This window comes from Heterocephalus glaber, unplaced genomic scaffold (assembly GCF_053883595.1).
Source record: "Heterocephalus glaber isolate CG9 unplaced genomic scaffold, H.glaber_assembly_v1.0 deba00001504, whole genome shotgun sequence".
NCBI lineage: Eukaryota > Metazoa > Chordata > Mammalia > Rodentia > Bathyergidae > Heterocephalus > Heterocephalus glaber.
The window spans coordinates 19,060,442-19,204,620 of NW_028258324.1; the positions used below are offsets into that span (position 1 = coordinate 19,060,442).

Genomic DNA, 144,179 nt, shown 5'->3' on the forward strand with positions numbered 1-144,179 from the left:
TGCTGTGTATACCTTTTTTTTTTAACACTGAGGATCGAACTCAGAAACTTGCACTTGCTATGCAAGTGGCAGAACCACTGAGCTAAATTCCCAGACCTAGTATTTTTTTCTTTTCTTTGGTACCAGGGTCGAACTTGGGACCTTGTGCCTGCAAGGCAGATGCCAGAACCACTGAGCTAAATCCCCGGCCCCAGACCTAGTATTTTTAATCTCTCAGATATCTGTTTGAATCTGTTTTATGGAATCCAGTTTTTTTCTATCTTGGCATTCATGGTTTCCATCATTTTCATAAGCTCCTCTATTTTTAAAAATCAGTATCTTCTCTTGATTTACTGTGTTCTTCATTATAGTCATCCTCTCTGTAATATCCATGTAATTATTTTTAATTTTTTTTTCTAGAGGCTCTTTCATCTGCTTTTTTACTTCTGTTGCTACCATTTCAGAAAGTTCAGCTGGGTGGCTTTTAGTTACTTCTGCCTCAGTGTCCCCTGCATTTGCCTTGGACATGCTGGAAGTCAGGGCTTTGCATCTTGCTTTTGTGTTTTCTCATTTTCTATTTTTAAAATTTGTTTTCTGCATGATGGTTGTAAATTTCTTATAGTAGGTAGCTTTACTATTAATACTGAGACTTCTTTAAGAATGACTACTTTTCAGAGATGTCTTGTAGGCATAGGTAACTTTTGACTTTTGAGTTTGTCCAAAGATCCTGCCTCTTCAATTTATTAGGTAGGAGAGGCTGCTTCCTGTTTGGCCTAGCACTCAGTTCTTTGGTGTTGGACTATGGTATTGTTTATGACCCCCAGACAATCTTAGTATTGGCATACAAGAAAAACAACTGATCTCAACAACTTTGTCACCTTGGTTAAAGTAGTCCAATCAGTAATAACAATAACATCAAGCACAGTCTAGGAAAAAAAAACTGTGCTGTTAATTTGCCACCTTTAACCATAAGTACAAGATTTGTGGTTATAAATTAATATCTAAAACAAGTCAGAAAATTATATACAGTAAATATCCTCTCAATAGAGCAATTTTACCTTGGGAGAAAATTTAAAAGTGATGAGAAAAAAAATGGAGAAATAAGAGAGATTAGAAGCAAGACTGAAGGACAAAGATTACCCACTCATTGGGAAACCTGTAAAGAAGATAGAAGAGAAAGAAAAGAAAAAGTAAAAATAAGAACAAAAACAAAAAAACCCTAAAAGTGTTCACACTCATGAAAAGATAAAAAACAAAAAAATCAAAAGCGAAGCAAAAAAACCAAAAAGATATTTCCCTGTGATTTAAAGCCTATGGTTATCTTCTGGGGTCTACAGTTTTGTGGTCATGTCCATTTCAGGGCGTCTCTGCTGTCACTGGTAGACAAAGCCAGACAGAGCCCAGATTTGTGCTGGATAATCTCTGCAAGCCTGCAGTGGGAATAGGGTGGGGTGCCAATTCTGGTGCTTTCAACTCCACATAAATTCAGAGTGATCCTGGCCTCTGGTTGTGGGGTTGAAGCCTGAGTTGTTCAGCTCCAACACTCTGGATGTCTCTTGCCATCCTGACCTCAGCTCCCTGACCCTGGATGTCTTCCATGGTTGTCCCACACCTAGTCACTGTGGGATTTCTACACTGGGATCCCTGAGATAAAATCAAGCCACAACCACCCTGAGTCCCAGATACAGTTGGCCCCTCCCTAATATGGCATCTAGCCAAGTACCCTCTGCAGGGGACCTAGCAGACACTTGAGCTGGAGTAACTTGCCAGCTGTTATTGCACAGCATCCACAGTTCCTTTCCACTGGTGTGTTTCTCCCTGGAAGCCTCTGGAGTCACCTACTTTTACTGTGTTTCTATGGATTTGTTCTTCCTCTCTCATGCTGTGTGTTAGGAGCCAGGGAGAAAGTGCTGTTTGCCCCCTCCTTTTTCTGTGTTGTGGTTTGTCACTTTTTCTGTGGGCTCCAATTTTCCTTTCAGATTTTTCCTGGGTCTTGGGGATCCACCTTCCTTTTTCTTTTCTTCCCCACGTTGTTATATTCCAGTGTCTGGATTCTGAATCTCAGAGAGGTTGATTTGTTGCTGTTTACTATTATACCATCTTCCCAGAAATCCCTAGTGTAACTTTTTAAAAGCTGGTAAATTATAAACTTGTCTTTATTTCATGTGTGTTGTTGTATATGTGTGTAGTATATATAATATCTGTAAGTATTCATGTGTTTGTTTGTATATAGTCGAGGTGGTACTGAATTAATCTAAAAATAGAGGACTCCCCAGGGATTTAGCTCAGTGGCAGGGCACCTGCATTGAAAGAGCAAAGTCCTGAGTTTGATCCGTGGTATGGGTGGGGGTGGTGGTGGTGATAAGAGGACTCAATACTTAAAGCATAGGCCCAAATGCCATTTTTGTTCATATGACTTAAGGAAATGTTTTAAAAGATGTTAACAAGGGGTCCTCAAAACTGTTAACAGGCATGTTGTTTATATTAGCCAATAAGAATTATACAGTGGTACCTCAGTTCATGAACTTAATTCTTTCCACAGTTCTGGTTGCAAAGTGAATTGGAGGAAAGCCAAACTAAATTCAGTGGTTAGGTTAAATGTTGACCTTATGGGGAAATTTGATTTGGTTCTCAACGAATTCAGTTTGTAATCAGAATTGTGGAAAGAATTGTGTGTGAGCCAAGTTACCACTGTATTTTAGTTTGACTTCTGGGAGAGAATTTTCAGTTTCATAAAGGTTGTAAGAGAGACTGAAGGGCATAAAGGGAATGTAATTAAAATTTTTGAGTTTGTTAAGCTCTTAAAGACTCTTGGGAATCATAGTTGAATACTGAGAAAATGTGACACACATAGTAATAGTAACACTGGCTGGGCATTCTTTTATTTAAAAGTTTAAATTGTTTAGCTTCTCAGAAAATGTTATGTAGCAATAGTCAATACGAAGGGTGTTTTAGTATTAGTAAAAGGGGTCCTAATGTTACAGTGGAATGGGCCAATAATAGTCAAGTTTCTTGTATATGATGAGGAAAGAATCGCCAAGTGCACACCCAGTATTAAGTAATAAGCAGCTACATTTATTGAAGATCACAGGAAGTTGTGCTCAAGGCAAGTCTGAGCCACCAGACAGAAAAAGGTACTGGGGTGACAGAAAAGCACTGCACACTGGTCAAAGCACACAAAAGTGTTGCACCCAGCGAGAAAGAACCAACCAGAGACCGATATTAAATCCACACAGGAGTTTATTACCGGCTGGGACCCGAGCCGAGCATCGGACTGGAGCCGAGCATCACACTCGAGCCTTGACTGGGGGGAGATTAACATATTTTATACACCTTTGAGGCCAGCAGTTTCTAGGCCCCCCTGTGGGATAGAACTAGTAAAGCAAGCAAAAAGTACAGAAGCGGAACGTCCTGCTGTTAGAACATTTGTAAAACAATAGTTGATTAATTGTTGTTTCTAAGAGACTCTAAGGGGAGGAGGTTTCTAAGCTTCCTCCTTTTGAGTTCATCTAAAGGGCAGGCAGGTGGGTTCGTTCAGCAGCAATATGGAGTCTGTCTTGCTAACTAGGGTCCTTCAAAAAGTAGCAACAGCAACAATGACAAAAAAGGGGGCAAATATATAATGAATGTTTAAATTAAACAATCATTTCAGTAAATTAATTGCCATTAAACTCCCACAAAATATTTCTCCCATCACACACACACGCTTCAAACACACTTACCTCATCCTTCTTGCCACTTTTTGAAGCAGTTCTGGAAGTCCTGCTTCATGAGTGTGAATGCTGCTGCCTATACCATCTGATGGAGATCCAGGCTCACTGAAACATGGTGTGACCTCACCAACTTATTCCCCAGATCTGGCACTGTGTAAATTCTGGCTTTTCTCCAAAGTGAAAATAACTATAAAAGGTAAGTGTCTTGAATGGATTCAGGAATTGGAGGTGGCCACAACAGCACAAATAAAGACAATCACAAAAGAGGACTTCCAGAACTTCTTTTAAAAGTGGCAAAATTGGGTTCAAAGGAAGAGGACATATTTTGAGGAGTATTAATGGAAACATTTCTTTCATTGTAATAATTTTCAAGATTTAAATATTCATTGTATTTTTCAATCATATCTTGTACTACAGAGAAACCTGCCTACTATGCTTATTGTGATACAATTCACAACAGCCTAAGCTATAGAAACAACCTAACTGAATGAATAGAGAAAAATGTGATATATATACATAATGGAATAGTAGTCATTCATAAAGAATTAGATCATATTATTTGCAGGAAAATGGGTGAAACTCCAGATCACAATGTTAAGCACAATAAGCCAGACTCAAAAAGACAAAAATCACATGTCTTCTGTCATATGTGGAATGAGAGAGAGTGAGAGCGAGTGAGTGAGAGCCAGAGCCAGAGCCAGAGAGACAGAGATAGACAGAGAGGAAGGCAGAAGGAAAACTATTAGAGAGGGGAATAAAGAACAAGAGAGAAGGGAAAAGAGGATGATGGTGGGTGATAGTGGTCAAAGTATGTTGTGTGCATGTATGAATATACCAAAATGAAACCCATAATTCTGTATAACTAATACTCCCTAATAAAAATTTAAAAATAAAAAGCAATTTCTTGGTTTTAAACATACATGTTACTTCTCATGAATTACAAAAAAAGGGGGGCCAGATAAATCAGGTTTTTGCAATTTAAAGCCCAGGCACTTCTGCTGTAGGTGCCTCCCAGTGAATCTCGAGATGTAATGGAAAGGAATGATTGCCAAGGTGCTGAGTCATCTTAGGGCCTCTCAGCACACATGCTTGTTCCAGAATTCACTCTGGTCTTAATTATATTTATGTAACTGTAATGGGGTAGGAGTAGGGTAAAAGTGACCAAGGGTCAACCTAGGAGATCAACGCACATGTGCCCTTGCCAGGAGCATCAGTGATTGATCTCCTGAGATTTTGTTATTTTATTTTCTACCTTTCTTAGCATAATGGAAGCAGGGATAAACTTAGAGTACTGTTTAAAATTAAATGGAGGGAAGAGGCCAGGTGTGGTGGTACACATCTATAATCCCAGCACTAGGCAGGCTGAGGCCATGAATTCAAGGCCAGCCTGGGCTACGTACTGACTTCAAGGCCAGCCTGAACTACATAGTGTGACCCTGTCTCAAAAAACCAAAAAAAAAGAAGAGAGTGATTCCCTCATTTCTAACTATACTACTAGGAGACAGTATTTTGCTATACATTGGTTAAAAGAGTTATGGCTTATAGCAAAAAAACAAAAAGGGAATTTAAATCCGTTGTTGGGGGTATGGAAATCATGCTTTGAATGAATAGCAGGTAAAGGCCTATTTCTGCCTGTTTCCCATCCCTCTGGTGGTCTCTGTCATGACTGCATCACTTTTCCCACTGAGCTGGATATGAAAGGTTCCTGAAGCTGAAATAATGAACTTAATCCATCCTTTTCTAGCAGGTTTGCTGACTCCTGTTTCAGAAAAAGAATTTTCAGGATGTATCTAAGAGACATGTGAAGGGTTTACTAGAGAGAGATTTAGAACGCACTCAAGAAAAAAATACAGGTGCTCAGAGAAATGGGGCACATTACAAGTTGCAACTGAGCACAGTTATGCTTCTCTTGAAGGAGTGGAAAGCCTGGGAAGAGATGGCTCACCCCTCAGAACAGTACTAGCCGATTCTACAGGAATGGGCATTTTGGGGGGATAGGTAATTTAAACATTCTTTGGGTTTGCTCAACCTGCTTCTTTATCTTAGGATTAGGCTTCTGCTCCTTACTTTCCCAGTTAAGCCAAGTCATGGACTTTCAGTATTCCTGAGGAATTTTGGGTGTGATAGGTCTGGTAGGGAAGAAGTCTAAATTTAACCAAAGGAATGCTGATATGGATTGCCCTGGGTAACTTTGGCTGCATCCTGGAAGTTCCAGTCTTCTTAAAAGTACTATTGTTTGTTATGATTTCCCTTTCACCTTTATACCTTTTATTTCTTCTGTCACATCTCAGTTTCCAGATTGGTTTGTTCCAAAATGTTCTCAGGACTGCTTTCTTAAAGAAAGGAGAGTGGTTCAGAGAGACTGACAGCTTCTAGTTGATTATTCTACTCAGCAGAAGTTGAGCTAGATAACTGATATCCCCTATGGTTTATTACTTAGAGAGGTTGGAACAATTAAAAAGTTGCTTAGAAATTACCTAATAAGAGTCCATTTGAGGGCTTTCTAAATCTATGAGAAGGAATGGACAGTTTTGTCTTAATGCATTCACTTGTATCTGAGTAAACATTGTCCAGCCATGCTGTACTTTTTTCTAATTTCCTGAAAAAGCTGGGTCCATGTTTCCATGGCTAATAACCTCCTCAGTTCTGGAATGATGAAGCCAGGAGGCTGTGATATGGGATGAGTATTTCTCCCTTCAGTTCTGGGTCTTTCTAGGTCTTCTGAGCTTTGTCATTTTAAATACCCTTGACTAGCAGAGTTTTATAGTCTTCCAAGTAAATTCACATATGGGCATCCTTACTATCAAGCATAGTTTGCTTTTTGGTGACATGAGAATTTGGCTTAAAAATAACTCACTGGGGTCAGTGTAACAAAAGCCCCAGAAAACCTTTCAAAGATTTTAAAATAGCTTTCTGTTGTAGTGTAACTGGCTTCCTCCTGTGCTGTGCTATGGGTCCTTGCAAGAAGATCAAAGCAGCAAGCAGCAAGTGGTGGGGAACAACCCAGTATGTGTTTAATAAAAAGAACAGAAGGGAAAGCTCCCCACTTGTTCCATAAGGCTGACACCAGAGATGTCTAAGTCCATTGGCTTTTTATAGTTTTTGGTATAGGTGAACGTGACAGAAAGCAAGGATTCTCCCAGTTGCAGGTAGGCCTTTGATGTCCAGAAAGCTGGCAGCTTCATTTGCATTTCACTTCCTCCAAGGTCTCTCCCATTTGTTTAGGAACCTGTTCTTTGTCCTTTGCGTTCCTTTAGGCCCCTGATACTCAGTCTGCTTAAATTAATTATTCCAGGGCCCCTGGTATGTTAACTCACCTAAGCCCTAACTTTTAGTTTACTTTAGGTTAACTATTCAGGACCTGCGCCCTATCTGCCTAACTTCCTCTATCTTCTGGCTTCAGTAACGTATGTAACTGCAATTTCCAGCTATTAATCACAACTTTTGAGAGTTATTTTTCCTCTGTAAAAGAAAAAACCACTGTTTTGGGACATTAACATGTTTACCAGATGTTTTACATCTTATGGACAATGTAGAGGTAATTGTTAAAAGTTAGATGGATATGTAAGTAAAGCATCTGAGTTATTCATAATGAAGTTAAAATATTAAAGATATTGGCTAAGTATAAATCAATGAATTCTTTGCTTCTTACAATTTATAAATGATAATATATTTGAGTCTCTATATATATATGTATACAGATATCTATAAAACAGATATAAGATTAAAAGATATCTTGTCCTTTAAGAAGTTTCAAAGTAATTACTCTAGAGGGACAGTAAATATCTAAAAATGGAAACTTTTGTCAATTTACAGACCAAGTTAAAAATGAGCTTAAAGCTGGGCCTGGTGGTGTATACCTGTAATCCCAGCACTCTGAAAGCTGAGGCAGGAGGATCTCCTCCAGTTCAAGGTCAGCCTGTACTACATAGTGAGACTCTGTCTCAAAAAAACCAAAACAAAAACCACAACAAAAAAAGAGCTTTAAATAATGTCTCAAATGGACTGAGGGTTGTATCTGTTCATCATTTTAAGATATTCTAAAGTTAGTAATTTGTATTCAGACTCATTTAATATCCTAGTAGTAGTTGATTTTAAGAAAAAAAAATCTGCTTGAATGGTTAACAGACTTAACTGGTCTGTTAATGGATTTGTTATGTGGCTTAATCTGGGTCCATTAGTTCATCCACTTCTGCAATGGGTGAATTCCTGAATCAGTAGGCATCTCAGTGGGAGAGTTTGGAAATGATTCCCTACCCTATCAGCCAGTTCATAGTCATTGCTCCCTTATGCTTAATCACCCTAAGGGCTGAGAATTGTTTTCACCAGAAATAGTTTTTCCTTATTTCTAAATAAGTTTTTTCTTATTTCTAAAACTTTGCTTCTACCTTGTGATCCAAGTTTTTGTTCCTAATGTTCTTTGTACCTCCTTTAGATGGCTGTCCCCTCTTCCACAGCCCTTGGCTGGTCAGCTCTTAGAGAGCTGATTGTCACACCCATTGCAGGGATAGCTACTTTTTAAGCAGCTCTTTGTAAATGATGGGAGACTGCTATGCAAGTCTGCTATGGGAGTCTGTATTTAGGGTTTAAATACAAGGTGTCCCCCAAAGGCTTGTGTATTGACAGCTTGATCTCCAGGGTATCAGTGTTCAGAAGTGGGTCTTAAAGTGGTGACTGTATTATAGACAGCCAAGTTAGGTAAAGATATTACAGGCAGTCAGACAGGGCTAGGCCCTTGAGGGAGTCAGCAAAAAAGATGAGAACACATCACAACTGCGGCTAGAGGCACATCTGTTGAGGGCCAGGCCCCAAGATGAGCACTGGGTGACAGGGCCTGCATGCCTCCCCAAGGGATAAGCAATGGATTGGAGACTGTGCTCACCTGGTCCAGTGAAGTCTGGGTGGACATCGGTCACCCTGGTGGGTGGCCAGAACCCTCTGGTTTGTCTCTTCTTAAAAAGGTCCTTATTTGTTTCATGTACACTTGCTATGTGACCTGCTTCCCCATTAGATCAGTATTACCTAAGTGGCTATATTTATAATCTTACTGTTTGATCATAGTTTTGACCCACATTGTACCCACCTTGTGATTTTGTACCCACCTCATGATTTTGCTCTATAAAACTTCCTTTGATCGAAAGCACAAGGTCCCAAGTTTGATCCCCGGTACCCCCCCCACCAAAACCCCCCAAAACAAAAAAAACTTCCATTGAGAAGTGGGATTGTTGCCAACCCATTTTGTGGGTCCCCTCCTGTCTCTCAGGAGTTATCTCTTTCTTGATAAATATTTCCTACTCTTAAGGTACAAATCTCCAATGATGAATGTCATTATATTGTATACCTAAAATGAATCAATAACATTAATTTAAAAAATAAATATTTCCTACTATTAATTTCCATTGTTCCTTAGAACTCATTCTTCAGTTTTGGAGACATGAATTTGGCATATGTGGCATCTAGCAGGTTGAGAGTTACATTTATTTCCCCTGTATCAATTGGATCACCAGAGCTCTGACTTTTATCAGTGGATACATCCATTGGTGGATTAATAATTTGATGGTATTATAGGAAGTGACTTAGGAGGTAAGGCCTAGTTGAAGGGAGTGGGTCATCAGGATGTGACTTTGGAGCCCCTTCCCTCTGGCTCTTTCCCTCTCTCTCTCTTTGCTTTCTGGCTGCCTTGAGGTAAGCAGTCTTCCTCCACCACACTTTTCCACCGTGATATTTTTGCCTTGCCACAATGCAAAAGGAATGGAGCCAGCTGACCATGGACTAAAACTCTGAAACTGTGAGCCAAAATAAATCTTTCCTTCAAGTTGATTTATGTCTATTTTGTCACAGTGAACAGCTAACACGGTGTCCTTTCATATTTTTCCACTATTGACTGAAAATAGTTTTTCAAAAGCAATGTTAGAAGGCATTTTCGTTGATATAGCCTGAATCCAGTCACTGGGTATGAAGAGTGAAGGAGCATTTGGCTCATTTATAACTTCAAGTAAAATGAGCAGTTATTATTTAGGCTGGCAAATATGAGCCTGATACTTAGTGCTGCACACTGCCAGTCAGGATAGGAGGGCTTTAATTGGGGTGGGGAGGGCTTATTCTGTGGCAGTGACAGAACTAGGTTTGAGGACTTAGATAACTGTCTGTCTCTGGGGAGATGTGTTCTGGCCAAGTCACTAAATATATCAAAACTTCCATTTCAGTTACAAAATAAAGAAGTCTGGACTAGATGCCTGAGGGGCAGCATTCCAGCTCTGATATTCTCTGCTTCTGCCGAGGGAAATTAGTCTGTTGATATTACTGGATCCATCCAGTCCCTACAAGGTTTAGAATGCTAGCTCTTAATAAAGAGTAAATTGATACAAAGATAATCTTATCTAGAAATAATATTCTTATTATTAAAAGGGATTTTTTTAAAGTGTCCCATTCTCCATAAGAACAAGCTTAATGGCTGTTAGGTAATCATTTAAAAATATTTTATTAAGCACTGACTTAAAAATGCAAGAGAAGAATGTAACACCTCAGAGCAAATGCTGAAGGTAAGACATGTATCATTATAAATATTGCACTTATAAAATCTCTTTTTATACCTTCACACAACTCATAATATCCTTTTACAGAGATGTACAAATAAACTACTTTCAAGCTGTCAACACTTGATACTGCGCGTTTCCTATCACCGCACTAAGTCAGCAGGTTTTCAGCTCTCTGCTCTTCTCAGTGCAGGCTCAGAACTTGCATCAGGGCCATTGGAGGTCTCACACCTACATCATGTGAAGAGTAAAACAGTCCAGCCTTTCAAAACGCTCAATGTTAAATCATCTGGGCTTTTTTGCTACTTAGGGAAGACAGACCTTTCAAAAGCAACAACAGAATGCAGCTTAAATGGACACAGTTCACTGTTAACATTGCTTGTTTTTTAAAACATTCAAAAGCTTCTGATTCTTGGTCTTGAATATCATGACAAAGCTATTTGGCATGATCTTGCCTTGCCCATCTTCACCTACTTGGCCCATAATGATGTAATTTAGACCTAAAGAAAGAAAATATAAAATAAATATTTTTCTTTATGCATGTTCTCAGAAACAACTTAGACTATAACTCACCTCTGAATAAATTTTCTTTTCTTTAAATGATATAATCACACACTCATTCAACCTAAGATAAAATCACTAGGATTAACACTCTCTAGCAAAAGGCTAGATTCAACTAGTAACATACTCTATCTCTGCTAACGCAAGGAACCCGTGTGGAGCAGTCAGTCCCATTCACACATTTAATGGTCCCATTTCTGCACATGGTTTGGAAATCTTTAATTCTAGCCCAGAATATCACTTTCTCATCTCAAATTCAGCTCTGCATTTCCTCTGCGTGCTTCATGCTTTACTTTAAACACAGTATTGGCAACTGAAGTGCAATAATCTAAAATCTCTCTCCCACTTTGTATGCTCTGAGACTCATTCATTATTTCTAGCTTTTTTTTTTTTTTTGGCATTGGGGATTGAACCCAGGGCCTTTGTGCTGAGCTACATCCCCAGCCCTTTAAAATTTTCTATTTATTTTTAGACAGCGTCTTCCTAAGTCACTAAGTTGACCAGGCTGGGCTCAAACTCGTGATCCTCCTGTCTTATCCTCCCACAGTGTTGGGATTACAGGCATGCACCACCACACCTGGCTTCCATCACCTCTTTTTTGCATAAGACATAAGAACTAGGATACAGAATAATTTTGCCTGGCTCCAAAGTCTTCCTCTCTACCACATGGGCAATATATTAGCCCTGATTTCACTTCCCTCCACCAGCTAGGGCCTGGAAAGATCCATGACTTCCTCAGAGAGGCTCTTCTCTGGCTCTGTGTTTCCCCTGAAGAAAGAGCTTTTCTCCTTACCTCTTCTGAGGAGAGGGCACTGCTTGCAGACCACAGTAACCTTGGCGCTCATGTTCTTGCCAGCCTGCTGAATTGCCAGGTTTCCCTCTTTATAGATGTTGATGAGTGAGATTGTGGCTTGCAAACTCCCACCCCGAGGGGTGGTTGTGATAACAGCGCCAACTAATACTGCAGAGGAAAATGTGTGGATAATGCAACAGTGAAGCAAAGTTAAGCATAACTGAAAATCATTTTATCTTCTAGTTTTCAGAAACAAAACATTTTTTTTTTTTGGTACCAGGGATTGAAACTTGGGACCTTGCACTTGCGAGGCAGGTGCCGGAACCACTGAGCTAAATCCTTGGCCCCACAAAACATTTCAATGTTAAAAAAAAGGCCCTCACTGAACTCTTGAATTTGATTCTGTATATTTATCCCCAAAATTCTGGTTGAAAAAAAGGCTTAAGGAGTTGTAATATTACTCTGGCGTTAGTTGTTGATGACTCGAACAGAAAGCTAAATACTTGCCTCATTGGAGTTTGTTGCTGAGATAAGGACTCTTTAACATGTCCTATCCAACATATGGATCAGTCATCACTTATTTGAAGAAGTTTATGAGAATACTCAAGACTTGGAATCTTTAGAGGCAACACCATACTAAGAGGGTGAACCACAAGGATGTTTTTCTCTATGTGGCTGAGTGTCTCTCCAACTCCACTCTAGCTGTCCTCTCTTTTTGAGCTTTTGTTCACTGCAGGAGGAGGGGGACACATCTCTCTCTATTGATCAGAAAATCTGTCTTTCTCTGGGTTTTCTGTATCATTTTTCTTATTTACCCTGTTTATCTCATTTCAAAATATAGACCTGAAGTAAAACTCAAAAACATTTTCTTGTGTTAAAAAAAATTGGAAAATTCAGCTGATTTCCCTTATATACCCCCCACATTGTGACAAAGAGTATAGTTTTATGAGTCACACAGGGAAAAATGCTGTCTTTTTTGAGGGGGTGGGATGCTGTTCACATTTTAGGATGTTGAGGGGGACAATTCCTTTTGGTGTAGGGCTTGCACTGAATGAGTTTTTTTTTTTGAACAGCTGTGTCCCTGTCAAATAAAAAATCATTATAACTTCCCAGTTATTGGGACAACTAAAAACTGCCCCCAAGGAGTGTTACTAACTCTGGGCCATTGATGATAGCATTTGGCCACTATGCCATGTAAATGAAGCGCAATTAATGGGAGAGATCAAGTTTTGGACTCATCTAACATGACCCCTTCCAGATAAAATGAGCACTCACGGCTTATGTAGCGTGCTGAGCTCTTAACATCTGAATTCTTACTGTGTCTTACTCTGATTCCTGGTGATGAATGTTCACTGCAAAATGTCAGTCTGTAGCCAGGCGAAATCAGGAGGCTCCCAAAGGCACAGTGGGGGGATTTCCTGAACCAGCTGCTATAGCAGGCTAACCTGGATATGGTAGCAATGACACCTGGCACTATTTGTTTTCATTTTTATGCCAGTTATTTGAATTTCAGCATGTAAACTGCAGTAAAATTTAGGTCTCTGGACTCCAGTGACTTTGCATTTTCAATATAAGACAGCCTACTGGGCTGCCAAACAATTACCACTTTAAGGCACCCCAAAAGCAAAGAACTCTCTGGGGGACACCCTTTGTTTTGGGTAAGTTGCTTTGGCAACTTTCTTTTTCTGAGAAGACTTCTACCTAAATGTTAATATTAAGCTGCTTTTAAAATTAACATAACCAAATTTAGTATCTTTTGCTCTTAAGCGGTTTTCACAGACTGAAATCTTTTAATTTCATTAAGTATGATCTCCTCTGGTTCTAATTTCTAAGAGTTTCTAAAATGGACTTCAGATTTCCAGGTTTAAATTTAGTACTCTGGAAAAACACCAAAGAGGAAATGCTTGAATTTCTTGAGAGAGACCAGCTTCTGAGTGTAAGCTTGGCTATATTTCTAATGTACTTCGCCTGGATTACAGATGTGTGAAAAAAACACTTGGAACATGAAAGAAATGTGAGGAACAAACGATATATGTATTTTCAGGAATAGTTAACAGGCTAGAGTAGCAGTATCATGGATCAAGAATCAAATTATTAAACTTATGTGAAAAAAGCAAATTTTCTGAATACTTATTTTTCTCACCTATGAAATCTAATAGTTTGAATAGCACAACACAACCTAGTTTATGTTTTCTTGGGTAAATGAACAGTGTTATTGACTCATCACCATTAAATTCGAGGGAATTCCTTTGAGACTAAGAAGGCAGTCTCAAGTTTCTGATTAAAGAGAAAAGCCTGGTTTTATTTCTTACCAAAGTTGCTTGAACAATAATTGCTCTCCAGAGTCCCTGTCCGTCTACACTTTTGTTGACAGAGGGCCACAGTTGGTTTTAAACCTTGATTCAAAGAAGACATGAGTCAGGAAAATGAAGTAAAGTATACTTGGTGTTTTCATCTGAATTTATCCATATGAAATTATCATTTATTTCCCTGAGCCACAAATTAGTCACTGCAATGAAATAATTATAAATTACACAAAAGAAACTCTTTATTCTAGCAACTAGTGCTCTAATTTCCTCAGGGCAACTCATTACCCACTACTGAATTTTAAACCTGAGACCAAAGATAATCCAAATTTAGCTGTTATCTTTTTCTTTTATATAAAACTAACACTAACCAAAAACACTGTCTTTGTGTGTTCTGCTTAGAAAAATCCAGTACAACAAATCTGAACCATAAAATACGTGTCAATTCTTCACTTTACAAGGGGAATCATATGGTGTTCCCCTGAGGCTAGAAGGAGTTTTCTTGGTGCATTTAAAATATGCAACTGTCTAAATATGAGTAGTACAGGGTTTTAGAAATGCTTCTCACATGTAAAGTGTTATATCTGTAACTGGATGCAAGCACTCACTAAATATTTACTTTGAGCCTGGCCCTGGCTAAAAGGATCTTAAGAACTGAGACATAGACAAACTTAGAAATAAAGGGAAATAGATAAACACAAAGGCTCTCAACGGGAGGCAACTTTGCCCTCTAGGTGACATATAGCAATATCTATAAACATTCTGGCTTTCATAGGCAGGGGGTGCTGGTGAAATCTAGTGAATAGATACCAGGGATATTGCTAAACATCATACAGTGAAGAGAACAACAAATAATTATCTGGCCCCAAATGGAAATAGTGCCAAGGTTGAGAAACCATACATTAGCAAAATGAAAACACATAAATCCCATTATCATCTTTAGAATGTTTTAAAAATATTTGCTAATTATTGGCTTATGTTCAGTAATAGGCTAGGAGGAATAAAACAAAACAACAAACTTTTCACTTGGCTAAGCATCTGCAATTGTAACACTGCTCTTCTAATATTTCTGCAGATTCCTTCATGAATGCATTATTTGTTTTTAATTTGGACCCTGATGGAAAACAGAAAGCATCACCGATGAAAGAGAGGATCCTTTTGCATGGACAATGGGGGACCTGCTCCTGCTCATGTGGGAGGTAGGTGGATGTCCTACACCGCTGCTTTTGCCCTCTGGTGCATTTGTTTTCTGGCTTTTAAGTCAATGCTATGACACATTATCCACCTCCTCTTCCTGTCATCTCTCTACTGCCCTGCATGCACACCCTTGGCCCTGGTTCCTCAGCCTCCCCTCTGTGTGTTCCTACAACTGTCTCAGTGGGTCAACTCTCCTCGTGGATGAACCTTCAGTCTCATGGCTTCATCCTCAACAGGGCCTTTCCCTCTCCTCCAACTCAGATACTCAGACACAGGCTCATATGTCCTAGCACTAAAGTCATTCACTGCCAGTCTTCAGGCATCCTAGTACCCAGTACAGCCTCCTCTCCTTCGAGGTTATTTATTTCATAATAGCAAATGCTTTCCCCCTCTATTTTTGGAGGTTCAGTACACTGACCTCTCTCATTTTCCCCAATCCATTAACCCTGGCCTGCCCTTATTTGCTTAGCGGTTCCATTTGGTTTCCACATTCCATTACTTCAGTCATTTTCTTGACAATCAGTATCTTAAGCTCCTGTGCCACATATGAATCCTGCAGGAGAATGCATGATTTCTGGGCCTGCACTCCGACAGCTGAGTACACACAGACCTTCAGCAAATGACAGTGCCTGACTCTTCCATTTCCACAACTGTTTCCCAAATTTGTTCTCATTATCCCAACCTCCAGTACTGCCACTTTCCTTCCCATTCGTTCTCAGCAGGTGTCCTTGCCTATTTTCCACAGAGAACAGAAGCCACAGCAGAAAATGTCCTCAAGATTCCCACTGAATCTCCAACTTGTCTTTATTTGTGTCCTCTCTCTTCCTCTACTACTCTGACAGAGGAGGTCGCTCTCTGGTCTGTCATCGCTTTTGCAAGTCCCCTGGAGCCAGCCTCTCCCACCTTTCTTAAATCTTTCTTCTCAGTTTATCCCATTTACTTGCCATTATATTCTCCTTCTGTGCTGCTATTTCCCATCAACAGTAACATATTCAGCCGCCAAAGCCTCTTCCCTCCTTTTGGGCAAGCCTGTGGAATGAGTCGCTGGAACTTACTATCTCAATTTCTTTCCCTTGTTCAACATACTCCTCAGCCCACTCTGGTTTCTGCCTGCATAATATCACTTACAAAGCCTCCACTCACAAAATCAAATGGAAATATGTAGCCTTCCCCTTCTTTGAAGTCTCATCCACATGTGAATTTGCTCATCATATCTTTCTTCCCCTTCTCCTTTTTGAGACATGGTCTGACTAAATTGTTAAGTTGCTCAGGCTGAGCTCAAATTTATGATCCTCCAGCCTCAACCTCCCAGAATACTGGGATTAGAGTGATGTGCCTGCTATTCCCCTCTTAAAAGCATTTTCTTTGATGCCATGTGCTTCGCTTTTCTTTGTTCCTTCTCAGCCACACCTTTTCAGTCTCCTTTGCCAGCACATCCTCCTCTGTTAAAAGTTGTTTCTAAAGGTTTAATCCCAGCTTCTCTTTCTTTTGCAACCTCTCCCTAGACAATCTTATTCTCAATTATGGCTTCAACTATCTCTATGTTAATGGCTCATTTATTTTATTTTATTTTATTTTTTGGTACCAGGGATTGAACTCGGGTCCTTCCGCTTGCAAGGCAGGCGGCGGAACCACTGAGGTAAATCCCGGGCCCAGCTCATTTATTTTTTAAATTAATGTGTTTCATTTTGGGAGATTTACACGTGCATATAACATAGTTCAATCATTTTCATTTCCCATCACTCCTGTTACCTGGCTCTTCCCACCTACTTTCACATTTTAGGGGTTTCAATGTATGTATTTTGCTCATATCATCCCCTCATTGCCTGTCCTTATACCCCTTCCTCCCTCTTATGCCCTTCTTCTTGTCTAATAGTAGTCTCCCTTCTATTTTCTTGTCATCCTTTTTAGATTCCACATATTAGGAAGACCACGTGATATTTGAATTCAGTATTGAACTGAGTCTAGCTTATTTCACTCAACATGATGATCTCCAGATCCACCCATTTTCTTGCAAATGGCAGAATTTCATTCTTCTTTGTACAACAGGCTAAATAATACTCCATCCTATATACACCACATTTTCTTTATCCTTTCATCTGTTGATGGGCATCTGGTCTGTTCCTATATCCTGAGTATTTTTGAACTGTGCTGCAATAAACATGGGTGTGCTCTAGCTAAAATTTCAAGAACTATATTGAATAAAAGGGTGAGAGTGAACATCCTTGCCTCATTCCTGAGGCTCTTAAATTCAAATCTGTTGCTTAAATCTGTCTCTCTAGTATGGAGACCCATATGTCTGACTGTATGACTTGGACATCTCACAGACACCTCAAACCCAACAAGGCCACAGTTTAATTTGTGATATCTCCCCTCAAGCCCAGCTCTCTGCTTCAGTGAACAGTAACTTTCCCCCCAGTTGTGCATTTCAGGGGCCTGGGAAGCATTCTTGACACCAGCCTGGTCTCCCTGGTCCCATTGAACACCAAAGCCTGTCACCACCTCCCACTCCTCTCTTGACTATCTCTATATTTGTGTCACAGCACAGTTGACCTGGACAACCAAAGAACCTGCTCATCAAGTGATCCCTAGAGTCCATTCACCTCACAGTGACTAGCATGATTTTTTTAAAGTACAAATACAATCATAAATTTTGCTTGAATTTATCAAAATTTCCCCTACACTTGGCTAATAACCGAAATACTCAGAGCATATGGAGAGAGGTGGCAGGGCCTGAAGATGAAGCCTGTAAAGGCTACAAAGGCAGACAAAGAGTGAAGGGTCTTATATACTATGGGAGGGGTATAGGGTACCTGGCCTGTCCAGCATGGTAGTCACTAGTCACCTGAAATCTTTAAATTTAAATGAACTGAAACTAAAAATTTAGTTGTTGCATCACTGGCTACATTTCATTTTGTGGCAGCCACTAATAGCAGTTGCTATAAATCAATGGATAACACAGATGTAGGCAATGAATTTAATGGCAGAATGCCATGGCCCACCTTCTCTGCATATGTGGTGGTGACAGCGGCTGGTGACAGGTAAGAGGGAGGAAGGCAAAGATGACCCAAGGAGTGTGACTACAGATGCTGAGGGCACGCTTGGGAAAACAGATGTAGAGGCAGGTTTGAGGCAGAAAACAGTGTGATAAAGTAAGTTGAATTTGATATGTTTTCATTTAAATGTCTAGCAGTCACAAAATATCCAGGAAATAATTACAAATCCACGTTTTCAATTTCAGAGAAAGTTTAGGATCAAGATACAAGTCGGGAAACCACCGGTACCATGGAGTTGACCAGGCAATTCACGTGCAAGAAAAACAGCGCCAGTCCCACGGAGATGAGCTGAGAAGTAGGGCGGTAACACGAGGCAGTGCACATCCAGGCCACAAGGTGGCCCACTTGTAGAGGGCTGGGAAAGACCTGCCCTTCCGGGCCTGCCTTCCCGTCTTGCAACACCCCTAATCTGGGTGGAAGCACAGAACCGTGGGCAATAAAGCTGGGCTCATTCCAGCCTGTTTCAACCTCAGATCTAGCCGCTCTTCTTCCTCCCTGCATTTGTATTTTTAATCTGAGTCTTGAAGTCCCAGTGAGTGGAGCAGAAAGGAAGCTGAGAAGACCCACTCCTGCCTCTATCTTTTAGTTTCCCAACCAGCTTCTGTAATATGTTGGAATGTTTTTGTTTGATTTACTCCAGTTTGAAAGGATGTATTTTGTATGGCATTTTGGCATAGAACTTTAACCTAAAATACCACAATTATATATTTTTTCCCTTAAATTCTTTTATTGGTACATTTTAGGTTTACAATACATTTACATTTATCATTGGGTACTTGTACCTGTACATGATGTATCTTGGTTCTTATTTTTTCCCCATTACCTGTGATCCCTTCCTCCCCTCCACCCTTCCCTATTTACAAAAAGTTTGTTTCCATTTTTTTCCTTTTCTCATAATTTTTCCTTTCCCTTCTTTCCTTTCCCCTTCCCCTCCCACTTCCCCTGCCCCTTTGGACCTTTTCCTATTTCAAATGATCAATTACTCATTTTAATCATTTTAATCTTTATTTACACTTTCAGTTTCTCACACTAGAGAAACTATTCAGTATTTACACGTGTGTGTCCTATTTATTTCACTTAAGAGGATGACCTCAATATGCACCCATTTAGCTATAAATGTCTCTAGTTTCTCGATCTTTATGCCTGAGTAGTACTCCATTTTATTAAAAAAACCACACATCTTCTTTATCCAGTTTCCAGTTGATGGGCAATTGGGCTGTTTCCAAGCTTTAGCTGTTACAGACTGTGCTGCTATAAACATGGGTGCACATATATCACTGTGGTATGATTCTTTTAATTCTTTTGGGATGATACCCAGCAGGGGAATAGCTGGGTCAAATGGGACTTCTAGTCCTAATTCTCTGAGGTATCTCCGTACTGATTTCCACAGTGGTTGTACCACTCTGCACTCCCACCAACAATGGAGAAGGGTTCCTTTCTCCCACAATCCCACTAACATTTGTTATTGGTTGATTTCTTGATAGCAGCCATTCTTTCTGGAGTGAGGTGGAATCTCAGTGTTGTTTTCATCTGCATCTCTCAAATAACCAGTGATGTTGAACATTTTTTCATTTGTTTATTTGCTGCTTTTACTTCTTTGTCTGAGAAATGTCTGTTCATTTCAGATGCCATTTTTGAATTGGGTCTTTGAATCTGGGGGGTCTGATTTTTTTCAGTTCTTTATATATTCTAGATTGTAGTCCTTTGTCTGAGGTACAGCTGGTAAAAAGTTTTTCCCACATTGTAGGTTGTCTCTTAGCTCTGTTGGTGGTTTCTCTTGCAGTGCAGAAGCTTTTTTTTTTGGTACCGGGGATTGAACTCAGGTCCTTGCGCTTGCAAGACAGGCAGTGTAACAACTGAGCTAAATTCCCGGCCCAGAAGCTTTTTAATAAGCTGAGATCCCAGTTGTTGATCCTTTGTGCTAGTTCCCATGCTACGTGTTTTGTTCATAAAGTCTTTTCCTATGCCAATGTCTTCAAGAGTTCTACCTAACTTATCTTCCAGCAAACTTAGTGTTTCTGTTTTTTTTGTTTTTTGTTTTTTGGTACCAGGGATCGAACTTGGGTCCTTGCGCTTGTGCAGCAGGCAGTGAAACCACTGAGCTAAATCCCTGGCCCTAGTGTTTCTGTTTTAATATTTAGATCTTTAATCCACTTTGATCTTAGTTTAGTGCATGGTTATAGATATGGGTCTAGTTTTAATCTTTGGCAGGTTGAAATCCAGTTTTCCCAACACCATTAAATAGGCTATCTTTCCTCTAGTGAGGGTGGTTGGCTCCTTTGTCAAAGATGAGGTAGCTGAGTATGTTTGGAGTTGTTTCTGCATCTTCTAATCTATTCCACTGATCCTCAGGTCTGTTTCTTTGCCAGTACCATGCTGTTTTTATCACAGTAGCTTTGTAGTATAGTTTCAAGATGGGGATTGTGATACCTCCTGCCATGTCTCTGTTGCCTAGAATTGCTTTTGCTATTCTAGGTCTTTTCTGGTTCCAAATGAATTTTTGGATTGTTTTCTCTAGTTCTGTGAAATATATTGTTGGAATTTCATTCGGCATTGTATTAAATCTATATAGCAGTTTTGGCCATTTTCAGTATATTGATTCTTCCTATCCAGGAACAAGGGATGTCTTTCCATTTTCTTTTTTTCTTTTTTTTGTGTGATACTAAAACAACTTTATTTTGCATAACAAGTATATTTTTTTAAAGGCATACAGACAAAAGAAAGTAAACATTTGAACAGATTTTAACTTCTGCCCTAAAACTGTTCCACTAAGTGTCAGTCTCTAAACACTTTTAGTTCAGTAATCATCATCTTCATCAGAGTCCATTACTTTTCTTCTGTTGAATTTAACTGTTGTTTTCTTTTTTGTTTGTTGGCTTACTTTTTCAAGGATTTCTATTAAACCTTGTTCTGAGACCTTCCCACTTAGCTGTCCATACTTTGCCATCTGTATAAGGTAATTCTCTACTGCTTTCGTTTTTTTAGGCTTTACAAGTGCTAAGTTACTTAACCTGGCCCGGGCCGATTGATCCAGAACTTGCACTAAGATAGTTTCTCATTTCTGCTTCCCTGTGCTTTGCTTCCTGTTGTGCTGCATCATTAGGAGTCCCATGTTTCACCTGCAGCTCGGCCAGTCTCTGCTTCCTCAGCGCCTCCAGCTCCTCATCTGCCATGGCGTGACCGTCGAGGAGTAGCAACAGTAGCCACTGTCTTTCCATTTTCTTATATCCTCGTCAATCTCTTTTTTCAGAGTGCTGTAGTTTTCAGTGTAGAGGTCTTTTACTTCCTTTGTTAGATTGATTCCTAGATATTTCATTTTTTTCGGATGCTATTGTAAAAGGAATTGTTTCCCTAATTTCTCTCTCAGTGAGTCTGTTATTTGTGTACAAGAAGGCTATTGCTTTTTGAGTGTTGACCTTGTAACCAGCTACTCTACTGAATCTGTCAATTAAGTCTAGAAGTCTTTTGTTGGTGGTTTTTGGGTGTTCTATGTAGAGTATCATATCGTCAGTGAATAATGACAGTTTAACTTCTTCCTTTCCTATCTTCCTTTTATTTCTTTCTCTTTTCTAATTGCTGTGGCTAATGTTTCCAGAACTATATTGAACAGGTGTGGTGATAGTGGGGCCACAATTATAAAAAAAAAACATGAAAGGCTAGGAAGGGAGTGGGGGATAAAGGGAGGTCAGACAGTGGATACCAAATTGCAATGATATAGGAGGCATGTGTTTTAGTGTTCTACTAAAACATAGTAGGATAACTAGTTTATAACAATTTATTATGTATTTTATAGACAACTAGGAAAGAGAAGTTCAAAGTTTCCAAACACAAAGAAATGACAAGTGTTTAAGGAGATGGAAGTGCTAATTACCCTGACTTGACCATGAGATTTTAAAACAACTAGCTCACATGCATTCACACACCCTATCCTTTTCTTAATGGAGTAATTATTCTTGTACATAATTTTTTAGTTTCAAATATCTTCCTCTTACTAAATTATTTTCTACTTCAAAATAATTCTTTTATTTGTTTTGTTTTGTTTTGTGAGACAGGGTCTTGGTGTGTAGTTTAGGTAGCCCAGGCTGGGCTCGAGCTCCAAATGATCTTTCTATCTCAGTCTCCTGAGTACTGAGATATAAGTATGCACCACCATGTCCAGCAAGAATTCTTTTTATGCTCCTAAATTTTACACAACTTCCAAACAGGAAAACTTACTTGTAGTTCCTGGGTTTGTAGTGGTAACGGGTGCTGCTGTAGTTGTAGGCAATTTTTTTGGCCTGAATTTGTAGTGACCAATAAATCCATCTGCCGTTAAACTTAAGTCTGATAAAAACTGAATAAGAAGTTCATTTCTCTCAGATACAATAGGTCTAAAAAACAAAAACATGTTTAAAAAAAATATACATCCATATGTACATTTAAAGTATAAGTGGTATCTCCGAAAATATAAATTTTTCTGGCTTTCCATTAATTTCTGACAATAGATTTGTCATTGATTTAAACCTAAAAGCCCAAACACTTAAAAAGGAAAAAGTCTTAATCTCCTAAATATGAATGCTAAGAGCTAACATTTATAGATTCTTGCTCAGCTGGGCACTGCTCTTCTCTCATTCCATCTCCACAACCCATCATCCCCTTTTTATGGAATAAGTCAACTGAGGTTCTGAGAGTTCAAGTGATTTGCCCCAGGCCCCATAACCAAAATGTGGGAGTCAGGGTTTGAACTCAGGACCCATTGACTCCAGAGACAGTGGCAGATACTGGAAGCACTGTAAATGTTCATGCTCTTGCTGGTTTTCCACAAGCATCTTGGGGTTCACCTAACTTGGGAATAGTGTGACTTCTTTCAAGCTCACCGGGGAGCCAGATGCTGCCCACAGAGAACATAAAAGTGAGTTTCATGACTTACATCAACAGAAGTCATTTAAATAATGCTTCTGAGATTTTTAGCCTTTAACAGAAACATTATAACTTGCTTTTATTACTTTGAAATAAAACTAATGCACTGAACATGATTCTCATGTACAATTAAAACATGTTAATATTGTTGAAATAATAAAATTACAAAAGCACTTATTATAAGGAGCAAAGGAGAACTTAAGACCCAATCAGGTTTGCCTGCTACATATGATGTTGTAATTATAGTGATCACCCACTGCCTTTTCTATGAACTATTCTTGGAGACATTATATCGGAAATTGAATTTTCCCAAGGAAGAGTATTTTAGTAACAAAGACAGATTTTTGTTATGGTGCCACTGAGCTTTGTATAAATGTGCAAAATCACAGTGCTATAATGTACTGAGGGCTAAGTTTTGCACCTGCAAATTAATGTTACAAATAACTAGGAAGGAGAAAGGCAAGGCGAAATCTCACTTAGCTCTACTCTACACTGGGGGCTCCCAGGAACAGATCGAGATGCTGTCTCTGTGGCTCAGAGTAGCTATGGCAGCTGTCCCTGGCCTGTCACTCCAGTCTTCCTCTCCTCAGCCAACCAACCTACCCTACTCATCTTCCCACTGAAATGTTTCTTCAGCTCTACCACCTTCTCTACCTCTTGGGCTTTTCCCAGCCCATGGTAGCAGCCTTTAACTAGCCTCCTGCTCCATCTCATCCAGGATGGGGGTTTTAGGGCCTTAGGGCACATTGCACCCCTCACTGCCACCTACATGTGCTTGGAGAGGCCCCATCTGTGCAGACATGGAACCCAACTCTCCCCTTCTGCTCATCTTTCTAAAGGCCTCAGCACAAGGTTTAGGCATCAGAAATAGCATCTATCCTCCTGCACATCTTCATGAGTAGAATTCATTCTGCTTGGAAGGAGGCTGACCTCCCTCTGCCTCTAACTCCAACCCTTCCTTCCTTCAAGAGGCACTATCTCTTCCTAAAAGCCTCCCCTGACCATGTGCCCTGACTAGGCCAAATGACTCCATTCAGGATATTCCACTACTTCTCTTTGTATTTTAAATATTTATCTTTGTATTCAGGGTACCCTCAGCACACAGCTGATGTCAGTGTGAATTTAATGAATTTAACTAAGTTCAATGGCCCTCATACTGCATTTGAACCAGACATGAGTATGATGAGGTGATGTGCCCATATCCTCAATGTTCCTCCTGTTCAAATTTTTTTTGACACAAGGTCTTGGTATGTAGTTCAGGCTGGCCTTGAACTCACTAAGTAGCCCAGGCTGGCCTCAAATTCATGGCGATCCTCCTGCATCAGCCTCTCGAGTGCTAAGATTACAGGTGTGCTCCACCACACTGGCCCTCCTATTCATACTTCTAACGGGGAATTCTCCCCACATAGGTTTCCTCACTGTCCTGACTGTTCTTCACTGTCCTACCCCAGAAGTATTTTAACTATGGAAAAATATTCCTCTGGGTAGAAGTGTTAGTTGGTGGGCTCACAGTAAAGCTACGCTAGTCACACTCCTCTGAACAAGTACTGCTCAACAATGGCCTCCATCACCTGCCCCACACCACCCTCAAGGAGGCAACTCTGGCCTGAATTGTGTGCTTATCACTTCCTTGCTTTTCTTTTTTGGTACCGGGGATCGAACTTGGGACCTTGCGCTTGTGAGGCAGGCGCCAGAACCACTGAGCTAAATCCCCGGCAACTTCCTTGCTTTTCCCTATAGGTTTTTCTTGAATACGTGCATCACTGAATAATATATTGTATAAGTTTGCATGTGTTTAAGCTTCATGTAAATGAAGGGGTGTGGTATGTATTTTTTTGTTTTTGTTTGTTTCACCGCATCTTATAACTGAGATTCACCTGTTTTCATTGCTATGTAGTGTGTACTTTCACACAATTTAGCTAATCTGTTGATAAACACTGGGCTGCCCCCCATTACAAACAAATATTGCTGAGGTGGTGTACATGGGCAAAACTATCTCTAATCTGGACACCAGAGGGCAGGGCATAGGCTGTCCTCTAAGTTATATGATATATCGTCATTTCCAAGTTTATTAGGGAATGCCAAACTGATTTCCAAAGGTTGTACCAATTTCCACTCTTTCCAAAGGTCTGTTCACTATGGAACTTTCTTCTTTTGGAAATGCCTTTTCTGTTTTTTTGCCCAATTTCTCTCAACTTGTCTTTTCTTTATTAATTTTTAGGATTCTTTTGGTATATTCTGGGACCTAGGACTTTTGTCAAATACATGTTACAAATATGTGTTTCCATTTGAGCTTTCTCTTTGCCCTCTCTTTAAAATATATTTGGATGAAGAGAAATTCTCATTTAAGTTTCCAATCCACCTATTTTTCATTTTTGTGTAATTACAGATACGAATATAATTTTTAGTGTTCAGTGGGGCTTCACTGGCCTAGAACCCTGGAATTTACAATGAAACAATAGTGTAAAACCTTCCAGGAAATAAATGCAACTGAAAAATTGGGTAAAAAAAATCAAGTTAGAGTCATGAAAATCTGAATGACCCAAACAGGTACTACTTACGCGGGTGGACTGTCGCCACAATATTTTCCAATTCTCTGAGCATCATTGACTTCTCCACCATTAAACACAGCCACAAAATCATATCGACAGTAGTTATCTCGCTCGACATCAAACTTCTCAAATTTTAATTCTATAAGCTTTAGAAAAAGCACAACACAGAAGTGTCAAAATAGCATTGTTGAACAACCTTCCAAGGAAAATTTCTGCTTTCCAGATTTGTAGGATACCATAGTTTTTCTTTGTTAAAAAAAAAGTATTGTATTGATGTTTTTTTTATTGCCATATTTCTTTTGTTTTTTTTGGTTCTTTTGGTACCGGGGATTGAACTTAGGACCTTGTGCTTATCAGGCAGGCGCTATGTTGCTGAGCTAAATTCCCAGCCCTTGCCAGGTTTCTTATTTAGTTAACCAAACTATGGCATTCGTTTTTTTTTTTTTCTCTTGGTACTGGGGATCAAACTCGGGACCTTGTGCTTGTGAGGCAGGTGCCGGAATCACTGAGCTAAATCCCTGGCCCTTTGCTTTCATTTTTAATCATTACAAAAGACAATCTCAAACCCAGATAAACCCTAGTTAGGATCTTAAATTTAAGGGCTCTGTTCACTTACAGCAATAAAAGTTTGGGAACACTGTGTAACTCTAGCAACCTGCAGACTGTAATTGGTTCTGGAGATCTATTATGTAACTGTCCCCTATAGTAAAGTACATCAGGGTGTGGTACGTATGTGTGTGGATACATGTGTAGGTAAGATGAATAGAGCTGTTCTCCTTTTGAGAATTCCTATTACATACAGAGGAGTCAAATTTTTAGGTTCAGAGATTTAGGGAAGTAGGAATTGGCTGCAGCGTCTTTCTCAAGGATGTTTTAAATGTGAGCACAAGAAGTAGCGCCTACTTGGGATGTGGTTGATTTCTGAAGAGGTTGCACAGAAGCACTAATACACAGTGTTAGGATTCTTAAGTGTTTCTTAATTTTTTGTTCTAGTACCAAGAATAGTATCCTAAATTATCCTAGTGAATAGGAAATTTTAATTTAGTAGGCAATGGATCATTTCCCTTATAAGCAGATTCTTTAACAACACTTCTGAATTGTGAATCTAAGAAAGTCTCACTGGGTCTATTAACACCCATGGCAATCAGACAGCTGATGTCGTCCTCTCTTGCTGGACAGCAGGTGGATAGAATCCTCCTTGCTACTTCAGTAAAGATAACAGAACCCAGTTCTTGTGAGATACTGGGCATTAATTCCTATTTGTTAAGGAGACTCACACAATAATCAGAGTGAAGATGGTAACAGAAGCACCAGCAGCACAGATGGACACATGGTGAATTTTGGTTTTGAACATAATTGCTACACATCTATATACTTACGTACCTTAAAAAATTCATGATACAGGGCTGGGGATTTAGCTCAGTGGCACCGCGCCTGCCTCGCAAGCACAAGGACCTGAGTTCGATCGCTGGCACCAAACAAAACAAAGCCATGATATAGAATAGTAGCTTATTCTTACTTAAAATTGCTTTAAATTGTATTAAAAAATTCCCTTTTCACCAGTAATTAATATAGCAACTCATAATATACTTTCCATTAAAAACTAGCTGAACTTCCTTTAGAAATTAGTAATGTAAAAATGTTTGGAGAGATTAGGAATAATTAAATAAAGAGAATGAAAGCTATAATTAAAAAGTGGAGGTGATTCTTTAGTAATAGATAAATCTACAGATATGTATACAAATTATTTAAGACCTAATTGTCCCATAATATTTTTCTCTTTTGGAAAAAGCTGGTAGTGATTTAAAACACTACAATGATTATGGAAAACACTATTGGCAGAAGCCAAAAATCATATTAACAAACTCAAACAAAGGGGAGAACAATGGAAAAGAGATGTTGAACTGTAATCAGTAAATTAATTTGAAATTATTTGGTCAAATACATTCACATATGTCTTAGAGAGAAAAAATGATCAATTTAATTTCAAGAATTATATAATGGTTTAAGAATTTCAGAAATATGTCTTCCATTATTAGATAAATGACTATATTTTTCTTCTTAAAAATAAAAATTAGTTTTGGGATTATAATTAAAGTGTGTACATGTGTGTACGTGTGTGAATGTGTGTTCAAATCACTGACTTGCATGGTACACTGAACTGAATAATTGTCTACTTTAAAAATAAATATATGACAAATATTATTTGTGCAAACTATATGAAAGATCAATTTATTTTGTTTTGAAAGATCAATTTAGAAAAAAGTTTTAAAAACCAGTCACAATGCTCACCTTAGTGTTTGGATTAAATTCTATAGTGTTTGTAATATTTTTACAAACTTACATTTAAAAGTTCACAAAGTAAGTTATATTTATTTCTTTGCCAAGTTCTGTCCTACTAGTAATATCTGAAAGTGGTTCCCAGAAAGGGCAAAAATTCATAAAACCACAAACTAATAAATACTAGAAAACTAGAACTTCTCTCTTGACTGTTTTAGAGCAATAAATAAAGTTTTTGTGTGCAATTTATACAAACTTTATTTTAAACAACAACCAAAAGCATCCTAAAAGAGACCAGCTTTCACATTAGACACCTTGTTAAAGAGACGATATGGCTTTTGTTGGTTTTGTTGAAGTGAGAAACATGCACTGTTTTTGATTTGGAGATTAGGATGACTGTGACATGATGGGTTTGCTATGGGTTTGCAATGTACATGTATCTGAGGATTTTATCCACCTACAATTACTCACTACTACTTACAATAGCATGCTCGTAAAACCTGCTACAGGGTTAAATAATCTTACGTGAAATTTGCCTACCATTTGTTTTGAAAGTTGTTATCATATAATAGGAAATTTAATCCATGACTTTGCAAGTGAAATAATGCAAAAGGCAATTTTAACTGGGTCTTCATATGAAGATACCTGTGCTGAGCAGGGCCTTCCTCTCCCTTATCTTTAGTTCTTGCATGAGCCCCACAGCCAGAGGGCCCTAAGAGTGGGCCCCTCACACTGTCTGGGAAATTCACACATGCACACCTTCTTCACAGTTTCAGGAGCCTCACCTGGTTTGGGGGGGCTATGATGTGCCATATACAAGTGACTCCTACAGGATAATCCCGGTCTGGCCAGTTGGGGGTTTTAAAAGAGCCTGAAGGTCTTTCAAGGTGTCCTCCACAATATTGGTCCCCTGAAGTTATTAAATATGGAAAAAAATTCCACAAATATTATTTCAAATATCTAATGTATGTACTAATATATAATGCAATTGTACTAATACACTGACAAATAATTTTAGAAGTTTATATTAATACAATGTTCTAAATTTTAGAAAGTTACATTAATACTATGTTCTAAATTTAGTTTCACTTGCATTTAATAAATAAAAACTGAGTTGAAACTAGAGGAAATAATATACTTTATTGAAACATTTCTTGGATACAGAAAATCATTCTTAAAACAAATCTCTCAATTTAAGAAAATGCACTCTAAAAAATCAAGTTTAGAATAATTTTTGGAACTCTTAATAAAAGATTTCAGGCATATACAAACTGAATAGAATTATATATATATATATATATATTTTTTTTTTTTTTGGTATTGAGGATCAAACTTGGGTCCTTGTGCTTGTGAGGCAGGCAGCAGAACCACTGAGCTAGATCCCCAGCCCTAGAATTATATATTGATCTCCTATGTATTGATCACCAAGTTTCAACAAATATCATCACTATATTGCTACCTAATCCCAACTGCTTCATTTTTTATTATTTCATAGGTTTGAGGGAGATAAGTTCATATTCTTTGAAACACACAAACCTTAGCTATACATATTTGAAAAATGGATGCATCTGTGTAAGTCATGCTCCTATGATAACATAGAATCCATCTCTCACAAAATATTTCTGTACCAAGCTGGCAATTCCTCATTCTACTTTTTTTGAAAATTTTCACATTAATTTTGTACTAGAGCTCCCTATAAATGGAATCGTGTAGGGGTGCTCTTCTGTGTTTGGCTTATCTTGCCTGATCATAATGTCTACAAGATTTGTGTGGCTATTTATCTTGGTAGTCTGTTCTTCTCCATAGCCAAATAGTATTCCATTGCATGGAAATGGTACAATGTACTCCTGCTGATGTTCACTTGAGTTCTTTCCAGTTGAGGCTACTATAAAAGAGATTGCTACAAATATTTTTGTGCAAATTTTTGGGGATATGGATGTTCACTTTTTTTGCATAAATACCCAGGAGCACAATTGCTGGGCCAAGAGTAGATGTAGACCTTTAACTTTATTAAAAAGTACCCAAATTTTACTCCAATTATTTATATCATTTTCTAGTGTACAAGGTTTGAGAATTTTGGTTGCTTCACATACTTGCCACCATGTGGGGCTGTCAGTGTTTTAGACAACTTGGTGGGTAAGTAATGGTATCTCATTGTGATTTTAACATGCATTTCCCTGATGACTAATGATATTAAACAATTTTTCATGTACTTATTGGCCATTCATATCTTTCTTTGAGAAATGTATGCCTAAGTGTTTTACCCATTTTTACATCTATTGAGACTTATTTTTGTTGTTGTTGTTGTTGAGTTGTATGAGTTCTTTATTCTGGATACAAATTCTTATCAGACATTTTGTGACTATTTTCTCTTATTCTTTAAGTTGCCTATTCATGTTTGTAATAGTGTCTTTTTATAAACATTAGTTTTAATGAAGTTTGCGTAGCACATATTTTTTCAACCATTTACTTTCAATTATTTGATCTTTATGTTTCAGGTGCTTTCTTGTAGACAACAGATAGTTGAGTCTTATTTTTAAATTCATTCTAACAGTAACTGTCTTCTAACTGGAGTATTAACACATTGATCAATATATTTGGATTTGCTGTGCCATTTACTATTTTTCTATTTGTCTCATCTTTCTTTGATTCCATCTGTTCTTCCAGCTTTAAGCTAGTTGGATAATTTTAGTGCTCTACTTTAACCTTTTGGCTTTTAGCTATAACTCTTGCACTTTTAATGGGTACTCTAGAGATTACAATATGTATATTTAACCTATCACAATCTACTCAGTTACTATGGTATTTCACATATTGTATATGTATGTGTGCATACGTGTGACAGTAAGGTTACATTTATCTCTCCATCCCTTGGTTGCCAAACATATACATTATATATTTCTTATATGCCAGGAGCCATTCTACATAATTTTGGGGGAAAATCATTTCACAATTAAATTATGATTAAGGCTGTCTGAGGCCTCAATAGTCCTGTGATGCTGTGATGTGCAAGAGCAAGATTATATCGGCTGAAGATATCCTGGGTCTTTGAGAACTGAGTAGAAAGGTTTAACTTGGGGAGGGACAAATTCTTTATCAGTTTAATTCACCTCACATACTGTTGTAAGAATGTTTTGCTCATCTCATTGTCCTAATCAAGTTAAGCTTCTCATCGACCTAAGATCCTCATCAGCATCCTCCACTTTTTGAGTCATCTGATATTTCCTCTGATTATAAGATCCTTGTCAATTTAAAATTATCACCACCCTCTGAGTCAGCTGATAATCCCTAGGAACCCAATAAATGGTGGCAAGCTTGGGGTGCCTTTGTCTTTGCTGCCTAGAGCAGCACTGATCAGGTCCCAAACCCAGCTTTTTCTCTAAGTCTTGTTTCTTGTCTTTATTCTTAGCAGCTTTGTATTTTAGCGGCTCACAGGAAACTGCAGAGGTTCTGGTAAGGTCCCCTTTCCCATTCCCTACCCTTACACAGTGTTAATTTTTTGTTTTGAACAGGTAAGTGTGAAGAAAATTATATGTACTCTTTTCAATTAACCATTTCCAATGATCTTCATTCCTTCCTCTACCTTCATGGTACCCTTTGGGGTAATTTCTCTCAACTTAAAGGACTTCACTATTTCTTATGTATAAAATGTATAAAAATGTCTTTCAGATATTTTTAGTGTTTATCTGAAAATGCTTTTATTTCCCTATCATGTTTGGAGACTGTCAATAGGATCCAGGTTGATAATTTTATTCTAGCACTTGAAGAATGCCGTGCCATTGCCCTTTGGCCTCCTTTATTTCTGGGGAAAAGAAAACCATCATTTACACCCCTGTTCTGTGTATAACTTGGCTTTATCTGCTTGACTTCAAGATTTTATCTTTATCTTTAGATTTCTGTAATTTATGATGTCATGAAGTATATAGCTTCATTTTTTTATTTATCTTGTTCAGAATTTGTTGAACTTCTTGCCTCTATAAATTGATGTTCTTCACCAAGTTTAGATCAAATCAAGTCATTATTTCCTTACATTTTTTCTGCACTATTACTATTACTACTTCTTCTGGGATAAAAATTACACATATATTAGACCACTTGATATTGTCTCACTGGTCTTTGAAGCTCTTTTTCTTCAATGCTTTTCCTCCTGCTTCTACAGATTAGATTATTTCTACTCAAGTGCATTGACTCTTTTTCTGTCATCTCTAATCAACTGGTAGACTCACGAGGTAAACTTTTCAATGTCAGATTCCTGTCTGCTAGCTCTAGAATCTTTTTGTTTTGAGACAGGGTCTCATTATGTAGTCCAGGCTGGCTTTGAACTCACAATCTTTCTGCCTCAGCCTCCTGAGTACTGGGATCACAGGTGTGTGCCATCCTGCCTTATCTCACTTTCTTCTTTAAAAAAAAAATTTCTGCTTCTCATTTGTTTATTTACTCTACATATATTTCCCTGAAACAAATCTGTAATTGCTGCTTTAGAGTGCTTGTGTGCTAACTTGAGTATGGACACACTTTTCATGTTTCATTATATGAGTAGATATTGGGCATTATGAATGATACACGTTAGCTTTGGTTGAGTTCCTATGAGAAATGATTTTTGATTTAGCAGGCATTTAACTTGGCTAGACTCAAACTCAAAGTCTGTCCCTGGGGCAGTGGGCAGCAGTTGTAACCTCTGTTTGGTTCTTTCATCTTCCAGCTGATGGATTAATGCCAGGCCAACTGGGTTTTCCCCCACATTTTAGTTGGGTAAAATTTATATGTGTACTTTGTGCTTCAATTCTTCTGCAGCTCCCTGCTAGGATTTTCTCCTCACATTCATGCTGCTCTGTCAGTCCGAGATCCTGTCTTCTGACATCTCCAGCCAGTAATGTTGTATTACAGCCCAATCCCAGGGTGGATTAGGGAGTTTTCTTTGGTGAAAGGATGAAAACTCACAAATCTTGTTTGATGCACTAAGGTCACTACCCTAAGAAGCTCACATGTACTAACATGAAAATATCCCAAGACAGCATTATGTAAAAAGAAAAAATTATAAAATAATATTAACATATGATTGCATTTATATTTTAAAAGATATTGTGAAAAATACATAAATATAAATAAACACACATATAGATACAGAAATTATTGGCCATAGCTATTTCTGGAGAGGAGACTATAGTAGGTAAAAGAGTGTGTTTATCTATATATTTATATATCACACTTTTACCCGTGAATTTCTATATTTGAATTTTTACAAGAATGTATATGGACTTTGTAAAAGATTGATTTTTAAATAGTCTCTTGGTGGTTTAGTGGCATTCCTTAACTCTCTGTTTAAGAAGAATTGCTCTTAAACTTTACATTACAGGAGTAAACATATATAAAGTGCCAAGAACTGTGTCTGACACATAGTAGCATTCAATAGCCAGGAGCCATCATTACTGTTGTTGTTATAGGGAAACAGTACCTCTTTCATTTGGTTCAGAGGCAGAGAACATGGCCATGAAGCCATTCCCTGCTGTATTGGCATCAGAAATCATCTTCACCATCATCTTGTTCCCACTGGATACCAGGGCTCCAGGTCGGAATGTGCCACAGAAGCGTCCAATGCGCTGGCCATTGATGTGGCCATTGTACACATCCACAAAGTCATAGCGACACAAGTTGTCACTCTCAAGGTCTATGAATCGAAAATTAAGGACAACTACTTTTCCCTCAGGAACCTGCAAAAAGAAAAAAAAAAACAAATAGAAAATTGTGTCATGTAAATAATGTCTGAGGCCTTCACAACTAGTCAAACACTAAAATGATCACATAAAAAATATAAGAGGCAGGGGGCGGGGATTTAGCACAGTGGTTCTGGCACCTGCGGTGCAAGCGCAAGATCCCAAGTTTGATCACTGGTACCAAAACCAAAACCAAAAAACCCATATATATCTATATATATCTATCTATATCTATATCTATATATATCTATCTATATCTATATCTATATCTATATATATCTATCTATATCTATCTATCTATCTATCTATCTATCTATCTATCTATCTATCTGTCTATCTATCTATCTATATGGCTAAGGATATGGCTGAGTGACAGAGGCCTAGCCTAGCATGCCTAAGGCTCTGGGTTTGACTTCCAGCACCATAAGAAAAGGGAAGGAGAGAGGAAGAAAATATCGAAGACATTTTCCTTTCTCAAATTTGAACTATGCCAAGGAAAGTTTTCCAGCATATGGCATTCCTAGTAAAATGTAAATACTTAATCTCTTTTGACAAATTCTGCTATTCTCTATGTTACACAATCTAATTCATTAAAGAGTTTATTCTTTTCAAGTTGCAAAATAGTTGGATTGGTCTTAAGTGATAAATCATTGCTTATAAATACCAGTCCTTACTGGACCACAGTACGTAGTTGGATGCTGTAAAACATCATGACACCTGGACATATTGCTTGGCAACAAAACATCTGAAATATCATTTCTGACAAATACTATAAAAGGATAATCTCAATATATAAAATGTTTCCACGAAGTTCAAAATTAAAGGCTTATTTGGCAGTTGAACAGTTAATTTACAGATAATTAACTTGAGTCTTGAAAAATCTGGACCAAGATATGTATTTATTAAATTAACTGAGTAATTTTTGTTAAATTACTTTTTCAAGTTAGAGGTTTTTAATTTTTAGTTTGTTTTTCAGGTGAAAACTTATATAGCAGGCAACTTTGAAACACACTGTACTAGTGATTACAAAGATAATCTTGCACTTTATCATTAAGATTTTCTCTACCATAATTTTCCCCATATAATTCCCCTCTCCCTTTCCCTCTCTGAGTACTATGGATTAAACCCAGGATCTTCACACTGAGCTACATTCCTGGCTCTTTTTTTCTTTTTCTTTCTTTTGTTTTTGAGACAGGATCTCACTAAGTCACTAAGTTGTCCAGGCTGGGATGAAACTTGTGATCCTCTTGCTTCAGCCGCTCAGAGTGCTACAATTATAGGTATGCGCCTCTATGTCCAACTCCCCAATATAAAATTCTTTCTTTCTTTCTTTCTATTTTCCATTAAGTTTATTGGTACATTTTAGGTATACAATACAGTTGCATTCATCACTAGGATCTTGTGCCTTTACATGATGTATCTCGGTTCTAATTTTTTCCCTTTCCCTTGCCCTCCCTTCAACCCCTCCACCCTTCCCTATTTGCAAAGACTTTGTTTCCATGTTTTTTCCTTTTCTCATATTTTTTCTTTTCCCTTCTTTCCTTTCCCCCACCCCTCCCACTTCACCTACTCCTTTAGAACTTTTCTTCCTATTACACAAATCAATTATACATTTTAAAAATTATAATATCAAGATCTAGAAGACATTACCACAGATTTTACAGAATTTAAAAGGATATAGAAAGCATATTACAAAAATCTTTTTTGAAATAAATCTGACAACTTCTAAGAACTACCTTGGAAGACAAATTAATGAAACTAACTCTGGAGGAAATATAACATTTGAATAGCACCTATTAAAGAAAGTATATTCCTAGCTTGAAAACCGACCTATATGACAAAAGCAGGCTCATAAACATTTTAACTGATAAATTATATCAAACATTAAAGCAGAAAAAAGGAACAACACTTCACCCCTCATCTTAGGAAATCAACATTATGCTAATACTAAAACTGGGTAAACATAATAGAAGAAAAAAATATGAACATAGATAGAAATTTGTTTAATAAAACAAACTATTAGGAGTCAGATCTGGCAGGATGTAGAAAGTGGTTTTATTATAGGGATGGCAGTGTTGGTTCAGCATTGGAAGATCTACTCTGAAAAGTCATCATTTTAATAGAGGAAAGGAAAAAGCCATATGATCCTGTCACTAGTTGGAGAAAAAGTATTGGACTAAATTCTACAGCTGTTCATTGTAAAAGCTATCAGGAAACTAGAAGTAGAACAGAACCTTCTCAACAGATCAAAGACATGTACTCCATACTTCCAGAAAAAATGTCTTATATGAATGGAGACGATACAATGCTTTCTCCCTAAGGTGGGGAACAAGGCCAGATATGCCTACTCTTCATCTGTCCATTAAACTTTGAAACAGGCCCAAACCAAAATAGTCTGGCAATAAAATGACACAATTAGGATAGGATTGGCAAGGTAGAAGCAAAATCTTTATATGTAGATGAAATGATTATGTACAGAGAAAATACTAAGAAATCTCTAGAAGCCCCTAGAACTTGTATTTGAATTTAGCAGGATTAGAAAACACAAGGTATATATAAAAATTCAGGTCTGTGTATACTTGCTATAAATGAAGAATTGAATATTGAAATTTAAAAGTTATGTAGGAGTACAAAGGACCTAGAAAAGTAAAAAAGAAAAAAAAAGTGTTGGAAGATGTTTAGTACCTAATTTTAAGACTTCTTCTAAAGCTACAGTAATCAAGGCAGCATTGGTGAAAGGAAAGACACATAGATCATTGGAATAAAACAGAGAATCTAGAAATAGAACCACACATATATGGTCTACTGAGTTTTGAAAGATTATTTAACAGTAACATTTTATAGAACATAAACTCAATTCAAGAGCCGAGGAAAAGATAGTGTTTTCAGCAAATGGCACTAGAATACCTGGTATCTGTATATAAAAAATTAACCTCAACCCTTTATTTCTATACACAAAAATAACTTGAAAGGATCTATGAACCTAAATATGAAAGCCTAAAAGTATAAAACTTTAAGAAGAAATTATAAGGGAAAATGTTTATGAATTTACGGTAGGCAAGAATTTCCTAGGATATAAAAAACATGATATATAAAAGAAAAAAATTGAAAAATGAAATTCCATCAAAATTTAGAACTTTAAATGACATCACTAAGAAAATGAAAAGTAATCCTTAAACAGATCATATTTACAATGCATATAACCTATGACCAGAATATATAAAGAACTCTTACAGCTCATTAGTAGACAACCCAATTATAAAGTAGACACAAGAAGATGATGACTAGCCAGTACAGCACAAGGAAAGGTGTGCAACACTAGAATCAGAAAAATACTAATCCGTACAATAACAAGATTGAATTATACACTCATTAGGGATATGGAGTTAAAAATTTTAAAAGAACAAATGACAGCTTAGGTGTGAACCAGTTAGAACTTTCTAATACTGCTAATGTGAATGAAAAATGACAAAACCACTTTGGAAAACAATACAGAAATTTCTTGTATTACTGTTAAGAACCAACAGTCCTGTTCTTAAATTTTGTTGTTTTTTTTTTTTGGTACCGGAAATTGAACTCGGGTCCTTGCGCTTGCGCGGCAGGCGGTGAAACCACCGAGCTAAATCCCTGACCTTAAGTTTTTACTTAAGAGGAATGAAAACACATGTTCACAATAGATTTGTACATACAAGTTGACTATCCCTTATCTGAAATTCTTGGGACCAGAGTGTTTCAGATTTTGGTTTGAAATCCACTTGATCTGCAAAGAGGATAGCTACTCCTGCTTTTTTTTTGGGGGGGGGGGGTTGTTCCTGTCACATGGAGTATTGTTTTCCACCCTTTAACTTTCAGACTATGAGTTTCTTTTTTTTTTGGTACCGGTGATCGAACTCGGGTCCTTGTGCTTGTGCAGCAGGCAGCGAAACCACTGAGCTAAATTCCCTGCCCATGAGTTTCTTTTTGAATTAAATGTGTTACTTGTATGCAGCATATTGTTGGATCTTGCTTCTTGACCCATTCTGCCAGTCTATTTCTTTTGATTGGTGAATTGAGACCATTAACATTGATGGTTATAACTCATACATATTGATTTATCATTGTCATGAATTTTTCTGTTTGTTGGATTCTCCCCCTTTGCTTTTAATTTCTTGTCGCGCCAGATGGGTTCATTCTGCTTTGCTTCCTGGGGTTGTGATCCTCAATGTCTGTTCCTAGGATATTGTCTAAAATTTTTTGGAGTGCTGGTTTGGTATTCATGAAGTTCCTAAGGTGCTCTTTGTCATGAAAGTATTTTATTTCTCCATTAATTTTTTTTTTTTTTTTGGTACCAGGGATCGAACTCGGGTCCTTGCGCTTGCACAGCAGGCGGTGAAACCACTAAGCTAAATCCCCAGCCCTAAAATCATTAATTTTTTTTTTTTTTTTTGTATACCAGGGATCGAACTTGGGACCTTGTGCTTGCAAGGCAGGCACCAGAACCACTGAGCTAAATCCCCAGTCCAATTTCTCCATTAATTTTGAAAGATAATTTTTCAGGGCACATCAATCTGGGTTGGAGGCTACTTTTTTAGGGCTTGAAATACATCACTCCAAGCTCTTCTTGCCTTGAGAGTTTGCACTGAGGAAGTCTGCTATGATTCTGATGGGCTTTCCTTTGTATGTGATTTGTTTCTTTTCTCTAACTGCTTGTTGAATTTTGTTCTGTTGGGTTTCTGGAATCTTAATTATTATATGCCTATGTGTAGATTTTTTTTTTTTAATCACAGCTACTTGGAGTCCTATATGCCTCACTTATCTGTATTTCAAGTTCTTTTCCTCTGCTTGAGAAGTATTCTGTCATCATTTCTGTGAACAGTTTTTTCATGTCATCTGCACTCTCTCAAGTTTCTTCATTGACTCCAATCAGGTTTTTTTTTTGGGGCGTACCGGGGCTCTAATTTGGGTCCTTGCGCTTGCGCAGCAGGCGACGAAACCACGGAGCTAAATACCCGGCCCTCCAATCAGTCTTATGTTATTCTTCTTTGCGTTGTTTAGCAGCTGCTGGATTGCTTTCTCGTGGTCCCTTACAATTTTAAAGAAGTTTTAATTTTCTTCATCACTAATTTCAATGTTATCTTCTATATCTGAAATTCTGTCCTCACATTGGTTCATTCTGCTGCATAGACTTTCAATGGAGTTTTTAATCTCATGGAAATCTGTTTGCATCTGTTTTATGGATTCCATTTGTTTCCTATGCTGGGATTACATCATATTCCTCAGCTCCTCTATTTTTTCATCTGTGTCCTCTCTATATTTATTAATCGTATCTTGCACTATGGGCACAATCTCTGTTGTTATGTGAGAAATTATTTCTGATTTCATTTTTTCCAGATTCTCTTTTGTTGCCAGTTCAGGGAGTCCAGGTGGTTGCGTATCAGAGTGTTCCATCTTGTTTCCCTTTGGGGTTGTTTTAGGTGACCTGGAAGTCTGGTGTACATGTCTTTTCATTTCAATGGGGGGTGTGCGCTGGTGCTGGCGCCTGTGTGGCTTACATCGTCTGTGCTCGTGGAGGGTAGGTACAACAGCCCGGAAGCCTCCTCTTTCGTGCTGGGAGAAGTTCACCTCCTCTGTGCTCACAGCGGGTTACGGCGGCCTGGAAGCCTCCACTTGTGCGCTGGGAGTGGCTCACCTCCTCTGTGCTTGTGTGTGTGTGGGTACAGCGGCCCGGAAGCCTCCTCTTGTGTGCTGAGAGCGGCTCACCTCCTCTATGCTCATGTGGGGGCTACAGTGGCCCGGAAGCCTCCTCTTGCGCTGGTAGCGGCTCACCTCCTCTGTGCTCACAGGCTCCCCATATAAAATTCTTAAGATGCTTCCTGTGTTTCTGAGTAGGGGGCATAATGCTACAAAAGCATTGGGGAGGATTCTCAGGTTACAAAAGTCCCACACTTTCCCAGTTCATACCACCTTTTAAGTTCATACCACCTTTTTCAAGTTTTTTGGTCTTGATCACACTTGTTTTATCCTTTCAACTGGAGAGGTCTTCACTTAGTATAAAGACTTCACTCAGTAAAAATATATGTATGACATGGTCAAGGTCAGTGGTTAAAAAAATACAAACATACAACTAAAACTGATTGGTTTATATTCATTTTAAATACTGTATCTCAGATTTAAGGGTCAAGAGACACTTTAACATTAATACAGCTGAGCCCGCTGCAGACAGGCAGGTCTGTGCACGCCCTGCCGAGGTCCTGAGTCGCGCGGAAGATGCCGAATCACCCCACTGCAGACGGGCGGGTCTGCCCATGCCCTGCCGAGGTCCTGAGTCGCACAGAACACGCCAAATCAGCCCGCTGCACACAGGAAGATCTGTGCACGCCCTACCGAGGTCCTGAGTCGCGCGGAAGACGCCGAATCACCCCGCTGCAGACAGCCAACCAGCCACCTGGTTCCACACTACAAAGACGCAGAGGACACCAGACCACCAGACCAAGGTACTGAGTCCCACTGTTCCCGGCCCAGAGGTAGGGGGTTCTGAGCCCTGGTCCCACTGCACCTGGTCCAGAGGACGGGGCTTCCCGGTCACCATCCCTCCCACTGCTCCCAGCCCAGAGGAAAGGGCTTTTGGGCCACCATCTGTCCTGCTGCTCCTGGCCCAGAGGAAGGGGCTTCCAGGCCACCATCCCTCCCACTACTCCCGGCCCAGAGGGAGGGGCTTCTGAGCTGCCATCCCACTGCTCCTGGTCCAGAGGAAGGGGCTTCCCGGCCACCATCACTCCCGCTGCTCCCAGCCCACAGGAAAGGGCTTTTGGGTCACCATCCCTACCGCTGCTCGCAGCACCTGGCCCACCTCACCCAGCTCAGAGGAGGTAATCCCTGCAGGTGCTAATAGGCCCCTGGCCCAGTCGAAATGAGAAAACACATAAATAAGTCTCAAAACCAGACTTCCAGATCACCTACAGCAACCCCAAAGGGAAATGAGATGGAACACTCTGATACTCAACTACCTGGACCCACTGAACTGGCAACAAAAGGGGATCTGGAAAAAATGAAATCAGAAATAATTTCTCAGATAACAGGAGAAATTGTGCCTCTAGGGCAAGACATGATTAATAAATCTAGAGAGGAGCTCAGGAACATGATGGAATCCCAACATAAGAAACAAATGGAATCCATAAAACAGATGGAAATAGATTTCCAGGACATGAAAAACTCCATTGAAAGTCTACACAGCAGAATGAGCCAATGTGAGGACAGAATTTCAGATGTAGAAGATAAGATTGCAATTAGTGACCAGGAAAAGAAAAATTGCTTCAAAATTATAAGGGAACATGAGAAATCAATCGAGCAGCTGCTAAATGATGCAAAAAAGAATAACATAAGACTGATTGGGCTCAATGAAGAAACAGGAGAGAGTGGAGATGACATAAAAAATCTCTTCACAGAAATAATAGCAGAAAACTTCCCAAGCAGGGGAAAAGAGCTTGACATACAGATAAGTGAGGCATATAGGACTCCAACTAGCCTTGATCAAAAAAACCCTACACATAGGCATATAATTGTTAAGATTCCAGAAACACAACAGAAGAACAAAGTTCTCCAAGCAGTGAGAGAAAAGAAACAAATCACATACAAAGGAAAGCCCATCAGAATCACAGCAGACTTCTCAACACAAACCATCAAGGCAAGAAGAGCTTGGAGTGACATATTCCAAGCCCTAAAAGAAAACAGCCTCCAACCCAGATTGATGTACCCTGCAAAACTATCTTTCAAAATGGATGGAGAAATAAGATACTTTCTTGACAAAGAGCACCTTAGGAACTTCATGAATACCAAACCAGCACTCCAAAGAATTTTACACAATATCCTAGGAACAGACATTGAGGATCACAATCCCAGGAAGCAAAGCAGAATGAGCCCATCTGGCATGACAAGAAATTAAATGTAAAGGGGGAGAATGCAACAAAAAGAAAAAGTTATGGCAATGACAAGTCAATATGTTTCAGTTATAACCATCAACGTTTAAGGTCTCAATTCACCAATCAAAAGAAATAGACTGGCAGAATGGGTCAAGAAGCAACATCCAACAATATGCTGCATACAAGAAACACACTTAATTCAAAAGGAAACTCATAGACTGAAAGTTAAACGGTGGAAAACAATACTCCATGTGACAGGAACACACAAAAAAAGCAGGAGTAGCTATCCTCTTGGCAGATCAAGTAGATTTTAAAGCAACACTGATTAAGAGAGATGAAGAAGGACACTACATCTTTGTAAAGGGAAGAATCCAAGAGGAAGAGATGACAACCATAAATATCTATGCACCAAACACTAGTGCACCCAACTATGTAAAACAAATACTAACGGACAGGAAAAGTCATATATGCACTAATACAATTGTAGTGGGGGACCTCAACACCCCACTGTCACAAATGGATAGATCAACTAGACTAAAAATAAGTCATGAAATACTAGAACTCAATCGAACTCTTGAACAAATGAACTTAACAGATGTTGACAGAATCTTCCACCCCACAAAATCAGAATACACATTCTTCTCAGCTGCACATGGGTCATTCTCAAAAATAGACCCCATACTCACAAATAGAACATGTTTAAGTAAGTGCAAAGGAATTGAAGTTATCCCCTGTACATTATCAGACCATAGTGTGATGAAATTGGAGATCCATAGCAAAAGAAACTCAAAAAATTTCATAAACACATGGAAATTGAACAACACACTTCTGAATAACCAATGGGTCACAGAGGAAATTAAAGAAGAAATCAGACAGTTCCTTCAATTAAATGACAATGACAATACAACATATCGGAATCTATGAGACACAATGAAAGTTGTCTTATGAGGGAAATTCATAGCAGTGAATACGCATATTAGGAAAACAGAATGAGCCCAATTAAACAACCTGATGCTGAACCTCAAGCTTCTGGAAAAAGGACAGGACAACCCCAGAGCTCATACAAGGGAGGAAATTATAACGATCAGAGGAGAAATCAATGCAATGGAGACTAAGAGAATGATACAAAAAAATCAATGAAGCCAAGAGTTGGTTTTTTGAAAGAATCAACAAAATTGACAAACCTTTAGCCAACCTTGTCAGAAAAAGGAAAGAAAAGGCCCAAATCCATGCAATTAGGAATGAAAAGGGTGAAATTACAACAGACCCAGCAGAAATCCAGATGATCATCAATACCTACTTCCAGAACCTACACGCCAATAAGATGGACAACACAGAAGAAATGGACAGATTCCTAGATACATATGAATTACCAAAGTTGAATGAAGAAGACCTAAAAATTCTGAACAACCCAATATCAACCAATGAAATTGAAAATGTAATTAAAAACTTATCAACTAAGAAAAGCCCAGGCCCTGATGGCTTCACTGCTGAATTCTACTAGACATTTAGAGAGGAACTGCTGCCACTACTGTTTAAACTCTTCAGTGAAATGGAAAGGGAAGCAATACTCCCAAATTCATTCCTGGAAGCAAGCATCACCTTGATCCCCAAAGCAGAGAAAGACCCAACTGAAAAAGAGAACTATAGGCCAATCTCACTAATGAACATAGATGCAAAAATCCTTAATAAGATAATGGCAAACAGAATGCAGAAGATCATCAAGAAGATCATACACCCTGATCAAGTGGGATTCATCCCAGGGAGGCAGGGATGGTTCAATATAAGCAAATCAATCAATGGAATACACTATATCAATAGAGCCAAGGACAAAAACCATATGATTATCTCCATAGATGCACAAAAAGCATTTGACAAAATCCAACATGCATTTATGATAAAAACCCTACAAAAAATTGGAATAGATGGTCTCTACCTCAAACTGATAGAAGCCATCTATGAAAAACCAACAGCCAATATCATACTAAATGGTCAAAAACTGAAATCCTTCACACTCAAATCAGGAACAAGACAAGGATGTCCACTATCACCACTTTTGTTCAATATAGTTTTGGAAACATTAGCCACGGCAATTAGACAAGAGAAAGAAATAAAAGGAATAAAGATAGGGAATGAAGAAGTCAAATTGTCATTATTTGCAGATGACATGATACTCTATATAGAAGACCCCAAGAACTCCACCAAAAGTCTTCTAGACTTAATAACCAAATTCAGTCAAGTAGCTGGTTACAAGGTCAACACACAAAAATCAATAGCTTTCCTCTACACCAATGACAGACTCACTGAGAAAGAAATAGGGCAAATAATTCCTTTCACAATAGCATCCAAAAAACTGAAATACCTAGGAATCATCGTAACGAAAGATATCAAAGACCTCTTCTCTGAAAACTATGGCACTCTGAAAAGAGAGATTGAAGATGATATCAGAAAATGGACAGACATCCCCTGCTCCTGGGTAGGAAGGAATAATATAGTGAAAATGGCCATACTTCCAAAACTGCTATATAGATTTAATGCAATTCCAATTGAGATCCCAGCAGCATACTTCATAGACCTCGAGAAAACAATCCAAAAATTCATTTGGAACAAGAAGAGACCCAGAATAAGAAAAGCAATTCTAGGTAACAGAGACATGGCAGGGGGTATCATAATCCCCAACCTGCAACTATACTGCCAAGCTACTGTGATAAAAACAGCATGGTACTGGCAAAGAAACAGACTTGAGGACCAGTGGAAGAGATTAGAAGATGCAGAAACAACTCCAGACACACTCAGCCATCTCATCTTTGACAAAGGAGCCAAACACCCTCACTGGAGGAAAGATAGCCTCTTTAATAAATGGTGCTGGAAAAATTGGGCTTCAACTTGCCAAAGATTAAAACTAGACCTGTATCTCTCACCATGCACTAAACTAAAATCAAAATCAATTAAAGATCTAAATATTAAAATAGAAACTCTGAACCAGTTGGAACAGAGGTTAGGTAGAACCCTTGAAGACATCAGTGTAGGAAAAGATTTTATGAACAAAACCTCAGTTGCCCATGAACTAGCACAAACAATCAACAAAGGGGATCTCTTCTTATTACAAAGCTTCTGCACAGCAAGAGAAACCACCAGCAGTGTGAAGAGACGACCCACAATGTGGGAAAAAATCTTCACCTGCTCTTCCTCAGACAAAGGTCTACTATCTCGAATCTATAAAGAACTGAAAAAGATCAGACCCCCCAAATTTAAAGACCCAATCGAAAAATGGGCAGCTGAAATGACCAGATATTTCTCAGATAAAGAAGTAGAAATAGCAAATAAATACATGAAAAAAGTGTCAACATCACTGGTCATTTGAGAGATGCATACGAAAACAACGCTGAGATTCTACTTCACTCCAGAAATAATGGCTGCTATCATGAAATCAACCAATAACAAATGCTGGTGGGGCTGTGGGGAAAGAGGAACCCTGCTCCACTGCTGGTGGGAGTGTAGACTGGTGCAAGCACTGTGGAAATCAGTATGGAGATACCTCAAAGAACTAGGACTGGAAGTCCCATTTGACCCTGCTATTCCACTGCTGGGGGTCTTCCCCAAAGAATTAAAAGAATCATACCACAGTGATATATGTGCACCCATGTTCAGAGCAGTGCAGTTTGTAATAGCTAAAACTTGGAAACAGCCCAAATGCCCATCAACTGGAGACTGGATAAAGAAAATGTGGTTTTTTTATAAAATGGAGTACTACTCAGCCATAAAAAATGAGAAATTAGAGACATTTATAGCTAAGTGGATGCACATTGAGGTGATACTCTTAAGTGAAATACATAGGACACACATGTGTAAATACCGAATAGTTTCTCTGGTGTGAGAAACTGAAAGTGTAAATAAGGACTAAATGTATAATAGGTAATGTGAAATAGGAAGAAAAGAGGCAAAGGGGAAGGAATTGGGAGGCCTAGGGGAAAGGATAGAAGGGAATGGGATTAATATGAGAAAATGGAAAAATAGGAACAAAATCTTTGTAAATAGGGAGGCCTGGAGGTGTTGAAGGGAGGGCTGGGCAAGGGTGAAAAATAAGAACCAAGAGAGACTATGTAAAGTTGCAAATTTCCAATGATGAATGTCATTATATTGTATACCTAAAATGTACCAATGATTAGAATGAATAATCAATAATGTAAAATAGGAAGAAAAGGTCCAAAGGGGTAGGGGTAGTGGGAGGGGCAGGGGAAAGGAAAGAAGGGAAAGGAAAAATGATGAGAAATGGAAAAAATGGAAATAAAGTCTTTGTAAATAGGGAAGAGTGGAGAGCGTGAAGGGAGGGCTAGGAATGGGGAAAAAATAAGAACCAAGATGTATTATGTAAAGGTACAATTCCTAATGAGAAATGTAATTGTGTTGTATACCTACAAGGTACCAATAAAAGAATTTAATACAAAAAAAGAAAACAAAACATTAATACAGCTTCCCTGTGTGAATTCAGGGCCATGAATTTTTTTTTTTTTTTTTTTTTTTGGCAGGGTCTATGTAGTTCAGGTTGGCCTTGAACTCACTATGTAGTCCAGGTTTGCCTTGAACTTCTAGTGATCCTCCTGGCTCAGCCTCCCAAGTGCTAGGATTACAGGCATGTGATACCATGTCTGGCTCAGTGCCATGAATTTTTCTCCCTACAATAAAATGAACTGTTTTCAGTAGTATTTGTTTTTTGTGTCAAGCACACACACATACCCCGTGGTGGTAACTATAGTGAAGCTGTCCCAAGGAGAGGATGTTTTGGCTTTGCCACAGTTACATTCTAATTGCCAAATTTTATCTTCATGGTGCAAATATCAGAAGCTCCAAAGCCACAGCCTAAGAAGCTGACAGCAGAGAAAAACAACATAAGTTTTAAATACCTTCACTGAGATCTCTGCTGTAGACTTCCCTGTTTTTTTTGTTGCTGTTGTCATTATGCTTGTAACTTCCATCCCATAATCAGAATGTTATCAAAATATGCCACATCTAAAATTTTAAATATAAACAAGTTCTACAAATTACTGAAATATTCCTGACCATGAAAACAATTTCAAACTAAATTAAATTTGTTTTACTCTTACATGAATGACAATTTGTGTAATATGCACAAACTTACACAAATGACTTTGGAAGTGTACAAGGGTAATTCAAAGCCATGAAACTTCGTGAAATCCCTCATTCAGAGTAAACAAGGGTAAAAAGAGAAGAGGTCTAAGGACAGGGCCTGGGAACAAGCCAGTGTCATCAGGTCAGGGAGAGGAGGTAAAACCACATGGGCTGAGAAGCAGGAGCCACCGAAGCCAAGTGAGGGTGCTGAGGAGGAGAGACAACTGGATTAAGGGCTACTGGGAGGAGGGAAATGAAGGCCTGGAAAGACCACTGGGCTTAGCCGTACAGAGGGGACTGTGAACTCTGACCAAGCTGCTTTGGCAGCATAGTATGGACCAAGCCTGATAAAAGAAGGATCAAGAGAAAATGAAGTGTGAAAAATGGGTGGTAATGAATACAGTCAAGTCTTTCAGGGAGTTTTCTTGCAAAGATGAACAGGGAAATATGAGGGCAGCTGGAAGGCAAGGTGGCGTCATGCAGGGTTTTCCCAAGAGGCTGTACATACCGATGGGAGTGAGTCTGTGGAGAGGACAGAGCTGATGGGGTGAGAGAAGGAGAATGGCAGGAGGTGTCCTTGAGCAGGAAAGGCGGTGGATCTGAGGCACAGATGGCTGTGCAGTTGGCTGTGGTAGGAGGAAGGAGGTTCTGCCCAGGGGAGGCCCAGAAAGCAGGGAAGGCAGATGGACGCAGGTCAGTGCATGCGGTGGTGAGAGCATATGGAATTGTTTTTTCTGGTTGCTTTTGTTTTCCTGGTGAAACAGGAAACAAGGTCATCAGCAGTGAGTGCAAATGGGAGAAGAGCTACTGGGAGTCTGGGAACAAAGGCAGGGTGTGTAAATGGATTAGAAAAATTCCCTTGAGTGCTGAGGGCCACTTGAAATGGATTGAAACTGAGACCTCTGACATTGTTCTGAGCTGCATGGGTGGAAGTGCAGAGCAGGTGGATATGTTTAGGCAGTGAGAGATGGGAACTGATGGGGAAGGTTGCCAAGTGAGGATGGGGAAGAAGAGAGGACCAAGAGACTAGAGGATGTAGCCAAAGGACTGACCATAAGGGTGGACCGTGGGGTCCAAATTGTCAAGGATGGGAATTAGGATGCACACAACAGGGCAATGGCAGTAAACCCCAGAATATGAGGGAGGCAGGGATAAAGTAGCAGTGGAAGCGAGAAGCTGAGCAACAATGGAGCACAAGTTCATCGGAGGAGAGGAGGTTTGAGATTCAAGAGGATCACCCACATAGACTCTGAAATTATAATGGATTGTGATGAGCAAGAGTGCTGAAGGCAGTGACTGAACCACAAGCTAAAATGCGCAAGACTGAGGAAGGCTGCCCCGAGGCTTCCAGAAGTCTGCAATGAGGAGGGGCACAGGGCTGCGCAACCTTGTTTCCTTGGCAAATTCTCCGTGTTTTGACACTGCCTAGAAAATTCTGTCGATTCTTCCCTGAAGTTGGTGTTGAAATGGACTACTACTGGCCTTTATTCCCATGTGATAAATTATTTATTCCCCAAATTCTTTACCTGATCTCACTGCAGTGAAAACCGATACTTCTCTGGAAATGCGACACAGTATATGCTCAGCGATAGAAACTATTGTAGGTTATATCAGTCCAATTTTGAACACATGTTCATCGCAACAACCCTGACATACATTCTTTGGAAAGGTACAGAGGTGATCCGTACAGTGTGGATCTGCAGCAACCAAAGACAGATATCACTTGTACTGAAGGCCAAAGAGAAATTCTATTACAAATGAGATGCACACTGCTGTGAGCCTTTCCCATAGCATAGTGTCTGTTTTCCATTTATACATGAGCAGTTAAGACAGTCTGCTGACCTGTGATGCACACTGATAAGAGTTCCTGATCATCATTCTGAAGGACTTCAGAGAGCATATTCTCTACATTTGACCCTTCCACTTGAAGAATCTATAGTACTCCTTTTTTTGCTAAGGATATTTTTATTTTATTTACTTAGTTTTTGTCTTACTATACAGTTCAGGCTGGCCTTGAATTCACTAGGTAGCTCAGGTTGGCCTTGAACTCATAGCGATCCTCTTGCCTCAGCCTCTTGAGTGCTGGGATTATAGGTGAATTGTGAGTCTCAGCTTCAGGTCTGAAGTCTGAATAGCACACTTTGCAAGTCAGAACTGTTGTTAGATGGGTAAGTTGTTAAATGAGGAGTATCTTTGTAATCTATACACAAAATACATAGCTCTGTTTTTGTGTCTTATTTTAAAAGTTAATGAAAATGGAATAATCCTGTACACATCACTGCATAAGCTAAGCATCCCTGAGCTTTCTGGCTGAGGAAGAAGAGAAGGGGAAATGAAGGAACTGGCTGTTCCTTTCACCTGGAACACGTGCCCATCTGCACCCTTCTCTCACTCGTGCTTAAGGTCTATGTCTAGGTCACCCCTTCCTGGAGCCATTCCCAGACACCCTGCAACACCTCAGCCCAACTGGCAGCCTGCCCTCAGGTCTTAGCATAGAGTGGTTCAGCCTACTTACTCATCACCTGTTAAAAAGAAAGGGGAAGGGGCAAAGCTCTCTTCTTCTCAGCTACTGTCTTTGGCACAGTGTGTGGTCCCAAACAGAGGATCAACATCAAAAATATAAATGAGTGAATCCATTGGATACTAAAATAAACACATCTTCTTTGCACAAATCACAGATGTCATTATATGTAGTGGTTCTAACTCCTTCATTCTAATTTTCCTGTCCTGCTTGGCAGCAAAGCTCCAAAACCCACTCTCTGTGCTAAATCATCCCTTACAAAAAGAACATACACAAAATTTGGGGAACTTTATATTTCAGATTTCCTGTCAACACTAACACTTGACACAGAAACTCAGAGTTGTTTTTTTTTTTTTTTGTATTGTTTTGTTTTGTTTGGGGGGGGGATTAGATGAGACTTCTAGTTTTGTGAGATTATATTGACCAGGGAATTCATTATCTGCCTCTAGGAAAACAATTCCATGTCCCTGTTTTCTTCCTATCAACAGCTGAGTCCCATGTGAGCCAAGCTTAGCACTGCAGTAATGACCTCAGCTCACCCCAGAGCCCCTGGGATGCCCTCACTATTGCAAGCAAATGTGCTAAGTCGCTTGATGCCAGGGTTCCTCCCAGCAATCAGGGAACTGCATTTTAAACTAATGGTTTGCATTTTCAGGATACTATGAGCAAAATGCAAATATGAGGTCAGTTTCATTGGTGTGGAGGAGTATATTTCTACAGAAATGACAAAAATCTGTAGCTTTTCTGCCCCTTAATAGATCAGTTACTACTCTGAGTGAAAAGATATTTTTGCAGCATGTCTGACATTTTTAAAAGGCATTATTTTAATCTTCTAAGATTTTCTGCTTTCATGATTTCCACGATTTCTTTCAAGATTTCCCTCTGGTAACTCATGACCTAAAACACAGGCCACAGTTTATTTACACAAAGCCCAAAAGGAACCACATGCTCCTCGTCAGCTCGCTTACATACCCTAAATGTAATCCAGAAAATTTTATATACAAGTTGGTAATCTTTCATGAAGGGGATAAATCAGAAGCTTGTGAGATCTTATTCATATATGTGTGTGTATATATATATATATATATATATATATATATATATATATATATGAATATTTCAATACTGCTCTTTTTAAGGGAAATTTTGTACATGTTTAAAAATAAATCATGAGCTGGGCGTTGTGGCACATGCCTGTAATACCAGCACTCAGGAGTCTGAGGCAGGAGGATCGCTGAGAGTCTGCGACCAGCCTGGACTACACAGTGAGTTCAAGCCAGCCTGCAACCATATTTCAAAACAAGCAAACAACAAGAACAAAAAGCATGTATTGTTGTGAGTGGAAACAGTGTGATGATATGAACGTTTTCTTTTGTTGTTGGGATTTCACCAAAAAGGAGTGAAGAAACCCCCATTCACATTCAGCCCAGACCCAGGGCCCCAGTGGAGATCCAGTTACAGTAACCTCTGAAAACCATCACAAACCTTGCCATCCACTTGGAATAAAATTCTTACCCTAATTATGGCACTCACAGGTCAGTAGCATAGATCAGGTCCCAGGTATTTTTCTAAGCACTATACACAAATTATTTCATACAAACCCATAAAGAAACCCTATGAGTTGATATTACTAGCCCAGGTTTATAGTTCATAAGTGAGGAAACTGAAGTAAATGCAGGAAGTCCCTGTATGGTATGGCCCCTGACTACCTCTCATCTTTCCCCTTCATGTAACAATTTGGCATTCATGTCACTCACTTTTCTGTTCAAGAACTCTCTAAGATGGTTCCTACCTCTGGGCCTGTTCAGTCTGGCTCCTCTGCTTGGCGTACCCTTCTTTCTGATAACCAAGCATCTGTCTCCACCTTAGCATTTAGGTCTCAGCTCAAAGGTCACCTCTTCAGAAAGACGTATGCTGAGTCCCTCAGTCACTTAGATCACATAGATCACAGGGACATGTTATTTCTTCACTGATTATTTACCATTCATCTAATCATCAGTATGGAAGCTACAGAGAGCTGTTTCTCCACAGCTTATTCAGTAATTATACGGGCGCTCAAAAAAATTCACTGAGTAAATGGCTAGGACACTTAACATCTTTTTTTAAAAAAATGTGGTGCACACCACAACTCCTGCTACTAGGGCTCATGTTTATATAGCAATGTAAACTCATTTAGAAATACTGGGCAAGCATTATTAGCATCCTAATGGAGAGGAAGAAACAGCTCAGAGTGGTTATGATGACTTGCCTAAGGCCACTCACAAGTCAGTAGTAGAGCCCAGGACTGTACCTTACAGTGTTTCCCAAGGCCTGGCTGTGGCGGAGACTAAGGAGATGCTCCTGAATCTCAATTCTTCTTGCTAGGAACAGAGGAAATTTAGAGTTGCTAAGAACACAGAATTTGGAGTTACTAGATACACAGGAAGTTGAGAGTTCTTGGTTCCCATGCAGTTAGGCTGGGGCCATGTGACTTGGTCTTGGTAGTGGGATGTAGGTAGAAGTGATGTACTCACCTCCAGGCCCCACCATAAAACATCCTGTGCATGCTTCTCTTTTCAAAGGAGAGGATTCAGGGGCTGGGAAGAAAAGAAAGAAGAAGAGTGGCATGGGCCCCAGCATCTTCTTCAAGGGCACTCTCACAATGACCTTTCTTCCATTAGGCCTCCAAAGGTTCTACCACTTTCCAATATGGTCATGGGCTGGAGATCCAAGCATCAACATATACGCCTTTTGGGAGCATTCGAGAACCAAACGATGACATACATGGTGTAATTTTAATGTTCCCTATAAAAACGATGAATCCCTGCAAACACCATCATTACCCCCGACTTGATTATCTTAAGCTGGTCAGCCAGGGTGAGGAAACCAGCAGCATCTGCACTTCTTGAGCTAAGAAAAGAAATGGATCTTTTGTGTTGTGGTGGTGATGTTTTGTGGTGCTGGGAACTAAATTGGGGCATGGCACATAAGGAAAGTGCTCCAGTACTGGGCAACATTCCCAACCTCCAATCATTTCATTTGACAGAAGACTTGGCTACAAAATGCACAAGAAGAGCTGGCCTTCAGGTTATGTCTCTTTTGCACATGACCTCAGTGAGGATGTAAGCAATGGCAAATCTTCTGAGCAAGCGATGCATTCATCATCAATTTTCTTGGGAACTTGAAATTCACTACTTAACTTTTCATTAAACATGACCTTTCTTTTTAGCAATTTACTCCTGGAAAAGTTTACTGCAAAAATAAAAAAGCACTACCAAACAATAAAATTAAAAAAGATGCACATTTATACCTAGTAATAAATTTCAAAAGCACTCTAGCAACAGTATTCAGGCTATTCTACTTTGAGCAAGCACCTTGATTTCTTAGCAGATATTTCATCTATAATGAACCCATCATTTCCAGGGTTTCCCACTGTTATGGCTTATATCTAGATGTCCCCACAAAGCCTAAGCACTCATAGCTGGGGATTTTGGGAGGTGACTCATTCATGGGTGTATGATATTAGATCATGGGTGTGTGATACTGGATTAGTCCTCTGATGGGTTTAGAGGTGGGTGGGATGTTGGGAGGTGAAGTCTGGTGAAAAGAGATGTGGCCTAAGGGTATATATCCCTCCTCCTGCCTTGAAGGCTGCTCTGCTTCCTGTCTGCCATGCCATGAACTGTTTCTCCTTTGACATGCCTCTCTGCCATGCTGCCTTGCCTAAGAGCCAGCTGACTATGGACTGAACCTCTATAAGGTTCAAGCTAAAATAAAACTTTCCTCCTTTAACTTGTGGATGGTGGGTACTTCATCAATGAGAAAGTAACTCAGACACTCACCAAACCAATGAAGAGGTAGACTGGTAGCTTCATGTATCACCAGCTGTGATACGAATCACAGCCCTGGTACCTCATATGGGCGAGAGGAGCAGCAGAGTAGAACACTGCTCCCTTCAGCACCCAAGACTGGAAGGACTAGCTGTACATGGCGGCTAATGCCGGGGCAGCTGCCTACGATTAGTGTGAGCCCTTGAAAGATGTTGGCTGTGCTGGGAAAGGGCTAGGAAAAGGGAGATACATGATCACTGGTTGATTGTCTTTCACATTTAGCCATGTATTGAAAAGAGCACTTTGGGCACTGCATAGGTTCAGGTTATACTTTCAGACAGGACTACAGCAGAATAAATGGAAGAAAAAGTGAAGCTCTACCCAGCCCCCCTCAATTATTTTAGAGTACCTATTAGGATTAATATTTCTTTTAAAACAATGAACAATCCACTGGTAAGTCATGAGATGTCCAGTACACATCAGAGCTTTCCAGGATAAGATGACACATGGTTACCCATGAAACCACAGGCCTTTAGGACTTCTACACCTCTTCTCTACTCTTTGAAGCTGCCCCACTGGACCCTAACAACCACAGGTTGAATGGATGAATAGCTTCTGAATGCATAAAAGGATGAAAGAGGACCAGAAAGCTTCTACTGCTAGCAGAATGAAGTCCAAAATCTGTTGCATAATAAAGGACAAGGCCCATCCCAGTCTGACTTTGCAGTCCCCTCTACCCCCCTCTACCTATACATAATGTATCTTGGTTCTTAGTTTTTCCCCGTTACCTGTGCATCCTTCACCCCCTCCACCTTTCCCTGTTTACAAAGGCTTCGTTTCCATTTTTTTTCTTTTCTCATAATTTTTCCTTTCCCTTCTTTCCTTTCCCCTTCCCTTCCCACTTCCCCTAACCCTTTGGACCTTTTTGTCCTATTTCAAATTATCAATTATTAGTTATTAATTCTTTTAATCCTTATTTACACTTTCAGTTTCTCACACTAGAGAAACCATTCGGTATTTACACATCTGTGTCCTATTTATTTCACCTAAGAGTATGGCCTCAATCTGCATCCATTTAGCTATAAATGTCTCTAGTTTCTTGTTCTTTATGGCTGAGTAGTACTCCATTTTATAATAAAAAATCACATCTTCTTTATCCAGTTTTCAGTTGATGGGCAATTGGGCTGTTCCAAGCTTTAGCTATTACAAACTGTGCTGCTATGAACATGGGTGCACATATATCGCTGTGATATGATTCTTTTAATTCTTTTGGGAAGATACCCAGTAGGGGAATAGCTGGGTCAAATGGGACCTCTAGTCCTAGTTCTTTGAGGTATCTCCATACTGATTTCCACAGTGGTTGCCCCAGTCTGCACTCCCACCAACAAGGGAGAAAGGTTCCTTTCTCCCCACACCCCCGCCAGCATTTGCTTTTGGTTGATTTCTTGATGGCAGCTACTCTTTGTGGGGTGAGGTGGAACCTCAGTGTTGTTTTCATCTGCATCTCTCGAATGACCAGTGATGTTGAACATTTTTTCATATATTTATTTGCTGCTTTTACTTCTTTGTCTGAGAAATATCTGTTCATTTCAGATGCCCATTTCTGAATTGGTTCTTAAAATTTGGGGGGTCTGATTTTTTTCAGTTCTTTATATATTCTAGATAGGAGTCCTTTGTCTAAGGTATAGCTGCTAAAAATTTTTTCCCACATTGTAGGTTGTCTCTTAGCCCTATTGGTGGTTTCTCTTGCAGTGCAAAAGCTTTTTAATAAGCTGAGATCCCAGTTGTTGATTCTTTGTGCTAGTTCCCATGCTACTGAGGTTTTGTTCATAAAATCTTTTCCTATGCCAGTACCATCAAGAGTTCTACCTAACTTATCTTCCAGCAGATTTAGTGTTTCTTCCTTAATATTGAGATCTTTCATCCATTTCGATCTTAGTTTAGTGCATGGTGATAGATATGGGTCTAGTTTTAATCTTTGCCAGGTTGAAATCTAGTTTTTCCAACACCATTTATTAAATAGGCTATCTTTCCTCCAATGAGGGTGGTTGGCTCCTTTGTCAAAGATGAGGTGGCTGAGTATGTCTGTATTTGTTTCTGCATCTTCTAATCTATTCCACTGATCCTCAGGTCTATTTCTGTGCCAGTACCATGCTGTTTTTTATCACAGTAGCTTTGTAGTATAGTTTCAAGTTCGGGATTGTGATACCCCCTACCTGGAATATTCTTTCTCTCCATCTCTGATTGTTGAACTGTCACTGCAATTTCAAAGTCAGGACCAAATACACCTTCTGTAGGAATCTGCCCTCTCCTCCCCACCCCCCGTGCCCAGACCCAGGTGACATTATCTTTCCGCTTACACCTGCAGAGCACCTGTTTCCTTTCTTCCAGGCCAGACTTCCCAGCATCTAGGTCTCACAGGTAAAGCCTGCAAGATGTCCTTTTCCTTGTAGTAGATCACAGACCTTGCATTGGCAGGACTGTCCCACTCTGATTCCTTTGCACCTGAGTGACTGAACTCCTGGGCAGTCGGAGGCCAGGCATCCAACAATGCAATGATCTAGAAAAGTTTCCTCTCTTCATTTGATATATTTTGGTTTCAGATGTATGAGTAGCTTTGGGATTTTCTGTGGCATCTGTTTATTTGTTCTGCAAATCAACAATTACTCATTAAATACCAGCTGCTGGCACAGTAGCACTCATTGGCTAGGATAAAATATAAATTCTAAGGTCCTTGACCTAGAATCCAGCAGTGTCTTCCTGTGGGAAATTGGGGCCTCACTATACATGTGAGAGATGGAACAAAAAGCTTGTCAATATGCCTGTCCCAAGCAGTCTGCCTTGCTCCAATCTCTCAATCCACATGCATAGGATTATAATTTTTTAAAATAAAAATTTGATAAAGCATTTTTCTTTTGGTACCAGGGATTGAACTCAGGTCCTTGGGCTTGCAAGGAAGGAGGTGGAGCCACTGAGCTAAATCTCCAACCCAAAATAAAAATTTGAATTTCTTTTTCTTACTTGTGTTTTATGACAGATGACTACTGACCGGTCATAAAAGTTAAATCTAGTCAATTTCTCCACATCTTCAAAAAATAAAATGAGGAGCCGGGGATTTAGCTCAGTGGCACTATGCCTGCCTTGTAAGCCCAAGGTCCTGAGTTCAATCCCCGGTACCAAAAATAAATAAATAAATAAATAAATAAACAGAGGCTGGGAATGTAGCTCAGTAGTGCAGCATCTGCCTGACAAGCCCAAGTCCCTGAGTTCGATTTCAACTACCAAAAATAAATAAAAATAAAAAATTAAAAGGGGGAACAAAGTACGTAAGTTATTTTAGCACCTTTTTTTCTCCAGAAATTGCCAACATGAGTTAATCCAGAACAGAATGAACACAATTAGTGAAGATTCTTGGAGAAATAAGTGTCCTTCCTACCCTAATGTAATAGTCACATTGTCTGACAGCAATTTTTAGGGGCAACAAATATAAAAGCCAAGAAGAACCTTGGCTAGCTAGGGGCCTTTTTGTAATACAGTACTCACATTTTCTTCTTAATGACATAAGAGCATTTTTTCCCAAAAAATATTAAATTAAAACTTTTTAAATATTTACTTTATTTTTTAGTACATGTACTGACTTCCCACAGGGAATGTAAACATTATGTACTACACACATGTACTAATAAACCAAAATTATTTTAAAAAATCTTTATTAGTACATGTGTACCATACATAATGACATTCATTGAGGGGAGTTGGAACATGTACATAATTAACATCTTATTTCTTTTTATGTTTCCTTCCCCTCTCTTCCCTTCTGATTTCTATGTGATGACCTGAGGAGGAAAAAATCTGAACTTGACATTTCCAAGAAAATACATCTGTAATCTGGAATCTCATCAGATAAATCTGTAATTTATCAGAAACACAAAATTATAGTGATATTTTACTAGGAATAAAACAAAATGTGGGAAGTTGGTACATGTACTAAAATAATAAAAAATAGAATAAATATTTAAAACATTTTTAAAATAAGTTTTTTGAGAAAAAAATATTCTTGTGTTGTTAAGAAGAAAACATGATCATCACTGCTGTTCAATATAGTTCTGGAAACATTAGCCACAGCAATTAGACAAGAGAAAGAAATAAAAGGAATTAAGACAGGAAAGGAAGAAGTTAAACTGTCATTATTTGCTGATGACATGAAGACCCCGAAAACTCCACCAAAAGACTTCTAGACTTAATTGACAGATTCAATAGAGTAGCTGGATACAAGATCAAAACTCAAAAAACAATAGCTTTCTCGTACACAAATAACAGACTCACTGAGAGAGAAACTGGGGAAATAATTGCTTTCATAATAGTATCCAAAAAATGAAATATCTAGGAACCAATCTAATAAAGGAAGTAAAAGACCTCTACCTTGAGAATTACAGCACTCTGAAAAAAGAGATCAAAGAGGATATAAGAAAATGGAAAGACATCCCTTGGTCTTGGGTAGGAAGAACCAATATAGTGAAAATGGCCATACTTCCAAAATTGCTATATAGATCCAATGCAATCCCGATTGAAATCCCAACAGTATATTTCACAGAACTAGAGAAAACAATCCAAAAATTCATTTGGAACCAGAAGAGACCTAGAATAGCAAAAGCAATTCTAGGCAACAGAGACATGGCAGGAGGTATCACAATCCCCATCTTGAAACTATACTACAAAGCTACTGTGATAAAAACAGCATGGTACTGGCAAAGAAACAGACCTGAAGATCAGTGGAATAGATTAGAAGATGCAGAAACAACTCCAGCCACCTCATCTTTGACAAAGGAGCCAAACACCGTCACTGGAGGAAAGACAGCTTCTTTAATAAATGGTGTTGGAAAAATTGGGTTTTAACACCAAAGATTAAAACTAGACCTATATCTTTCACTATGCACTAAACTAAAATCAAAGTGGATCAAAGATCTAAATATTAAAACAGAAACACTAAATTTGCTGGAAGATAGGTTAGGTAGAACTCTCAAAGACACTGGCATAGGAAAAGACTTTATGAACAAAACCTCAATAGCATGGGAACTAGCACAAAGATCTCATCTTATTAAAAAGCTGCTGTACTGCAAGTGAAACCACCAACAGAGCTAAGAGACAACCTACAATGTGGGAAAAAATTTTACCAGCTATTCCTCAGACAAAGGTCTACTATCTAGACTATATAAAGAACTTAAAAAAAAATCAGACCTCCCAAATTTAAAGACCCAGTTCAAAAATGGGCATCTGAAATGAACAGACATTTCTCAGACAAAGAAGTAGAAGCAGCAAATAAAAACATGAAAAAATGTTCAACATTACTGGTCATTTGAGAGATGGAGATGAAAACAACACTAAGAGTTCATCTTAATCCAAAAATAATGGCTGCTATCAAGAAATCAACCAATAACAAATGCTGGGATGGTTGTGGGGAGAAAGGAACCCTTCTCCATTGTTGGTGGGAGTGCAGACTTGTGCAACCACTGTGGAAATCAGTATGGAGATACCTCAAAAAACTAGGATTAGAGGTCCCATTAGACCCAATTATTCCCCTGCTGAGTTTCTTCCCAAAAGGATTAAAAGAATCCTATCACAGTGATATATGTGCATTCATGTTTATAGTGGCACAGTTTGTAGTAGCTAAAGCTTGGAAGCAGCCTAAATACCCATCAACTGGTGACTGGATAAAGAAAATGTGTTTGTTTTTTAAAAAATAAAATGGAGCACTACTCAGCCATAAAGAATGAGAAACTAGAGACATTTATAGCTAAATGGATGCATATTGAGTCCATACTCTTAAGTGAAATAAATAGGACACACATGTGTAAATACCAAATAGTTTCTCTGGTGTGAGAAACTGAAAGTGTAAATGAGGATCAAAATGTATAATAGATAATGTGAAATAGAGAAAAAAGGTCCAAAAGGGAAGGGGAAGGGGAAGTGGTAAGGGTTGGGAAAAGGAAAGAAGGGAAAGGAATAAATATGAGAAAAGGAAAAAATGGAAACAAAGTCTTTGTAAACAGGGAGGTGTGGAGGAGTTGAAAGGAGGGCAGGGGAATGGGGAAAAAATAAGAACCAAGATACATTATGTAAAGGTACAAATTTCAATGATAAAAGTCATCATATTGTATACCTAAAATGTACCAATAAACTTAATGAATTAAAAAAAAAAAGAAAAAAATAGGAGTGCTGTAATACAAGAAGGCCTTCCCTTCTGGGATGACAGAAATCACAGAAAGATAAAAAACACATTTAAACCAGACCAGATTCAAATGTGAGCATCTACTGTCATCTCCAATGAGTGAGAAGCAGGGTTTACATGGTAGCATTAGGTTGCTACAAAACAGAACTAAGTCTCTTTTTAAATCTAATTTCTATATACAAATTAATGTCTACAGTTTATAATCTAAAAAAGCACCACAAAGCATTAATGGGAAATAATAATCCTGGGCCTCTTCTTATTATTGAGATATCCCACTTCTTAAAGGCAACCAGTTAACTCTTTGGGCAATTTGTCTGAATATTACCTTCTCATTTCTTAATAACAAATTTAGTCCAATATTTCTTGATTTGTCTTTTTTATTCTTTACCTCTTTGCTTCCTTTGTCTTTTTTTCATTCATTGTGGTGTTTCTTTTTTTAAATTTTAAATTTTATGGTATAATTTAGATATACACAATGATCACATTCATCATAGGGAATTTGTACCTGTACATAATATATCTTGATTCTTTTTTTTCCCATTCCCCTTCACTCCTTTCAATCCTGCTTCCCCTCCCTATTTACAAAAGCCTCGTTTCTATTTTTTTCCTTCCTTCCTTCCCCTTCCTTTTGAACACTTTTTTCTTATTTCACATTGTCTATTATACATTTTGGTCCCTATTTACACTTTCAGTTTCTTACATTAGAGAGACAAAGTAATATTTATACATGTGTCTCCGATTTATTTCACTTAAGGGTATAGCCTCAAAGAGCATCTATTTAGCTATAAATGTCTCCAGTTTATGCTTCTTTATGGCTGAGTAATACTCCATTGTATAGAAATAACACATCCTTTCTATCCATTCATTGGTTGATGGGCATTCGGGTTGTTTCCAAGATTTAGCTATTACAAACTGTGTCACTATAAACATTAGTGCACATATATTGCTGTAATATCATAGTATTTCTGGTTTGATAATTCCTTTCCTCCATATTCATTGTTCTTTCTAGAACAGTTAGATGAGGACTTCTTTGGTAGAGCCTCTAATTTTCTTATCTTTCTTATATTCTACTTTGTCTTTTTTTCTACTTTCTGAGTACTTTCTTCAAGTTTATCTTCTAGCCCTTCAGTGAATTTTTCATTTCTCTTATCAAGTTATTAGTATACAAATGGTTTTATTATCATTTCTTTTTCAACATCTTGTTTTTATATGCACCATACCTTTAAAAAAATCTCCCTGAGGATAATATAATTATTTCTGTTTTTTCTGCTCTGCATTGTCTTTGTTTCCATTTTTTTAATCCTATTCCATTTAGGCTTTTGCTTTTTATGTAAGAGGCTTTCTTCAAATGTATAGTAATCCTCAAATGCCCATTCATACTCAGAACTGAGGGGATACTAACAGGAGCTCTGTGGCTGAGATTGTTACCATAGTGTCACCATAAAAGCTTTTCCATCGGTCCATATGTGGACAGATCCTTTCTCCATTTATTTCTCTAAGATCCCTCAATGCCTTGCCTGAGGGGTAAAGACTTTGCTGCAGCTTTCAGGAGGTATCATCCAGGATACCGACTTTAATTATTCTGATTTCAGTGCCATACCCCAACCTGGCTTCTTCTGGTAGATTTGGCAGTTCCAAGTCCAGAGCCCCTGTGGTTCCCAGAGAAAAAACCTAGCCTTGATGGCAGAGGGAGGGAGATGGGAGTAAGACAGCCCCCTTGTTGCTTGGGCTGGGGGAGGGACCCTGGACAGGCAACTGCTCTTACAAAGGCTTTCAAACAACTCCAATATTTGACTTCACCACTCTGCTGCCTTCCAAAAACCAAGTGCTTTCAACTCCCAAGTGTCTCAGGGATTCTGTGGCACCAATCAGCTTGCTTCTTACAGATACCTCCCCTCCACTCTAGTAGACACTGAGTGCTCTCTTTCGCTAATTCAACCACCACTGACCATCTGCTTTCTAATCCTTTAAAATTTTCTTTATCTCTCCTCTACTGTAAATTCCATTCCAATTCCCTTTGCCTCTAAGTTTAAACTTCTTAATTCTTGTACTGTAACAGTGGTGGGATTTTGAGAGGGAGCAGAAACAAATGCATGTGTTTAATCCATCACGTTTAGCAGAAGTTATTAAGGTGATTTTTATTAAGAAGTATTAATAATGATAAGACATTATATTCTTAGAATATATGTAATAAATAAAAATAAAAGATAGTATGTATTTGTTATATACAATATTACAAAATTATATACAAGACTATATTCTTAAGAAATCAAGACCAGATCTGTTAAGTACCTATCAAATACCAAAATTCATGCTAAATGCTATGAAGGACTCCAAAGAACCGAAAGACAGATATATTGCCATTTTTAATGGTTTTGTACTACATATGCCAATATATACCTGTTTCATAATTTATAGAGGAAATCTTGCATTTTTCTATATGTAATGTTTCTAATTTCTTGTTAATATAAGTAATGCCATTAGGAACATAATTATGCAAATTTGTGTTTAAGGGAATATTTCTGTAAGATAAATTCCTAGAAATAGACTAAGTCAGGGTATATGGGCATTTTAGATTATTACACACTACACTCCCAAGAAAAACTGTATTAGTTCTCATTTTTCATACCTTCTCCTGCACTGGATGCTATAAATACTTGTCAATCTGGGAGGCAAAAAAAAAAAAAGACATCATTGTTTTAATTTCATTTGGGCATTTGTATGGGAAAACTGCATTTACTTAAGGTGGTAGATAAATGTGCTAGGAAGAGAAACTTCATAATAGATAACCTCAAGGTGCCCACTCCAAAAGCACTACCCACAACAGAAAGGCAGTAACGAAGTTGGGTGTGCTGGCGCATGCCTGTTAATCCCAGCACTCAGAAGGCTGAGGCAGGAGGGATTGTTGGGAGTTCAAGGCCAGTGTGGGCTGCATAGTGAGCTCAAGGCCAGTCTGAACTACATAATGAGACTCTGTCTCAAAAAAAATTTTTTTTTTAAAAAAGAAAGGCAGTGAGGAGAGAAAGGGTTGTGCTGTTTTGCTTTGGAGAGAAGTAGGGTGGAGGGACAGAGGATATCATAGTTTAGTTTTGAATGTATCAAGTTTAAGATATTTGAGGTGGATGCTGCAATAACAAAAGGCAGAAAGATTGTTGAGGAGCAAAAAGAAAAAAATCAGAAGGCCTAGTTCTCTCTAGAAAGCGGACATGCGATCAGATTGGCGGGATGTGAAAAAGTTTCACAAGAGAAAACACAGTCTGAGGCCACAGAAGGCTGCTTGACTCTAGCTACATGTCTCACAAATGTGTAGCCCAGAGAGAAGTAAGAAAGGAAGAGGGCGTGGCAAGGGGACATAGATGCCAAAAGCTACAACCCAAGGGCACATCCTTGATGGTGGCTAGGGGCATAAACAAAGGAGGCACCTTCATTTTTCCACAGCCGTGTGCCTAAGTCCACCAAGAACCTGGCTAACTTTGCTTATAAATTCTCTTCAAAATAAGTAAATAATTTTCCATTCAGACTTCCTCACCCTAAAAGCTTTCTAAAAACTGAAATTCAAAATACAACCAAGTAGATGAATTTGCATGCTATTTAAGAAAAATCTCTGAATTCCCAGAGGAGAGCGTTTAGTCAGTAGGAGAAAAGGCAGTGAATCATTTTGCTCAGATGGTGTGACATTTCATTAAATGTGCTGTTACAACAACACATTTAGGAAAAAGCATATAGGTACTAGTGGATCGAAAAGAGATGACTGGAGAGAGGCTTGGAGAGACCTCACTAGCTCAGACTGGCTGTAACTGGCACAGATGGCTTGAGACCCCATGGCAGGCCGGAGGGAGCTCTGCTCAGCACATCTGGCACTTTGTCCTTGGCGCCCTATCAGTTCTTAGTTCTCAACTACAGAGCTTAGGCTTATTCATAAAATGAGGAAATCTGAGTTTCACCGGACACCCTTCCCTCATCTGGCTTTTCACTTCACCAAGAAGATGGTTCTGAAAATGCCAGGGGCAGCAGTCCTCTTTTATCACTGCCCACTGGGCCACAGGGTGCAGGACAGGGCTTGTGCTTCCCTGATAGCTCAGGCCCATTAAGTCTGGAGTTTTTCAATCCTAAAACATTTTTTCTCTTTAAAAACAACAACTTTATTGAGGACTGACTTACAAACCACACAACTCACTTGCTTTAAGTGCGCATTTCAATGATTTTTAATAAATGTATAGGCTGTACAAACACATCACAATCCAATTTAGAACATTTCTAGCACCTCAAAAAGATCTCGTGTCCATTTCCCCATTCCCACCCAGCCTTGGAAGCACTAAGCTTCTTCCTCTCTCTACAGATTTGCATTTTCTGGACTTTTCATATAAATAGAATCACATATTATAGAGTCTTTTGCATCTGCTTCTTTCAAAACATCTTTGAGATTCATTCATGTTATAACATAAACAAGTACTGTATTCCTTTTTAGGGCTGAATAATATGTCAATGTATGGCTATAATACATATTATTTATTTATCACTGATGAGGATTTAAAATATATCTACTTTGTGGTTATTAGTAATGCTTCTATTAACATTTTTGTATAATTCTTTATGTGGATGTATATTTTCATTTTTCTTGCATCTAGGGAGCAACTGGTGGGTCATATGTAAACAACTTTAAAAGGAACTTTTTAAAAGTGGCATGATCATTTTACACTTAACAGTGTGTAAGAGTTCTAGTTTCTCACTTGTCTACCATGTGTGAAGATCTGCTTTTGATCCTTAGTATGTACTGTGGAAAAAAAAATTACCAATTTCTCCACATCCACATCCTTACCAACACTTACTATGTCTTTATTGTAATCATTCCGGTGGGTCTGAAGTGGTATCTCATTGTGGTTTTTATTTGCATTTCTCTAGTGACTAATGATGGTAAACACCTGTTATGCACTTAATGGCCATTTATCTTTCTTGATGAAATATCTGTTCAAATATTTTTTTTTGGTACCAGGGATTGAACTCGGGACCTTGTGCTTGTGAGGCAGGCGCCGGAACCACTGAGCTAAATCCCCAGCCCTATCTGTTCAAATCTTTAGCCAGCTTTTTAAAATGTCAACCCTATAACACTTTAAAAATACAATAGAAAAGCATTCAAAACAAACTTGTAATAAAGATGAACATCTCAGCCACACTGCAGATCTGGTTCCATACATCCTCTTTATGCCCAGAGCTGCCAGGCACCCCAACAGGGTTTGTTTAATGCTGTTGCCCTAAACAAAAAACAATGAGTTGATGATAGCACCTCCTAAAGAATTCATTGGCTAGGAACATTGTTTCTCTTTAATTCTGGGGTCAGTCATAATTTCTACAGAGATAAAAACAACACCCTGTTAAGGACACAAGGGCTCTAGCTGCTTTTCAGGGGATGACATGAGAGAGAAAATTAACATACCGGAGGCCTGGGTATATAGCTCAGTGGTACAGCATTTCCTTAGCATGCATGTGGCCCTGAGTTCAACATGCAGCACCCAAAACACATCTCAAAATATTATGTAGTCAATATGCTACCTCATTATATCAGCAAAATCAAAGTAAGTATGGAGAGTTTAGAATTGGAGTGGCTGAGTAGGAAGATAGGAAAGATACATATACCAAGATATTTTAATCTAAGGCTTATTTCCCTTCCTCTCTTTAAGAACATGGTTTACTTAATCTGTTCTTTAGTATCACCATAAGAATGACATCCAAAAGACTCCCTAGTAAGCAGCTAGGATAAAAAATAGGTCAATGGAACATAATGGATGGTCCAGAAATAGACCTATACCTTTTTGGTCAATTAATTTTTGGCTAAAGTATCAAAGCACTTCAATGGATGTCATGGTTCACTTTATGTGTCAACTTAATAGAGCTAAAGGCTAGAATAGAGCTAAATGGCTGGAAAAACATTATATTTGGGTGTGACTGTTATGTTAGGGTGTTTCTGGAAGAGATGAGCATTTGGATCAGGAGAATGAGTTTAAGAGATCCACCCTCATAATGAGAGCCGGCATAATCCAATCCACTGAGGAGTCACATGCAACAAAAACATAGAGGAAGGTCAAATTCTCTCTCTCCTAGAGCTGGAACATTCACTTTCTCTTGCCATTGGACAATGGGGTTCCTGGCTCTCTAGCTCTGAGACCCTGGAACTTCCACCAGCAGGCCCCTGGTTCTCCAACCTTCAGACTCTTACTGAACTACATCACCAGGTTTCCTGGGTCTCCAGCTTGTAGGCAGAGATAGTGGGACTTCTCAACCTCCATAAATTGTGTGAGCCTGTTTCCATGATAAATATATAAAATTCCCTATTAATCTGTTTCTCTGGAGATTCCAGACTGGGACAAAGAGTAAAAGGAGAATCTTTTTTAAAAATGTTAGAAGAACTGGAAACATTCAGAAAAATACAAATTGTGAAACCCTACTTCATATGTACAAAAATTACTTTCAGGTGAGTCACATATATAATGTAAAAAGCTAAAATCATAAAGCTTCTAGAAAAAAACATTATCTTTGCAATTCTGGATAGCAAGGAAGCACTAATTAATTGCAAGAGTAAAAACTGGTAAATTGGACTTCAAAAATTCTTAAATTTCTGCTGATAAACAGAAAAAACCTAGATTATATGTATATTGCAATACATATATAATAAGGACGGCGTTTTCAGACTAATCAGGGATTACAAACGATAAAAGACAAATAAGCTAATTTTAAAAACATGAGCAAATGAACGATCACTTCAAAAAGAAAGACCAATATGCACACCTCACTCTTGAGTGCCCACACGCCCCTCTGAGTGTGTACTTCTTCATGCCTAATAAATCTGTTAATGCCTCTCCAAAAGAAAAAAAAAGGAAAGGAAGAAAAGAAAATGAAAGAGACATGATAAACTGAAAAACATTACGGACACTAAATGATCAAGAAACAGAAGAGTACATTCAGCAGTATCCCACTTTTATGAAGTTCCAAAACAGGAAAAACTAATCTATGGTGCCTTGCAAGGAGGAGAAATGGGCTGGGAAGGAGCAAAAAGGAAGGTGCTTTACTGGACATGTTCTCTATCACAGGAGGTATTGGCTACACAGGTGAATGCATTCATCAATCTCACTGAATTGCAAATTTAAGATATATGCATTTCCATGTATGCAAATATACCTAAAACAAAAATAAAAAGAACCACAACAGTTCCATGCAGATGCTATAAACATGTCTATTGATCTATGAGTTCAGAACAGTGCTTGCCACTTAGTATCAGTAAATGTTGGCTAAAACTGTATTATCTCACAACAAAGCCAAAAGTTAAGTGCCATCCACTAATTGTGCAAACTTGAAATCTACTAGTTAGGAGTCCAAAGCTTATATGCATCTATACAACCAATTACCTAAAATGTAGTCATATTAAATCATCCTATCATAAAAATCTGATTATTTATTATAAGCCCTATCCAATTTATCCTGTCTTGTTAATTTTATCAATTATATCCTTAATTTGAAATAACAGCCACTACATATATGACAGAAATAACAATGACTGGGAGATATAGCTCAGTGGTAGAGTATTTGCTTAGCATATGCAAGGCCTTGGGTTTGATCCCCAAGACTGAAAAAAATCAGTAGTAGTGGTAATTTATAGTTTCCCAAACAATCTAAAGCAAAATTGTCATGGAAGGTTGGGACTGTGTGTGTGTGTGTGTGTGTGTGTGTGTGTGTGTGTGTGTGCTAAGGATCAAACCCAGGGCCTTCTATGCACTTTTTACTGAGCTACACCCCCAGCACAGCTGGTAGCTCTTGGTTTCAGCTCTAAAAAGGATCTGAATATTGCATGGGTTTCTTTTGTATGAGAGACCTAACATGTAAATAAGGAGTAAAATAAAAGATAATAAGAAGTAGGGAGATCTTTTTCAAATGGGAAGGGGAAGGCAGGGAAGGAAAAAAGGGATAAAAAAGTGAATTAAAAAATGGAAATAGAGCTTTTGCAAATGGGAGGGGGAACAAGAGATGGAAGGAGCAGGGAGGGATGGGAGGGGAAGGGGACAAAAAAAGAACTAAGAAGTGTTACGTACACATACAAATTCCCCCTGGTAGCTGTACTCATTAGGTATTGCAAAGATCTGCAAGGTGGAAAAGAAAAAAAAAAGGAAAAATAGAATCTGGTATGTCTGAGACAACTGAAGCAGAACGTGAAACAGAAATGGAATGGCTGTAAACTCTGCCCAAAGGTAAGTTCCTTTTGTTTGTCCTGTGAAGGTGATCTAATTTTTTTCAATAAATGTATTAAATATTAAGTACTGGACCTAAAATAGCACTTGCTGGGCCGGGGATTTAGCTCAGTGGTGCCGCCGCCTGCCTCACAAGCATAAGGTCCTCAGTTCAATCCCTGGTACCAAAAAAAAAAAAAAAAAAAAAAATTAGTGCTGGGCACTAGGGAAAGGACAAAAGTGAAGTATGGCTCCTGCTTTTCAGGACAGCATTGTCTAGGACAGTGTTTCTGGAATTTTTGGCTTCCAAGGACAGCCCATTAATGTTGAGTGTGTCTTTAAAATTATAAAATTAAATTAACCACACTTTCTTAAAGTTAATACAGTACTATTTTCACATGAGTGAGAGGCATGATTCTACTGTGTGCCAATTCATTTGGTAGCAGTCTCAAAGGTAGTTTCATTTTTCATTCTCTATCTTTACAAGTTAAAAAAATCCCAGGTCAAAATAATAAGATATCAAGAATGTCAGCATGTGTTTGCTGGCATTCTCAGATAATCCTGGATAGTCAAATCAAATTAAGATACAGAAAACACGAGGTAATTCCTCACTGTAAACTCCAGAACTCTATAAAATGTCAGGTTGATGGACAGATCACATGTGAGATCTAGAAAGGTGACTCTTTCAATTTGGGCAACAGCAGTGAATAAGTTCCTGATTTCTATCTCTGATAACATTTAGTTCTAGAAAGTATTTTTCATGTTTTGCTGCTGCATTTGTATGTGGCTTTAAAACATGCCCACTGTTACTGATTTATTTCTCTGAAAAGTGAAGAAAACATCAACTGCTGGGAACATTCCAAACTCTCCAAACCAAGCCCTTTGTACCACAGTTCAACCTTAAAAGAGTCCAATGCTTTATTTTCAATGTAAAATAGTGACATCTTGGCTCTGAATAACACATTTAGACTAGGCAAGAAATCGGATTTCTTACTGTGATACACCAGAGCTGACTGTCTGAAACAGAAGAAATGTCTTTCTTGATATTAATAGTCAGTGAAACAATGCTTTTCCCCCTACAATACACTATTCTTCATATCAAAAACATGGTGAGTGGGGCCGAGGATTTAGCTCAGTGGTTCTGCCACCTGCCTTGCAAGTGCAAGGATCTGAGTTCGATCCCCAGTATCAAAAAAAAAACAAAACAAAACCCCAAAATCAGAAAACATAGTGAGCATTTTTCTTGTCAGCAGCCAGCACAGGTATACACAGTGTCCACAGTCACCCAGGTTCCAAACTGCATGGACTCACCAGCTACCATTTGATCAGGTTTCTAGTTTTTTGTTACCTCTTGAAGCACTGATACAAGAATAGGAAGAAAATTGTTATCTAGTGCTCTCTGCTGTTCATGTATTTGGAATGGCATTCTGCAGTGACATCATTATTTGGGGTCCAAATGGTCCAGCTACACCCCAGCTTAACATATTGAAAATTAACCCCCTGAGCTCCCCTTTCAAAGCTGCTCCACCCCACCTTCCTTGTCACACCTGCTACATCTCCATCCTTCCAGCTTGCCCACCTCTCAAAATTCTAAAGTTATCCTTAACTCCTATTTTCTCTTCCAGCACACATCTTAATTATCAACAATTATTGGCTCTATTCTAAAATATATCCAGAACTGACCATCCTTCACCACCTTCATGACTCTCATGTTGGCCCAAGCCAACATGTCTCATATAAATTACAGTAACAGACTTCTAACTAGTCTCCCTTGTTGCATCCCATGATCTATTCTAAACACAGCTCCAGGTGAACCTTTTAAAACTGGTCAGATTATGTCACTTCTCTGCTAAACCCTGAAATGGCTCTGTGATCATTAGTTTGTTGTATTAATTAACTTGGCTAGAATTGTAATACATAATTATTCAATCAAACAATGTAGGTATTGCTGTCAAAGTATTTTGTATGTATGTTTAACATCTATAATGATCTCATTCTAAATAAAAGAGAATGTCCTCAATAATGTGAGTGGGCCTTTCCAACCAGTTGGAAGGTCTTAGGAACAAAGGCTGCAGGAAGAAGAAGTTCTATGTTAAGACTGCAATATCCTTCCTCATCAAGTGTTTCTAGCCTGCTGACCTGTCTTCAGATTTCAGACTGGCCAGCAGCTTCTACCACCCCACAAGCTTGCAAACCAATTTCCTGAAAGAAAGATGTTCATATATAGTGGAACGTCGGTTCACTTTTGTTGGCTAACAATTTGGTTTGCAAATAGAAGCATTTGGCAAAATTTTGTTTTTGTTTGCAAACTCTGCACAGGGTAACAAATGTGACCATGGCCATTTTTCTCACACAAACACAAACATGGTCATACTTTCCAAAATCATAGAAAAAATTAAGTTTGTGGACCAAGGTACCACTGTATGCATATATGTATATTAAACACACATATGCATATTTATATATGCACAAACATGTGACATATACATTCTATTTGTCTGGAGAATCCTGATATAGTCTCCCTGTGCCAACAGGTTTCTGGTTATCCCTCAAGATCCACTCTCCTTCCAATCCATCTTATTCTCCTTCCTGGGTGTCTGATTTAAGTGAGTAAATGCATGAGCGATGTCTTCCAGTGGCTCTAGGTCATCCCCAACAGGACACTAAAAACAGGGAGGAGAGTCAGGTCAGGGTATTATTTCCCTGGCTCTTTCCCTATGAGGTCACCTTGCAGTGACTCTGGGTTCTAGTAAAGCCCCTCCCCACTGGGACCAGTAGTGCTGATGCTTGGCTACTACCAGCTCCATGTTATTTCATTATTCTTTGTGGCTGGCCTATGCTATTTGAACAGTCCCTTTGTAGATAATTCTCTTTGAATCATTGTATTTTGAGTGTCGTATCTGTTTTCTATTAGGGCCCTTTCTGTTTCACTCCCAGTGGCCCACAAGGCCCTCTAGGATTTGTCTCACTCTTCCCTAGGGCCTCAGCTTCTACCACCTTCCCCTCATTCACTTCACAGGGCTCTTTACTGCTCCTCAGTCATGCCAGGCACATAGAGCCCATCAAGGGCAAGAGTCTCTCTCTCGTTCACTGATGTATCTGGTGTGCCTAGAATAGTAGATGCTCAGTGAATACTTAGTGTATAAATCTCATAATTCCATCAATCACCATACCAACATTCTTCCTTGTTGCATCCATAGGAAGTGCTGAACCATCTTTCTTCATGATAGCTCACAAAGTAACTGCCAGCTAGAAAAAAATCTGGCCTCCCTGCTGCATGGTTCTGCGTCCTGAAGGTACTGTGTCCACTTCCTTCATATTAATTCCAGGATCACTAACGGATCTTAGGCACGTGTGAAAAATCAAAGTTTAACCAGAGCCAAATATCATCAGCAGGATGACAAATTTTATTATCAATTCATCTTCACAAAATGTTAAAAATTCCCTTCAAAAGAGTATTTTTTCCCAAAAGATTTATGGTCCAAATTGAATAAAATACCTAAAACTTAAGTACACTACTAAGGTTGATTTTATTTAATGATATAAATGCTTAGTTCAAACAATTATATAAATATTAAATTATGATATAATTTATCATTCAGCTTTATATTCCTTACTTTTCTAAGCATTTGACTCTAAAAGAAAATCATTTTTCCTAAAATCAACTAATATAATATACTCTTGTAATTAAGATTAACTGTTATTTATTTCCTTATTTAGCTATTTGGAAGTTCAACTCCAAATGGATTTACCAATCACCATCTTTAAAGTCAACATCAATACTGCACCATTGTACTCTTGCATATACAAGTATAAAATAGATGTACACATTGTAAACATAGAAATCACCTAAGAGCTTCAGTTCATAATGCATATGGAATGTTTACCTATACATATGCATACTGTATTCAGAAACCAACATTAAATCCAAATGCCACACTGCTTTGCTTACATCACTGATGTTGTTACACTGACTGGCTGGTAGTCACCCAGTGCAATAAAATGGTAACTGGTAATGCACAAGCCCAAGAGCTTGACTTCAACTACAGCCATGACAGGGGAGGACACAGGAAGAGATCATCTTTTTCAAATGTAGAATTCTACAGACTCTAAACATTTATAGTGTAAATCCCCTTTCTCCAGAAATCTTTGGAAATGAACACATTTCTGCAGAGATTTATAGCTCTCTGCTATTGTACCAAGAAGCAAGTACATGCAGTAACAGACCGATTCATTCATTTGAAGAGTCATCCTTTCACTCAACTATTATTGCATGTGTCAAGCCAAGCACTGTGTTAGCTAGTGGGAAAAGAGACAACCAAAACAAGGGCCTTGTCCTCAAGAGAGAGAAGCCCTCAACAGTTTAGTAGGAGAGACAGACTTGCAAGCAGATGAACAGAATACAGTGCAATGATCAGTGCTTCAGTAAAGATACTCCCTGGATGTTTGGGAAATCAAAGAAAGAGGATCCCCATCCTGCACTGGGGGACAGAGAGGTGGTTGGGAAGACTGTCCGATAAATCCTTTTTGACAATAATTATCTGATTTATTCCTATTTTAAGAAATAGTTCTATTTTCAGATATATATAGTTAAGATTTATAGGGACTAATAAAGCAATATATGCAAAGTTAAGAGATAAATACATATGTACATATATTTTATGGGGAATAATAAAACAAGCTCATTAAAATTATAATAATGAAAACAAGGTATATCAGGCATCTCTAGGATAGCTGCCTGGCTCCTGATGATCCCTGTGCTTAAAAAAAAATTTTTTTTACCATGTATATATCCCCAAACACATACTTGTATTTACATATAATCACTAAAGTGAAATAGTTCAACTCTGACCAGCTTGATAATTGTTCCAGCATCCTCCCCAAAATACCAGTTCCCCTGACCAGTTCCAGTGGACATCTACATGGGCCCACAAAGGAGTCGGCCTCCGAGAGACACTGTTTACCATGTTTCTCCTCTCTTACCTTTAGAAAACAGTTTTATAAGTTCCTCAAAATTCTGTATGATTCAACAATTCCACTCCTATACCCAAAGGAATCCAAAGCACCAATGTTCACAGCAGCATTATTCAAAATAGTCCAAAGGTAGAAACAAGCCAAGCGTGGATCAATAAATGCAAGTGTAAACAAAGTGTCCTTGCTGAAAGAAGTGTCCTCCAAATCCCCTGAATGGGCTCATGGCAGAGGAGTCTCTGTCTCAAGGGTGCTCCAGTCCTGATGCTCCTAAGAGTCCTCTAATCTGAAGCTACAGAAAGCTGTGAATGGGGGTGATGAAAATAGCTTCCTCCCAACACTGAATCACACTCTGTACTGGGGACCCAAAAAAACAGGAGTCACCAAAACAGACCTTTCAGATCCTTCCCTCTCACATCTCAAAGCCTCCTGCAAAAGTGGAAAGCCAAACTAAACACAAAGCAGCAAAAAAAAAAGCAAAGCAAATCAACCACCCTTACCGTAAGAAGTAATTTAACCCCAAATGAGGTCTTGCCATTCATGTTGCACTCAGGAGACATTCTCTACTTACGAGGGCAGAGTCCCAGAAAGGCTGCCTACTACCATATCCAAATCATCTCCTCTTGGGCAGTGGTGACCTTGTGAAATTTTTAAGAATACAAGTGGATAGGTGCTTTGCATCATCAGGATTTGAGCTCAAATGTCACCTCATCAGCTTCAAGTTAGTTTTAATTAATATTATAATATCTATTACATGACTGTATATTATTGTCTTCCTGGTGCTTATTATCACCCTATCCCTATTTTATTATCTCTCCCTTCTAGGATGTAAGCACCATTAATGCAGGGACCTTTACTACTATATCCATAGAATATAACACAAGGTCTGAGGCATAAAAAGTGTTCAACAAATATTTCATGAATGAGTAATTATTTTTGAGTATTTACTATACACTAGGTATTGTTCTTAATGCCCTACATGTAATAACCAATTTAATACCCAATACATTTATTAAGTAGGGAATAGTATTATCCATATTTTACACATGAGAGACATGAGGAACAAAGAGGTTAAGTAGCCAGCCCAAGGTCACAGAGCTAGTAAGAAATTGTTTTGGTTATTCTACTGCTGTATAATAAAACATCTGAAATTCTAGTGGCTTAAAACTGTTATGTGCCTTTATTTCTGGTGGTTCTACATGTTTGCTGACCTCGGCAGGCTGGCTTTGCTTGAATTTTCTCATGCAATTATTATCAGTAAGCTGGGGCTTAGCCATCTGAAGTTTACCTGGTCTGGCCCTACCAGATAACATCTTCATTCACACGTTGGGCAAATCAGCTGAGAAAACAAACCTCTACAGACTAAGCCCCCCACCACCCCAAAGCTAGTTTGGGCCTCTTCACAGAGTAGAGGCCTTTACATGGGAGCTGGCTTCCCCCACAGTGCACATTTTAAGAAACTAAAGCAGGGCTGGAGGTGTAGTATGAGGCTCTGTGTAAAATCCACTGAAAAGAAAAAAGGCAGAAGCTGAAAGTCTTCTTGTGCTCTTGCCCTAGAAGCAGTCCTGATTTATTCTTTTTGTTTCCCAGAGCCATCCCAGATTCCATGTTGGAGGATATTAGGAAACCAGGAGGTGTGATAACTGGAGGTCATCTCTGGGAACAGTGCACATAGTGGGAGATGGTATTTAAACTGAGGCAGTCTGGCTTTAGAAACTACAGTCTTAGAAACCACACTCCTAACCACCAAGTCATGTTGTGTCTCTTATTAAGAATTAATGAATAGGGCCGGGGATTTAGCTCAGTGGTTCTGCCGCCTGTCTCGCAAGCTCAAGGTCCTGAGTTCGATCCCTGGTACCAAAAAAAAAAAGAATTAATGAATACATTCTTTAATTAGTGTAATAGAGAGGCCTATTCTGGTGATTTGGGACTCCAGAGATGAATTAAAGTCTTCGTTTCTAAACACAGAAAAGGTTTTTGCAATTTCTTTTCTCCTTTTTGTGGTGCTGGGGATCAAACCCAGGCACTCATGCATGCTTTGTAAGTTCTCTACTACAGAATGACACCCCTTCCCTTATTTTTAATTGACAATCCTTTGCTTCTAAACACCCTAGTTCCAAAAGTCAAGAGGCACTCCCAATTGGTTCTGTGGTGGGCAGTGGCTGCTTAAAGCAGGGAGAGTTTGGAAACACTTCTACAGAGTCTTATGAAAGATCATATTTTAAATGAAGAAAGGACATAGTGAGTAGGAATAGGTATTTCCAATGGGAATAAGCCATGCCCCAAGGGGATTACCATCAAGCTTGAAATAAACTGGCTTGTAGACAAGTTCTACACAAACACCAACTTTTATTCCTTATTAAAGCCCTGGAAAAGAGGTTTAAAAAAAATTACCACCACCATTTATCGAGCGCCTGCCTCCACTAAGCACTGTGCCAAGGGCTTTCCATCTGTTACCTACTCCAACCCTCCCATCAACTTTACAGGGCAAATCAGACCATGATATCCAGGATACCAGTATCAGAAAGCTTCAGAAACTGCATGACATACCTAGTAAATGGCCAAACAGGGATTAAAACCCCTATTAGTATGACTCTTCAATGTCTATCCTTCCAGGCATAGAGGAATGTCATCTGTACAACCTTCCACCACATGAGGGACTCTGTCATCCTGTGCCACTGTTAATCATTTCTGGGACATCTGCCTGACCACTGAGAGCTTCCTTGCCCTCCCAGCACCATTCAAGAATGTGACTGTCCAGTCACTGTAGTTTCTGGGTTCAATACAGCCTCTTGGGTAGGTAGTTTACAAACAGTTTTAATGAATTATAATTTTTCAGAGGAAGTCAACTGTAGTTCAGGAATTTTAGCAATCAAAGCCCTATCATTCACTTCTGTGAGTGTTTAGTGAGCTTTCATGTGCCTCTCTTCCTATCAGTCTGGTCCATCGGAGAGGGCATCTCTGACTAACTGGTCTTTCCCACCCTTTACACTTTGGAAAACACTATTTGACTACGTGCAGTGCTCAGGAGAGCCTTGGGGTGAGGTGGTGAAAGCGAGGTGATATTTAGTGGCAGGGCTTGTGCTCTGAGCAGCTTTAATTCCAGCTCCCCTCTTCTCTGTGGGTGTTCCATTTATTTTTGGATGTTTATATTGGTAACCCAAGACTTGCCACATTGACTCTCATGACCAAATAGAGTATCTGAAGAAAAACAGGTTTTTTTCTCCCTAGTTGCTACAGTAAGAAGAAGTTCAAGTGCTATTGCTACTATTGATAAAGCTATGAAATCATAAGGTGCAACTATGCATATTGAGGATGATGATTACATTTTTCATAGAACAAGAAAATAATCTTTACATATAAAATTTCCCTGTGGAAGGAACATGGGGAAGCAACTTTCCACAGGAGCCCTTTCCTAACTCTAAGAACAGTGTCACACAAAAACAAAACCTTAGAATTAGGAGCCCTCCAAATGCTTCTCCAGTCTTCAGCAGACAAAAAACAACAAATGAAATCATTCTATTTTATACTGATAGACTTCAAAGGAATTTGCAAATTTAGGGAGCATTTCAAATTGCCCATAACTTCACACCATAAACTGAACACTGTAGGCAGACAGGAATTGTGAAAGTAATTTCACCAGCAATTTTAATAATACATTTAAAAATCCTTTCCAGGTGTTATATCTCTATTAAATGCCTTTTCTATTTACAGTTTTTTAAAAAATGTGTTGCCTTTGAGTTCTATTAGCAGAGTGATATTTCAGGAAAGAGTAGCTTTTCGGGTCATGAATAATTATCAAGGAGAATCTTTCAGGAAAAAAACCCATAAAGACTTCATTTTCATGTTTTCTTACTGTATTCATTAAACCCTTTCCAAGGCATCTGCCTGAAAACAGCACTAAAAATACAAGGAAGTCAAATAAGCATATTTATAAAACATTAGGTTTTCAATCAATAAAAACATACTTGATTTCCATGTGAAAGAGCAAAGAAAAACAAGCTACAGCAGCCCTCAAAAGCTAGCAGAAAACTAAGTAAATTTATGAAAAATGGACTGACGCAGTGGGAAAATATCACCTACTTACTAATTTATTTAGGATTTATATTTGTCCCGCTTCCCAGAAGGATTTAATGCAACAGGAAAACTTTAATTCATTTAGCCTTATCAACTGAAACCTTAGGGGAATAGTCTGTATGTCATAAAGAGTCATAAGTTTCTGATTATATTCTCTTGATTAAACAACAAAGCAAAACAACAAAAACCACTTGTAGCATTCTTGTCCCATTCATATGGTTCTCATGTTTGGATATGCAAACATTTTCTGTTAATTACACTCAGCTTTAGTTTGTAGCTGTAAATAATATTAACTCAAGCACTGGATTAAATTACTATTCAGGCAGCTGAAATAACTGAGCCTAGTAAAATAAATGAATATATTCATTTTAAAAAAGCCATAGTTAAGCCTGGGATTTACGTCTCTAAATAATTCTAAATCTTATGTGCAATATAAAGCCAGGAAATAGGTGTTTAAGGCTAAAATTCCATTCCCCTATCTATCCTGCTGTGGTTACACCAGACAAATAATAGTTACAGTAATTTTAGAACCACTTACTCTTAGGTATAACTAAGTGACTTAAATGTTGAGTTCCTGTCTAAATTCATTATTTGTTTTCTCAAATTATACGCCTAGCACTGATCTTACTAGAACATCGTTATATGTTTCAATTTTGACACAATCCCATGCCCACCACTGCTGACTTTCTTTTCATAAAACAATATAAAAGTTATTGAGAAGATGTAAATCCCAATTACATTTTTAGTCTATGACTTCTTTAAATTAAATGTGAATCCATTTAAATTTTTTTTTTTTGGTACCAGGGATCGAACTCAAGACCTTGCACTTGCAAGGCAGGCACAGCTCCACTGAGCTAAATCCCTGGTCTGAGTTCATTTAAATTTAATCAGGCTTCTGGTGGATGAATTCAGTATGATGTCTTTAACATGTGTAACCACCCACATGGTAATGGTACGGGAATATCTTCACATTCTGTTTATCAGGCAAATTATGGAAACATCAAGCAAATATAACATAGCCCTGTAAAGTCCAATGAAACCTTGGAAGACATATTCCAAATAATCAATATATAAACAACTTACCATAAGCACCCAAATAAGTTACACACATAACTGTTACTGAGCCTCCTGTTCATGCCCTACCAGATTATAAACTCCCTGAGAACAGAAAACTATGCCTTGTCTTTTTCCTCCCAGAACCCACACTAATGGCCACTGTATAGAAGGTACTCAAATGAATTTTGATGAATGTTTTATTTCATAAATAAGTGTATAAGAGTGTAACTGCATTGAGTCAGAAAATTTTGTACTACCCTTTTCATACTATTACAAGCTTGATGATTTTAGGCAAAATACAAGTTCTTTAGACTTCACTCAGTTCCCCAACCTGTGCAATGGGCATAATAATACTTGTCTCATAGACTTCAGAAAATTTGATACAAATGAAATTAAATGATTCAATATATTTGAAGATACACAAAAGACTATATATTATTATTTTGGCATTATGATTTATATAATAAGAAATGCATTAAATGCCAGAAGGGTAGAAAAAAGAAGTAGTTATCAAATGATAGTATAGACATTACCTGGGGAATCTGAAGATCTTTCTGCATGAGATAACTTATGCTTTTTTTTTCTGCATGAAGGAGCTAAGTAAGGAAAAATGCCACATACTTTTGGATGAAATAAGATGGACTGTCCCACTGCCCAATTTCCTTCCAACTCTGGCAAATATGATTCTGTGACCCTTCCACATCATTTATTTCAGAGTTAAAGGGATAAACGGTTGTTTTCTAGGTGGATCCCAAATATTAAACTTTAAATTACTCAAATGTTTGCTGATTTTTCCCAAGCCAGATTTCTGCAATTTCAGTACTTTTAAAATCTTTTTGGAAAAAAAATCTTTTTGGAAATAAGGAGAGGATTATAAATAATAAATGAAAATCTTATAATGTCAAAAATAATTTAAAACCATAGGACCACATACATGGATTACCCATATTTTTTAAAAAAAGATTGTAAATTATGTCCAGCTTTAAGAACAAAGTTATTTTCACTGATCTCTGCATACCAAGTGCTATTTTGGTTAGATAACAGCAACTGCCTTATACATTCAAATGTTATATTTGTCTTAAGTTATGAGCCAATTTTAAGTAATAATGCCTATATACTTGTTCAAAAAGAGTTCACAGAAGTTTCTGGGCTTCAAGTTTCCTCTAATTTGCAATTGCTATAAACAAAGGCTCACTTGATTCCACTTAGCTATCCATACCAAATATAGCCTAAGCCAAACTCTGAATAGATTTGCTTTCACAAGGTACTTTGCTACTTATGTCTACTTTTCTTTAAAAGAATATATATGTGTCAAATCACCAATATGTATCTCTAAATTTACTACATGGATTATAAAATGAACAAGTATTAGATGAAAATATCAAGCCATGGGAGTATTGGTGATTTGCCAAGTTCACAACAAATTTATAACAAGACTCTTAATAGACTGGTAATTTCTGAGAGGGGTGCTGTGGAGACAAGAGTGCAAGGTGCCTGTAGGTTTTATCTCACTTCTCACACACAGTTTGGGAAACACATCCTAGCAGGTAGCTCCCCAAATAATCTATGAAGCCATCTGTGTCTCCAGCATCTAGCACTGTGTCTAGTGGGATTCTGTAAAGGTTTCTTGGCTATGTTGCAGTGAACTACACCACACTGGCTGTGTTCTTTTGACAATGGCCCATTCTCCTCTACTTTCTTCAAGAATCTCAGACACCTGTCTTCTGCACACAATCTTGTCTTGCAGGAGAACCACTGTAGCAAAGGGTCCAAGTGACAGATCGACATTTGGAGTTTCAGTTCTTGTTGTACAAGCAGTTTTCATCTTTACATCAGTCAGGGTGACTTTTGCCTCACCCTAATTTATTATTCTTCCATGCTTATTCAGAAGACTGATCCCCATTTTTTCAAAGGAACATAGCTGCCAAATCACACTCAACTCCTGCCCACTCTTCCATGTACAAGCATTTTATGCAGATGTCCTTTAGATTACAGTCCTGTTGTGGTTTGGATATGATATTTCCCCAAAAGGCTGATTTTGTTCAAGGCTTAGCTGCTGATGGACTTTAGAGAAGTGACTGGATCATCAGGGTTCTAACCAGTGCATTAATCTATTTATTTATCTATTAATCTAATTAGATGGCATTATTAGGAGTCAGTGGAAGCAAGAGGTAGGGCTTGGTTGAAAGGAGTGGACCTTGGGAATTGTATCTGATCTCTAACTTGTTCTTCTCAGTCTCCCTCTCCCACTTTGTCATCCTCTCTGCTTCCTGGCTGCCATGAGGTGAGCAGATTTCTCTACCATGCCTTTCTATGATGTTTCTGGTACCTAAACCAACCATGGACTGACGTTTCTGAAACTGTGAGCTGGAATAAATCCTTTCTTTCCTTCTTCCTCTCTCTCTCTCTCTCTCTCTCTCTCTCTCTCTTTCTTTATTTCTTTCTACCGGAGATCAAACTTGGGTACTTGCAGTTGCAAGGCAGGCAGTATAACCACTGAGCTAAATCCCCGGCCCAATCCTTCCTTATTTAAGTTGTTTATGTCAAGTATTTTGTCACAGTGATGGAAAACTAAAACATGTTCAAAAAAAAACTCACACAGGAAACTAAGAAACCTCAACCAATCACGAATTATAAAACAATGCAGCGATTTCTTAACTCTCAAAATGTCTGATTAAAGGTCTAGCCATACATTGTACTGAATATACTCAGTGAAAGAAATTAGTAAAAGACTAGGTGAAGCCATCAGGTGGCCAGAAAGATAAAAGTGAGTCAACAGGCTTAAGAGCTAATCACAACTCTAACAACTATGGAGATTAGAGTCAGGTTCCCCATTTGCAAAGCTTAAGTACAACTAAGTTCCACGGAGCCACTTTGTCCTCAGTGCATCTTTACATAAGTAAAACTGACCTCAAGAATTATCTAGAACTGTCCAGAGAGACTTTTTGTGATGAGAGAAATATTCATATTATATACTGCCTAGTAACATAGCCATATCCATATGTGGTTATTGAGCATTTGAAGTGTGGCTAGTATGACTGAGAAAATGAATTTGTAATTTAATTAATTTAAATTTAAACAGACAATGTAGATAGTGTTTTGGTCAGTTCAGCTATCCAAGAAATTGCTATAAAAATTTTAAAATACTACAATGGAAGCTAGACATAGGTTAGTAGTAGAGTATGGGCTTTGCACATGCAAGGCCCTGGTTGGATCCTTAGTACTAAAAAAAAAAGTACTGTAATGAAGCCAAATCTAAATTTCTAATCCTTAGGCTGTATTTTCATAACAGAAAGTGTAATACAATTGGCTACTTTGTTTGTTTGTGACAAAGTTATTTACCTTTCACATAGATGCTAAAATCAGACTTTTCTCATTTTGCCACTCAGATAGCTTAATGAAAACCATTTGGTAGTGAGAGCTTCCAGGCTGCCACACAGCTCCAATTTGGAAGAATGAAGTGGGAAGCAAGTGAGCTTAAGCAGGATATTTCTCTCCAGCTTTAGGAATTGAAGTTTGATGGCCACTCAGATTTTTCCATCTCTGTATGAGAAAGATATCTCAGAGAGAAAGAGGTCTCTGTGATGTCTTAGTAAACGTGATAGCCCATGACTGAGTGGGAACTCTATTTTTGGATTACTGACCGTAAGGGTAGGAAAATGGATAGGATTGGCTGGCTTTGGGAAAGTCTTTATAGTCTGGGGAGAATGAAAATGGCAGAGTGGTGACTGGTAGCAAAATTCAGCCTCTTTGAGATCCAAAATCCAGACTGGAAAACAACAATTTGTAGAAGAAAAAAAGAGAAACAGATTAGCAGGAATTGGAAAAGAACTGACAGGAAAAATAAGAAGATACAGAGAAGTTGCAAAGACTGTCCACAATGCAGAGAAAAGAAGGAAACAATTTGACTCTCTCCTTGGCTCTTCAGGTTTGCAAGGAGGGGAATTTGCCTCCCTATAAGCAAGGTAACTTCCAGGACAAGGAGATCCAGGAAGAAATGGTAACGAAGCCCACAGCCTTTGTGAACTGCAAAAACAGCATGGAGTTATGCTTTGTGGGGCCTCCTACTGCTGGAGAAGGATTCAAGCATGGGTGCCTCCTACCATATTTCCAGAGAGTACTTGATCAGGCACTATTTTGGGAAGGGTTAATTATATAAATCTGGGACTGAGAATAACCAAACAACAATTTCACATCAGGGTTCCCAGTGTTATACTCCCACAGTGACTGGGTGACAGCCATGGGAGACAGCCATGGACAGTGAGTGGGCTAGAGAAATCTCCTGAAAAGTTTAAACTCAGGCTGGGAAGGACATAGGGCCCACCCTCTGAGGTGAGAAGCCAGGCCTGGCTTGTGTTGCACTCAGAAATAGCTTGGTCTGAAAGTGCCTGCCAGCATGGAGTACTTGCACCATTGTCCTGCTGCCTACATTTAGCACAGATCTGAGGTCTGATTGCCTTCCCTTATCTATCAATGTGAGCAGAAGTGTCTCAACATGGACATCATAACAGGCTGGGGTAAAGAGAGGGACCTCTAGAATAGGGTGCAACTCTTAGAAGTTTAACAGCACAAATCCACAGGCTATAAGGCAAGGTGGATAAAATCAAGACTTGCTGGCCTCCAAAACTATGGAAACTAGAAGGAAACCACTCATTCAAAAATACAGAGGAAAAATTATTTTTCTGTTTTTAAAACATATTTTCTTTCTTCTTTTTCTCATTCCATATTCTTTTTTCTTTTTCCTTTCCATTTTTCTATTTTTATTTCCCATATTATTTTCTTTTTTTCTCCATTTTTTAATCTTTTTGGGTTTTTTTGGTTACCTTTACCTGATTCCATGAATATCCTTCTACTCCATAATAAGATCATTTATCTCACTTTTTCTGTTCTCCTCATCTCCCATTGTTTAACTTCTCAAATTTTTCTTTTTGCATTCTCCTATTCCCAACTCCTTATACTGTATCTTCAATAGTGTACCTAATCTTTGGATAGTTTATTACTATTGTTGAATTCTTGTCTATCATTAGTTATCTCATTTACTAGATATTTAATGTATGTTGATATTTGGTTCGTGTTAGGGTTTATAATATAAACCTAGATTTCTAAGGTTAAGGGTGATACATTATTGGTTCTTTTTTTTTGTATTAAATTCTTTTATTGGTACATTGTAGGTATACGACACAATTACATTTCTCATTGGGAATTGTACCTTTACATAATGCATCTTGGTTCTTATTTTTTCCCCATTCCTAGCCCTCCGTTCACCCCCTCCACCCTTCCCTATTTACAAAGACTTTATTTCCATTTTTTCCATTTCTCATCATTTTTCCTTTCCCTTCTTTCCTTTCCCCTGCCCCTCCCACTACCCCTACCCCTTTGGACCTTTTCTTCCTATTTTACATTTTTGATTATTCATTCTAATCATTGGTACATTTTAGGTATACAATATAATGACATTCATCATTGGAAATTTGCACCTTTACATAGTCTCTCTTGGTTCTTATTTTTCACCCTTGCCCAGCCCTCCCTTCAACCCCTCCAGGCCTCCCTATTTACAAAGATTTTATTCCTATTTTTCCATTTTCTCATATTAATCCCATTCCCTTCTATCCTTTCCCCTAGCCCTCCCACTTCCTTCCCCTTTGCCCCTTTTCTTCCTATTTCACATTACCTATTATACATTTAGTCCTTATTTACACTTTCAGTTTCTCACACCAGAGAAACTATTTGGTATTTACACGTGTGCCCTATTTATTTCACTTAAGAGTATCACCTCAATGTGCATCCACTTAGCTATAAATGTCTCTAATTTCTCATTTTTTATGGCTGAGTAGTACTCCATTTTATAAAAAAACCACATTTTCTTTATCCAGTCTCCAGTTGATGGGCATTTGGGCTGTTTCCAAGTTTTAGCTATTACAAACTGCACTGCTCTGAACATGGGTGCACATATATCACTGTGGTATGATTCTTTTAATTCTTTGGGGAAGACCCCCAGCAGTGGAATAGCAGGGTCAAATGGGACTTCCAGTCCTAGTTCTTTGAGGTATCTCCATACTGATTTCCACAGTGCTTGCACCAGTCTACACTCCCACCAGCAGTGGAGCAGGGTTCCTCTTTCCCCACAGCCCTGCCAGCATTGGTTATTGGTTGATTTCATGATAGCAGCCATTATTTCTGGAGTGAAGTAGAATCTCAGCATTGTTTTCATTTGCATCTCTCGAATGACCAGTGATGTTGAACATTTTTTTATGTATTTATTTGGTATTTCTACTTCTTTGTCTGAGAAATGTCTGTTCATTTCAGATGTCCATTTTTCAATTGGGTCTTTAAATTTTGGGGGTCTGATCTTTTTCAGTTCTTTATAGATTCGAGATAGTAGACCTTTGTCTGAGGAAGACCAGGTGAAGATTTTTTCCCACATTGTGGGTTGTCTCTTCACACTGCTGGTGGTTTCTCTTGCTGTGCAGAAGCCTTTTAATAAGAAGAGATCCCATTTGTTGATTGTTTGTGCTAGTTCACAGGCAACTGAGGTTTTGTTCATAAAATCTTTTCCTACACTGATATCTTCAAGGGTTCTACCTAACCTCTGTTCCAACTAGTTCAGAGTTTCTATTTTAATATTTAGATCTTTAATCGATTTTGATTTTAGTTTAGTGCATGGTGAGAGATACAGGTCTAGTTTTAATCTTTGGCAAGTTGAAGCCCAATTTTTCCAGCACCATTTATTAAAGAGGCTATCTTTCCTCCAGTGAGGGTGTTTGGCTCCTTTGTTGAAGATGAGATGGCTGAGTGTGTCTGCAGTTGTTTCTGCATCTTCTAATTTGTTCCACTGGTCCTCAAGTCTGTTTCTTTGCCAGTACCATGCTGTTTTTATCACAGTAGCTTTGTAGTATAGTTGCAAGTTGGGGATTGTGATACCCCCTGCCATGTCTCTGTTACCTAGAATTGCTTTTCTTATTCTGGGTCTCTTCTTGTTCCAAATGAATTTTTGGATTGTTTTCTCGAGGTCTATGAAGTATGCTGCTGGGATCTCAATTGGAATTGCATTAAATCTATATAGCAGTTTTGGAAGTATGGCCATTTTCACTATATTAATCCTTCCTACCCAGGAGCAGGGGATGTCTGTCCATTTTCTGATATCATCTTCAATCTCTCTTTTCAGAGTGCTATAGTTTTCAGAGAAGAGGTCTTTGATTTCTTTCATTAGGATGATTCCTAGGTATTTCAGTTTTTTGGATGCTATTGTGAAAGGAATTGTTTGCCCTATTACTCTCAGTGAGTTTGTGGTTTGTGTACAGAAAGCTATTAATTTGTGTGTGCTGACTTTGTATCCAGCTACTTAACTGAATTTGGTTATTAAGTCTAGAAGACTTTTGGTGGAGTTCTTGGGGTCTTCTATATACAGTAGCATGTCATCTGCAAATAATGACAATTTGACTTCTTTATTTTCTATCTTTATTCCTTTTATTTCTTTCTCTTGTCTAATTGCCATGGCTAATGTTTCCAGAACTATATCGAACAAGAGTGGTGATAGTGGACATCCTTGTCTTGTTCCTGATTTGAGTGTGAAGGATTTCAGTTTCTGACCATTTGGTATGATATTGGCTGTTGGTTTTTCATAGATGGCTTCAATCAGTTTGAGGTAGAGACCATCTATTCCAATTTTTTGTAGGGTTTTTATCATAAATGCATGTTGGATTTTGTCAAATGCTTTTTGTGCGTCTATGGAGATAATCATATGGTTTTTGTCCTTGGCTCTATTGATATAGTGTATTCCATTGATTGATTTGCTTATATTGAACCATCCCTGCCTCCCTGGGATGAATCCCACTTGATCAGGGTGTATGATCTTCTTGATGATCTTCTGCATTCTGTTTGCCATTATCTTATTAAGGATTTTTGCATCTATGTTCATTAGTGAGATTGGCCTATAGTTCACTTTTTCGGTTGGGTCTTTCTCAAGGTGATGCTTGCTTCCAGAAATGAATTTGGGAGAATTGCTTCTCTTTCAATTTCACTGAAGAGTTTAAACAGTAGAGGCAGTAGTTCCTCCCTAAATGTCTTGTAGAATTCAGCAGTGAAGCCATCAGGGCCTGGGCTTTTCTTAGTTGATAAGTTTTTAATTACATTTTCAATTTCATTGGTTGATATTGGGTTGTTCAGAATTTTTAGGTCTTCTTCGTTCAACTTTGGTAATTCATATGTATCTAGGAATCTGTCCATTTCTTCTGTGTTGTCCATCTTATTGGCGTATAGGTTCTGGAAGTAGGTATTGATGATCCTCTGGATTTCTGCTGGGTCTGTTGTAATTTCACCCTTTTCATTTCTAATTGCATGGATTTGGGCCTTTTCTTTCCTTTTTCTGACAAAGTTGGCTAAAGGTTTGTCAATTTTGTTGATTCTTTCCAAGAACCAACTCTTGGCTTCATTGATTTTTTTGTATCATTCTCTTAGTCTCCATTGCATTGATTTTTCCTCTGATCGTTATAATTTCCTCCCTTGTATGAGCTTTGAGGTTGTCCTGCTCTGCTTTATCTAGAAGCTTGAGGTTCAGCATCAGGTTGTTTAATTGGGCTCTTTCTGTTTTCCTAATATGATTATTCACTGCTATGAATTTCCCTCATAAGACTGCTTTCATTGTGTCCCACAGATTCCTATATGTTGTATTGTCATTGTCATTTAATTGAAGGAACTGTCTGATTTCTTCTTTAATTTCCTCTGTGACTCATTGGTTATTCAGAAGTGTGTTGTTCAATTTCCACGTGTTTATGAAATTTTTTGAGTTTCTTTTGCTATGGATCTCCAATTTCATCACACTATGGTCTGATAATGTACAGGGGATAACTTCAATTCCTTTGCACTTACTTAAACATGTTCTATGTGTGAGTATGGGGTCTATTTTTGAGAATGACCCATGTGCAGCTGAGAAGAATGTGTATTCTGATTTTGTGGGGTGGAAGATTCTGTCAACATCTGTTAAGTTCATTTATTCAAGAGTTCGATTGAGTTCTAGTATTTCATGACTTATTTTTAGTCTAGTTGATCTATCTATTTGTGACAGTGGGGTGTTGAGGTCCCCCACTAAAATTGTATTAGTGCATATATGACTTTTCATGTCTGTTAGTATTTGTTTTATACAGTTGTGTGCACTAGTGTTTGGTGCATAGATATTTATGATTGTCATCTCTTCCTCTTGGATTCTTCCCTTTACAAGGATGTAGTGCTCTTCTTCGTCTCTCTTAATCAGTGTTGGTTTGAAATCTACTTGATCTGCCAAGAGGATAGCTACTCCTGCTTTCTTTCGGGTTCCTGTTGCATGGAGTATTGTTTTCCACCCTTTAACTTTCAGTCTATGAGTTTCCTTTTGAATTAAGTGTGTTTCTTGTATGCAGCATATTGTTGGGTTTTGCTTCTTGACCCATTCAGTCTATTTCTTTTGATTGGTGAATTGAGACCATTAACGTTGATGGTTATAACTGAAACATATTGACTTATCATTGCCATGACTTTTTCTTTTTGTTGGGTTCTCCCTCTTTACATTTAATTTCTTGTCATGCCAGATGCGTTCATTCTGCTTTGCTTCCTGGGGTTGTGATCCTCAATGTCTGTTCCTAGGATATTGTGTAAAATTCTTTGGAGTGCTGGTTTGGTATTCACGAAGTTCCTAAGGTGCTCTTTGTCATGAAAGTATCTTATTTCTCCATCCATTTTGAAAGATAGTTTTGCAGGGTACATCAATCTGGGTTGGAGGCTGTTTTCTTTTAGGGCTTGGAGTATGTCACTCCAAGCTCTTTTTGCCTTGATGGTTTGTGTTGAGAAGTCTGCTGTGATTCTGGTGGGCTTTCCTTTGTATGTGATTTGTTTCTTTTCTCTCACTGCTTGGAAAACTTTGTTCTTCTGTTGTGTTTCTGGAATCTTAACAATTATATGCCTATGTGTAGGGTTTTTTTGATCAAGGCTAGTTGGAGTCCTGAAGGCCTCACTTATCTGTATGTCAAGCTCTTTTCCCCTGCTTGGGAAGATTTCTGCCATTATTTCTGTGAAGAGATTTTTTATGTCATCTCCACTCTCTCCTGTTTCTTCATTGAGTCCAATCAGTCTTATGTTATTCTTTTTTGCATCATCTAGCAGCTGCTGGATTGATTTCTCATGTTCCCTTATAATTTTGAAGCAATTTTTCTTTTCCTGGTCACTAATTGCAATCTTATCTTCTACATCTGAAATTCTGTCCTCACATTGGCTCATTCTTCTGTGTAGACTTTCAGTGGAGTTTTTCATGTCCTGGAAATCTATTTGCATCTGTTTTATGGATTCCATTTGTTTCTTATGTTGGGATTCCATCATGTTCCTGAGCTCCTCTCTAGATTTGTTAATCATGTCTTGCACTAGGGGCACAATTTCTCCTGTTATCTGAGAAATTATTTCTGATTTCATTTTTTCCAGATCCCCTTTTGTTGCCAGTTCAGTGGGTCCAGGTGGTTGAGTATCAGAGTGTTCCATCTCATTTCCCTTTGGGGTTGCTGTAGGTGATCTGGAAGTCTGGTTTTGAGCCTTATTCATGTGTTTTCTCATTTTGACTGGGCCAGGGGCCTATTAGCACCTGCACGGATTACCTCCTCTGAGCTGGGTGAGGTAGGACAGGGGCCACGAGCAGCGGTAGGGATGGTGACCCAAAAGCCCTTTCCTGTGGGCTGGGAGCAGTGGGAGTGATGGTGGCCGGGAATCCCCTTCCTCTGGACCAGGAGCAGTGGGATGGCAGCTCAGAAGCCCCTCCCTCTGGGCCGGGAGTAGTGGGAGGGATGGTGGCCTGGAAGCCCCTTTCTCTGGGCCAGGAGCAGTGGGACAGAAGGTGGCCCAAAAGCCCTTTCATGTGGGCCGGGGGCAGCGGGAGGGATGGTGACTGGGAAGCCCCTTCCTCTGGACCAGGAGCAGTGGGACGACGGCTCAGAACCCCCTACCTCTGGGCCGGGAACAGTGGGACTCAGTACCTTGGTCTGGTGGTCTGGTGTCCTCTGCGTCTTTGTAGTGTGGAGCCAGGTGGCTGCCTGTCTGCAGCGGGGTGATTTGGTGTCTTCTGCGTGACTCAGGACCTCGGTAGGGCATGCACAGAACCTCCTGTGTGCAGCAGGCTGATTCCCTTATTGGTTCTTATGGCATGTCAATATCCAGTTTGTCCTGGATAATATTCCTGTTGCTGATTAAAGTGATACTGCCAGGGCTGCATAGTTGTTGCTATTCATAGGTTTTCTTTGTACATCAAAACCCAGATTATGTTTGTGATATTAACAATACTGTAGTCCATTCCCAGAGAGTTGGGTGCTGGGTCAATCACACTGCATCCCCTCTCCCACATAAACAGGATCTTGGCACAGAGGCAATGAACTGTGGTTAGCTATGCCCTGAGTGCATCACTAGAAAGCAGACTAACTACAGAGATCTCCATACTAGCAACAAAGTCTTTCCACTATAAGTAATGGGATACCTAAGCACAATACAAAACAAATAACCAAATAATAAACAATAGAAACATGAAAAGACATGGCAACAAAATGCCTTCCAAAATCCCAGGTCACCCAAAGCTGATCCACAGGGTATTGAAGAGGGAGGAAAACAAAACCAATACAGCTGAATTATTTGAAAGGATGATAGAATAGATTAAAAAACAAATCAAAGAGGTGCTCAGTGGGCTCACAGAAAATATAACTAATCAGATAATGGAGGTAATAAAGAAAATAATCAGGGAGCTTACAAAAGACACTGATAAAAAGCTAGCTCAGCTAAACAAAATGATACAAAACACGAATGACCAATATAGCAAAGAATCAGCATTCATGAAAACGTTCTAAATAGAAATTGATATTAGAAAATATATTGAAAGTATGGGCAGCAGAAGTGACCAATGTGAGGACAGAATATCAGAATTAGAAGGCAGCTGGGGATTTAGCTCAGTGGTTCCGGCACCTGCTTCACAAGTGCAAGGTCCCAAGTTCGATCCCTGGTACCAAAAAAACACACCAGAATTAGAAGATAGAGATGCTTCCAAAGCCAAGATATACCTTAAAAACAACATGAATACATGAAAAAATGGATTCAACAGCTGATAGGTAACTCAAAGAATACTAATGTAAGATTAATTGGAATAAGTGGAAAATCAGAAGAGACCACAAAGTGTATAAAAAATGGGTTTACACAAGTAACAGCAAAAAAACCTTCCAAATACTGGGAAAGAATTAAACATACAGAAAAATGATGCATATAAAATATCAAAAACGTTTTCACATTACATCATAGTCAAAATACCAGAAGTCCAATATATATCGTAAAAGCCGTTAGAGAACAACAAATCACTTATAAAGGTAAACCCACTGAAATTACAGCACACTTCTCAACGCAAACGTTAAAGGCCAGGATAGACTGATGTGAAGTGTTTCAAACTCTAAAAGATAACAACTTCCAACCCAGACTTATATACTCTGCACAACTTTTTTTCAAAATTTATGGGGAAAAAAAGCTATTTCCATGACAGAGAACACCTGAAGAAATTTAAAACCACCAAACCAGAATCCCAAAAATTTCTTGAGGATATTCTAGAAAGCATCAATGAAGCCAACAACAACAACACACACACACACACACACACACACACAAATTAATAGAATGAATATACCTGATAGGGTAGACAGTTAAGCAGACAGGGTCGGGGTGGGGAGAGAACTAGCAACAGGAAAATAATGCAATGACAGGAATAAATCAATACCTTTCAGTAATAAGTGTCAATATGAATGGCCTCAATTCTCCAATCAAAAGTCACAGATTAGCAGGATAGAGCATGAAACACAATCTGACAGTATGCTGTACACAAGAAACACATTTAACCCAAAAAGAAACTCAGACTGAAAATCAAAGGATGGAAAACAATATTTCATGCAATAGGAACCCAATAAAAAGCAGGTGTAATTATCTTATAGTCATACAAAATGGACTTCAAGCCAAAACTTATCAAAAGAGGCAAGAAGATCACTACACATTGGTTAAGGGAACAATTCAATACAAAGACAATGATTACATATATATATATATATATATATATATATATATATATCACTAACACATCCAACTTCATAAAGCAAAGGTGTGTTATGTACATATCCCAACTCATCTGATGACTGTAATCATTATGTACTGCAAACATGTATGTCATAGATACTTTTCTTATCACTGAAACATAACACCTGATACCTACAAGTTAAAGGAGGAAAGGTTTATTTCAGCTCATAGTTTGTAGAGGTTTCAGTCCATAGTCAGTTGGCTCTATGGCAGGGTGGCACGGTAGAGAGGCATGGCAGAAGAGAAACAGTCCATGGCAGAGTAGGTATGAGGCAGCAAGCTGCAGCAGAGGGAAGAAGCAAAGCAATCTGTTCTTCTCTTTCATTCCACCCAGAGTGGGGCTACCATTATCCATACCGAGAACTATGCTAAACCAATCAGTGGAATGACTTAGTACCATACATCTTTAATCCCAGTATCACACACCTTAGATCCAGCCAGGTCTGAAAAGCCCTACCTATGAGTACATGAAGCTTTGAGGGGACATCCAGATGCAAGCCATAACAGTCTACCCCTGGCTCCCAAAAGACTCATGTGCATTCCTTTATACAAAATGCATTTAGTCTATCTGTAAGAGATGCCAAAGTCCTAGCAGTTTCAGCATTGCTGAAAAGTTCAAGTTCAAAGTCTCCTCTGAGATTTAAGGCAAACTCTTAGCTGCAAGTCCCTGTACAAATGAAAACAAAGTTAAACACTTCCAACATACAATGGCACAAGATAAACATTCCCATTCCCAAAGGTACAAATAGGGGGATAGAAAGGAATGGGATCAAAGCAAGTCCAAAATCCAGCAGGACAAACATTAAGTCCCATACTTCCATGTGAAGCATCCAGGGAAATTCGTAACAAGATGTAAACTCCAAATATGTTTGGTGGCTTTGCTGTTATGGGATCTTCAGTGGTTGCAGCTCTTCACAGCTTCTTTCTTGGGCCAGTTCTGCTCACTTCTTGCCGTTTTCCTTAGATGATCCACATTTCTGGCTTCTCTAATCTTCTGGGTTCTCCACTGCACCTTCAGCTTCACACTCACAGATTCACACTGCCCTCTCACACTGCCTGGGCTCTCATACCTTCTTCTGAAATCTGGGTGGATGCCTTTCTGACCCCACATCTCTTACTTTCTGCATGTTCTTAAAACCAGCATCATGTGGATAATATGAAGGTCTGCTGCCAGCTGGTTCAGTAGCTGGGCTTCCTTCTGTCTTGGCTGTAGGAGTCCAGTGCCTGGATTGCTGAGTGTTGTGAACCCAATCCTGAGGAACAAATTCTCTAGGCTGCCACCATTCTGGAACATGGTACTCTGGGACTCTCAAAGCCCAGTCTTTCACCTTTGCAATTTTGAGGCTGCAAGAGGTGGAGTCCTGCTGGTTCTTGTGATATTCTCAGGTCATCTTTCCTATTGTCCTGTTCCTTCTCAGCAACCAAGTTCTCCTCTGCTCCTTCTTTGCAGGCTGCAACTTTAAAGAGCTTCCTTTCTGGCTAAACTCAAAATGTTTTAAATCATTCTGATGGGCTGTTTGCTCTTGATTCTCAACATAAATCTGGCTACAAGCCTCAAACAGTAGCCAGGCCAGAGCTTTAACATCAGACTGCCTTGAAATTTCTTCTGCCAGATTAATTAGCCCAGTGCCCTCAATCTCAGTCTTGGGCAAAGGCTCTGGACAAGAGCAAAATAAGACAAATTTTCAGTTAGAGCATAACACATATGGTTTGGAGTTCAACTGCCAATGGAATCTTTCTTTCCAATTGATACCTCTTAAAGTTGGTCTTTTCCAGCTACATTGCAGTCAACATTTTGGTCTTCTGAATTTCAACCAGAATCTCCTATCAAGTTTGGCTTACAGCATTTCAGCATTATTTCTTCAGCTGGAATCTCCAAATCATTCTAAATTTTTCCTACAAGCCAAGTTCCAAAGGTTCCCGAACCACATGGTCACACCAACAACCATACTCCTGTTATCAAAATCTGTCTTAATTACGTTTCTCATCACTGAGACACAATATCTACCACTCACAAGTTGAAGGAGGAGAGGTTTATTTTAGCATGCAGTTTATAGAGGTTTTAGTCCATAGTCAACTGGCCCCAAGGGCAGCATGGCAGAGGAGAAACAGTCCACGGCAGAGCAGGCAGGTAGCAGCAAGTACAGCAAAGCAAGCCTTTCCATTTTTATTTTTTATTTTTGGTACCAGGGATCAAACTTGGGACCCTGGGCTTGTGAGGCAGGTACTGGAACCACTGAGCTAAATCCCCAAACTTCTTTCTTTCCATTTTATTCCATCTAAGCTACGAGCCTTTTGGGTGGTTCCACCTGCACCCGGGGTGGGCCTTCCATTATTCATACTCAGAGAACTATGCCAAACAAATCAGAGGAATAATTTAGTACCATACACTCTTAATTCAAGTACCATATACCCTAGATCCAGCCAGCTGTGAAAAGCCGCACCTATGAGCACATGAGATTTTGGGGGAATATCTAGATACAAACCATAACATATGTACTAATAAAAACTAATAAAATAAAAAAAGAAGAAAATCTTCATAGTCTACCTTGGGTAAGGCTCTAGCAGAGCACAGCCCTGTAGGGAACTGCGGCTGTGCAAGGGGCCAGGTCTTGGGGCATTGACATCTCAGCCAATGCCTCTACTCCAACTGCCTGCAGCTCTGCTGAGAAAACACTTAAGATAGGAAACTGCACGCTTGTTCCTCTTCTTTGTTACCACCCTAATTATTCCACCATCTTCTTCTATATACTATGCTTCACAACTTTCTAATCCATCTCCCTGTTTCCATTCTTTTTTTTTTTTTGGAGGCAAAACATTTATTGGTACATTTTATATATACATAATGATAACATTCATCACAGGGAATTTTACCTGTACATGATATGTCTTCCTTCCTTTTTTCTCATCCCCTCCCCAATGCCTCTTTCCCTCCTTATTTACAAAAGCATAATTTCCATTTTCCTTTTAGTCTTCCTTTTATTTCTTGTCCTTTCTTTCCTTTCCCCTTCTCCATCCCTTGTTCCTCTTCTCATTTGAACATTTCCTTCCCATTTCTCAATATCTATCACACATTTTAGTCCTTATTTCCACTTTTGGTTTCTCATACCAGAAAAACTGTGGTATTTAAACACGTGTGTCCTATTTTTTTTTTCACTTAAGAGTATGGTCTCAAGCCTGCTTCCATTCTTAATTCCCTATAATTCATCCTCCATACAGCAGCCAGGATGCTCTTTTAAAATTAGATAATCTCATTCTTCTGCTTAAAATCTTCTGATGGCTTCCTACTCAGAACAAAAATCAAACTCCTCATCCTGGCCTACAGGCTTCTGATCATATTTTTTTACTTCCACTCTTCCCACTGTCCCCTAAGTCATTCTGTTCCAGCCACATTGGCCTCCTTGATATGTTCTTGTAGCTAATCAAACTTCTTCCCTTGTCAGGCACCAAAGTGCAGGGCTTTACATATGCTATCTCATTTTTTCTTCACAACAAACCCTGAGGCTTAAAAAAGGTAAATCCTAGTTGCAGAGTTTATGAGAGATGAAAGGAGAATTTGATTCCAACAAAGTCTCACTGCTGAGCTAGTTGATCTTTAAAATTGGGGATTTAAAGAAGAATCCAGTCATTATCCTTGACTGACTCCATCTTGTTCTTCTGGCCTGTTCTTTTAATGGGTCATTTCTCCTCAGTGAGAAACTGAAAGTGTAAGTAAGGATTAAAATGATTAAAACAAATAATTGATAATTTGAAGTAAGAAGAAAAAGGGCAAAGGGGAAGGGGAAGTGGGGGCAAAGGGGAAAGGAAAAAAGGGAAAAGAAAAATTATGAGAAAAGAAAAAAATGGAAATAAAGTCTTTGTAAGTAGGGAAGGGTGGAAAGGGTGAAGAGAGCACAGGGAATGGGGAAAAAATAAGAACCAAGATACATTATGTAAAGGTACAAGCACCCTTTGATAAATATAGATGTACTGTATACCTAAAATGTACCAATAAAAGAATTTAAACAAACAAAAAAATTTCCTACTTTTGACCTCTGTTGTTCCTAGAATTCATTCTTTGATTTTAGAGAACATGAACTGGGCATCTTGGAAGGTTGGGTGCTATATTTCCCTTATTTGGGTTATTGACATTATTTGGATTATTTGGTGCCCTATATCATTGGGACCTCCAGAGTCAGGCTCTGGCCTAGGATTCTGGTGAAAAGCACAAAGCCTGCAATTTCACATTATGTTCAACTGGAACATCCAAACATTTCCTCCGCATCCACGCAGAATGAGATAACTTCTCCTAAGGCAAAGTGCTTCTCTGTCAAGGAAAGTGCTTCCTGGAAACACTCTCCAACACCCTCCAATTAGAACAAGTTTCACTTTATATAAAGTTGAGCTTGATCAAATCAATACCTAGAATTGTTTTAGGTTTCAGCTGCTCTTTTTATAAAATGGGGATACTAATACTTTTTCAGAATGGGTCTGAGGATTCAGTGAGATTATTCTTGTTGATTACTTGGTACAATAAATGCTAGTTGGCTCAGTCAGAGGTAGCTACTTTTTAAAATCATAATCTAAGGGTGGCACAACCTGACTAAATGAAGCTCTCAGTGAACCAATGTTTTCAATTATCAAACACCTTCCCTACAACAACAAAAAATGAAAACAGCAGTGTTTGCTACACTAACTGGAAGGATGATTCAATCTAGCTGATTCTAAACCCAGACTTTTAAAAAAAAAAGTTGTCTCTAAATCCAGCTTCTAATCTTGACTCAAAATAATCTAACCATTACTAAGCAGCCTGGGCATTTTACTAGCCCTTGCCATTACTCTTCCCCCAGCCCTCATGTAATGGCGGTTTTTACCCAGGGACATTAAGTGCAGAATTTTCTCCCTCCTTGTTTTCTTTTCCTAATAGGTATGAAGTAGTCAAAGCACTATCTTTGATCTTTCATTTCCCACTGGGAATTTATGCAGGCCTGAGCAACAACTGACTTCCAAAGGTCACTACAACAGCCCTTTGAGTGAAAATAGCCTTAATTATGAATCCATAAAACTCAAATGAGTCAAGCTGGGTTTTCAGAAATACATCTGGTTTAAGAATTTATTCCTTCAAGTACTATCTTGAGTCCCTTCTAATTGCGAATGCAGAACACCACTACATCTCTTAATAAAAATCTCCCAAATACTTGAAGTCAATCCAACATTTCATTTATTCAGGCATTTGTCTCTAACTCAAATTCTGTCACTATAGGATTAAAGGCAGTAGCCTTGAACTGTTTCCAATACCCACTTCCAGGAGAATCCCTTTTTAAAAAATGCTTACTGTGATTTTCCAAGTGCATTTACTATTTGGAGGGTATACTCCAGGAAAACCTTCACTGCCAATAAATCCAGACTCTCCAGTAAGAATGCCACCACATCTGAAAACAGGTCTGGGAAAATAAAAGAAGAAAAGATACTTAATTTGAAACGACCTAATAAATCAATGTTAACTTCAGAAAGGTGAACAAATTAGTATGGATAGGAGTTAATAGTGTTTAATAAATGCTTGTGCCAGCCTGGGTTGGTGACCTATTCCTATAATCCCAGCTCCTCCCACCAAGTGCAAGGCTCTGGGTTCAATCCCTAATACCGAAATAAATAAACAAAATACATGCTTCAACCAGGTAAAATATCTGAAAACTTGCTAGCTCCTAGAATATTTAAATTATAGCCTCATAAAAGTCGCTAGATGCTATATATACACAGAGTCCGCCAAAAAATGTACACACACTTCAGGAAAAGAAAAAAAACTTGTATAAAGTTTAATATTAAATTTACTGAGACGTTATGAGATTAATACAAGTTACCTTTGGCCTCTACAATTACAAGAGGTGCTCAAGGTGGTGCCCATTAGCTTCCAGACATTTATTATTTTTCCTTTCCTGAAGTATATATACATTATTTTGGCAGACTCTGTATGTATGTATGTACGTATATATGAAATCAAGTCCCTCCCAAAGTGTTCAAGTCACGCAGGAAAATGATAAATGATCAATTTAACTGGAGCAAGTGAGAGAGAAGGTGAGAAGCTAGGTGAGGATTTTAGACATGGTTTTAAAGACAGGCAGCAACTGGTTAATATAAAAAGTTTTTAAATTCTCAGATTTGGAGACGTGCCTAGTTCTCCACCCCTTTTTCTGAAAATCTCGTTGAAAAGGGAGGTGGACATGCTAGAAGAGATGCCAAAACTGGACTTCAGGCGCTCCCCAAGTCCACGTCCCTCAAAGAACTGCTAAGCGTTAACTTCGTGCAGCAGCTCCCCGGGCACTAAGCGACTCCTTTCCCCCTAGGGTTACGTCTCTCTGTAAAGCCTCTGGGGACGAAAACAGCGGTAAAGCGGAGTTCACATACTGGAGATCGAGACTTGCCCTCTGCCCTCATAAACCTTCCGAGAGAGTAGAAGCAAGTCAGTCTCAGCCCCGCCACGTGGTGGCCGGCCGGCTGCAGGGCTGAACGCGGCGAACCAGGGCGCTGAGGGGGACTCTCGGCGGGCGAGGTCGCGGTCCTGGGCGGAGCTCCCACCCTCCCGCTGCCCGCTGCCCGCTCCCCGGGGTGCGCAGGGTCCCGCGCGGGTTCGTCCGGGCGCCGCAAGGCGGTTGGAGGGAGTCGCGCCGCGGGTGAGCTGCAGAGGTGCAGGGAGAGGGAGCCGGCACGGGGTCGCGTTACCTCTCCGGGGGCTGCTGCCGGGACAGCTGGGCGGCGGCGGCCAGCAGCAACCAGAGCGGGGCCCAGGCTCTCGTTCTCATGGCTGCTGTGTGCGCTCGGGACTCCACCCCCCCGCGCGCACTCGGGCACCCTCAGCACCGGCTCACACCCACCAGGGGCACACGGCGGCTCAAGCCGACTCACTGGGTCCCGCTGGATCTCCCGCCCAAGGCAGCTCCTCGGGGCAGCCCAGGTAGCCGGGTGTGCGCGGCGGGCAGGCGGGGCGGGGCGCTTTTAAGGCGATTACAGTGCCGTCTGACTCGACGCTTAATTTCCCCCGAGGAGTTGCTCTGGCAGCCACAGGCCACTGCTGAATATCCCGTTTGTTCTCGGCTGCAGGAGGGCGGCCCGGAGGCCAGGGCCGCCTCCTCTCTTGGGGCAGGCGGGCGACTCCTCCAGGCACCCCAGGACCCTGCGCCGCAGCCCGGGGGGAAGCAGGATAGGGAGGGCAACCCCGAGGAGTGGTACCCGAGCGGGCGGACCCCAGGGCGCAGACGATTCTTTGGGATGCCTTCATGGTCTGTCCCGGGGGGGTGGGGGTGGTGGGGGTGGTGGGGGCTGGGGGGGTGGGTGGTGGCTGTGGTTCCTTCAGTTGCTTATAAATAAAAAGCATTAGCGCTTGCTGGTTGCTGGAAGCCCTGGGGTTCCTTCTTTATTTGGCTCCATCAAACATCAGATCCAGTGGGAAAAAAGGGAAATTATATAATTTTTTTTGAATTTATATTAAGTGTTTTATTTAAAGGCTGTAACATGAAAAAAGAACACAACACAAATTACATTATGATGACCAAGTCAGTGTTCTACATGACAGAAATCAAAACAAAGCAAATGTATACAGTAAATATACCAGTGCTGAACACAGTACTTGAAATTTAACCCAAGCTACATATGCATAAAATGATCTGACTATAGGGTTATGCAAAATAATTTTTTTAGAACACCAGAATGTCAACCATTCTGACTATAAGCTGACTTATTCCCCTAAAGAGTATTTTGAGATAATTTCTATATGACATGAAAAGAACTAACATAACACTTAAATACTATAAAAACAGTTGAAAACATATTTGTAATGCAGTTCTCTATAAAATATGCAGTTAATCTTATTTCTTAAAAAATTGAAAAGCAAAAGACCATCCTGAATAATGGTGAAAACCTCAACAAAGAAAAATGCTCATCATTTGGATATCATTGGCAGAAAACTGATAAGATTTTGTTGAGGGGAACAAGGAAAGTATCTAATGAAATCATTCATGTAAAATTTGTTCAAAAATGTTCATAAAGTTGTAAATTTCTGCTTGTAACATCTTAAAATATTATACCATGAACACACTTTCTACTATTTAACTGGAGGACAAAAGAATATCTTGAAGAAAGTGTTTCTCAAAATGAGGTTCAAAAGCCCAAAAGAATCCTAATGTAGGCTCAGTAATAAACATGGTAAACAAACACCCTGGGTGATTATTCTACATTCTGAAATGCCCTACGGAAAAGAGCAACACTTAAAAGCAAGATCCTAAACATATTTCTGACATGTTAGAATTCTCTATAAGTTTATGTTGTGAACACTGCTTTTTGTTTTAAAACAAGTTCCAGGCATTACGAGAAACATACGTGCCTCGGAAATAAACACGTGAATGTCTCTAAATATTTTCCTTTGATGTTTTCATTAGTTTAAAACTAAATTATATGAAGAAAAGATAATACATGACTACAAGCTTTGGAAAAGTAATATTTCTCATGAAATGGGGCATCTGAAAAAATTAAAAGATAATTTATTAAATGTTTACAAATTTTAAATCATTCTGAATTTAAAACTAGATCATTAACTAAAATTAGGGTGCTATATATCATCCTTCTGTTTTAGTATCATTTTTATGCCAAGGATGTGAAAGGTAACTATCATCATCTAAATGTAAATAAGTTATAATGGTACAATCTTAGTTTAATTTAATTTTTGTTAATTGTTATTTAAATCAGTTCATAAAAATCTAATCTATGAACAAAAAATTCCATATTCTCTACTATAGACTATAAGAATCAAGTATTACATCTAAATATAACTTCAAAACAATAAATTAAAATTAGCTTCCAAACAACTCTGAAATGGTTAATTCTATCCAGGCTGGTAACAAGTTTTTCCAAGCATTAAATGGCAACATAAGTAAAACGCATAGTTGAAAAAATGAGGATCAGACCCCTTCTTCTTCATACATCATAAGATGATTGATATACTCAAAACTTGCAAATTCATTTCCATCAAGCTCCCTCACGATGTCATTATCACCTGAGGTGAGCCAGACAGGTTGGTTAGTAAATTCAGGATCAAAGTTGTCCAAACTGAATTCCTCAGAGATATTTGGTTTAAATGGAGGCACCACCTGCTTTTGCTCCATCATGTCCCAGTCCACATTTTGAAAGAATGGATGCTCCTGAACATCACCAAAGCCCCTGTGAGGATGACAACCCAGTTGTTCTTTTGGGTCCCTGTTCAGAAAACCCTCTAGGATACTTGCAGCTTGTACAGATAGACAACGAGGTATGAAAATGTCTCTTTCCAAAATTACTCGGAAGAGATTCTTGATTGAGTCTTCAAAAGGGATATCAGAGCATTCATCAAGATGGAATGGAGACTCTCCAATCATCATCATATACATGAGCACTCCAAGAGCCTACCAGTCCACACCAAAACTGTAATCTTCCTCTCTTATAATTTCTGGAGCCATGAAATGAGGAGTGCCACAGAAAGTCCAGGTCGTGTCTCCTGTCTGTAAGCCTTCTTTACTCAAGCAATAATCGGTGAGTTTAATGTGCCCTTCTGAGTCCAGTAATACATTTTCCATTTTTAAATTTCTGTGAATTATTTCTTGCTGGTGAAGATAGTTGACTGCTAAACTGATTTCTGCAGAGTAAAACCTGGCATGTTCTTCAGGAAGCATGCTTTGTTGCTATAAATGAAACAGTAGATCTCCCCCACTGACATAGTCTAGAACAAGGAACAGTCTGCTTTCTGTCTGAAAGCAAGCATGCAGTGCAACTAGAAAAGAACAATTGGATGTCTGCTGTAGAATGCGCCTCTCTCTCTGTACCTGATGAATGTAGAAAAGCTCTTTTTTCACTGCTTTCATGGCATACATACGATCTGATTTTTTCAGTTGGACTAACAGTATTTTCCCATAACTTCCTCTGCCAATCACGTGGAGCAAGTAAAAGTCCTCAAGACCTAGACCAGATGAAGCTTTGCCACCTTCCCCGGTGTTCCCTGCCTCATTCTCTTCATCAGCTTGTTCTAAAGCCTCATGAGTTGAAAGGTTATGTGGGATTGCTGTGTGTGTAGGGTCTGAAGCCATGGATGATGGATCAACTGGCACCATGGTCTCTGATGGTAAAGAATGCTGCCCACATTCAATTGTGACAAGTTTGTGGCACTTCTTGTGAACTGAGAGTTTACAGTTGGTGCACTTATACACCTGGTGGCCAAGTCCCCCTACATGGTCTGTGCAGACAGTACAATGAGCTCGCCTGCTGAAGTGTTTGGCCTGAAAAGTGTGGCCATTCACACAATACAGCTTTCTCCAGTGGCCTGCAGCTCTGTGGCAGATGGATTTCTCTCCTCCCGGACAAGGCACTTTAGGATGTTCTGGTATACAGGGCGATGAGTGAATTAAGAGCTCAGAAAGCCTAATGGCCTCTTCTAACTCCAACTGAGGTGACACAGTATACAGGTCTCCTTCCTCCTCTACCCAGTGTGTGGTGAAAAGCTGTTTATTGTCCAAACACCACACATCTCAATCTTTATCACACAGGCCCTCAAAGTGGATGGAATTCGCAAGAGACCTTGTCATGATGTCTCTTCCCAAAATCAGAGCCAATCGGGTAGAGGTGTGGGTGGTGGAGGTGCCTGAGAAGAAGGGACCATAGATGGGTTGGCTGCCCAGGGAAACAGGCAGGCAGGGCTTAGAGAAGGAGAGTGACCTGACTGCCTGCAGGGACCACACTGGCCGGAATTCTGCAAGGCTCTCTGAGAAGTTGTTTCTAGTAGTGGCGGCCAGGCCTGGATGGATGAACACCAGGCTTCTCAGTGTCTCTTGAGGGCCAGTAGCTGTGACTTCAGTCTCACCCCCTGGACTTTGACTCTCTAGGTTTTCTGTGCCCGGCTCTGGGGAGACCTTCCCAGAGCTACTGGGTGTTTCTGGGCCTGGTGATACTTGCCCTGTGCTCTTCCCAGTTTCTGTGCCATTGGTATTTGGGCTTAGGGAGACTTCCCTGGGGTACCTTGATTTTGGTAGGTCACTGGTAGTCACTCCCAGGGAGACCATCCCTGGGGTGTCTGTGACAGTTGTGCAGCATCTGGATGGAGTCAACCGTCTTCTTAATCTTTCACAGATACTTTTTCTACCTGGGGTACTGAGGCTGCAGCCTCTTGAAGTACAGAAGCAGCTCAGCATGTTCGCTGTTGACTGTCTCCAGCCAAGTGAGCTTGGGAGATGGCTGTTACTAGATTGTGACACCCATTAACAAGGGTTCCAAGTTCTGTTTGGAGATGTTGCCAAGGAAGTGAGCTCATGTCTTGGGGGTTCCATAACCTGAGTCTCCATGTAATAGAAAAGCCTATAGCCCTGTAGGGCTAGAGACCCCAAGGCAGGGAGAGATGAGCCCCTCCCCAAAGGAGTTCAGATAGCTGGCAGAACAGGCTTAACCACCCATAAAAAGCTGACAGTCTGCTGAGGTTACACCTCCTCTTCATGCTGTACCCTGCAAAGCTTGGTTTGCTAAGATCAAAAGGAAAAAGAACCTTGGCCCTAAGATGTAAAGAGCCCCTGAAAAGACCCTTCCCTGTTGTCCCTAGTAATGAGCTAAGTTAATCATTAACCAATCAAGCAGGGCCGCCCTCAGCCCAGAGGCAGGATAGGCCCCAACTACTAGAAAACCGGCATCTTGAGCCCCCCTGCAATGGTGGTTCCATTTCCAGCACCCCTGCCTGTCTCTCTGTGAGAAGGTAGCTGTACTCTTGCATTCTTTCTGAATAAATGTACAACTTCGCTTCTATGCTTTTGGTCTCTATCTGATTCTTCCACAACCGTCTGCATCATAGGGAGTCAGGCCTGGGACTGTGGGGACTCTCCCCCTGTCTCCGCCCGTGACAGCAATTTTTTCTTCATACTAAATAAATCAGTGGCAACTTATTTTGTTATTTTTATCTAAGTATCTATGAATATTTTTATCTATTTATCATCTATTTGTTAGTTTTTCACTTTTGCATTACTGGGGCTTATACTCTGCATCTCCTCAGTGAACTATGTCCTCAGACATTTTACTTCAGATACCTACTAAGGGTCTCGCTAACTCACCAAATTGGTCGGGCTGGACTCCACCATGTGACCTTCTTACCTCAGCTGTCCAGAGTGCTCGGACTGCAGTTGCACATCATCCTGGCTGATTCAATGTGCAACTACAGTGGTCTGGTGTGCCTTTATTGCAGAGATTTTCTTCACTTTTCCAATAGGCTTCCATTTTCATCAAGGAGCCTGAGAGAGGCCCTCTTTCTGTTGCTCACTTCTACTCTATCTTCTGGAGCTCAGAACAGTGTCCTTTATGACCCCCTGTGCCTCTGTGCTGTGGATCCAAATACTGTCTCAGTGCAGCCACGGGGGCGGGGCGGGGGAGTGGTGCTGCTGGCACTCGAGCAGCTCACCTCCTCGGCACTGGGGGCAGGGACTCTGCTCCTCCAGTTTTTCGCTGTTTTGCCCTGTGAAGTACATCTGAGGATTTTATGTGGCTATGGTGTCCCTGGGCCTACTCTAGAAAGTTGTATAACAAAATTCTTCTATGTGAGGGTCAAACTGATACCAGCAATGTTGAGCTATTGAAATCTTGATTTCAGGATCTGCAGAGATGAACCTGAAGAAGATAGCTTGTACAGGACACTCCCCTTCAGCACACTGCTTGTTCACCCATTACAACTGTGTGGCTGGCTGGGAGCAGCAGCATTTATCAGGAAGAGAGTATCAGGTCACGTGTTGCCAGCAAATTGTTACCTGCTTCCAGGTGTGGTGGAGGATGCTTGTAATCCCAGCGCCTGGAGACTGAGGATATGCATTTGAAGTCAGCCTCAGCTACATACTGTGTTCAAGGCTACCCCGAACTACATAGCAAGATCCTGTGCATGGGGCTGGTGTGGCTGCTGCACCTCCATCACAGGGGCTCTCTGATGTCCAAGAGGAGGCAGCACAGCTCCTTATCCTCCCCTCACTCCCAGATCCTGATGTCATCACAGAAATCAGCATCCTGGTTCCATTATCACTGCATAAGGAACCATCTCAGAACATAAAGACTTCAAATATCTTCAATATTAGGGACCATGAGTCTGGTTGCGTCATGGCTTCTTCAACTGACCCTGCCTGCATCATTCTTGGAGCAACATTCCATTAATGGACATTCTCAGTAGTATGCCTTGAAAGAACATCTACAAGACACTGATGGATAACCATTGCTGCTGTGCATGACGAGAGGCACAAATCTTTCTTGCTGAGATCAGAAATATGGCAAAGATTTCTCTTCTCACAAGTTTTCTTTTATATCATAGCAGAAGTTGTAGCTGTGCCTCAGCTAGCCGAGCCCAGTGGCTGCTGGACGCCAAGGCCCGAGCACCTGTGTGTGGTGGCAGGAGTGCCATGGACTCCCGCTGCAGCCAGTGTGTTCATGGGGGGGGGGGGGGATTGGGGGGGCGGTACCTTCCGGTGCGTGGCTGGGATTCATTGCCCTCTCTCAGCAATGACGCCAGTCCCTGAAGGTCAAGAACAAAAAGCTGGGGCTGGGGATTTAGCTCAGTGGTTTCACCACCTGCTGCACAAGCACAAGGACCCGAGTTCGATCCCCAGTACCAACAACAACAAAAAAGAAATACACTGGTTAAGAGCATTTTCAGTGTGTGTGACTGAGATCCATATTCAAATCAATCTTACATTGGGTCTGGGGATTTAGCTCAGTGGTTCCGCAGCCTGCCTCGCAAGTGGAAGAACCTGGGTTCGATCCCCGGTACCAAAAAAAAAAAACCAAACAAAAAAAGAACAAAAAGCTGGAGGAGGGTGTAGAGCCCAGCGGCCCCAGTGGCAGCAAAGAAGTCACTGAGACAGAGGGTGCTGGACGAGCTCAAGCGCTACTACCACCGCTTCCATCTGCTGTGGGAAAGCTAAGGTTTTGATAACTTGATAATTACAGTAGTACATTGGTTCAGGGACTTAATTCTTTCCACAATTTTGGTTGCAAACCAAATCGGAGGGTTACTGTGTGGTTGGGTAGCGTCTCAGGGGACAGGACCTATGCGAGCTCCAGGCTGCTGCACACCACCTTGCCCTGGGGGGGGGGGCTCCGCCCTGCTGCTCCCTGGGGAGGCCCATTGTGCTTGCAGCCCGGGGGCAGCGCCGCGACCTGTCGCCGCCTTGTCCTCCTCCTCCTCCTCCTCCCAGCATGGCATGCAGCGTGAGCCCCAGAAGGAGTGGCAGCGACGCCCAGCCCAGCCGGGGGCCCGCCCAGATGTCTCCATGCTGCGGGTGGGCCTGTAGGCCGTGCGGGGAGTGGCGGCCTCGGCTTGTAGGTAGGTGCGCGGGGCGAGGCGGGCCGGGCGGCTTGCGGGGCCTCCAGGCGGTCGCGGGGCCAGTGCTCCTCGGCCCGACATGCTCCTTTGTCTGTGGCTGCTGCGCTCGGCCTCGGGGAGCCGTGAGGTTACGGCCGCCGGGTCCCAGCGCCGCTGCGCAGCCCCTTATATAATATATACATACATACATACATATATATGTATATATATATTTTTTTGGTACCAGGGATTGAACTCGGACCTTACGCTTGCGAGGCAGGAGCTGGAACCACTGAGCTAAATCCCCAGCCCTTATATAATATTTTAACTTCTGCTCGTATTCTCTTACACACACACACACACACACACACACACACACACACACACACACACACACCTCAGATTCTTCTGCTTTTACTAATGTATGAGCATGACTGGGGAGATGATAGGTTTTTTGGTGGGCATTTATAACATGCGTTTTTAGTCCAACAACTTTGTGAGTGAACTGTCATTAAATGTCAAGTAATAGGGACAGAATTCGGATCGTTTAATCTTAATGATCCCCTATGTTCTGAATATGGTGTTTCTCCATGATTAGAAGTTTTTCTAACAATTGGAAAAAGATATTTCTACAGTATTATTCAGATTTATGGAGAATTTTTAACAAGAACAATTTTTTTATGAAGAACAATTTGTTGTGGAATCAAGGCTTGCCTTTATTTAATCACAGAAAAAAGTTTTAAACCTTTATTTTGTTAGGTGCATTTCAATAACCAGGGATTAATTTTTTTTTTTAAAGTAGCCAGAATAGAATGAATTCACTGAATTTCAATCACCATCCATTGGCTATATAACTTCATTTTGATGCCTTATTTGTATTATTCTTTCTAAATTAATTTCACATTTTTAAGCCAAAAAAAAAAAAAAAGAAAAGAAGATTAAAGTAGTGCTTATCAAGAATTCATTTCTAATAATGAGCTTTTGATGTCAAGAATATAAACACTTCAGGCTAGAAAATAAGTAAAACTGAGTACAGGAAATAATCTGACTTTTAGTAGTGGAAAAACCCAAGAGCCTATAATAAGAACCAGAATGCCCCTGCAGAGATTAGATTATTTTACCATTTATAAAGAGTGAAGGGAAAAAACACACCATAAACTGCAACTTTTAAAAAGTTCCCTGAAGGCACCACACCCTGTATGATATTTTTTAAAAAAAGGATTACAGAATTTGGCAAACTACATTATACCCTGAAGTTACATCCTTAACGCAATAAAAATTTATTTAAAACAGCAAAGTGGAAAGAAAATAAGTTATTGTTTATTTTGCACACATTTCAAGAATAAGCTATCCAATAAGTGTTTTAGATGATAATTTATTAAAAAGTCATAGTTTGAAATTACAAAGTGAAAACTATTGCTCAATTCACTTTCTGGTAATGGTTTGGAATCCTCACAGCCAGAAAATATTTCATTCTTAGAATAAGTTTTCAGAATTTAAAATTAAAAACTACTAAGTATGCCTAAATACATAAAAAACTGTATGAATATAAATAGGCAACAGTATTTGCTTAATTTATAGACTGACGACTGTGTTCATATTCACACTAAAGAGAGTTCTAACACTGATCATTCTGTTGTTGAGACTCAAAAGAAAGACATTGATTATACCATGTGATTTAAAAAATTTACTAAGACTCATATTATTTGCTCTTAAAAACACATATTTGTCTTGGAACTAAAGTTCTGACCAAAATTATAAACTTTAAATGTCCTGAGAAGTTTAATGTGTTAAATTTGAGGTAGACCCAAAGGGATTCTGAAGGTGTGCATAGGTGAATCTCTGTGAAACTAATTGGTAGACGTTCATGGTACAGTATTAGTACATTGGACAGGGAGCTACAGAACTCCAGGTAGTAGGAAAGAGGAGAGGAAGAGAGGACAAAAACCCTGTGGGTAGATTCTTGAAAGGAAAGCAGAGTAGTAGATGAAGCAGGCCCAAAATGGAGTAAGGAAGCCCAAAATGGAATCTGCTGAGTCATGACCCTCTAGAGATCTTGTAAAAAACTTCTGTGAGGTGTCCTTTGGTTGTCTGGGACCTTCAAAGAACATGATTGGGTAGGCCATTGGCTCAAGGGTGCATGGGCCCTGCATGGGGACTGTATAAACATTTCATAGATTAGACCCTAAAAAGTATGTGGTCTCCTATAGGGTAGAGATTATATTGCATACACAATGGCCCAAGCTCCCCTTTAATCCCCTTAAAACCCTTACACAAAGAGCCTTTATGGGCATCCTACAAGAACCCCCTCCTGGCTAGCTGGAGCTTTCCTTTTTTTTTTTTCTGTACTGGGGATCGAACTCAGGACCTTGTGCTTGTGAGGCAGGGGGCAGAACCACTGAGCTAAATCCCCAGCAGGAGCTTTCCTTTCTTGCCTTTATACCTTTTAAATAAATTTGCTTATACCCTGCCACCTCTGTTCATAGGGAGGAGGTACCCTACTTCCTCTGATACCCTACCTATCACCATGGAACCTGACCCCAGCATTCTGATAAGGTATTTGGAAACTCATCCAGGATTCCAAAAGGAGGTAGGTAAAGTCTATGCTTCCTACACTTTTTGCTTTCACTTTACAGCTTTCTGCTCAAACCAATATCAGGACCCCCATTGACCAATTAAAAGTGATTGTCATGATTGCCGATCTTGAGGTCTTGGGGGAAAGGTTTCACTGATGTGGGCTGAGGTGATCCCACTCTAATACTAGTGGAGGAAATATCAACCCAGTTTTGCCTCCGTTTTCCTTTTCAATTTGATCTTTCTGCTGGCAAGGGAACAATCTCTGCCCTTGGTGCTCTTGGCTCTTCACATCCAGGGTCCTTGGACATACTGCTTCTTAAACTTGCTGCAGGAATTAGAGGAAATGAATATCCTTTCTCTAGCATGGCTCCCTTTCTTGACAAGCTGAACCAAGAGGTAAAAAAGACCCCATATTTTGTCTCATCTTAATTGTCTGGTTACACTCTTTTGGGCATTGGTCAGTTAGTTAAAGATCATTTGGGCATCCACCATTTCAAAGACAACCATACAAAGATAACTTGGTCATGGGACAGGACATTGTGGGCTCTGCTGCGCTCAAGACAATTTTCATACATCTGCTAAGTTTATATTTTATGTTTGTACAACAAAAAAGATAAAATGACTGTGTCACATAATCTTTTCTGCACTCTAAATTTTTGGCCCTGGTTACTGTACTTCTGAGTTCTAAGGGTCTAGCCCATAATCCTTTGTCTCCTTCCTAAGTCACATTCTTCTGTCACTCAAACTCTTCGACCACTCCCACCCACTAAGTTGCTCTTCTAGCCTCCTAAATATCAGATAAACTGGTGCTTTTATATAAAAACGTAAATTTTGAGGTTCCATGAGGACAATTTACAAAGCTAGATACTGTATCAGATGAAAAAAAATGGCTCTAGAATGACATACAGCCTGCACTGGGTCCTAATAGGTAATAAAATTGGTAATTCCTTTCCAGGGATTCCAGGGGAGAGAAGCCTTTCTTTCTGATGACCTTCAAAGAGTTAACAAGAGCCCATTGGGGCATATCTTGGCTGATTGATAAATTACTTTTAGATTCTAATTTAAATTGATATTTTTGTCTAATTGACATGCTTAAAACATTTCTTGTACATTGAGGTAGTTCTTAAACTACAGTTACAGGGTTAATTACAGGGTTGCTCTTCTGCTACTTTCCACTTGGTCTAAGGATGCTACTCAAGGTCGCTTTTAGGTCTATTGGTCAGTGAGTTCTAATTAAAATATAAACTTCTGTAAACTCACTCTGGACCAAAAACAAAGCATACTAGTGACATATTGAAATCCATGAGACATTGATTAAGGGAAGGGTGAATTTTGCCTAGCGTCTACCAATAAAAATACATTGTAATGTAATGCTGCAGTGTATTATCTAAAAACATAAGTAAGCAAAAATGTACAGGGAATTCTACAATACAGTAAACAATGATGAAAATGCTATTTCTTTTTTGGGAGGGTGTTTATATGGTCAAAATGACAATAACTGTTGATCCAATAAAAAATTATTACACACCTGCACTAAAAGATACAGAAACATTAATACACATTAAAGTAGTGAGACATGGCAGAATTCTGGACATATTTAAAAAGTATACATATACTCCGATATGAGTATGAAGAAAAAGGAAGAGTAGACCATGACTCCAAAATTCTTGGTATAAACAACTGAAAGAATAAAGAGTTAGCATTTAATGGAATAAGGAAAATACAAAAGGAGCAAATTTGGGCTATAGAAGATAATAAATTCAGATTGGGGTTGTCTTGGGTTATGAAGTAAAAACCATCAACGAAGTAGGAACCCCTGCTTGGGACATTCTAATGTTTAGAGGCCAAGATGTGCAAGAAACAGCAAAGAAAACTGGGAATCAGAGCAAGAGGAAGGAAGTATGAGAGAATGTGTTTACTAAAAGCCCACTAAAATTCTTTGGTGGAGGAGAGTCAGTAACAATATGAAATGTTGACAGCTCAGGTAATACAATTTCAGAGGTAGACATTAAAAACAACAATTCTACTGGAAGGTTAGGGACAAAAATCCAACTGGAATGAGTTCAGGGGAAAAAATGCAAGAAGGCAAATTAAAAAAATGAATATAGGCAATGGTTGCAAGTAATCTTGCAATAAACAAAGGACTTTCAGTGGGCTTTGACTAGGACAAAAATATTGGAAGAAATGAAAGATAAACAAGAACAGATAGGTAGGATTATAGATACAGTGATGACAACTTTTAGAAGTTCTTTTCTGGTTGTTCCTATTTTCTCAGTGAAACAAGGAGCAAGGTAAGATGTATTAGAGATATAAGGACAGAGATGAAGCTATGACAAGTCATTCAGAGCAATGTAAGAAAACAAGACTGAAAAGTTTGTTTAACTACTAAGCAACTCACTGATGCCATGACCAAGTTTCGGGCAATCCTAATCAGCATGCTTATGTGACTGCTGAACAGTCTGATTTAATAAAACAAAATGAAAAACCTATTCTATGTTTTGTTCTTTTCTTTAATTGTTCTCTCAAAATAGTTTTTCTTTTGAGCCTTAGTTTTACTATCCTAAAACACTATCGTCTGATCTGCTTATGAATATAAAAAATAACATTTCCCAGTAACCTATTTAGAAATCTATGGTTCAGGAATCATTTCCCCCTTCCCAGAGTGTATTCTAGATCTGTGTTCTTCATAGCCTAATGTCCTTTTATTCAGGGCCTAAACTGTTCCCCTTTTGGCTTTATGTTCCTTGATTACAGGTTTTGCATTATTCCTAGGTCTTGTTTTTTTCTGCCTCACTGTATTCACCCTCCTCTTATAATAATTTCCAGGGTTTCTCCTTTTTTGTCATATTCTTATACTGCATATTACTACCACATACAATTTCTGGTTTGTCAAGATCCTACAGCTTCTTCCACAGCCTTCTCTGTGTTAACTCAATCTTTGTATGACATATGCCTATAGTACTAGCAAATGAAACCAAGTTGGCACAGTAACACTGAATCCCAATACCAGTCAAGTCTCTTGCAGTTATTTCACCTGAACTATTATTTTCCTCACAAAATACTTTCATGAGGTGATCTTATAATGAAATTTTATTGGAGAACTCTCTTAAAGACTCTAAAATCAAACAATTTCTTATTTCAACAATAGAAAGCATAACTCCAATAAGCCCCCATTGAAAGTCTACTCCATAACTGAAGTATCAAACCCCCTTGAACTGCACTGCTAAAAGAAAGGGGCTAAAAAAGCATTTACTAAACTTCCCCAGGAAGACTGTATAAATCTGGCAATGCTTAAGTATATATCAGACCATACCCAAGAGTACTACCTAGCCTCAAAATTTAACTGAAAATTTAAACTTAAGATAAACTTTGTTCTTAATAAGGCTCAGGAAATTATAATTTATTAAGTATACATGGGTGCTACTTACATTATGTAAACTGATTTAGTTTAAAAAGTCAAGTGGACAATCTAGATTTCAAAACCAATATAAGTAAATCATCAGATATAAACAGTAACTTAAGTTATTCTTCAGCTCCAATTTAAAACAAGCATTCAGGATTTTCTAGTATCTTGAATATCCCCATCTTCTCCTTAATTGGTCCTGAGGCTTTCATTTGATCAATAAGATCACTTCAATCTAACAATAACTCTAGATCTTTATCACTGATGATTTTCTCCCTCGATTCTTTTATTTCTCTTTCATAATCTCTAGATTTTAGTAATTCCATTAATTCTTTAGGATCTAAAAAATTCTTAGATTGATTTAATCCAGATTGACCACCTTTGAAATGATTTTTGTGGATGATCAACTTTTCCAGTTTTCTTTTAGCAGCTGCTCTTTCCACAATTTTCTGATCAATGGTATTTGCTGTAACAAGCTAATAAACAACAACTGGCTTTGTCTGACCAATTCTATGGCATCTCTCCTGGGCTTGAAGATCAAACTGAGCATTCCAATCACTATCATAAATAAAAACTGTATCTGTTGCATTCAAATTAATACCAAGGCCACCAGCTCATGTACTCACTAAGAAGATAAACACATCTGGATCTGTGTTGAAGTCATGCATATTTTTTTCTCTCTCTGAATAAGACATGGATCCATCAAGCCTACTAAAGTTGAAATTTCTAAGATGGCAATAATCCATCAAAATGTCCAACATCCGTGTCATCTGTGAAAAATGTAACACCCGTGACCTCTGTTTTTTACTTCTGGCAGCATTCGATCCAAAATTAAGAATTTTCCAGAATTTGTAACCAATTCTTCATCAATCTTAAACTCTTGTGTAACAGGGTCCATAGGGTATTCAATAAGATATGCATGATTACAGCACTTATGAAGTAGCATCATTATGTTCTGTAGCTTCAAATCTATTTCAGATTCCATAGGGATATTCACTTCCACAACAGGCCTTTCTCTGTCTACTTCTGGCTGTATTTGACTGATCATTTTTTCCAACTCATTAGGAAAACCATCTATTTTACTGTAATTTATTGATTTTCTAGTTTGGCATTTTGGTTGTCCATTAGGACTTAGCCCAACTGTTTCCTTCTCACTCGATCCAAACATGTTGGCAATTATATGATTCACAGTGGCTGTATAGAAAACCTCCTGTTTCTTTGAAAGTGGTGCATAAACAACTACTTCTCATTTAGGAGGAACTTCAAGAGCAATGTCAGTCAGATTTTAGTCTTCTCAGTAAGAAAGGTGTTAGAATCTGGTGCAGCATATGTAATACATTCTGTTCTCTTTCTTTAGCTATAATATCTTCAGCAGTTTTGGAAAGTCTAGTAACGTCAAACCAAGATTCAAAGCTTTTCAAGTCATCAAATACATCTGGCAACAAAAAATTTAGCAATGACCAAAGTTCTGATAAATTGTTTTACAAAGGAGTACCAGTCAAAAGAAGTTTGTTATCATCATTGAACCACTTTAACTCCCTGATTAGATGGCACTTCTTATTCTTAATCCTGTGTCCTTCATCTACAATTAAGTACTTCCAAAAGCAATGCTGTAATGCATTTCAGCCTCTCATGGCTATTTCAAATGATGTGATCACCACAGGATGAATCTGCAGTGTCTTGGTCTGTTTGTGAATGCTCTTTACCAATTTTCAATGTTCCTGCTGGCTTCCATGATGTAACATAGTAGGTATATCTGGTGTAAATCTTCTGAACTCAGCAATCCAGTTAGGAAGTGTAGACAAAGGGCCACAGACAAGAAAAGGTCCAGGTACTCCTCTCTGAATCATCAATGTAATTGTAGCAATGCACTGAACAGTCTTGCCCAACCCCATTTCATCTGCTAATATGCCATTAATTCCATTTTCCCAGAGCATCCTCAGCCATTCCATGCCTTCTACTTGGTACCACCACATCAATCTTCCTGTGAAAAGCTTTGGTTGCTGAAAGGGTACTGGCTGTCCATTACATTTCCTAACTGGGTCAAAAAAGAACTTAGAATTCTGCCTAACAGTTTGAGCCAATCTATCTTTAATTATGATATTTGAGTCTTTATTTTTCTGAAGATCTTCTACACAGATATTAGTAGAGGAGGAAATTTTATCCTCATTCTCCTTTTTATTTTTTTAGCCACAGATAAAATTTCCTCTTTTGACATGACCTCTGAAATATTGTATGATTCATCTTCTCTTCCTCTTTTCTTTTTCATGACTAGATTCTCTTCACTTGCATCAACTGAAGTTTTACCCTTTGCAACTGTTAGAGATTCCTTTTATCTCTCCAATCTCTCTTTCTTCTTCTGTTCTAATTGCTGCTGCTCCATTTTAGTCAATAAAAATTTGGAGTAGATATTGCTCTTTTCAAGCAAATGTTGAAGTCTTCAATACCTAATTTCCGTGGATTCTCGGTCCCAAGATAGGCAAGCCTTTTCTAGCATCTTCTGCTCTATTTCAAGTCCTGCAGCCTCAAGCTGCTCTTCCTCCTCTAGCATGGCTGGGGTAATCATGGCAGTCTCCGATTGTCCAACCATTTCTGCAGCTAGGGACCCAGGAACCTGGTTGACTCCTCTTGGAATCTGCAAGGCTGCATGATAATTACCTACACAGAGACCGGCAGCCAGCTTTCTAACCAAATCCAAAAATGCTATTTCTTGAGAAATCTGACTTTTACTTATGAAAAAAAGTTAGCATTTATACCTCCTGAGTGCAAAGAAAGATTCCCTTGTTTTTCTCAAATCTATAGGCTAATTTCATCAGTTGTTGTATACCATAATAATAATGTTTAATAATATGGATAAAATTATATTACATATAAGTTGTACAGTCTAGTAATAGTTTTAAAATTTGGATTTTAGGTGTCATCTTGCATGTCTTTCTGTTTAATATGCACATTTATATTTTTATCCAGTAACCTGTAAATGTTATTTTAGAAATTTATTATTTCCTTTTTAGCCTTTCCTCCATCTCTGCATAACTTTTATTAATTTTCTATTATTGCGATGACAAATTACCACAAAAAATAAATAAAATAAAATCCAAGAGGCTACTAGCCTTTTTATCAAACAAAACAAAGCAAAATGATAAGGTGGAGAAAAATATATTTTAAAAAGCTACAACCAAAAAAAGTTATAAATAAAAGATCCAGTTTTGCTATGAGAGGATTTTACAGAATAAGATTTTGCCCTACGAAGGTTTTTTTTTTTTTAAAAAAGAAAAGATAGTGGCAAAACTTAGAGGTTCAAGTATGTTGAGAAAAGTTTATAGAAGGTGAGGTTTGTTTTTTTTTAAAAAAAATAGGCCTGGGGATTTAGCTCAGTGGTTCAGCTGCCTGCCTCGCAAGCACAAGGTCCCAAGTTTGATCCCCAGTACAAAAAAAAAAAAATCTATAACTATATCTATATCAACTTATATATAGGTATATATATGAATATATATACTTGTTTCTTTTAAGTTTTTGCTCTTCTTGGTTTGTTTAAGCCTAGGTTGTTCCTTCTGAACTTTTTTGTTGCTCGAAGGTGGCTAAGAGACTATAACACTGATTCTCAAATTGTCAGTGACTCCTCCCCAGGTCCCAATTCTTCTCTCTTGCCTGACTATGCTTCTTCCTCTTCCTCTTCATCCTCCTCTTCCTCCTCCCCCTCCTCCTTCTTTTTCTTCTTTTTCCCAGGGATTGAATTCAGGATCTTGCATTTGTGAGGCAGGTGGCCGCACCACTGAGCTAAATCCTGGCCCTGACTGTGCTTCTTATTGCTTCTCTAACCTTAATGACACAGGACTTATACTGGGGTTCCTTGGACTCTCCCGCTGTAATGTCTCCTTCCAGTATGTATGGGACTCTAATAAAAAGATAGGAAACTTCACTGGGGAACCCTCCCCTCCCGAAAACCAGAATGATAAATCCTATGAGTACCTCGACTTCTCTCATTCCTCCTTTTGTTGGAAAAACAAACACCATAATGATATAAAAAACAGAGATAGGAGCTTTGGGTTGCACTTCCTTGGCGGCTGTCATCATGGTGCAGAAGCTGAAGTTCCACCAGCAGAAGCTGCTGAAGCAGATGGACTTCTTGAACTGGGAAGTCACCGACCACAACCTTTACGAACTGAGCATGCTGTGACGCTACAGGCTGCAGCGGCGTGAGGACTACACACGTATGGAAGACTTTGTCACCTGGGTCGACTCGTCCAAGATCAAGCGACACGTCCTGGAGTACAATGAGGAGCGCGATGACTTTGATCTGGATGCCTAGCTGGTCTCGCTGTCACACCAGCTGCGTCTTCCGGCCAGAAAACAGGCCTGACGCTGGCCATCTGAGGGTGCTCTCGACAAGCGTCCCCCAGTTGCAGATTCTCAGGAACTTGGCTTCTCGACTGCAGGTCACAGAGCCGAGGTGGGGAGGGTCACTCCTGTTCTCCAGGAAATTTTCTTAGAACTGACTACTAGTAATTAAATGATGGTGCCTTCAGACAGTAGTGGGAAGCTGTTTTGTTCTACCCTGGAGATTGTCTGGTGTCCTCTGGTACCAGAAGATGTTGCAGCGTAAAAGCAGGAACATTGCTCTCCTGTTCCTTTACCGTTTTGCAGCAGGACTAATTTCTCCAGTTCATCTAACTCGAATATTTGCTTCTGATCATGAGCAACCTGTGGAGAGTTTGGGCTCAAGTTTCCGTAAAGTGAGTGAGACTTTGGTGTTTAGGGTTCCCCCATTTAAAGGAACACTTTCCTGATACCAATAAATGGCCTGTTCACTTTTTAAAAAACAGAAACATAGACAGAATCCCTGTTAACACTAAATGACACCAATAATAATAGCTGAGATTATCTCCCACAATGTTTGGTCCTTGTACTCAAAGAGACAGGACATTACCTTATCTCCAGATTTTCTCTTTTCACTCTTATCACCCAAAACTATGTGTCACAGCTCCTACAATCACACCATTAAGACCCCCTCTATACATAGACAACTGGCTTTCTAGAACCAGACTTTTCCTCCACAGGCCCATGGTCACCCTGGGTCCCCAGCATCTCCTCCACTGACATAGGTTTGCAATCCATTTTTAAGCTTGCCTGACTACAGGGCAAAACCACCACCATCTCCCTCACAAAAAGTGGCCTCTATTTCCTCTGCAAAAAACTCATACCATACTCTGCCTTTCTCATAGAGGAAAAGATATACTCTTTCCACCGCCCTCCCCCCCATATCTGATTCTTTAACCAATCCACCTTTCAAATATTTAGGTCCATCTCTAATCTGAGCTCATTCCTAGAACAGTCTGTCACATAGTCTAGGTTCAAAAAATTTCTTAAGGGACCCCAGTTAAATCTCCCTCTTTAAATCCCTATGGGAGTGAGCCTGGATCCTTATAAGATCTTTCATACCAATGTTGATGCTCTTGCTACTCCTCTATATTTTTATACCCTGTTTTGTTTACTAAATCTTTCTGTTGGCTTTGTTTCCTCTAGCCTAAAGCTATAGTAGTCATCATCCCTTTTTTCTAACAACAGTTAGGGTCACCTCTTCAGAGGGAGTAATGTAATAGAAATTAGTGAGATAGGAGTTGGGATTCTGTTAGGCAGTAAGGATTCTATTAGGCACCAGGTCCACAATGGAGTCTGCTGAGTTACACCCTCCAGGGATCTTACAGAAGCATCTTCCAGGTATCCTTCAGGTATCTAGGACCTCCTCAGAGCATGATCTGGCAGGCCATTGGCTCAAGGGTACATGGGCACTGCACAAACACTTCATACATTAGACCCTAAATGGTATGTAGTTTCTTATAAGTTAGAGATAATATTGGTTACACAATGGCCCAAACTCCCTCTTAATCCCCTTAAAAACCCTTAGACAAAGAAATTTCATGGGCATCCGATTCAGAATTTGACTAGCTCCTGGCTAGCAGAAGCTTTTCTTTCTTGCCATTATATCTTTTACTTTCTTGCCTTGATACTTTTTAAATAAGTTTGCTTATACCCTACCTCTTTCTTTTATGGTTTCATTATTCATCACTGCAGGACATGACCCCAGCATTCTGATAACAGTGTCAGCTTTCTGTCACTGTAAAAATACTGGAGATCATTAAATTATAAAGAGAAAAGATTTATTTGGGCTCAGTCTTTGGGATTTAAGTCTATTGACTACTTGGCCCTGTCATTTGAGCCTGTGGTGGTATATTGTGGCTGGAACTTGAGGCCAAGCAAAACCTCTCACCTCTGAAAGGAAGTGAAAGAAAAAGAAGCTAGGGGCCCTGTATCCCTTTGAGGGGAGCCCCAGTATTCCAAAGATCTCCACTGAGCCCCACTTCTTAAATGTGCCACCACTTTCCAATGGTGCCACAGGCTGAAGACCAAGCATTTAACACATGGGACTCTGGGAGTCATTTCAGATCTGGTCTATAGCAGTAATCTGTGTTATGCTATGAAGGTCAAAAGTGAAAAGAATATTTGTATTTTTCTCATGGTTTTTTCTAGAAAATTATGTTTTAAAAGTTCACATTGAAAAAAGTTAACATTGATTCATTCTTTCTTCATAATGAGAATTAGCACATAGGTTCAGAAACAACTGAAATTTTGAAGAATACAAAGTCAATTCAATTTTCTAACTTTCAGTTTCATTTTTAAAGATAAAATCCTGCATAATTTTAAATGTCTTCCATAAAATATTTGGAGGTTATTTCATGAAAATTAATGGGCTTTTTTGGTCCTGTTAACCTCGGGCATGGATTAATCCTGCAAAGTGTCTGAGCACTGACTGAGGGCTGTGCATCAGGCTGACAGGGAGAGGATGAAGAAAACGAGAGTGGCTGGATTGCACCTTCTCACTGTTCTGAGCTGCATCTAGAGCTTAGATGTGTTTTGTGCTTCCATGAATGTGACACTGCCAAAGTTGCACCACAATAGGTCTCTAGATTTATAAGTATCGGGACAGCAATTAGTGTGGAAATTCTCTTGTTTGGCCCAAGTTACTGACAATACAATGTTCATGATGTTTCCATAATGTCTGTCGTTCTTCAGAACTATTAAAGTAGGATTTCCCCTGTTCTTTTACCTGGGGAAATATGGTAGTGTGGAGGTACAGTATTGATGCTACAGTGATGGAAATACCTTTCCAGAATTTAGCTTTTTTAGTTGTCTTTTGTTGCTTCTGGGGATTGGATTCAGGGCCTTTCATGCACCAGGCAAGCACTGCATAACTGAAATACACTCCTGGCTCTGAATTCAGCTTATTGAATGCTATCAAAATTTAGCAATTCTATATAATCTTTGAATTCTGTGCACAGATCCAATCAGCAGATACTCTTGCATTCTTTTAATTTTAGAATTAAAAATTAGCTCAATTTTTTGTTTGTGAGCATACATTAGGAAGAAAAATAGACTTTCCTTATATCCTTCTTGCTGCCTCTGCCAAAAATATGTTGCAAAGGAATTGTATTGATCAGGCTTCTTAGTTACAAACAAGTCCACTTAGAGTTGCATTTTAAACTAGCAATTTAGTTCACATTACCATTAAGAGAATTGAAGAAACAAACTGAGGGGTAATTTTTCTGGAATAATGGCCAAAACCATGCCTCAGAAGTGCCCTGGTGAGAAATCTACACTGCTGCACTAAATGTAGATAGCCTAACTTATTGCTGTCACCACTGCAGTGAGTACCTCAAGGGTATTTCTGGCCTGGAACATCCTACCTTGCAAAACTCCTGCCCCACAGGGTGGTACCTCTCCTGCCCCCTACAGAATGAAAGCTCATCCAACAACCTTTTGTTCGTGTTAATATTTTTTTTAAAAAATTTGAAGTTCCTGCAAGTCCATATCATTGGTACTGTCCATATCATATGCCTGCAACTTGTAGGAGGTGGGGAATTCAGCTCTGTATTGGGGGATGACAGATTGTAGAAATGTCCTCAAATATTAAAAGGCTACTCAAAACTAATGGGCAGACACAAGTATGATTAATGTATATGATAGAAATCTACAAACTTCGATTTGCCTGTCTCCTTGTGTCTCTTTGCTGAGAAAAACAGCCTCATGGGATCTTAATGGATGATGTGGCTGAGATAATATAATGTGTTGAATGAAACCAGCTCTCATCACCTCACACATTGGACTAGATCAGAGATCTTGTTTGACTCAAAGGCAACCACATGAAAGCTGACCAAGTTGAATATAAAGGAGTCAGTTGCTTCTTGATGGTTCCCAATAAAACCATGTCCAATGGAAGTCCTCCATAATGAGTCAACATTGTCATAATTGTTGTAGTGGTTTTCTTCATCTCTAACTTTACTGAAAACTTACTAGATGTCAGAAACTTTGCTAAATGCTGCATAATAGTTCATTTAATTCTCTTAACTAGGAGGAAAAATACCATTATTCTGAGATTTATATACCTAATCTAAGACCTATAACATGTAAATGAAACTCTGTGATTTGAACTCAGGGTAACTGGAAAACTCAAGCTTTTAATCAATACTGCATGTCAGTTCATCTCTTGGTCCACATGAATGTGCACAGTGCATAGAGATGGTGGGTGGAGTGAACTGGTAAAACTTCCATGTGTGGGCCATTGATGGTAATGAGGACAATGAAGTAAGGAGTACAATTAAGAACAGCAAATTAAACAAAAATTCTTCAGGATTTTTTTATATGTTGACTTGTGAGGATGAAACTTTGCCTGTAAGAGTGATTAGTATCAACTGTAAGTAAGAAATATCTTTTTATTTGCTAGATTTACTCACCATATTTAAATAATCTCATCCAATAGATTGACACATTTATCCAATTGAGTACATTTTGCGGCTAACTCATCTAGCTAACTCACCAGGATTCAATATTAATCATGATCATGAACCATGCCAAGCTGCCACCTTTCTTCAAGGAAGGCAGTGGAATAGGGCCACATTAGGGATGGGCCAGAATCCCAAAGAGGAGCCATCAAAACTGCCTGATGATAAGGAGCCAGGAGTCTGGAGCAAGAAATATTTGGAGTATCAGAGTTTATTAGCCTAAATCCCCTTCCCCCAGATGATTTTGGCATTCCTGTATCCTCCTTACTCACTGATTTTAGAAACTTGGGGCAAGAGTTTGGTGTCAGCAACCTAGTCCTAACCCTTATCAAGGAACAAAAACTAAAACTTTCCTTTAAACTGTGTGGGCTCTCATCTTTGGAGACCATCTTTTTTTGTTGTGTCGTGTTTTGATTTTTTTTTTTTGTGGTACTAAGGGTTGAATCTGGAGTCTTTGCACTGGACTTCATCCTCTGCTTATTTTTAAATTTTGAGGCAGGATCTCAAAATTTAAGGACTAATTTAAGGATTTGAGAACTAAGTTGCCCAGGCTGGGCTTGAGCTTTCAATCCTCCTGCCTCAACCTGCCAGAGTGCTGGAATTACAGGTGTATTTGTTTATTCTTTAAAGTAAAAATGTCAAAGATTATAAAGGAACACCTGCTCATTATATAAAATCTGGAAAATATAAAAAATGAGAAAGAAAATCATCTATAACTTTTACCACCTTAAACACAACACAAGTGCCCTATTCATTCTTCTTTTCCAGTGTCTCTTCTAGGACAAAATTGTTTCTAGGAATTTGCAGAATTTGTTTTAATTCCAAGTCTTTCTGGTTCTTTGCTTTTGGAAAGGACCAATAAAGAAGATCAGTGGTAATGATTTTAGTGTCAACATCACGGTAATAAGAGACACTTGGAATGATAACTTCCTGAGAGGAATGATAGTGGATCTTTTCCTCTTAGTTCTATTCATGAGTAACTTCCAGTTTACTCATTTATTTTCTAAACTGCCATTTAGAGAACCCCCTTCTAATCATGGGCACAGTTAACAACTACCTCAATTCACATAACTCTTTAATTGTTACTCAGGGAAGAGATTAAGAGTCATGGCTCATTAAACACCTGGAATAGAAGAGTTTGAATTTTTCATTTGAGTATAGTTTGCTATGTTTCAGGATTGCCCAAGGGTTATTATTTATGAAAAGGTAAGATAACTGTCTGAAAGTCAAATGTTATATGCAAACAAATGGAATAGAACCAGGGGATGGAGTCATAAAGAGATTCTTTAGAATTTTGGGCTGAAAGAGAACTAACTGCAAAATTTATAAATATATATGTTTGTATTTACAAACTTGTATTTATATTTACAAATATATATATTCACAATACTCATAAGTATACATATATAAAATCATGATTATGGACATAGTACTAAGTTCACAATATTAATAAAACTGGCTTGAAGTATGTGCCCTGAGTCATTTGCTCTCAGAATTCTGATATCTTATAGTCCTACAAAGGCTTTTGAAATAATAGCCAACAAAAATTTCATTTTTCCTAAGCAACAAGTAGAATCCTGAATACACATTTTTCTGCTAAGACAATTGCAAAAGAAGATATATGTAAGAGAGCATCATTCTCAGCAAATTCTACATAAAGCCAAAATGCTCAAATATCAGCATGTATTTATTGTGGGTATTAAATGGCTATGACTTTTAAAAATCAGTATGAGACTTATCCCTGATTGATTGAATTTAATAGGTTTATAGCTCTTCATTGAGTCAGAGCCTTTTCTTAGGGATGTTGCAATTGGTGCTTTGTAACTGGGGGCTACTGGCTGAATGCTGATGACAGGAGCCCAGGGTATAAGACTAATTGTGCAGTGGGAAGTCTTAGCAGCAGAAGCACTGCCTCTGTGCCTGGAGCTGGCAATTGTCCTATTTTCTTAATTGGTAATATTTCAATTGGCAGTGTCTGGAGAATTTTAGGGTTGTTTCATTTTTCTTGTACTTTTGTGGTATATGGAAGTATTATTTGTAGACACTGGGAATTTTGAAAAACATAATATATATATGTATATGTATATATATATATATAAATAAAGTTTACATATTACTCCTTACATGTAGCAGATTGCTCCATTGATTGTCCCAAAGCAGGCTGTAAGCAGTGCAGGCTGTAGAGTTAACCCCACAACTGGCTTATTTTAAGAAGTGAGTCTGACTGAAGACCATGTGACTCATAGGAGGACTGCGGGTGGTATATAGGTTAGCACAACCTCTCTGCCAATGGTCACAGCAGAGACCAGAGAGACAGCCTATGAGGCTGTGAGGCTCAATGTGAGATAATGTAGCAGCTGAGATTGGGGTGACTCGCACCCAAATGCTTTTCCCAAAGTTAAAACCTTCTTTACTAAAATGACGTGGTTATTAGCCACAACCTATATTTTGTCTATTCTGTTCCTAACTCAAGTATGCTTTGTTTCTTCTTTTACAAGCCTTGACTGCATCAGCAAAGTGTCCATGGCAAATCCACAAAGTACCTTCATGTAGCTCCTTTACTTCAATCTAAGATATCACCAATAAATATCAATATCTCTGGGTGTTCAGGGCCTTTTCTTATTCAAGCCTCTGACTGCATAAGCACTGGTCATGCTGGCTCTCTGTGCATCTGTCTTTTTAACTATCTCTGTGTGTCTGTCTCTTTAATTCTGTCTTAGAGATTTTCTTCTCACCCTGTGTCATAGCACCAAGTGGGAGATTGGAACCCACTGCAGAGGTCTCCATTACCTACATATAATCATTTTTGCATATGTAAACAGGGGTGCATGTTGTCTCCCAGATAATGCTGGAGACATACTAACAAATTTTCATGCTTTGGAACTCCCTTCCCTAAATTCCAAGTTGACTACTCATTTTTGCCTACATGGTTTTCCTTCGAATGCTACAGTTTTGTTTTGTGTTTTAAACATTCACTAACACTCGATTAGATTTCTGGTCCCAGTGAATCTAAAGGTCTTTCCTTCTTTCTGCCCCTCCTCTTTCCTTCCCTTCTCACCTGTCTTCCTTCTCTAAGTTATTGAGAGCCTCCTCTATACCAAATGCTGCAAGGGGCCCTGGAGACACAGTGTTGGATGGAACAGAACTCAGTCCTGCCCTCATTGTAGGGAATGTCCTTTATGGTTATTTCTTCAAATAATTAATCTCATTCATTTTGGATGGTGTGGGTCTGGTCCCCCTGAGAAGCAGACACCAATATGGAATTAGAGGTTCAAGAGATATTGTTACCAAAGGTTAAGTTCCCTGCTCTCTATCTGTCTTCCAAAAACATGGGAGACTACTTTGATGGACAGATGGAGCCAGGTGTGGTGGCACACAACTGTAATCCCAACACTTGAGAGGCTAAGGCAGGAGGATTGTCACCAGTTCGAGGCTAACCTGGACTACACAGTGACTTCAAGGCAAGCCTGAACTATAGTGAAACTCTGTTTCAAAAAACAAACAAACACAAAAGAAAAAAGAAAAGCGCTTATTCAAACCTAGCTCTAAAGCAGACAGATGGGCCTTTTATTGCCTTAAATCTCTATCTCCCCATGTTCAGGTGTGCAAGGGCCTTTACTGTGAGGAAGAGGGGGTGTCTTAGTTACTTTTCTCATTTCTGAGACAAAAATACCGAACATCCAAAGTTAAAGGAGGAAAAGTTTATTTGGCTCACAGTTTGTAGAGGTTTCAGTCCATAGTCACTTGGCTCCAAGGCAGGGAGGCATAGCAGACAAGCATCACAGAGAAGAAACAATTCATTGTGGGCAGAAGGTAGCAAAGCAAGCAAGGGACCTTAGCAGTTTTTTTGGCTCCTTTTATATTCTATCTAGGCTACTGGGATTAGGGCAGTGTTAAATTGATCAGTGGACTGATTTAGTAATCATGCACCCTTAATCCTAGCACCTTTAATCTTAGCATTGCACCATAAATCAACCACACACTCTAGATTCAGCCACCTCTGAAAGAGCCCCACCTATGACTGCATAAGGCTTTAGGAGGACATCTAGACAAGCCATAATGGGGGGGACACACTAGATAAGGAAATTCCTGCACTGTGTCATACACAGCCATTCTCTGCTCCCTTTCTCCCTTGTCTAAATTAGCAGGACCAGGCTGGGGATTTAGTTCAGTGGTTTTGCTGCCTGCTGCACAAGCACAAGGACCTGAGTTCAATCCCCAGTACCAAAAAACCAACCAAACAAACAAATAAATTAGCAGGACCTCAGCCTTCTAGGATCAGAATCTGCCTATGCTTTTTCACATGGATTGGATATTTTTCTGAAAGAAGTATTACTTCTCTGTCCACCTGAGCTGAGAAGAGGGGGTGATGCTTTATGTTCTCAGCATGAGGAAGTTGAGGAAGCAGCATATCTCTTTTTAAAAATCCTAATTTTTAAAGATCATTCTTGACCTCTTGCTTACAATATAGTGGGGGAAATCCCAAGGGAGTTAAAGGAAAGAGCAACCATGAGTAGGTGGGGAGTCTCAGACTGCAAGCAGGTCTGACCACTGTGAGAGAAGTTAGGGAAAGAGGAAAGAGAGGATTGAAAGAGCTTTAGACCATAGAACTGCTCTGCAGAGGAGACCTGGGTTGGGTAGGGATTGCCTGGCCCCTGTACTTCTGCTTCAATCAGTCATTGGTTGAGAGCAGCCTGGGTACATATGATGCCACAGAGGCGGCCAGCTAGCCACAGTCCTTATGCAGATTTCCTCTCAGAGGGAGACCTATGTGCTGCACTCCCATGGCTGCCGCATGGATGGATTTAGGGTTTTCTCCTCAGAGGGAACTTTATTTTCAAGACCTTAGTATAAGTGGGAGGAGGATAGGAGTGGAAGAGGCACTTCATTGATGCCACCATGCAAAGACTGCAGATGTCAGAACTTTACAGCACTCCCACCACCACATACCAGTATGCGTCCCAGTTTTATCAAGGGAACCACTGTGTTATGTGCTTTGAATACTTTATTGAAAGTGTATGTGGGGCTGTTTGTAATGGTGCATGTCTCAGGGTGCCTAAAGCTTCAAATCCTTTTTTCATTCTTGTCACACAGCAGACACCTACCAGAAGGCAGGTACAGGATTAGACACAGAGCAGGCATCTTGAATCACTTACTTCCTCTAGATATTCATCTCACATCCTTCTTGGATGTAAAAACCTAGGAGTACCTTTGATTATGTTTCCTGTATTCTTAAAGAAACAGAAAACAGACAAAGACTCAACACCCCCCTACATTACCAACAACAACTAAAGACTTGTAGTGGAGGAAGAAGAAAGACCAAGCATCTCAGCCTGTTTGTACTTCTATAACAAAAATACTACAGACCATGATGGCTATAAGCAATAAACATTTATTCTTACAGTTCTAGAAGCTAGGAAGTCCAAGATCAAGGTGTTAGGAGATTCTGTATCTGGTAGGTGTCCATTCTCATAGCTGACACCTTCTCACCTTCTCACTTCCTCACATCATAGAAGGTGCAAGGCAGTTTTCTGGGCACTAATCTTACTCCTGAGGCTCCATTCTCACGATCTAGTCACTTCCTAAGGGCCTACCTCCTAATACTAACAACTTGGGGATGAATATTTTTACATATGAATTTTGAAGGAGACACGAACATTCAGACCATATCACCAAGCAAGAAAATCAATTTAAAAATAAAAACCACAAAGCCAAGTGATCATCTCCAGAACAATTATAATCCAGCTGCATCCTTCTCCAGGTTGCCATCTGTCTTACTTACTTTTCTTGCTGCTGAGACAAAAAACCTGACACCCAAAGTTTAAGGAGGAAAGGAGTCCATAGTTGCAGAGGTTTCAGTTTTTGTTGGCTGGCTCCAAGGCAGGGTGATATGGCAGAGGGACATTGTGGAGGAGAAACAGTTTGTAGCAGGGAGAAGGTAGCAATGCAGCCAAGTAGTGAAGAAACAGCAGCAGCAGCAGCAGCCCCGCCTTCCATCTCTCCCTTTATATTACATCCAGGCCACCTGCCCTTTGGTCTGATACCCACATCCAGGGTGTAGCATCCTTAATCCCAGCATCATACAATTTAATCCCAGCACCACACACCCTAGATCCAAAACTCCCACCTATGCCCACATGAGGCTTTGAGGGACATTTAAATACAAGCTATAACACCACCTCATTAAAGATAACTCTAGGGCCAGGGATTTAGCTTAGTGGTTTGGCTGCCTGCCTCAAAAAAAAAAAAAAAAGGTCTCAAGTTTGATCCCTGGTGCCAAAAAAGAAATTGCTGTTAGATAACTCTAGTAGGTCAAAAAACTTAGGCAGATTAAATATTTCAGCCACAACATAACAAGCAAGCAACTCTCTACCTTCAAATTATTACCATCAAAAAAATTGGGAAATAGCAAATCAACAATCAACTGAACTTTACAGGTCACCAAAAAGAAAAGAGTAAGTGTCCAAGTGGGTGGTATTTTAGATAAAGATCTGGTGATTGGAATTTCTTTTTTTAATCTTTGCAAAAAAACACTAGAGAAAAAAGAGAAACTTTCTTCTTTGCTTCCGAAAGAGGAAATTCAAGAATATTATTTGCAATAGTAGCCAAAAGAGCGATCAGATCCTCTTTAATTGTTGTTCTCTGTTTTTCCTGGAGATGTATCTCCACCCCTCCAAAATACTAGCTCCATATTATAATTAATTTTGAAACATATCTAATAATCTTTTCATAATGTTCTAAGAAACAGTAAATTATGACATTTAGTATAATTTGGCTAATTATCTAAAGCTGTGCTCTCCAATATAGTAGCCATTTGCCTTATGTGGCTATTTAAATAAAATTTATGTCAAATAAAATGAAGTATAAATTTAAAAATTCAATTACACTAACTACATCCTGCATGTCCAAGAGCCACAAATATGGTATTAGAGACTGCTCATTAAATGGCTGATTTAGTTAATTTATTTGACTAATCTTTACATTAGCAAATGAACAGTCATTCTTTTAGTCAATTCAATAGCATACATGAATCTTAAAGGTCTAGGTGTCACAAAATGGAATTTTATTCCCTCAGAGCTGAAGTTACACTCTCTCTCTCAAGTTCCAAATAGCAGAAAGGCTTGCTTTGCCAATTAAACCTAAACGGAATCACTTCAAATTGTCTTAGTTTATTTTGGGTAATTACTCAGGCAATTCAGTGGTGGTGGGTTGATACATTTCCCTTCTTTTCCCGTTCGCCAAGGGAAGATCTCATCTATTCATTCATCAAATACTAGTTGAGTTCTTACTGTGTACCAACAGCTACAGTAGGCACACCGGATAAGGTTGTAAATAAGATAAAGTGCTTGCACTTGTGAAGTATATGTCCCAGTACAGTAGGGAAAATCAACAATAAGGAAGCTGAGAAATAAATAACCTGAAAAAGGGCCAGAGATTTAGCTCAGTGGTTCCACCACCTGCCTCACAAGTGCAAGGCCCCAAGTTTGATCCTTGGTACCAAAAATAACCCCCCCCAAAAACAAAAATCTGAAAAATTTCAGATTGTCTATCCATCCACCCATCCATACCATATGTAGATTTAACTGAGCAACCCAAAACTCAGCTCCTTCTTCACTGAACCTCTTCTGATTCCTTCAACTTTTACTTATCTCTTGTCCCTCAGAATCCCCATAGCTCCCTTTTCATACTGCACAGTTTAGTGCTGTATGATGTATTAATGTGTATTATTCATTTCTGATTATTATAAGGTGGTAAAAGGGTGGATTTTATTCTATTTTGCTAATGAAGAAGCCAAGGTTCAGAGTGTTGACATGTGAGTACTCCATTTTTTAAAATTAAATATCCATCTACCCAGTTTGTTAAACAGAAGCTTTTGACTCAGCAAGCCCATCCTTATGTATTTGCCCAAGAGAGTTAAAAACGTGTCTACATAGACATGTACACAGTTGCTTATGGTAGCTTCATTCATAATAGCTAAAAGTTAAAATAGCTCATCAACAGGAGGGTAGATAAATAAACTTTGGTATACGTATACAATGGTAAACTATTCAGCAACAAAAAGAAGTGAACAACTAATATATGCAAGAATATTGATCAGCCTAAAAAACATTACGTGGAGCAAAGAATCCAAGCCTAAAAGAATACTCACTAGGATTCCATTGATATGAAATTTTCCAAAGGAAAAACTAATATGGAGTGACAGAAAGCACATCAGTAGTTACTTGGGACCAGGAATGAGGGTGAGTATATATTGTAAAGATGCAAGAAGGAGCATTTGGGGTGATGGAAATGTTCTAAATCTTAATTGTGGTCAAAGTTACATGGGTGTATACTTTTGTCCAAATCCACTGAACTGTACACTCAAAGTAGTTATATTTTATTGCATGTAATTTATATCTCAATAAGAAAATTGAAAATTTTATTACCTACAGTTTGGCCCCAAAGTACATAGGGCCTCAGCTGAAGAATTTAGACCTTCTATTATAAATAGCAGAGAATGATGGAAAGTTTGGTTCTTTGTTAAAATTATGCTTTGTCTTATTTTTTTAATTATAAACCAATGCATGTTCATTGTAGATAGTAAATTAATTAATGAACTAAAATAAATGAATGGATTAATTTTGTAAATTACAGAAAAGTAAAAAGGAAATATAAATCATCTTATTCAATGGTTGTCTTAGAGACTTCTGAAATTTTTATGTACTTTGTAGTATTTTTATTGTGACTTTACAAAGTATGTATATTTGTCATTTAATACTAGTAAGGTTTGTAATGCATTGAAAAGAAACACATGCACACACATATATATGTATAAGTATTTAGATATTATATGATATATACAGAGTCTGCCAAAAAATGTATGCACAGTGCAGGAAAAGAAAAATAGCATGATATTTTTTCAACAGATAGTGTTACTCTCATATGGGGGACCCTAGAGGATGTCATATATTGCATAAAACCCACTACACTGCCGGCCCTTAGAGTACAAATTGAAAATGCATGCACAACAGTCTCAAGGACCGAGTTTATGCAAGCAGACATTTACCATATGAATAAATGCCTGAAAGCTAATGGCCACCACTTAGACCACCTCTTGTAATTGTAGCTGCCAAAGATAACTTGTATTAATCTCATGACATCTCAATAAATTTAATATTAAAATATTATATAGGGCCTAGAAATAGATCATTTTTTTCTGATATGAAGACTGTGTCACAACCCTTTTACAGAAATTTAGCTATATTTTAATTTTACTATGGTAAATATCTAATCAGAAATGGTATCTTAAAGAAAAACAATTGAGTCATTAAATAATCATTGTCAAGAATTAATGAGTAGGGCCGGGGATTTAGCTCAGTGGTTCCAGCACCTGCTGTGCAAGCACAAGGACCCGAGTTCGATCCCTGGTACCAAAAAAAAAATAAATAAAATAAAAAAATAAAATAAAATATTATACAAGTTTTTCTTTTCCTGAAGTATGTATATATATATTTTGGCAGACTCTGTGGCTAGATAGATAGACAGATAAGAGATATATATTATATGCTCTCATCTGTTTAGGAAAGGCTAAGAGGATATATGAAGCTGTATATAAGTCAGAAAGTTCCAGAAAAAGAAGAGAATGAATAGGTCTTAGCATTGAGCATGATCTGCAATAATTAGGTAGAAAGAAGGCTCTGCAGCACAAGAGTGGGCCCCTGAGCAAACCTGAAGCTTGGCTCCTGGAAGATGAAGACTGTGGGTGCTCCTCTAACCAGGAGATTTCAATAAAGTGTGGTAAGACATGGAGAACTGGGGCAGCACTGCTTGTAGCATGGCCTTGGTAAACATGGTGGTAGAGAAGAGAGGAGCTGATGGCAGAGTAGGAGAAGTGAGAATGCAGGTCTCATGTTGGGATCTGTAGGTAAGCCAGGACATTTGAGACCCACAGAGCCACTCAAGATTGCAGGCCTCTCATGGGAATGAAGTGAAAACCTTCCTGTAGACTCAACATAGGCTGCTTATAGATGAGATGAGCAGAAATCGGTCCTCTCAGACATGGAGAGTTGCCAAGTCATTTGGAGCTGTGTGGTCTTGAACTGCTTCAGACTCTCAGGCATAGCAGTTCTAATGCTGAAATGAGGTTTTGTTGTCAGCTCCTCTTTTTTTTTTGGTACTGGGGATCGAACTCAGGACCTTGTGCTTGCGAGGCAGGCAGTGGCACCACTGAGCTAAATCCCTGGCCCAGCTCCTCTTTTTTTGTGAGAACAATGTCCACGTTGTCCTATACTCTTAGTCTAGGTTGTCCTAGTAGGATGGCTCTACCCTGTCTCTGTGTGAGAGTAATGACTCAGGCTACAGTTAATGAGAGCTTCGTGCTTTCAGCCATGGTCATTTCTTCATCTGACTGCTGCCTCTGCACAGCCCCTGGAATGCCATGAGACATTTTGTAAGAGTGGCAATCTCTTTTCCTCTGAAATGGACACCTGAGAATATGTAGGGTTAAAATTTCTATTACCATTCTCATCTACCAGAGCAATTTCATTATAGGTGACAGAGGAAGAGAAATCAAAGCCTGAAGGCAGTGCTTAGGCTCTGAATCCAGGTAGAATGGACATGTTTATTCTTGGTCTTTTTGTCACTCAGTTCTCCAATAAATTCACTTTTGCTTAAGCCAGTGGGATCAGGTTTTCTTTTATATGCAGCTGATATAATGAGCTCATGCTGCTTCCTCTGCCTGGACTTCTCCTACCCAATTACACCTCTGGCCACTAGAAAAAACATTTCTTTTGTGTTAGTACACTTTATGTATCTAAAAAATTTAAGCACCAGAAGCAATTAATGTATAAAGAGAAAAGGTTTATTTAGCACACAGTTATGGAGGCTCCAGTTGAAGATCAGGTGGTCCCATTGCTTTGGGCCTCTGGAGAGGGCAGCACATCATGCAGGGTCTGTAAGCCCAGCAGGAAAGGCTGTTAGCACCATATTCAAATGTTTGAGTTGGAGGGAAAGAATATTGCAGAGTACCATGTCCCAACCCCTCAGTTCCAGGAAGTCTGAGTACAACTGCATGGCTGCCTGATCTGAGGACCATGGCCACACTATCTCCACTCTCCAAATTCCTCAGGACAGCAACTCCTCCCCTTCCCTTTAAACTCTTTGTTCTTTATTCACTGGCTGCTGACTCCCCATATGGACTCAGCCAGCCTGCACCCCAGGTGAAAATAAACAACCTCATTACTCACACAATGCCTGCCAGGAGCTCTCTCTCCTCTTTGCATCGCTATCACTGGGAGGACTATGTAGTGGAGCAGGCTACTTATATCAGGAGCCAGGAAGCAGAGGCTGAAACTGAGCTCCCACCATCCTCTTCAAGGGCACATCCACAAGATCTGGAAGACCACCCCTAGGCTCCACATCTTACAAGCTCTGTCACTTCCAATATCTCCATCTTGAGGACCAAGCCTGAACACATGAACTTTTGGGGACACTTGTTCAAACCACAGTATTTAAATATTTTTATTGATACATAATATTTGTACATATTTATGAAATGCAATGTTATGTTTTAATGCATATCTATAATGAGTAGTGATCAACTCAGAGTGATTAGCCTACCCATCAGGTTAAACTTTTATAATTTATTTGTGGGGAATGCATTCATGTGGGGGGCCTTGCCCCCCCGCTAGAACTCTTGAGTGCCTTTTATGGACATATCCGGGCCTGCTGCAAATCTACCCGGCAACAAGGAAGTAGCCCCAGTACCCTCCTCTTGCTCCTCCCCTCTAGCCCTACGGTATATATGTTGTAACAGCTTCTGCAATAAACGAGACTTGATCAGAAACCTGTCTTGTCTCCATCTCTCGTGTCCCCTGTCCCCTCTCATCCTCGCTCCCCCTCTAGGGTCTCCGTTGACTTACCCGCGGGCCGGGACAAGTGGCGCCCAACGTGGGGCCAGAGAACGGGGGATCCAGTGAAGGACGCTGCTCAGGGGCCCTAAGATTAAGATTGAGGAACAAAGAGCACACTCGACACGGGAGAGGCTTGCAATTGACGTGGACCTGCCGTCTTTTTGCACCTCGGTAAGTTGAGCAGCGATTATGGGACAGGGCATTAGTCAGCACGAATTGTTTGTGCAAGGTCTCAAGAAGACATTACAGGCACGAGGGGTAAAGGTTACAGTCAAACAGTTGTTAAGATTTTTTGATTATATTAAAGATCTCTGTCCCTGGTTCCCTGCTGAGGGAACCATTGACGAACAGAGATGGAAAAAGGTGGGGGAAGCTCTCCAGGATTATTATGCCACTTGCGGACCCGGGAAGGTCCCTATTGCGGCGTTCTCATATTGGAATTTGATTAATGATATTATTTCTCATAAAGCGAGGGATCCACTGGTGGCGCAGGCTATACAGGCTGGGGAGGTAGCTCTCCGAGATGGTAAGGGGCTGACACCCGCCAGTGATTCTGACGCAGTCTCCCGGGCCAATATGGCGCCGGGGCCCAGGCCCGTTGAGACCACGACTTCTTTGTCAGACAAAGAAGAGGACTTGATGTCCTTTGACAGTGACGACGATCCCGCCCCCGACGGACATGACGTCCCTTCGGACCAACCCCAAACGGCCACGAACCCTGCCAAGCCCTGTAGGGCAGGGCCTCGCCGAACCCCTGCTTCCTTGCTTTCCGCCACCGCCTCTAGGACAGCCCCACCCTCGCGGAAGGTTCCGCCCCTATATCCCTCCCTTCAAGCCTATCGTGGCCCGCCTCCGCCCCCAGATCCGCCCCAAGAGGGCTCCGGGTCGGAGGAGCCCGCGGGGGGAGCATTGTGGGGCGACTCCGGATATCCCCCTCCTTATATCTCTTCAGGCCCCGACACTCCCACTCTGGCATGTCCTGTTGTTGATCCCCAAAAGGAACTCCGGGACAAAATAGAATTTCTAAAAGAACAGATAAGGTTAGAAAAGGAACACCAAGAACTTATTACCCAGCTTGAAGGCTTAAGAACAGGCAAAGCCCATAAAAATGTCCGTAGAGAAGACAAACTTAAGCCACGACCCCCCGTTAGAGGGGCGGCCCCTAGGGTGCCATCCGGGTCGGGAGTATCCCTGAAACTTAAAAATGCGGAAGCCTTTCCCGTAACTAAAACTACTGACGCACAGAGACAGGCGTGAAGACACCACAGTGGTTTTGATTTTAAGGTCATTAAAAATTTTAAAACGGCTGCAGCTCAATATGGGGCCACTGCACCTTACACCATGGCTATTTTAGAATCGGTGGCAGAAAATTGGCTCACCCCAATTGATTGGCAGACTCTGGCCCGCGCCACCCTTACAGGAGGTGATTATTTATTATGGAAATCTAAATATGTTAAAAATTGCCGAGAAACTGCTAGGCGCAATGCTCAGGCGGGGAATGGATGGGTGCTTGACATGCTCCTTGGGGAGGGGGCCTACGCCGCCAACGACCAACAAATACAATTTGATGCGGGGTTATATGCCCAGATTCAGACCGCCGCCACTAGGGCCTGGAAAAAGCTCCCCTCCAAAGGAGACGTGAGTGCCTCCCTCACTAACATTCGGCAGGGCCCAGACGAGCCATTTGCGGACTTTGTCCACCGCCTTCTCACGGCGGCAGGCCGGATTTTTGGGAGCGCGGAGACAGGGACAGATTTTGTTAAACAGCTTGCTTTTGAGAACGCCAATGCCGCCTGTCAGGCCGCTATCCGCCCCTATAAAAAGAAAACTGACCTTTCCGGCTACATTCGCCTTTGTTCTGAGATTGGGGCCGCCTACCAACAGGGCCTTGCCATGGCGGCCGCCATGCAAGGCTTCACAGTCAAACAATTTTTGCAACGCCACGTCGGCAATAAGTGTTTCCGGTGTGGGGCCACCGGCCATTTTGCTAGAGAATGCCCGACCACTAAAATGCAGGGCCCCAATGCTCCGCCCCCCGGGCCCTGCCCCCGATGTAATCGGGGGAGGCATTGGGCGAGTGAGTGCCGATCCAAAACTGATGCCCAGGGCCGACCCCTTCCCCCTCTTAAGGATTCGAATTCGGGAAACGGGAAAGGGGGCCAGCCCCAGGCCCCCAACTCCAAACAAATTTACGGGGCGCTCAATTTTGCTCCAATAAACAGCAATCCATTTCAGACCTCATCAGAGCCACAAAAGGAAGTGCCGGATTGGACCTCAGTGCCACCACCCACACAGTATTGACCCCAGAAATGGGAGTCCAGGCCCTCGCCACAGGAGTCTTTGGACCCTTACCTAGAGAGACTTTTGGCCTCGTAATAGGCAGAAGCAGTAGTACCATAAATGGGCTGTTGGTTTACCCAGGAGTGATAGATAATGACTACTCTGGGGAAATTAAAGTTATGGTTTCTTCTCCCAAAGTTATTAATACCATTCAATCAGGCCAAAGATTTGCTCAATTGCTACTCCTTCCCCTTCTCTCTACCTCTAATAAGGCTCTAAACAACGCCCGAGGCAGCCAGGGATTCGGCTCATCTGATGTTTACTGGTCAGAGATACTTTCAGCACAAAAGCCTCTCGTGACCTTGTGGTTAGATGGGAGACAATTTTCTGGGCTGGTTGACACTGGTGCCGATGTAACTATCATAAAGGGAGAGGATTGGCCTCAGGCATGGCCATTAAAAGACACCCTCACCCATCTCGGGGGTATAGGTCAGAGTGAAAATCCTAAACAAAGTGCCAAAGATCTGACCTGGAGAGACCAAGATGGTAATCAGGGCACCATTCAACCTTATATCATTTCAGGGTTACCTATTAATCTATGGGGAAGAGACTTACTATCACAAATGGGGATAATTATTTCCAGCCCCAATGAAATTGTCACTATGCAGATGTTTAAAAATGGGTACATTCCAGGAACGGGACTGGGGAAACACCCTACAAACCTTACTCACCCCATTGAGCCTGTCCCTCGGCCCCCTCGGGCAGGGCTAGGCCATTTTCCATAGGGGCCATTGACACTCCTGCGGCCCATGCTGAAAAGATTACCTGGCTCTCAGATGATCCAGTGTGGGTCGATCAGTGGCCCCTCTCTAAGGAGAAATTGTCAGCAGCTCAACAGTTGGTGCAGGAACAGCTTCATGCTGGCCATATTATTCCTAGCCACTCCCCTTGGAATACTCCCATTTTTGTCATTAAAAAACGGTCGGAAAAATGGAGACTCTTACAAGATCTTAGAGCAGTTAATAAAACCATGGTACTCATGGGAGCTTTACAACCTGGTCTCCCTTCGCCGGTAGCCATTCCCCTTGGGTATTACAAGATTATTATTGATTTAAAGGATTGCTTTTTCACCATTCCCTTACATCCTGCTGATCAAAAACGCTTCGCATTTAGCCTTCCAGCGACCAATTTCTGTACCCCAATGCAGCGCTTTCAGTGGCTGGTTCTGCCCCAAGGCATGGCCAATAGTCCCACCCTGTGCCAGTCATTTGTAGCCGCGGCACTCCAATCCACCCGAGACAATTGGCCTCAAATGTATATTATCCATTACATGGATGATATCCTTGTAGCGGGGCAATTAGGAAGTGAGGTTTTAGCTTGTTATGCTGACCTTCGACGGGCACTTGAATCTCATGGCCTCCAGATTGCCCCTGATAAGGTTCAACTAAAAGACCCTTATAACTACCTTGGATTTCAGATGAAGGGACGTCACATTTCCTCCCAAAAGCTTACCTTGCGGCTGGACGGTCTTAAGACTTTAAATGACTTCCAAAAATTGCTAGGAGACATTAATTGGCTTATGCCCTATTTAAAGCTCACTAAACATGACCTGAAGCCTCTCTATGATACCCTACAAGGTGATAACCACCCTACTTCACCTCGACAGCTCACTGCCGAGGGGTGCAAAGCCATCAGTACAGTGGAACAAGCCATTCAAAATCAAACAATTAATTTTATGGATTATAACTCTCCTTTACAGTATATCATCTGCAAAACCTCCCTCTCTCCCACTGCTGTCTTTTGGCAAACCGCTCCCCTTTTGTGGGTTCATCTCCCAGTTTCCCCTAAGCGGGTCTTTTACCCCTATTATGTTGCAGTTGCAGACCTAGTTATCTTGGGCAGAGACCATGGAAAGATGTACTTTGGAAAAGAACCTGATGTCATTATCCAACCCTACCCTAAGGACCAGGTCGATTGGCTTATACAAACCACCGATTCCTGCCCAATTGCTCTTGCTTCTTATTCAGGGTTATTGGACAACCACTATCCTCCCAGCAAACTTATTGACTTTGCCAACAGACATGACTTCATTTTCCCGAAGATCACTTCTTGCTTTCCTCTGCCAGAGGCTCTACCCGTTTTTACAGACGGTTCTTCCACTGGAATGGCTGCCTATGTGTGGGATGATAACATTGTCCAGTTCCAAACCGCCCACTCTTCGGCCCAGTTAACCGAGCTCCAGGCAGTCATAGCGGTCTTTACCGCATTTCCTGCCTGAGCTTTTAATCTCTTTACTGACAGTGCTTACATTGCCCAATCTGTTCCCTTATTAGAAACATGTGGACTGATCAAACTTGCCTCTCAGACTGGTGGTCTTTTCCTCCAATTACAAGATCTAATCAGAAAACGATCCAAATCCTTTTTCATTGGGCACCTTCGAGCCCACTCTAACCTACCCGGCCCACTTGCAGAGGGCAACCGCTTAGCAGACCTAGCCACAAGACCTCAGGCTTTTGCCTATTCAATAAATACTGATGCCCCCAGTCCGATTGACCAAGCACAGAAGGCACACCAATTCCATCATCTTAATGCTCACACGCTTCGCCTTATGTATAAGCTTACTAGAGAACAAGCTAGACAAATTGTTAAGGCCTGCCCTACGTGCACTCTGCACCTTCCTACACCTCATCTGGGAGTTAATCCTCGTGGCTTGATTCCAAATGCCCTATGGCAAATGGACATCACACATTACCCTAAATTTGGAAATCTTAAATATATACATGTCAACATTAATACATATAGTGGATTCATATTTGCCACCCTGCAATCTGGGGAAGCTACTAAACACGTCATTGCTCATCTCCTCACTGCCTTCTCAGTGCTTGGCTGCCCACAACAAATTAAAACAGATAATGGTCCTGGCTATATCAGCTCTGGCTTCTCCAAATTTTACAAACAATTTACAATAACACATATAACGGGAATCCCATATAATCCACAGGGACAAGGCATTATAGAAAGGGCTAATCTCACACTTAAAATTACTTTAGACAAAATAAAAAAGGGGGAATGGTATCCTACTAAGGGGTCTCCTAGAAATCTGATATCACATGCACTATTTATTCTTAACTTCTTAAATTTGGATGCCAAAGGTTTATCTGCAGCCAATCGTTTCTGGCAACCAGAGACGCAACGACAATTTGCCTCGGTGATGTGGAAAGACCCCCTGGACCACTCATGGCACGGGCCGGATCCTGTACTTATCTGGGGCTGAGGATCGGTGTGTATTTACTCCAAGGAAATGAAGTCAGCCAGGTGGCTCCCAGAACGCCTAGTAAAACAAGTTGATAGGTGTGCTGATGATGCCGATGACCTGACGTTGTCCAATCTTAACCAGTTAACAATGGCACCTACAATTACAATCTAATAATCATCAAGAGTATAGTATAATTCAATTTGGCTAGTTATATTTGGGTGCACCCTAATTTTACACACTGTCTTATATGTTTGTCTATTGTCTGTTGTTTGTGTTTGTACAGTTGAGCTCAATATGTTCCTTCCTCTTCAAAGGATATTCGCCTATTGTTAAATTGACTTATAGATAATATTATTAAACTAAAGACATGCTTTTCTTCCCAGGTTGTTAATTGATCAAAGTACCACTGAAATTTATTTTATGAAAGTGACGTGCATTGTTACCCACACGCAACAATCAAATTACAATTAACAGTTATAAAATAAAAAGATATATATTCTTAATTGTTTGTCAAAACGATTATAGATGGGAACTCCCTTTGATGAATATAGAAGTGGCCACCCAGAAAATGATTATTCTGGTCTTAATTCATTAAAGGGACCCCCTAGTAAATTTTATATTATATAATCTTATGGGAGACATATCACAATGAATATTATCTAAATATGTTATAAATTGATTGTATTGGTTGTCCTTGATATTTAAGCACTAAATATGTTGTTACAAAACGTTCATATTGGTTAAGTTCTGAATATGTTATTGTAGCATGTCCACATTGGTTATCTTCAAAAGCTTAATCAGGGTAGCTTAACTCTCTTATTCACAGTCTAGCCTTAAATGAACATTGCTGTTTTTATGCCAACAAATCTGGGATCGTCAGGGGAAAAATTCGCGAACTTCAGGAAGATTTAAACAGATGACGACAAAAATTCACTCAAAATCCCCTCTGGACTGCCCTCAATGGTTTCCTCCCTTATCTCCTCCCTTTGCTGGGACCCTTATTGGGTCTACTCTTGCTCATTTCTTTAGGGTCCGTACTTTATAACAAAATCATGGCCTTTCTTAGAGCCCAGATAGAGGCAATAAAAACAGCGCCCATACAGGTCTACTATAATAGATTGGCAATGGCTGACCAGGACGAATGTCGGACCATCGATTAGGTCCTTGCCGTGGCGAAGTGTTCTCGCCCCACCTGGTGAGTGGGCTGGCAAGCCAATGACGGGCAACTGAGCAAGCGTGCCATGCAATGAGAGAGCCCTCGTGTGCCGCCTAAGACAGGTGCCAGAGCCTTGATTCTCTGGTTAACCGATGACGGGTAAGGTGCACGGTGCAGACACGTGTGTTGCTCTGACCCAAGACAGGCTCAGCCCCCGCAGGCTTGGCTCTCCTGACGCCTTTCTAAAATTATAATTTTAAAGGGAGGACCTGTGGGGGGCCTTGCCCCCCCGCTAGAACTCTTGAGTGCCTTTTATGGACATATCCGGGCCTGCTGCAAATCTACCCGGCAACAAGGAAGTAGCCCCAGTACCCTCCTCTTGCTCCTCCCCTCTAGCCCTACGGTATATATGTTGTAACAGCTTCTGCAATAAACGAGACTTGATCAGAAACCTGTCTTGTCTCCATCTCTCGTGTCCCCTGTCCCCTCTCATCCTCGCTCCCCCTCTAGGGTCTCCGTTGACTTACCCGCGGGCCGGGACACATTCAGTCATTTGTTTTTCTATTTTGAGATAAGTAAGGCATTATTGTTGATTATATTTACCATGCTGTGCCATAGAACACTAGAACTTCTTCCTCTTGTCAAACAATAACATTGTACTCACTGATTCATCTCTCTCTCTCTCTTGTCTCTCCTTGCCAGCCTTTCTAGTCTCTGATAGCTATTATTCTGCTCTCAACTTCTATGGGATCAACTTATTTAGATTCTACTTTTGATTGAGATCATATGATGTTTGTCTTTCTGTGCTTATTTAACTTAACATAATGCTTGCCAGGACCACCTATGTTTTCACAAATGACAGGGTTTCATGCTTTTTATGGCCAAATTGTGTGTGTGTGTTTCACATTTTCTTTATCTGTTGGTGGACATTAAGATTGATTCCATTCCTTGGCTACAGTGAATAGTGCTGTAATAAACACAGGAGTACAGCAAACCACAGCATCTTCTAAAATTTCCTTTAATCATCCATAAACTTTCCATTCACCTTGCCTCTGGCAAAACAGAACCCTCCCTCATCTTCCCTCATTTTACTCTGTATACATTTTTACCACAGCATTTAAATTGCTCTATGTCCTTTGTTTCTTTCTGGATCTCTAGAAGTTATAATCAGTTGAGGGCAGGAGCTATCTGTGGGCTTTGTGTCTTCAGAGTCTAGCCCAGAGCCTGACACAGCAGGTTCATGACTAGTGTTTGTTGCATAAATGAATGAACAAATGAGGTGAAAATGTGTCCCTAAATTTTTCAGTAAGAGATACTCACACATCAGTAGGTAGACAGAGTGAGGCAGTGGAGAATTTGGAACAGACAATGGAAGAAACTAATCTATCAGTCTCTCTCTGTCTGAACGTACTTGAGTGTATCTCAATTCTGGGATTCCCAGGCCAGAAGAGTACCTTATGCTTGGAAGTAGGAAATTCAGGGCTGTTTAAATGCTCCCTCTCTCAACACTGACTTTTGTAGCAAGAATTGTCAAACTCTCCTATCAGGTAGGGAGCTCAGTAGGCAGCCCTGGAAAACCAAAGGCACAGAGCTGAGAAAATGAGATGAGAGCTAATGGAGCAGTTTCCAACCATTTTTAAATTATTGTTGTTGTTGTTGTTGTTATTGCTTGGGCTTGAACACAGGGCCTTGCACATTCTGGGCAAGTGCTTAATTACTGACCTATATCCTCAGTCTCATACTTTATAAATTCTTATTGATCAACTGAATTTGTTTCTTACAGATATTTTTTCTCTCCATAAATATGAAAAACTGTATATAGTTGTAAATATGACCAGTAGCAGAATGAAATTACATTAACAGATGTAAACAGAAAGTGCTTGAGGGATTAAATAATTTTCTAAAATTATTCTCATGACAACTCTAGCAAATAGACCTGGTTAACTGTCATGTTTTGGCGTACTGATTTTGTTTAGTTTCCTAATTTCCCAAATCAGTATGTTGCCAATCCCAAACTCTATTGTCTATTAGCTAAAAGACCTTGGGAAATTTACTCAACATAATGAGTATATAATTTTATCTATCACCTCTTCAATGGGACAATAAAACTATTTCCCTTACTTACATGTCATAATTATATCAAAGATTAAATGAAGGTAAATTAAAACTAGATTGTATGATTTTATCTTCAACTCTATGCTTCTTCTCTTTCAGATTCTTCCTCTTTCTGTTTCTGCTCCTCTTCTCCTTCTCATTTTGAGACAGGGACTCATTATGTAGTTCAGGCTGGCCTTGAATTCACTATGGAGCCCAGGCTGCCTTGAACTCATGCTGATCCTTCTCCCTCAGCCTCCCAAATGCTGAGTTACAGGTATGTGCCACTATGTCCAGCTAACCTTATGCTTCTTGTCTTATAGATTGTACCTGTCAGGATCTTGTTGGTTGCAAGTGACAGAAAACAACAACAACAAAAAGCTCCCTTAAGCAAAACCAGGATATATTGGCTCTGATAACTGAAAAAAATCCAAAAGTAGATCTTAGATCTGTTGATATCACTGGAATACAACCACACTGTGAGACCAAAGTGACTCCATTTTGCTAAAATCCACCATTCCCCTAGCCTCTCAAATTAATGGTTAAAATGTCTTTGCTCTGGGACAGAAGATACAATCTGTAACAAACCAAAGTTCCTAAGTTAATTACTCAGCCATCTGTTTGCCCAGGAAATGAACATTCCAGGCCCCCTATCCATAGAACAATCTGTAGATGTGCTGACTGTCAGTACGTAATGGTTGTGACTAATAGTCAGTGTGTCTGCTGACCATCAGTATGTGACAGTCGACCACCAACCTTTGCCCCTCATTTCCCTTGTAAAACCTACATGTAACCTCCCCTCAACCCCCCAATGCACCTGGCCAATCAAAAATATACACTTCATGCTTGCTAATTGTCAACCAATCATGTAACTGCTAAATGGAAAATCTCCAAACCTTGTTGTAACCTCTATAAAAACCCCGCTAATTTGAAATTTGGGGCTCTCGATCTTGATCTGCTGTGTCAGTGACAATTGAGAGTCCCTGCTTGAGCTTGAATAAATGACCCTCATGAGTTTGCATCGGAATCGGCTCCTTGGTGGTCTTTGGGGACTTTGCGATCTGGGCACAACATTTGGGGGCTCATCCAGGATCCCCAAAACCCCAGGATCCCTGTACCGGAGGGTCAGCACTGGCTGGTGAGTGTCTGATGTCTCTTTGTTTGTCTGTAAATCGGGGGCCCAATTTCTGGTTAGGTCGGCAGATGGTCTAGGCGGACGTGCTGCGAGGGCTGCCGACCCGGGATCCTGGAAGATGTTCCGGATCCTTCTGGAGGGGATGGAGTGCCCCATGGGTATGAGTCTGTAAGACTCCTGGAGGGACGGTGTGGGTCGCTCCCGCGGTATGGCGTGAGGCCGTCGTCCCATTTCTGGTACTTCCTCCAATCGGGCGGAGGCCAGTTTTGTCTTATTTTTTGTTTTTTTTTGTTCTGTTTGTTTGTCTGTTTATTGTGGTGACTTGGACTGAGACGGTGGGACAGACTGTGACTACCCCTCTATCCCTCATGAGGAACCATTTTAAAAAGGTTAGAGAGTGCTCTCATAACTTAAGTTTAGAAATTAAAAAGACTAAATTCATCACCCTTTGTAACTGGTCCCGAGGGGACCTTTGATCTAGGGACCACTAAGAGAGTCCAAGAGGTCATCTTCCATTCTCATACGGGACACCCTGATCAAGTTCCCTACATTGTCACTTGGGAGAGTCTAATCTGCGACCCACCCCATGGGTCAAACCCTTTTTGCCTCCACAGAAACAGCAGCTGGAGGTAATCCTGACAGCCTGTGAGAAGATTCCCAGAGGGCACGACAACAAAAGGCAAACCAAAACCAAGCCGACCATGCCGCTTTACCCAGTCCTCTAAGGAGGGACCGAGGAAGATCTCATTCCCCCCCCTTACTCTCTCTCTTCTCCCCCATGACAGCAGGCAGAAAGAAATGACCCGGCCCCAGCCGGAGCTGGGGAAGGAGGGCCGGCCCCAGGTGCCGGCAACCATGATGGCCCCACCCAGAATACTCACCACCAGTGTGCCGCCTTGCTGGCAGGCCCGGGAGACTCTACTGTTTGTCCGCTGAGAGCAATAGGGCCCCCTGATGAGCATGGTAACCAGCCTCATCATTACTGGTCCTTCGCCACCAGTGACCTTTATAACTGGCGTACTCAGCACACCAAATTCTCTGATAACCCTAGGGATTTGATTAACCTGTTAGAAACTGTCTTGTTCACCCACCAGCCTACCTGGGTTGATTGTCAACAACTTCTCCAAGCCCTTTTCACCTCTGAGGAGAGAGAAAGGATCCAAGGGCAAGCCATAAAATCAGTGTTGGGAGAAACAGAGGGCCCACTTGATAAGCAACACTGGGCCCATGTTAAGGCACAACTTCTGTCCACCCGTCCCCCATGGCAAGTTAATTCCTCGGGCGGGAGAGAAGCTCTCCAAAACTACCATCAGCATCTCCTAGCCGGCTTGAGGGGAGCCGCTCAAAAGCCTACCAATTTGAACAAGGTAAGCGAGGTCCTTCAAGGACCTGAGGAATCCCCTTCTGCCTTTCTGGAGCATCTGTTGGAAGCATACCGTACGTATACTCCAATTGACCCAGCTGCCCCTGCAAATCAACAGGCAATTAATTTGGCTTTTGTTACTCAGTCGGCCCCAGATATTAGAAAGAAACTGCAGCAGATGGAATGATTTGAGGGAGAGAATAGGAAAAAGTTGATGAGTGTGGCGATGAAGGTGTTTAACAATAGGGATCCTTTTGAGGATAGAATGGCTAAAAAGATAGGAAAGGCGAACATTACAGCCTTGGCAGATGGAGGTTTTATCTGAAAGGAATACAGAGAGAGAGAAAAAAAGATAAAAGTAAAGTATGGCCCTTGTTAGAGAAGGATCAATGTGCATATTGCAAAGAGAGGGGCCATTACAAGAGAGATTATGAAAAGTTAAAAAGAAAGAGAGAGAAAGAGACTAAGAAAGAAAGAGACGGTGTTCTTCTAGTAGATAAAAATGATTGACGAGGCCAAGGTGGGGATCTCCAAACACATCCACTGACTCCAGAAAGCCAGCACCTTGATCCCTTGCTAGACAGCCTGGAATACACCACTGCTTCCCATGAAAAAGCCCGACACTTCAGACTTCAGACCGGTACAGGATTTATGGAAAGTAAACAGCCAGGTGGAGACCGTTCACCCAACAGTACCAAACCCCTATACTCTGTTGAGTCTCATCCCTCCCGGTCATGTGTGGTACTCAGTATTAGACCTTAAAGATGCATTTTTCAGCCTGCCTCTAGCACCTGTGAGCCAGCCCCTCTTTGCCTTCGAATGGACTGACCCAGACACCGGAACAACTGGACAGCTGACATGGACCCGGCTGCCGCAGGGATTCAAAAACTCCCCCACTCTGTTCAGCAAAGCTCTCAGCAAAGATCTGCAAGAGGTAAGAAAAGTGTTTCCCCAGGTGACTATTCTTCAGTATGTTGATGACCTCCTGGTGGGCGACTTCAACTGATAAAGAATGCATTGCAGCCACCGAGGGCCTCCTGAAAGCCCTCCAGGAACTGGGATATTGGGTGTCCTGGAAGAAAGCTTAACTCTGCCGGACCAAGGTAACCTACTTGGGCTATGTTCTTGAAAAGGGAAAGAGGAGGCTGGCAGAATCGAGAGTATCTGCAATTCTCCAGATTCCGAAGCCAGACTCAAAGAAACAGGTGCGAGAGTTCCTAGGGGTGGTTGGCTATTGCAGGATTTGGATTCCTGGCTTTGCTGAGATTGC

The 144,179-nt window shown here is 39.8% G+C and overlaps 2 protein-coding genes and 2 pseudogenes across 6 annotated transcripts in view; 1 reads left to right on the forward strand and 3 right to left on the reverse strand.

Moving 5' to 3' along the window:
• Positions 1–10,149: 10,149 nt before the first annotated feature.
• Positions 10,150–97,597, reverse strand: Pcolce2 (procollagen C-endopeptidase enhancer 2). The gene is made up of 9 exons (XM_004834385.3): positions 97,303–97,597; positions 95,918–96,026; positions 33,328–33,583; positions 28,658–28,782; positions 25,602–25,738; positions 22,357–22,511; positions 13,895–13,978; positions 11,583–11,750; positions 10,150–10,728 (listed from the first exon to the last, which is right to left on the reverse strand). Exons 1-9 carry the CDS (start codon positions 97,380–97,382, stop codon positions 10,598–10,600), a joined length of 1,245 nt encoding a protein of 414 aa, XP_004834442.1. The 5' UTR covers positions 97,383–97,597; the 3' UTR covers positions 10,150–10,597.
• LOC147825264 (programmed cell death protein 5 pseudogene) lies at positions 13,985–22,342 on the reverse strand (annotated as a pseudogene).
• Positions 97,598–104,135: 6,538 nt separating the features above from the next.
• Positions 104,136–144,179, forward strand: part of LOC147825265 (uncharacterized) — a 43,542-nt gene continuing 3,498 nt past the window's right edge. Inside the window, exons 1-5 of one of the 5 annotated variants that reach the window (XR_015440844.1) lie at positions 104,309–104,938; positions 107,404–107,507; positions 131,618–131,796; positions 140,532–140,688; positions 142,161–144,179. The exon at positions 142,161–144,179 is cut by the window's right edge and continues 3,498 nt beyond it. Coding sequence is in view for 1 of the 5 variants with exons in the window: in XM_087186298.1 (XP_087042424.1) it covers positions 104,812–104,938; positions 107,404–107,507; positions 142,161–142,271 (342 nt within the window). In the remaining 4 variants the exon portion in view is untranslated. Of the gene's footprint in view, positions 104,939–107,403; positions 107,508–131,617; positions 131,797–140,531; positions 140,689–140,734; positions 141,936–142,160 lie in introns of all 5 variants that reach the window. The other 4 variants (XR_015440845.1, XR_015440843.1, XR_015440846.1 and 1 more) reach the window with 4 other exon arrangements.
• LOC101697014 (lymphoid-specific helicase pseudogene) lies at positions 111,035–113,489 on the reverse strand (annotated as a pseudogene).

Bases quoted from the DNA above. Each gene is read 5' to 3' on its own strand.
- Pcolce2 (XM_004834385.3), bottom strand. From the start codon at position 97,382: ATGAGAACGAGAGCCTGGGCCCCGCTCTGGTTGCTGCTGGCCGCCGCC. The intron at 25,739-28,657 runs GTGAGGCTCCTG...CTTTTTCTAAAG, and splicing joins TCATAGCCCCCCCAAACCAG to CTTATAGAATTAAAATTTGA. The intron at 11,751-13,894 runs GTAAGAAATAAA...TTTCCTCTGCAG, and splicing joins TTATTGTTCAAGCAACTTTG to TATTAGTTGGCGCTGTTATC.